The 144,179-nt window shown below is 41.1% G+C and overlaps 7 protein-coding genes and 1 long non-coding RNA gene across 15 annotated transcripts in view; 4 read left to right on the plus strand and 4 right to left on the minus strand.

The window, feature by feature from the left end:
- Positions 1-313: 313 nt before the first annotated feature.
- LOC144705122 (sec23/sec24 transport family protein) lies at positions 314-42,879 on the minus strand. Its single transcript, XM_078577662.1, has 14 exons — positions 42,509-42,879; positions 42,357-42,428; positions 41,510-41,563; positions 41,237-41,409; positions 40,943-41,129; positions 40,177-40,322; positions 39,722-39,876; positions 12,374-12,455; positions 12,161-12,276; positions 11,722-11,817; positions 7,122-7,245; positions 6,755-7,029; positions 5,857-6,071; positions 314-640 (listed from the first exon to the last, which is right to left on the minus strand). Exons 1-14 carry the CDS (start codon positions 42,834-42,836, stop codon positions 420-422), a joined length of 2,244 nt encoding a protein of 747 aa, XP_078433788.1. The 5' UTR covers positions 42,837-42,879; the 3' UTR covers positions 314-419.
- Positions 21,158-23,062, minus strand: LOC144705123 (uncharacterized). The gene is made up of 2 exons (XM_078577663.1): positions 21,565-23,062; positions 21,158-21,223 (listed from the first exon to the last, which is right to left on the minus strand). Exons 1-2 carry the CDS (start codon positions 22,190-22,192, stop codon positions 21,195-21,197), a joined length of 657 nt encoding a protein of 218 aa, XP_078433789.1. The 5' UTR covers positions 22,193-23,062; the 3' UTR covers positions 21,158-21,194.
- Positions 42,880-55,362: 12,483 nt separating the features above from the next.
- Positions 55,363-60,897, minus strand: LOC144705898 (Iron-sulfur cluster biosynthesis family protein). The gene is made up of 14 exons (XM_078578757.1): positions 60,758-60,897; positions 60,262-60,693; positions 59,198-59,305; positions 59,022-59,122; positions 58,739-58,822; positions 57,985-58,054; positions 57,839-57,904; positions 57,438-57,524; positions 57,251-57,316; positions 56,916-57,058; positions 56,757-56,843; positions 56,575-56,638; positions 55,697-55,840; positions 55,363-55,609 (listed from the first exon to the last, which is right to left on the minus strand). Exons 2-14 carry the CDS (start codon positions 60,619-60,621, stop codon positions 55,475-55,477), a joined length of 1,515 nt encoding a protein of 504 aa, XP_078434883.1. The 5' UTR covers positions 60,622-60,693; positions 60,758-60,897; the 3' UTR covers positions 55,363-55,474.
- On the plus strand, positions 60,862-63,299 carry LOC144705899 (SOUL heme-binding family protein). The gene is made up of 8 exons (XM_078578758.1): positions 60,862-60,997; positions 61,998-62,093; positions 62,156-62,226; positions 62,296-62,397; positions 62,475-62,564; positions 62,631-62,766; positions 62,839-62,948; positions 63,018-63,299. The coding sequence occupies exons 1-8, from the start codon at positions 60,862-60,864 to the stop codon at positions 63,087-63,089; spliced, it is 813 nt and encodes a 270-aa protein (XP_078434884.1). The 3' UTR covers positions 63,090-63,299.
- LOC144705900 (Calcium-binding EF-hand family protein) lies at positions 63,109-69,422 on the minus strand. 4 transcript variants are annotated; one of them, XM_078578760.1, is made up of 6 exons: positions 68,547-68,952; positions 67,862-67,955; positions 67,604-67,650; positions 63,535-63,710; positions 63,430-63,448; positions 63,109-63,341 (listed from the first exon to the last, which is right to left on the minus strand). In XM_078578760.1, exons 1-6 carry the CDS (start codon positions 68,817-68,819, stop codon positions 63,237-63,239), a joined length of 714 nt encoding a protein of 237 aa, XP_078434886.1. In that variant the 5' UTR covers positions 68,820-68,952; the 3' UTR covers positions 63,109-63,236. The 4 variants fall into 4 exon arrangements, 2 of the variants coding, with proteins under 2 accessions (XP_078434886.1, XP_078434885.1); XM_078578759.1 differs by lacking the exon at positions 68,547-68,952 and having other exon boundaries at positions 67,862-68,233; XR_013582142.1 differs by lacking the exons at positions 63,109-63,341; positions 63,430-63,448; positions 67,862-67,955 and having other exon boundaries at positions 63,544-63,710; positions 68,547-69,422.
- A 4,242-nt stretch (positions 69,423-73,664) lies between these two features.
- On the plus strand, positions 73,665-77,444 carry LOC144705975 (uncharacterized). 3 transcript variants are annotated; one of them, XR_013582156.1, is made up of 2 exons: positions 73,665-74,792; positions 74,962-77,444. It is a non-coding gene; the product is annotated as an uncharacterized LOC144705975 (long non-coding RNA). The 3 variants fall into 3 exon arrangements; XR_013582157.1 differs by having other exon boundaries at positions 76,354-77,444; XR_013582158.1 differs by having other exon boundaries at positions 76,361-77,444.
- A 58,688-nt stretch (positions 77,445-136,132) lies between these two features.
- Positions 136,133-139,103, plus strand: LOC144706207 (Glycosyl hydrolase superfamily protein). 3 transcript variants are annotated; one of them, XM_078579148.1, is made up of 4 exons: positions 136,133-136,547; positions 136,624-137,663; positions 137,740-138,700; positions 138,860-139,103. In XM_078579148.1, the coding sequence occupies exons 1-3, from the start codon at positions 136,148-136,150 to the stop codon at positions 137,797-137,799; spliced, it is 1,500 nt and encodes a 499-aa protein (XP_078435274.1). In that variant the 5' UTR covers positions 136,133-136,147; the 3' UTR covers positions 137,800-138,700; positions 138,860-139,103. The 3 variants fall into 3 exon arrangements, with proteins under 3 accessions (XP_078435274.1, XP_078435273.1, XP_078435275.1); XM_078579147.1 differs by having other exon boundaries at positions 137,740-137,881; XM_078579149.1 differs by having other exon boundaries at positions 137,740-137,850.
- Positions 139,104-142,385: 3,282 nt separating this feature from the next.
- Positions 142,386-144,179, plus strand: part of LOC144705640 (Iron-sulfur cluster biosynthesis family protein) — a 7,356-nt gene continuing 5,562 nt past the window's right edge. The window contains exon 1 of the mRNA XM_078578412.1: positions 142,386-142,641. Within this exon, the coding sequence (XP_078434538.1) occupies positions 142,483-142,641 (159 nt within the window). The 5' untranslated portion in view covers positions 142,386-142,482. The remainder of the gene's footprint in view (positions 142,642-144,179) is intronic.

Consider the following 144,179-nt stretch of genomic DNA (forward strand, 5'->3'; position numbering starts at 1 on the left):
ATATATATAGAACTGTCTTTATCTATAGCATTCTTTTGTATGTGAACAGTGGCAAACAATGTAATTAGCACCATTAGCTAGGATATATATATAAAACTGTCTTAATCTATAGCATTCTTTTGAATGTGAACAATGGCAACCCATGTAATTAGCACCATTAGCTAGGATATATATATATATATATATAACTGTCTTAATCTATAGCATTCTTTTGAATGTGAACAATGGCAACCCATGTAATTAGCACCATTAGCTAGGATATATATATATATTTCACTGTCTTAATCTATAGCATTCTTTTGGATGTGAACAGTGACAACCAATGTAATTAGCACCATTAGCTAGGGCAAAAAGCCCATTAGTCAAGATATTGTAATCAAAGAGAGAAATGAAAGGACAAAGGCCTCATGGAATTTCAGCTAAGCTTCCTGCTTGAGATACTGAATGGCATCCCTAGAGACCCCTTCCAGAAAAGAAACGAAGCCTGTAACCCCTCCGTAGACGTTCCCATCCACGTCTTGCTCTTCAATTAGATAGCTCTCGAATAGCCCTGCATCGTCCTGTCCTCCCCGTATCATTACCAGCCTCGGCGTTATACTTCTCTCCTGCTTCAATCTGTTGATCATCGTCCTCAATGCGCCTGCACCGTCCGATTACAAAGGAAAAAAGAGTCATCCAACTGGGCCTGACTTAAATGCCTAAGATGGATGTGAGAAGAGAGAGATTTAAGACTGACTATTATGTTAATTATGTGTTTAAGAGAAGGGCTGACCAACTGTGCTTAAAAGCTTTAGCTGATAGCAAGGGCCCTACTTTTCATCTTTAAGCAGGATGTTGTTCTTCAACACTCCCCCACAACCTAGAGTCGGGTGATCCAGATTTGGCGGTGTTGGATGTGGCAGTGAAGGAGGATGCGGTGGCGTCGGCGCGGGTACTGCTGCAGGGTCGAAACGGCACATACAATGTTAGAGTACTGGAGCGTCAACCACCAGCCCCACCTGATATAGGAGGTCAGGATTCTGGGAATGGGGCGGCCGGAGGCGAGAGGCGAAAGAGGCTGTTTGAAAGGGAAGGGGAGATGGTGCCGGATGTAAAGGATGGCGAAGGGGAGGTGGAGGAGAGGGAGGCAGGAAGCAGGAAAGTGATGGCAGAGGGGAATAATGTAGCGGAGAGCTCGCGAGTATCGGAGGATGTGAATGCAAGTGATAATGCAAGTGATGGCAGGATGGAGATCCAGAGTTCGGGAGCGATTGACCAGAAGGGGCCAGGAGAAAGGGCATAATGCGATTGCCAAGAGGGAGACGGCTATTAAGGGGTGATTTACTGGGTCGGAGCATTGGTTATGAGCGGCAGCAAATTTTTATCAAGAACGTCGACGGAGAGAAGATATGGCTGGAGGTTGGGAAAGGTGGGAGGATGCAGTTCCCCCGAGAATGGATGGCAGTAAGAGTGGGAAAGACGAGGCGAGACAGGATGGAGAGGAAAGCAAACAAATTGAGAAGCAGGGCAATGGAGGAGAGTGTGATAGAGGAGACACTCGAGCCGGAGAGGGAGGCGGTGGTGGCAGGTCGACAATGCGACACGAGAAAGAATTGTGGGTGTGCTCGGAGGCTTCGCGGAGACTCAAAAGGACGGAAGGGGTCTGTGCCGGTCTCCATGAAATGCATATCATGGAATGTGCGGGGACTCCGGACGCCAAGAGGAGAGGGATTGTGGGCAAATACTTAAGGGAGTGGGGTGCCACGGTGGTGTGCTTGCAGGAGACGATGTTGGAGGATTGTGGAGCAGGGGACTAGCGTGGGGTTGGAGGAAGTCTGCTGGAGGGGTTCGTGTCGGTGAATGCAATCGGGCGATCAGGGGGGGTGCTGGTTGCTTGGAATGAGGCGGTCTTAAAGGAGGAGGCATGGCATGGCCAATTCACGGCGGCAGTAAGGTTGACCCGAAATGATGGTTTGGGGATGGCCGTAGCTTCAGTTTATGGACCTGTGAACGTCAGTCTGAGGGAGGTGCTATGGTTGGAGCTGGCGGAACTTGTGGAAAAATTTCGAGGGATGCCATTGTTGATTGTTGGAGATTTTAATGTGACCCTGAGGGCAAATGATAGGCCTAATGGAGGAGGGGGATGAGACCAAGGGTCGGAGGAGTTCTGGGCTTTTTTGGCGGAAGCAGGGTTGCAGGAGATGGGGCCAATTGATTGTTGTTTCACATGGAGGAGTTCGGGGAGAGCGGCTTATAAGTCTCGGCTGGATAGGTTCTTATGCTTCGTGGAGTTGATGGAGAGGTTCCCGGGGGCAGATGTAAGAGCCCTGCCTAGGCCTATATTGGACCATACACCGATCATGTGGCAGTCCCATGAGGGCCATGGGCGGACCACATACTTTAAATTTGACAAGTCATGGTTACGAGAAGGGGGTTTCAAAGAGGAGGTAAAGGACATATGGCGGACACATTCAGAGCAGGACCCAGGGGCGAGCAGATTGGCATCTCGCATTGATGGGCTGAGAGATCACTTGAAAAGCTACAGAAGGAGGATAAGGGAGGCGAGATGTAACGTGAGAGTCGAGGCCCTCACAAGAATTAGAGAACTGGATGAGTTGGAGGACGGTCGGACATTAATGGGTGTGGAGATTCAGGAGCGAAGGAAGTGGAGATGTGTGGTGGCAGAGGAGGATAGGAAGGAGGAAATGGATTGGAGACAAAGATCCCGGCAGCTATGGTTAAAGGAGGGGGATGCAAACACGAGGTTTTTCCAGCTTGCAGAAAATGGACGACGAAGAGTGAATCAGATATTATCAATGCAGGTCGGATCGCAAAGGGTTACAGGGACACAGGCAGTGGGTCGAGCAATGGCAGAGCACTTTCGTTCGATGTCACGGCAGGGGGGTCGGAACAGTTGGCGGTGGACGGGACAAGGGGCGTCTCAGTTAACGCAAGGGCAGAGAGATGGTCTGGTGCGGCCTTTTGATATGGAGGAGGTTCGGGCAGCTATGGCAGGGCTGAATGGCCAAGGCGCCCCAGGACCGGACGGCATACCGGTGTTTTTCTACAATGAGTTCTGGAGTGAGGTCAAAGATGATGTGTTCGCCACATTGGTTGAGCTCAGGAACCCTCAAGCTAATATGGAAAGGATAAACAAATCCTTCTTATTCTTACTACCGAAGCGGCAAGGAGCAGAGAATGTAGGCGATTACCGGCCCATATCGTTATCCAACTCCATATATCTTATTGTGGCAAAGATACTGGCTAATCGATTACAAGGGGTACTTGGGGACTTGGTTGGGTCGTTTCAGTCTGCTTTTGTTCCGGGGAGACAGCTTGTTGACTGTGCAGTCCTGGCAGGGGAGATTATTGCTTCGTGGAAGAAGAATAGGACCAAGAGGTTCATGTGGAAGGTAGATTTTGCGAAGGCATATGATTCTTTGGATTGGCGGTTCCTATGGGCAGCGTTACGAAGGAAGGGTTTCCCGAAGGAATGGATCAAATGGGTGAAGCGATGCGTGACGTCTCAGTCGTTTGCCGTGTTGGTAAATGGACGCCCAGAAGGGGGGTGGATCAGACCGCAGAGAGGACTCAGACCACAGTGTCCACTAGTGCCGATGCTTTTTGTTCTGGCAGCTGATGTACTAGCCATAAGTACTTCTTTGGTATGTGGAAGGGGTTGTATTAAAGGTTTTCAGACGCCGAGCCAGCCACTGGGCATCCCTCTGTTACAACATGCCGATGATACACTGTTCTTCATTGAGGGATTGGTAGAGGAGGCCAAGAATTTGGCGGAACTCTTGCGGGTGTTCGCAGATTGTTCGGGACTGCACATCAACAGAGGAAAATCGGAATTTGTGGGTTTCGGCCTCTCGACGGAGGAGGAGACCCAGTGTGCCAGGGCGCTTGAAACGCCAGTGGGTTCACTGCCTATGAGATACCTGGGGCTACCCCTATCTGTTGATAGCCTACAACAAGCAGACTGGCAACCAGCGGTGGAGAAGGTGGAGAGACGATTGGAGGGGTGGAAGCAAAGATTCTTGTCGCGAGGGGGGAGACTAGTGCTGCTGCGATCGGTATTATCAGCAATTCCAACTTTTTATCTGTCTGTGTTTAAAATCCCAGTGGGTGTTGAGAAACGCCTGAGCGAGATCATGCGGAGATTTTTTTGGAAGGGGGCAAATGCGGGGGAAGGACGTGTCATGACGCTGGTTTCATGGAATGACATCTGCACGTCAACTAAACAGGGGGGACTTGGGGTGCCTGACCTAAATACACTAAATGTGGCATTATTGACGAAATGGATTAGACGGATCGTTGGACCGGAGGATGACTTGATTAAGGAGGTGGTGAGGGACAGATACGGATCCAATTTGGATTGGGAGAAGTTGATGCGTAATGTGAGGGGGGAGTCGGCTTTTTGGAGAGGGCTGAGGAAGGTATGGCCAATGATCAAGGAGTTTTTCTGGGCCCAATTGGGGAATGGCGCCGGCTTAGGTTTTGGACGGACAATTGGTCGTCGCATGGACGACTCCGTGATCTGTTCCCTCGTCTTTATTCCCTTGCCCGTCACCGGCATGCCTTGGTGGAAGAGTGTTGGGATGGAGTGTGGTGTCCAACTTTTGCGGCCATCTTATCTAGTCAACGGGTGGAGGATTTCTTAAGCCTTCAGCAAACTCTGAACAACTGGAGGCCAATGGAGGGGACGACAGATGGGTGGGTATGGGCATCGGGTCCGTTTTCCAGCCGAGGTGTTTACCAGATTTTGAGACCACACCACTATGAGGACCCAATCATCTTAAGGGCATGTCGCTCAATCTGGAGGCAAAAGATTCCCTTAAAGGTTAGGGTGTTTGTATGGTTGCTCGCCAGGAAACGGACAATGACCCGTGTGAGACGGCGAAGGTTCTTTCCGGCTGAATCTTCACTATGCCTTGTGTGTACGAAAGAGGAAGAGGGGTGCGAGCATCTGTTCTTCCAATGTCGGCTTGCTCGGGCGCTATGGGCTAGCCAGGGGCTGGCAGAGGTTACGTCGAGCTCGCAGCTGTGGGCCACACTGCCGCGGCGCAAGCAGGGGACTGACAAGGATCGGGGGCTGAGATTCGCGGTGCTTTGGGCAATATGGTCTCACCGCAACGAGGTCGTTTTCAAGGGGGCGGAAATGTCGGTGGAAAGGGCTAAAAATGATGTAGACTGGTTTTTTGTTGGTTTGGTCCTGGATGAGGTGGTGGATATGGGCGGAAGGATGGGCTTCTGTTTTTTGGCCTAGACCCGTCCACGTCCATGAGTACGGAGGGTCACCAAGTTGGGTGATCTTCTATATTATTCAAAAAAAAAAAAAACACTCCCCCACAACACCTGCCGCTGGCTTATTTATGGCCTAGGCATGCTGTGTATTGCTTTTGGGATTCGAAGTGCTGTAGCTGATGGATTCAAGTGCTTATCAATTGTGATAAAGCTATAGCTGATAGAGAAAACTGGATTCGGTCATGGTAGACATCATGACAATGACAGACTCATTATCATCTGCAACTTTGGGTCATGGCTGACATCGCCAGGTGATGACAAACTCATCATCATCAACCAAAATTTTTAACATAATCATTGATTGGCATTGCCATCCTAGTTAGAGACAAATGACAAGGGACATTGCCGATTTGTCTTCGTCCCTTGTCATGGTGAGAGTGATTGGCGATGAACAGTGATGAATCATCAACCTTTACTGACACTGGAAAGAAAATGACGATGAAAATGAAATGACATCATCATCATTGCCATGCTGGCTAGCACAAATGACGAGGATGATGGCAAGGATGATGAATAATTAACGGACCTTGGCATATAGAGCAATAAAGGTAGGGGAAGTTAATGACTTACAGTCTTGAGGTGGAGGGAAGGGGATGGAAGCGTCCACTGTAGAGGAGTAATAAACTATGAGATTAGTGAAGGTGTCGAGGAAGAAGATGGGATTCCCGCTTGTGATGAGTGCGGCCCTGCTGAGTGAATGCCGGGGGAATGACTGCTTGTCAGGGGACGAATATGAAGTCAGCAGAGGATAGATTGCTCGGTGAAGAGAGCTCGGCTCCAACGCGCTGCATCACAAAACGTTATTTTTTAAATCATCAGAAATTTCCCCTACAATAATTAAAATTTCAAAAACATGCCCAGATGGTTAAAACGACTATTTTTTTTGTTGGAAAGAAAGTTCAATTCCTGCAATCTAGACTTTTCATTCAAAATACTTCAAAAAAGAGCCCCACAGAAAAGAAACTAGCATGTTTTCAGGGCCATGGTACCTTTAAATAATAATAATATCTACTCAATGGACTGGTTTTCAAAATCACGAAATAAGTCAAAGAGTTTTAGTATCTCGAAGCTCACTATCTAACATCTCTCAAAAAAGAAGTGACATCAAAAGGTCCATTCTTTATCTAACAGTTTAAGTACCGGCAGAGAGAATGACAGAATAGTCAAATGATAGACAAAAATTGCCTCCTTTACCTTTATGGATCGTCAACTATGCCTAAGTTGATTATTTATCAGCATTATGTCTGTAATGCTTCGGAAAGGGCTACATCTATATAAAGGGAAAATTTCTTACTCGAAAGTTACGAAATTATCCCTGCCATGGGTTGGGGATCGTACTGTCTTAGCCTATCAATCATCATTATCTAACGTCTTTTTAAATAGAAGAAAGATTCATTCTTGGACTAATAGGTCAGTTGTCACAACAAATAAAAGCACACGATCATCATCTGATGATTATGCAACTCACCTGAAGATGCATTGAAGGAAGATTCTGTAGTCTGGGTGAACCCCCTCTTCATGGAATCGGAGTAGAGGGTTCCTGAGTAGAGCAAATATGAGACGCGGAATAGGCTGCAACTGCGGACATTGGGAAAAGGATACATCGGCGCTCGATATCATATTCCTGGAGTCAACATTGACTATTTTATAAGCATCATTGTATTGACCCACTAGAATAATCAGCCAGTCATAGAGCAAGCTCCTCCCTTCTCTGACTCCTTGCTCTAGGCAAGCTATAATAACCTGAATTCACATGGAAAATAACCCACCATTTATAATTTCAAAACTACCAGTTTTTAACATGAAATAATTAAGAATAAATAAACAAAACATACCTTATGAACCAGGATAGTCAGAACAACGTCAGCATCAACACTGTCGTAGATTTCATTAAAGTTTAGGCCAGTCGACATTTGAACAGAGCGTATCCGCAGTCGTCTCTGAACAAAGTGCTTTGACCTGAGGCAATATCCAAAGAAACATGATTATGCAAAGGGTTCAATCACAAGATTAATATTATTGAACAAACTATACCACTTATTTTAGAACATCTGGGCTGTTTGCGACTCATATTGAGCTGCGATTAACCAAGCCCAATATGCTCCTGGAAATATCAATTCTGGATTGAAAGAGTACATTGAGCCATTTTTACCTCTTTTCTTCCCGCTATTTCTTTGATCGAGAGGGCAACAGACATGGAATCAGAGCGAGGGAAGATCCTCGCATGGTGATTCTGACGTGATGTCAATGATTGACCTAACCACCACAGTTCTAGGCTCCACGATTCCTTCATCCATCTTACCTTAACCTAGACGTCTTAACCCTGACAAACATGTTTGCTCCTGCTGAACGAGTGAACAGTGTTATTTCATCTCCAGCCCCTCGGTTTTTTTCTCCATTGCTCTTCTCAGTCTGTCATTGCTCTTCTTTTGCAGACATACAGAATAAGCAAACGCAGCAAGCCTGCTATGCGTTTTTATGGTTTTGACCAGCTGACTCAAACGTGGACTACTTCTTGGTGTTCTCTGTTACCCTTATTGGCAGATGGTTCCCTGACTGACTGAGTACCGGTGCCACGAGCTTCTACTAAATTACAGGTATGATTGTTCATTTACTGATACGACCCCGACGTATCTAGGGTCTTTCATCATTTAGCCTAATAGGGGCATTTAAGTCATTTAGACTTTTTGTAATTTCTTTAAATAGAGCAACCCTCCCTTGAGGAGGGTAGCCAAGAAGTATCACAAGAATGTGTTTGGCTCCCTCCAGCGACTTCCATTCCGCCGGACCCCTCTCGTAGGCGACGTCCATTCCGCCTGCCCTTATCCTGCCGTAGTCCATCCCGGCACGCCGAAGACCATCCCGGCGACTTCTTCCTCCCTTCTCGTCTTCTCCCCAATACAAACCAGCAGGTTCGTATCATTTACCTTGTTGACTCTTCTGTCATCTGTTGATGTGCATTCCTTTTTCTGATGATATGGGAGCTATACACATGTCTATAGGGAGGGAGTGGTACACTCACCTCCTCCCAAACCATGCCATAAAATTTATTCACAGGACATAACCTTTATCAGTGGACAAATGACATGCAATGCACACGTCGTCCTTGCGTCAATCACACCACCTGACTGATGATCCTCCAACAGAAAATAACTCAAAATATACAAAGCAGCATTGCGACGATTACTTAATGGTTTGACTCAACGCTAACAAAGATTGGTGAATTATGTGCAGACTATGACCACGTCCAGGAAGTACGGTACCACATTCAGCAAAGATACTGTACGCAGGAGGATGAATTGCAGATTGCTGATCTTGTAAGATTGATCAATGACTCTGCTCTTAAAATATCCCACTGCATTAGCACATGGAAGTAAACTTCAGGCATTTTGAAAGTAAATTGATTTCTATGGGCCACCTGCAGCTAATTAAGTACATCCTATGAGATTGGGCCTATTAGTACCTGAAAGAGCTTGGACCAGGGTTAGAAAATGATAGAGCCCAAATTTTCAACCACAAGGATAAAATGAATTTTGACGATACAGTTATCCAGATTCACAAAAAAGAAAGTCATCTTCGTCTGACCCCCTCCATTTGGTCTTTACACTTCAAAACTCTGCCAACATTGTTAACCAATCGCAGAGTGCTAATGTAGCACCTCGACTCACTCCGCCCACTGTATCACAAGGGCCCAAGAAGACTCAACCTAAGGGATCATGTGGAGATGAGAAAGATCAGGTATGGCATAGTCATTTTAGATGACATCGCCCAACGAAAAAGACATGCCGGAAACTCTATGGATGAACTGCATTAGCGGATAAACTACAAAGCAAGAGCAACAGTGTGTTTACCACTAACAGGCCTAAGCAGCTGAAGAAAAGTGAGGAAGAGAAATTTCAGGACAAACTGCATCATCTAAGGAACCAACTGAAATTCAAACAATTCATCATCCCGTCCCTTGTCCATTCAGGTAACTCATGTTTTTCAATTGCAAGCCGTTATCTCACCAGTTTGCAAGCCTGTACTTGGATTCTAGATTCTAGGGTTACTGACCATATGGCTCCTTCAAATCAGAATTCAAACAATATGAAATATGTCATTGAAGTAAGAAAGTCCAAACTGTGGATGACACTCTGCTTACAGTTCCTGGTATCTGTAGTTATCGAGATTAAACCACTTGGAATTCTTATGCCCTACATGTCCTTAAACTGTGACTGCCTTATATCTGTTCAAAGATTTGGACAGGTTTCTTTCTATAAGCTAATATTTGGCAGGATTTATGCATTTCTTTGTGACAAGGTTGCGAGACTGAAGCATTGCCTAGCTATGGTATGAGATGATATGCACTAGAGTTCTTCCCACCATCGAATGTCCTGCTTGGTTTTAATATCAGTGGAGGCTTCACGTCTATCATGTCAATGGATAAGGAAGACCATGCCTTAATTCTCAGTCAACAGTTGGGATATTCCTCCTTTCATTTGCTAAAAACTTTCTTCTCTGATGTTTGCCAGGGTTGATATGCATGGATAATTTTCTTTCCCAAGTCTACCACCTACCCAAACATAGGCGCAGTACTTAAGCTTCTTCTGATTCCACAGCTATTGGTCTGGTTGAATTGTTCCACTGCAATGTGCCGGGGCCTCCCCATTTATTGATTTACACAGTTTCCGCCAGTTCTTATCCTTAAGATGATGACAGTTGTTAGACAGCCCTTTTTTATGTTTTATTTTCTTATTTATGTACTAATGAGCCACATGTTATAGGTGGCCCATTTCGTTTAAGTGACATGGGGTCCAGTCTTCTCACTCTGCATGGCCTTTTAAGGCCCTATCACGTTCAATAGAGATTAAGCTGTTTTTGGCCAAAACCCTAGCTGACAGAGCTTCAAGACAGGGAGCAGCAGGAGAGTAAAAGGCTGATTAAAGTTTAACAACAGTTTTACTTGGATCCACCTAATGAAACATAAGCCTGATGTCCCTACTATTATTCGAGAAATTGTGACAATATTAAAAGACAATATATTACACTGATTAAAAGCTCTCACACTGATAATGGCAGGGAATGGATAAAATTCTACTCTTACAGCCTTTTAAAGGTGCACTGTATAGTGCATGAATCATCGTGCCCGCATACACCTCAACAGAATGGAGTGGGTAAATGGAAACTTGGGCATCCTCTGGAATAAAACCAGGGCCCTTCTCATCCAGAGCAATGCTTCAACTTATCTCATAAATAGGCTTCCCAAAACAAAAGTGCTTCCTCCACAAGGCGCTTTATAGACTTAAACAATCAATTGCTGATACCCAAGTAGTTTCATGGCTTGAGTAATCCGCTCAAACTCTCTAGGCATTTTCATCATCTATGTTGACCATATTATGATCACCGGAAACTCCTCCCAAGGGATTGATACATTAAGCCAGCCACTAAGTAACCAATTTGACATTCAAAGTTTAGGCCCACTCAAATAGTTCTTGGGAATCCAGGTGGGTCATTCCTGTAGATGTATCACTTTAACCCAAGGGATTCCTGCAGTTGTAGTTGTATCACACAAATGATATTCTCAATGAGATTAGCTATCTCCAGTGCTAATCCATCTTGGCTCCAATGGAAGCAAATCTCGAACTTAAACAAGAAAACATAAGCAAACCTCCTACTTATCAGCGCCTTAATGGAAAACTCATTTATCTGCCTCATACACGGCCATACATTTCTTATTCCGTGAACTCACTCAGCTAGTTTATGCATCATCCTAAGGTGTCTTGTTCGCAGCTTCCTCCTAGTTTTTGTTACATGAAAGGGACCACTGGTCTTAGCATCACATTTACGAGGTACGTCCTTGATTCTCGAAGTTTGTACTGAAACTGATTATGCTGGATCACAGGTTGACCACAAATCTACAACTAGGTATTGCTCTCTCCTCTGCGGCAACTGAGTCACCCAATGCAATAAGAAGCAGCGGGTCATTTCCTTAAGCAGCACTGAAGCTGAATTTTGAGCTAAGTTAGGGCATCTTTGAATCACTTTGGATTCAAGGCATCCACTACATGTTGGCATTCTCTCTGACACAAATCTGCAATCAGCTCAACCATATTCCCATCCAGTACAGCTGGATCAAACACACGGAGATTAATCACCAATTTATTTAAAGAAAAACTAAGTTCAAGCTCATCAACATTGTTTACATCCCCACCGAGCAATAATTGGCTGATCTCCTAACCAAATTCCCACGTAGTGCACACAGTTTGAGGCTACACTAGACATTTTTCGGACAGCCGTAACTTGTACTGGGCTGTGACAAATCCTGTATAGATCGATTCTGGATTGAATGAGCTATTTTAGCTCTTTTCTTCTCACTACTTAGATCGATAGGTCAACCCACAATTATCTCAGGGAAAAATATGAAAAGTTGACATCACGTTGATCCAGGAATCATACATTTTTGAAGAACTAATCTCCGTGTTAGATGAAGTCTCGCGGGGCACAATTATACTGTACTGAAATGCGGTTTGTATAACAGGAGGATCAGTGTGCCTGCAAGGCAGGGTGAACTTTGTATCAGTTGAAAAAATTGGCGCCTTAATATTTCAGTGAAAATTGGGAGATGAGGTTCTAAAATTGAAAAAAATAATGCCTGTATTAAAAAAACGATTGAAAATCCTGATTCATTAGGGCAAGATTTACAGAAACCTCTACGAATAAGGGAAGCAAATCCTTAAACTTGAGGGAAACCATTTAAATACAAGAAGGGACCATATTTCCCGGAAACCAGTAGCAGAAAAGACGAGATGAAGAAAAAGAAAAGAAAAAGGAAAAAAAATACAACATACTATAGAAACTAATTTTTGTGAATGAAATAGCATGATTTTGGTTTAACCTGGAAAACCCAGCGGTAGTAGCAAAGTCAAACTCATAAGCATAGGTAGCAAAAGCATCACAGCAAATAATATGTTGAACGTTCTCATACTGGGGATCTGGAAAGAAATGACCGTACTGCAAACAAAGAGAAAAGAAGATGAGAAGGCGACTATAACAGCGACAGAAAATTATTATCAACAATAGAAATGAAAATTAAGTTATCCATCCATACAGATTGCCCAGTTTTGAACTCTGATGACGTTCGGAGCCTCAGCACACAACCAAATGCATAAGGACGACTCAACATTCGATAACTGAGAAAAAACACATTTCATCATTTCATATCAATTTTATAAATGACATAGGATGGAATTTCTAGAAAATTAAAATATCCATAAAATTTCCTTGCCTTTCCAATTTCCCCAGATTTTTATTTATACAGTAGAAATTCAAATGACACCCTGAGCAGAGGCATTTAACAGCAACGGATTTATAAATTAAATTCATAAACAAAGCGGTAGGTCAAAGATTTTTCTACATGGGACATTTCAGAATTTGTTAAATACATAATCCATTAGATAGATAATGAACATAGGATCATGTGCGCTATCCAACTGTAGTCTGTCCATACTGAATCTGTTTCTGATGCCAAGCTGGGGGACACTAAAGCCTGGATTGCAGGGACCCCCCATGTGTAGGAGATTGATACTCTAACTTTGTATCAGAGTAATATTAATTTCAATTTCACAATGTTCCACAAGGATTCTGTACGATAATGGAAAATGCGACGGAGTAATGAGATCTGAACGTCTTCTATTCCCTCAGCTAGGCTCCTTCCTGGATCTGATCTGGACCGCTCCCGCTCCTCTCGATAGCTCCTTCCTGGATCTGATCTGGACGTCCTCGTGCCTCGGTGAAGCTCCCGCTCGATCAAGACTCCCTCCCAATAGGCAGGTCGATTCCCTGCCTCTAACTCTTCTCGACGATGTAACCGTCAACCTGTCCTCCAAGAAACTACTCAATATCTATTACCTGGTCACCCGACCTTATAGGGACACGTCCCCACTCTGCTGTCTTGATCTGTTTTCGGTCAACGGCAATGGTTGACCGCCCTCCCCTTATTCCTTCTTATGTATTTCTTTGAATAGAACTTATCAATACTTCCCCCTTGAAGATCCAGCTTGTCCTCAAGCTGGAAATCTGGAAAGGTTTTGCGAAAACGTTGGACTTTCTCCCACGATGCTTCGGTAGCTGGTAGATTAGCCCACTTGACCAGTACTTCGGCTCCCTAGGGTGCGCGACGATATTTTAGTATGTCTTCAGGATACACCTGCCATTCATAGTTGTCAGTTAGACAAGATGGTAGAGATTGTATATATTGATTGTGAGGGCCCACTGCCTTCTTAAGCAGAGATGCATGGAAAATGGGGTGCAGGGTAGACTGGGAAGGTAGACCAATCGATAGGCTACTGATCCTATTTTTTTGAGAACTTTGTAAGGACCAACCGTAGACCATGTCTCACTTTTAAATAGACCATGTCTCCTTCCGAATACTCTTCATCTCTTCTATGCTTATCTGCTTGGGTTTTCATTCTTGATTGAGCCCTTGCAAGATGCTGTTTTAAAGTGATAAGAATTTCATCCCTCTTCCTTAAAAGTTGATCAAATGGAGTAAAAAGGTGATGGTGTTGATCCATAACGGATAAGTGAAGGAGGGTCTCAACCGTAGACTGCTTTGAAAAGTGTCGTCTTGATTGATGTATGATAAGAGGTGTTGTAATTGTATTCAGCCCAATGTAGCCAATTCTTCCACATTTTTGGATTCTCAGAAGTGAAACATCTTAAGTAACATTCCAGGCCTCTGTTGGTGATGCTGGCAAGGCTCACAAACACAAACCCATGTGTAGGAGATGCAGAGGAGTAGGATGCTTCCTGCAGAGTTGTGACTTACAGGACTCGGGGAAGGAAACACCCTGGGAAAAAGTGCAAGGGTGGGGTAAGAGATGGGCCTGGTGAAGGACCCTGAGACGGAGGGGAAGGCGGTATAAAGCAGGCAAACACTACTGGAATGTCTAGCCATGGAAATGGTAGACGGCGTCCTGGATCTAGAGGAGGAGGTTAGGAACAGGCTACGGAGGAAATACCTGACATTGCGAAGGAAAGAACTCTAGAGATTAGACACTGATGATTTCTTCATTTGGGGTTTGTCTATGGTACACATATTTTGGTGTGCTAATGGATACAGCTGGTTGGAGGTGAGGAGACTCAAAGATGATGTTGGGTTCTCGTGACCGAAGGGACACCAGGTTTCGAATCATCGATGATCATTCTGGAAGCCCAAGGAGGGCAGTTGGGATACCGGTCATCTTGATGGGATTAGTGCCTACGGATCCAAATGTGGTGGTATTAGAGGCAGAGGTTGCCAGGGGCATCCCACCTCCACCATTTGTCAGCCTGTGACGATCAGAAGGCAATATCACAGTGCTGGTCTCAGGATGTCAGCTGCCGCTGCCACCACCTGAGACATGAGGGGGGGGGGACATTGGGATATCATGGAAGGAAGCCGTAATGTCAGTATCACAGGGGTACTATTGAGCCTTGCCAGCATCCAACAGCTGTCAGTGACTCCTCTGAGGCTGGAGTTGCTGGGTGGGGAACTTGGGGGCCAACATCAGCTAACATAGAGGTCGTATGCTAAGCTCGAACTTCTCAAGAAACAGTCACATCACAAACATCCCGTGTAATGCTGTTGGAGGACACAGAGCAACATACTCAATAGATAGAAAAAGGTGTTTCTATGGTGACACAAATTTTACATCAACTATATTCTAGTCGATATAAATGTCATCTGTGGAATTCAAATTTTGTGAGCTACCTCTTAGCCACGTGGATCCATAAGAGAGTAACATGTATGATGGACAAATAAAAATACCTCGAATAAAAAGGCAATCATCCTGAGTGGCAAATTTTCCCTTGGGTGACGGGATATGTGGGAAATCAATCAGAGAGGGGAGCCAGGCCCAGAGAGCTAAGAAATTTACATATGGATGGACCTATCATGAAGGCGGACATCATGGGCAAATACATCAGATATAAAGTTGAGCAAATACGTTGGGGGCAACCGTGAATGTGGTTTGTATGAGATGAGACGAGAGCAAAAGTTTGGTTGGTCACTGGGAAAGGAGGAAGCCAACACTTTGAAGAGTTTAAATGGACAGGGCAATGGAATGGGGTGCAGCCAGAAAGGAGCAAGACATAGTGCCTGAGGAGAACACAGAGAAGAATGGGAAGGAGCGAAGTACTTGAGGGAGCAAAGACAGGAAAGGGTTGATTTGATCCACCCATGAAGTTCATCTCTTGGAAGGTCTGTGGGCTCTGTGATGAGTGGAGGAGAGGAATAGTGGGAAGAAATATGTAAAAATGTGAAGCCTGCGGGGTGTGCTTATAGGAGACCATGTTGAAGAAGTGTTAGGCTATGGATTGGAGGGTAGAGGGATGTGATTTCCTCGAGGAATTCCTGATTGTGAATATGGAAGGGCAATCTGGTGGATTGGTGGTGGCTTGGAATGAGCTGTCGTCTTCTAAGGAAGACTTATGGACAGAGCAGTTTGCTGCAGCAGGACAACTGAAGAGAAGCGACAGCTTTCAATTGGAAGTTGTTTTGGTCTACACTTGCTAAACCTCAATTTAAGGGCATCCCTTTTGGTTGGAGCTGACAAGAGTATTATTGTTATCATTAAGTAGTATCGAAACTCCAGGAATTACTATTATTGTTAAGTGGTGATCTCCAGGTGACTTTAGAAGCCTCACCAATGGGACTATCGCAGAGCCACCTCACCGAGCCAGTGGCCTGGACTCCCTATCAGTAGTCTTCTAGGCATTAAATGCGGAGGACTCTCTGAAGGAAATGGGACTGATGGTCGGCATGTTCACTTGGAGGTGCATGATGGTTCCTACATCCGTATCTTGGTTGGATCGGCTCTTGTGCCCAGTGGTGCTCCATGAGCAATTTTCACCCGCGGGCATGCAGTCTCTTCCTTATCCTCTGTAGGAGTACTCTCCGAACATATGGCAATCATATGAGAGATCCACTCAGTCCACATACTTCACGATGGGAAAATCTTGGCTCCGCAAGGCAGGCTTCAAGGAGGATGTAGCCAGATGTTGGGCAGCTGGTCTGGGCACGATTTGGCACCAATGAAGCTGGCTTACGATCTTGGAACCCTACATAGCCACCTCAAGGAGTTCAGAAAACAAATCAAGGAGGTGGAAAATAGAAGGTAATCTGATGCCTGAACCCCAGTTACGGATCTGGATCACCAAGATAATATCAGAATCTTATTGGAGGAAGAGCAACGTGGGGCCAAGGAGATGATAACGAAGGAAGATAAGGTGGAGAAGGATTGGTGACAAAGATCAAGGCAGCTATGGCTGAAGTAGGACAATGCTAACACATGTTTCTTCCATCTTATAGAAGATAGTAGGAGGACAACGAATCAGATATTGAGAACAAATCAGGCAGGAAGCCAGGACCATGTGAGAACCCAAGCAGTACGTAGAGCACTGACGGATCATTTTAGGATCATCTCACAAAGAAGGGGAAGACTTAAGTGGAGGTAGAGCAAAAGGGGAGCAAGTTAGTTGACACTGGCGCAGCAGGGGGAGCTGATGCGACCCTTCTCAGATGAAGAGGTTCGATAGGCCATCAATGGGCTCTTTCTTTTATATCACATGTAACAGGTCAATTCCATGTCTTTTGTATTTGTCCCATTGTAAACTGTCCTATGCCCTATTATATAAGGGATACGCATGATCAGGTTAGTGTAATTTCCGGGAGGTTGAAGAGGAGATTTAGGAAGAAGAAGAAAGAATTTTTATTCACTCAAAAATGCCCTACATTCATACATTTTCCATTGTCCCTTTTAAAGAGAACTACATATTCGACCGTTGGGGCTTTCACGATCGAAGAGGAATATGACCGTTTGAATCAACGGTCATATCTTATGACTGTCTAACGGATCAGTCATAAGAAGCCTCTGATCGGGCCCAATGACACAATGTCTAATAATGGGCCTCATTTGGACCACATGATCTAACACCCCCCCTCAAGTTGGGTATAGATGTTGATCATGCCCAACTTGGAGACCAAGGCTTGGAACTGCAGGCCAGGAATGCCTTTGGTGAAAATGTCTGCAATCTGCTCCAGAGAAGGAATGTAGTGAGGAATAATGAATCCCTCATCAATGCTTTGCTTGATATAGTGTCGTGCCACCCGTGTATGCTTCGTCCTTTCGTGCTGGACTGGATTTTTAGCCATAGCAATTGCTGATTTACTATCGGAGTACAGAATCATCCCTCTGCCAAGGAACACCTTCAAATCCTGTAAGATACCCTTAAGCCACATCCCTTCACATACTCCCTTCTTCAATGCTCGGAGTTCAGCTTCTGCGCTTGACAAAGAAACCTCCTTTTGCTTCTTACTACGCCATGTAACTAGGTTCCCTCCTATGAGACTGCAATAACCAGATGTAGACCGGCTATCCTCAAAAGATCCTGCATAGTTAGAATCCGTGTAGAGGACCACACTTGGCTCATTTCCTCTGTTAAATAGTAGGCCAAGTTCGATTGACCCCTTCAGGTATGCTAAGATGCGATCTGCTGCATTCTGATGTGATTCACGAGGGTCATTCATAAACTGACTCAGAGAATTGACTGCGAACGCGATATCTGGCCGAGTGTGGTTGAGATAAAGCAGCTTGCCAATGAGTCTTTGAAATGAAGTCTTGTTTACTGGTGCGTCTTTTTCATCTTGTTCTGCCTTTAACTTAACATTATTATCCACTGGCGTAGCTGCTGGTCGACAATCCAATTTTCCGGTTTCTTTTAACAGGTCAAGGATGTACTTAATGCTGAGAAAGTACGATCCCTGACCGAGAATAGGCCACTTCAATTCCCAGGAAATATGTCATTAGACCTAGGGCCTTTATGTCAAAGGATGATGAAAGGTGCCTTTCCAGATTCTGAATTTCAGTGTGGTCATCTCCAGTGATGATAATGTCGTCAACATACACAATTAGGATTGCAATCTTCCCATCCTTGCCATGCTTTATAAACAATGTGTGGTCGCCCTCACTTTGGAAGAATCCCACTGCTAACATTACCATTGAAAATCTCCCAAACCACGCTCTCGGGGATTGTTTCAGTCCATATAAGGATTTCTTGAGGTGACATACGTCCCCTGAATTTTGACTTAAACAGTACCCAGGAGGAGGTGCCATATACACTTCTTCTTTCAATTCTCCATGTAAGAAGGCATTTTTCACATCATATTAGTAGAGTTTCTGTAAACAAGAAACTGAAATCTTGATTAATGAAACAAAGAAACTACAGGTGTTTATATAGGGAGCCCTAATGGGCTAATTAGAGATAGGGCCCTTAATGGGCTAAGAAGAGAAAGAATGGAAGAAAGAAAGAGGAGAAATAATGTCAACACTCCCCCTCAAGCTGGAGCGTGGATATTTTCCACACCCAGCTTGACACAGAGCTCCTCAAACCTAGGGGCATGAAGCCCTTTGGTGAAGATGTCTGCAAGCTGATCAGCTGACGGAACATATGGCGTGCAGAAATTTCCCGACTCAAGCTTCTCTTTAATGAAATGTCGATCAATCTCAATGTGCTTTGTGCGATCATGCTGGACGGGATCATGAGCAATGCTGATAGCCGATTTGTTGTCACAGAACAGCTGAACAGGAGAAGGAACCGGACACCGTAGCTCACAAAGAATCTTGGTAATCCAAAGTGCTTCACAAAGACCATGCGCAAGGGCACGGAACTCCGCTTCAGCACTTGATCGGGATACCACCTTCTGTTTCTTACTCCTCCAAGTAATAAGGTTGCCTCCCAAGAAGGTGCAGTACCCGGAGGTAGACTGGCGATCAACCACAGACCCATCATAATCTGCATCGGTGTAGACTTCTAGGCGAAGACCACTGTGACGACGAAACAACAGTCCACGGCCAATTGTGCCCTTCAGAAAACGAAGAAGTCGATGGGCAGCATGAAGATGGTTCATTCGAGGATTTTGCATAAACTGACTAAGAACACCCACTGAATATGCAATGTCGGGACGGGTGTGGGTGAGATAAATCAGTTTGCCCACAAGTCTTCGATACTGCCCGGGCTCAGCAAGATCTTCATTCTCATCAGCACCAAGTCGATGATTAGCATCAATCGGTGTCGAAATAGGCTTGGAGTCCTCCTTTCCAAGCTCACAAAGAAGGTCCACCGTATATTTCCGCTGACAGATGAAAATCCCACTCGAAGAATAAGCCACCTCAATACCACGAAAATACCGTAACAGACCAAGATGACGAATAGCAAACTCCGAAGACAGATAAGTAGCCAGCTGAGCAATGGTCTCCGTATCATCACCCATGATAATAATGTCATCCACGTATACGAGAAGAATAGCAACTCCCCCTGACGTGGAATGACGGTAGAAGAGGGTGTGATCTCCATTACACTGGCGATAGCCACGATGCCTCATAGCCATGGTGAAACGGCCAAACCAAGCACGGGGTGATTGCTTTAAACCATACAACGCTTCTAATGGATATAATGGTGAAGGATGAGAGCAAGACACCAGGGCTAATGAAGGATTTTCTGGAGGATTGGATGAGGAGGATGAGGGGGCTGCGGGAATGGGAGTAACACGAGGCTTGCGACGAGCGAGGGTGAGACCATAACGTTTTTCTGGCAGGCAACGGCGTATAGGTAAAGGAGCACGAGAGAGAGGAATAGATGAATCCGATGGAGGATCTGCAGGAGGATTCGAGGGAGCAGAAGATGAATCTTCGATAAGGACAGGAGAGGGATTTACGGAAGGGACAGAAGGATCTGAGACTGGTGCGGGCAGAGGAACGGAGGACGAGATGTTCGTGGGGATAGCAAGTGGGGACTCTTCGGAAGAAACAGGCGGGGAAGGAATAGAGACTGGTGAAGACGTAGATGTTTGAGGGAGAATAAGAAATTCAAGAGGATCCGACTGAGGTATTAAAGGAGGTGAGACTGGAGACGAGGAGGGATAATACGGAGTGAATTCGTCAAAGGTAGCATCCTTGGTGACGATAAATCGACGAGAGGGTGGATGATAACATCGATAACCCTTTTGGGTGGAAGAATAGCCAACGAATACACATTGGATGGCACGAGGATCAAGCTTGTCACGACCAAGATGGTGGTTAGGAGCAAAGCAAACGCACCCAATGACACGAGGGGTAAGATTGGTTCGGAGAGAAATGTTTGGGAAGGAATGCTGGAGACAGTCGATGGGAGTAGAATAATCAAGCATGCGAGATGGAAGACGGTTGAGAAGATGAATGGCAGTTAGAACGGCTTCACCCCAAAAATACTTGGGCACATGCATGTGAAATAAAAGGCTCCGAGTCATTTCAAAGATGTGACGAAATTTACGTTCTGCAACACCATTCTGCTGGGGTGTGTATGGACACGTGGTTTCATGGATAATGTCTTTTTGTTGGAAGAAAGTGGTTAACGTGGAGTTGACATAGTCTCGGGCATTGTCGGAGCGGAAGCGACGAATGGAGGTAGAGAATTGGGTTTGAATGAGAAAATAGAACTGGGGAATAACAACGGATATCTCCGATTTATTCTTCAATAGATAGGCCCACGTGAAACGAGTAGCGTCATCAATGAAAATGCATAACCACCGAGCGCCGGAAGTGCTATGAATAGGGGACGGTCCCCACACGTCGGTGTGAACGAGAGAAAAAGGAATCGTCGAATGGGAAGAAGAAATAGGATATGTAGTACGATGATGTTTAGAAATTCGACAAGCGTCACAAACAAAGCGGTCCACAGAATGACCTTGAAAGAGTATTGGAAATAAACGATAAAGAGTAGCAAAGGACGGATGGCCGAGACGTCGATGGAGAAGCCATAAACGCTCATGAGACGCCGAAAGGGAAACAGCAGCGGCAGCAACAGCGAGAGGGGACGAAGGAGATCGAACAAGATAGAGGCCCTCATGCTCCTCAGCAATGGAAATCGTCCTCCCCGACACCTTATCACGATAAAAACAGGTATTAGGAGTGAATGTAAGGTCCTGGTTTAGATCGCGAACAAGACGAGATAAAGAGAGAAGATGATGAGCAAGACGGGGAACATGAAGGACTTTAGTGAGGTTCATTGAAGAAGAAAGAGCCACACGACCAATCCCAGCCACAGTGAGAAGATCGCCGGAAGCCGTTTTAACTTTGGAAGAGCCGGAAACTGGTTCATAAGTCACAAAAGCTCGAGGATTGGGTGTCATGTGAGCCGTGGCACCGGAATCAAGAAGCCAAGTGGATGATGACAGAGAGTTTCCAGAAGTTGACGGAGGTGGAGAGGGAATGGTGGACGTACCTGCATGGGCTAGAGAGCACGAGCCCACGACTGGAGGATCAAGCAATCGCCGAAGACGTTCCACTTCCTCAGGTGTAAAGTCGGGGAGAGAGGCATTGGTCGGAAGAAGACCATGACGCATAGGCACTTGACCCGGTGTTGGCACTTGGCTGACAGAAGGGGCAACAGTAGCAAGATTGCTCTGTTGTATTCGCTTCCGTTGAAGCTTAAAGCACGTCTCCTTCGAGTGACCCCTTTTTTTGCAGTAATTGCATAAAAGGGAAGGATCACCTTTGGAGGATTCCTCAGTCCGAATAGACGCACCACGAGGCGAAGCTCCAGTCGGTGTAGTCGTTATCGAGGGACGCATGGAGGAAGATGAATGTGCTATAAGTGCTGAAGCCGGGGTCTGGGTCTGCTGAAAACGGGATTCTTCAATTCTCGCACTGCGGAGCGCATCCTTGAAGGTAAGCTCTTTCTCCCGGTGTATAAGTTGAGCCCGTAGCGATTCATATTCCGGGTTCAGTCCCATAAGGAACTGAAAGACCCGAAGCTGGAGGGTATACTTTCGGTCCACGGAATGAGGGTCTGGCGGCATGTAATGATCAATCTCATTCCAAAGGGAAATGAGCTCCGTACTGTACTCCATAACAGACCGGTCCCCTTGGCGCAGGTTAGTGGCCCGATGTACCAATTCATATAGTGTGGCAATGTTGTGCTTCTTGGAGTGGCTTTCAAGAGCAGCTTCCCACACTGCCCGAGCCGACTCGAGGGACAGGAATTCACCCTTGATACTAGGTGAAATACTGTCCAGCAGCCATCAGTGGACCACCCCTTCAACATCCAGCCAGTCATAGTACTTGGAGTCCGTCTTGGGAGGTCCGTCTTCAAGTAGATGACGCATCAGTCGCCCCTTGAGAGTAATCTGGACATATTGGCGCCATTGGAGGAGATTGAAGCCAGTAAACATCCCATCTGGAGGCATCCTGGGCAGAGAAAACTGTCCAGGTGAAGCAGACCAATTTCCCGACTCAAGAGATGCCTCCGGAGCATTTGGCGTTTGGCCAAGGCTGGGTGGAGTAGATGCTGGCGTCACATCGGAGGCCTGAGCTTCTGGAGAATCAACAACCGCAGGAGTCGCCATGATGGTCGCAGAAGCAGAATGGGCCCGGACGAAGTAGGAAGACCGCGTGGACGAAGGCCAACAACTTGCACACTTCTGCAGACTACGTGCAGTCAAAAGACAGCACGGTTGAAAAACAGCACGGCCAAGGACTGCGCGCCGAGGGCTGTGCGGCCGAGGGGTTGCGCGGCCGAGGACTGCGCGCGGCCGAAGTTGCTGCGGCCGAGTGCTATACGGCCGAGTGCTGTGCGCGGCCGAAGTTGATGCGGCCGAGTGCTGCGCCCGGCCAAGAAACTCCTAAAATCTGCGCGGCCGAAAAGATTTGCAGACAAAGGAGACTTGGAGGAGATGCAACCGGAGCGCGAGATCTTGGCGGATAGAGGAGCGCCAGGGATTGGAGCGCACGGTCGAGCCCAAGAACCAGGATTAGGCTTAGGGTTAGCGCTCTGATACCATGTAAACAAGAAACTGAAATCTTGATTAATGAAACAAAGAAACTACAAGTGTTTATATAGGGAGCCCTAATGGGCTAATTAGAGATAGGGCCCTTAATGGGCTAAGAAGAGAAAGAATGGAAGAAAGAAAGAGGAGAAATAATGTCAACAGTTTCCAATCAAATATTGCTGCAAGTGCTATTAAGACCCGAACTGTGTTTAGCTTTGCAACTGGGGCAAAGGTCTCGTTGTAGTCAATTCCATTAGACTGGGTATATCCTTGTGCTACCAACCGAGCTTTGTGTCTGGCAATTGACCCGTCTGAATGATATTTAAAAGTGAACACCCATCTACTTCCCACTAACTTTTTTCCGGGTGGGAGTGGGCCCATCTCCCAAGTGCCATTCCTCTTTAGTGCTGCCATTTCTTCTTCTATAGCTGTCTTCCATGCTGCAGATGACATAGCTTCCATCACATTCTTTGGAATAGATACTGTCATCAGGGCTTGAACCACCTGATTATATTCTCGAGAGAGCCGGGAATAAGATATGTAATTTCTGACTGGATAGAGTTTGGTCTTCGTACAGCTACGAATTCCCTTGCTAATAGCAATGGGCCAACCATCGTTTCCTGAGTTTTCTTCACCTGCTGGCAGTTTTTCTTCACTTGAATCATCTTGTGGTCTGTAAGGCTCCTCCTCCTCAAGAGGACTCGGAGGAGTGCTTATAGCCATTTCCTTATCATGAGTTTCTGATGCTGACGCTGAAGAGATGCTTCGCTGCATACTGTCATTTTCTGGCTCAGTGGACTCTAAATACGCTTCTGATCGTTCTGAATGGGCATGGAACATTCTGATTTCGTCAAACTTTACGTCTGCAGTGATGAAGATCTTCCTGGAGCCTGGGTGGTAACATTTATAGCCTTTCTGGGTTGGCGAATATCCCAGAAACACACATTTCAGGGCTCGATGGTCCAATTTCCCTGCATGATGTACTTGAATATACACAATACAACCAAACACCTTGGCTGGGAGGTTAGTTCTTAAAGATAAATGTGGAAACTCAGCAGATAAGAGATCAATAGGAGCATGATAATTTAGTATTTTTGAAGCCGTCCTATTTATGAGGTGAGTGGCTGTTGCGACTGCCTCAGTCCAGTAATTCTTGGGACAATTTCCTTGAAATAAAATAGCCCTGGCTGAAGACATTATATGGCCAATTTTCCTCTCAGCAAGACCATTTTGCTGAGGGGTATTTACACATGATGACTGGTGTATTATCCCCTTTTCCTCCATGTAATTATTTACTTCTCCACAAAAAAATTCTGTCGCATTATCTGATCTGAACATCCTTACTTTCTTCCCGAATTGAGTATGAATCATTTCACAAAATTTAATGATAACAGATGGAATTTCAGTCTTGGATTTCAGTAGATATACCCATGTATATCTAGAGAAATCATCCACAAATAAGATGAACCATTTATGATGGGATAGTCCAAGTATGGAGCAAGGCCCCCATACATCACTATGAATACATTCAAATGCCGATTGAGTTCTGTGATCTGAAACTGGGAAGGAGGATCGTTTGTGTTTAGCAAACTGGCAACTTTCACAATTTAAATGATAAAAAATAATCCCTTTAAACAAGTTGGGATGTGAATGTTTCAAAATATGGAAGGAGGGGTGTCCTAATCTCCTATGTAGGAGGGTGATCCGTTCTTCAATCAGGGCAGTATAGGTGGCTTTCTGTTTTTCATCCTCCTCCAATCCATCTAGCAAGAGAAGCCCTCCCTTCCTCTTAACAGATGAAATCTTCCGTCCGGTTTCCTTAAGACATAGGAAACAAGAATCTGAGTCCAGGATAAATCGCCATCCAATATCACTAACTAACTGAATTAAGGACAGAAAATTCGCTCTTAGTTCAGGTACATGTAATACACCTTTCAACAATTTTCCTTTGATCTCAATTGATCCCCTTCCTGCCACTTCTAATATTCCCCCATTAGCAGTAAAAACTCTGAGATTATTAGTTTCTGGTTCGTAATTTTTAAATAGCATTTTGTGGGATGACATATGGTCTGTCGCCCCAGAATCTAAAATCCAAAAAACTGAAGTGGGTGTATTATTAGTAGAAGCAGTAAAGGCAAACTTTTTACCTGACTACACGAGTGATGTGGAGCTAAATTTTTGAAGAATCTTGTTCATTTCCGACTGAATGAGTTTCTGAATTTCACCTCCGTCCTCCCCCTTCCTTGTAGCAGACGGTTCCTCTCCTTCACTGGCCACATAGGCCTTCTTGTGCTGCCCTGGGTTCCATGTACCTTTTCTGATTTGTTCTTCCTTCCAGGCCAACTTTCTGCAGTCCCTTTTTAGGTGGCCCGGTTTCCTGCAGTAGCCACAAATAAGTTCTGAGGAGTTACCTTCCTGTGGAGTGGACTTCGGGTGCTGGGAAATGGGAGAGGATGTGGCTGCAGGATTCAAATTGCTCCTTGGTTCTCCCTTCTTGGCCAAGTGAGCCACTGAGACAGGGGTAGATGCCTCGCCATCTTTGGAGTTAAGCTTCTTTCGCCGCTCTGCCCCCTGTAATTCAGAGATAGCCTCTGCCAAGGTGGGGAACCTCTCCCTGTGCAGCAATTGACTTCGAAGATTTTCATATTCCGAATTCAGCCCCATCAAAAAAGTGAGGGTTCTGAATTTGGTCTCTCTGAGAAAAGACGGTGAGTTCTTGTCACCTGTGGGCCAGAGAAGGTCAAGCTCCCTCCATATGGCCTTTAATTTTGCAGAATAAGAAGAAATTGATAAACTGCCCTGTTTCAAAGTTTTTTCTTGTTCTCGAAGATCATAGACCCGGTAGTCGCTGTGGGTTTCTGCACATGATCTTTGAACTTCTTGCCACAAGTCTCGTACACAGTCAATAAGGAGATAGTCGTCTGCCTGATCTGGTTCCATATTCTTGATCATCCAGTTGGTGATAAAGGCTTCCTCAGATTCCCAAATTACTCTTTCAAGCTTGGGAGCGTCTTCCGAAGGGGCATCTTCTGTCAAGTGATTCCCCAAGTAGATAGCTTTAAGGGATCTTTGGGCCAAAGTTATCCACTTTTGCCCATTGGTCCCATTATACTTGATATCAAGGTCTGGTAAGATCAACCTTGGCTGGGCAGGTGTCTCAGCAGCCTTAACGGTGGTTGAGGAGGTGATCTCGGATTCCTTCTCAACCATCCTTGTTCTGGACTTTCCCATCGGAAGAAAAGTAAGAGCAACACAGACTGCCAATAAGAACTGCTAATAAGAAGTTGACGGAGCGAGTCTTCACCGAAGTAGAAACTTCTCCGAAAAATTCACCCAAAAAAGCGATGATCGGGCGATTCCGAGATGTGAAGATTCGGAAGGAAAAGAATGCCGATCAAGCACAATCCTTCCCTATTCGTCTGCACAGATCGCAAATTGCCCCAAAAACGGAGTTTCTTTCTGAAACGCGTGGATCGCGAATCAACGGACACTCCAGGAACGAACAAATACTTCCGGAAACGCGGGAGTTCGCGAATCACGGAAATACCAGGAACTATTCTTTCCGGAAACACGAGAGTCGTGAATCAACGGAAAAAAAAACCGTAGAGGGATAGCCGAAGAAGAAAGGAAGAAATCGTCGCCCTTTGATGCGCCTACGATCGATGCTCTGATACCATGTAATTTCCGGGAGATTGAAGAGGAGATTTAGGAAGAAGAAGAAAGAATTTTTATTCACTCAAAAATGCCCTACCTTCATACATTTTCCATTGTCCCTTTTAAAGAGAACTACATATTCGACCGTTGGGGCTTTCACGATCGAAGAGGAATATGACCGTTGGAATCAACGGTCATATCTTATGACTGTCTAATGGATCAGTCATAAGAAGTCTCTGATCGGGCCCAATGACACAATGTCTAATAATGGGCCTCATTTGGACCACATGATCTAACAGTTAGTATTAAGATCTGTTATCCTTTTCTTGTTCTTTCTCTGTTGGTTATCCATCTCTCCCCCTGTTGGCCAGGGTTTGGCTGAAGAAAATTGATCAGTTCCATTATGGAAACTACGAAATGGAGAGAATCTGTTGCGCCTATCTGGTTCTACAGCCGAAGTCTCAAGGGGCCATTAATTTGAGGATTTTTGGCCTATTTTGTCATCCAACTCTATAAGCAAGGTCTTGCCTAACTGGCTGGATATGATTGGAGAGCTTGTATGGTCATTCCAATCAACATTTCTTTCCAGGTAGACAGCTGGCAGATGTAGTTGTAGCAACAGAGATCCTGGCTGTGTGGAAAATAAATGCCACAGGGTTTATGTGGAAGGTTGATTTCGCGAAGCCTTATGTCTACCTCGACTGGGACAACACACATGAATTGTCAACTTCATGGGTACCGCAAGAGGAGGCCCTATGTTCCAGGGCCCTGGAGATGCTGATTGGGAGATCCATGAAGTGTTTGGGTCTGTTGTTGATGAGGGGTTGTCTCAAGAACACACACTAACAGCCAATAATAGAGGTGGGGTGGAAGTTAGAGTGCTGTGTGGGGAGTGGGGTCAGTGCTGTTGTGTCATGCGCTTTCCATGATCCCATCAGCATCTCTACCTATTGGTCCTGAAGTTACCGGTGAAGGTCAGCAAGTGCCCAAATGACGTTATGAGAAGATTCTTAAGAAAAAGCTCAGGGTTGGGATGAAAAGAGGGGGATGGCACCCATAACTTGGGATGTAGTTTGCAGACTGGTAACTTGGGGGCTAGGGGTACTGGAAATACGACGTGAACCTGGGGCTAATTGGGTGGAAATAATTATGGGACTGGAAGTGGATACTGTTACACAGGTCTTGAAGGATAGCTATTGACCATGGATGGATTGGGAGAGGTACATGGCTCTGATCTAAGGATCGTGTGTGTTCTGACAGGGTTTGAGGCAGGTTTTCCCTGAAGTTAGAGAAATTATCAGCGCCAAGCAGGGGGACTGCTCAGCCTTTGTTAACTAGTGACCAGAGAGAGGTTGAGAGGGATAGAGGAGAAGCTCCAGCCCTAGGCAGCGCCTAAGAGAGAGGGAGGGTTTGCAAAAGAACATTAACTTCTTTTTAGGGTTTCGACCCCTTTAAAGAAAGGTTACATGTGTGACCACTTAAAGAGGTGTCACACGTGTGACACTTAAAAGAAAAGTAAAGGCATAAAAATAAAGAGAAAGATAAAGAAACCCCATGTGGGCCACTTATAACATGTGGCCCACTCACAGAGGGAAATAACTGGAATATTAGGGGCCATAATCCAACACCCCCCCGCAAGCTAGGTGTGGATATCAGCCATGCCTAGCTTGGAGACCAATAGCTGGAACCTTGGACCGGGCAAGGGCTTGGTGAAGATGTCGGCTTTCTGTTCAGCAGACGGAACATAGGTTGGCAAAATGATTCCACGATCAATGTTCTCAGAGAGATAGTGCCGATTCAAGGCCATATGCTTCGTCCTGTCGTGCTGAATTGGATTTCTTGCTATTGCCAAGGCTGACTGGTTGTCACAGTATAGCCTGATGCCAAGATTATCATACATTCCAAGGTCTTCTAGTAGGTGCTTTAGCCAACGGCACTCTGAGACACCGTGCTTGAGAGCTCGGAGTTCAGCTTCTGCTCTTGAAAGAGATACTTCCTTCTGTTTCTTGCTCCTCCACGTGACTAAACTGCCACCTAAGAAGGTGCAGTAGCCCGACGTAGAACAACTGTCGACCACAGACCCTGCCCAATCAGAATCAGTATATGCTTCCAATGATAAACCCCCTTCTCGTGTGAAGAGAAGTCCCTGTCCAATGGTGAATTTCAAATAGGCCAAAATTCTGTAAACTGCTCGTAAGTGAACCTCATGAGGCTCGCTCATAAACTGACTTAAAAGACTGACGGCATAGGAAATGTCTGGTCTTGTGTGATTGAGATAGATTAGTTTTCCAATCAACCTCTGATAAGAAGTTCTGTCCACGGGAGCTCCATCATCTCTTTTGCCAATTTTCACATTCACGTCCAGTGGTGTCGAGGCAGGTTTGCACCCCAATTGTCCAGTTTCCTGGAGTAAATCCAAGGTATACTTATGCTGACTGAGAGAGATTCCATCCTTGGAATGGGCCACCTCAATACCAAGGAAGTATTTAATCTGACCAAGTTGCTTCATCTCGAATTGTCTGGACAATGCTGTGGTCAACTGACCTATCTCTTCAACGTCCCCTCCAGTGATTAATATATCATCAACATACACTAACAAAATAGTGACTGCTCCAGCTGCACTATGCTTGATAAATAGGGCATGATCTCCTCTTGCTTGATGGTACTTTAGATCAATAATGGCTCTGGTAAAACGACCAAACCAAGCCCTGGGTGACTGTTTCAGTCCATACAAGGCTTTCTTCAACCTACAAACTTGATTTGGCTGATTCGTCAGCTGGTATCCTGGAGGGAGTTGCATATATACTTCTTCCTCCAACTCTCCATGAAGAAAGGCATTCTTCACATCGAATTGGAGAATCTGCCACTCACACTTGGCAGCTAGGGCAATTAGAACTCGAACTGTGTTGAACTTCGCCACCGGAGCGAAGGTCTCACCATAATCAATGCCATGTGTCTGGGTGTACCCTTTAGCCACCAACCTTGCTTTGAGTCTCTCCAGTATTCCGGCTGCATGAAATTTTGGGTTGAACACCCAACGGCACCCGACAGCTCTCTTGCCCTTCGGAAGTGTGGTAAGCTCCCAAGTATCATTCTTCGCGAGTGCTCGCATTTCCTCATCCATAGCAGCCTTCCACCCCGGATCCCGGAGAGCATCTTCGACCCGAGTTGGAATAATAATGTCGCCAAGTCTTGTGAGGAAACTTTTATACTGACTGCTCAACTTGTTGTACCGTACATACTGCCCAATAGGATACTTGGTGTTGACCCGGCAAGACTGTACCCCTTTTCTAAGGGCTATTGGCCATCCCAAGTCAGCACTGACCTCCTCCACTTGGGTATTGGTGGTTATATCCTCTTGTAGTACACCAGAATCTTCTTGCTCAACTACTGCTTCGTTATTGACTTGACTGTCTTCTTCCTCCACCTTCTCTCTTTCATCTGGAACCGGTTGAGCCATGGGTTCTACATCATCTTCACTTGGCCTGATATCTGTGTTTGCAATATTGTCTTCTACCAGAATCGGGGCAGGATCCCGCACAGGCACCGATCCAATGAAACGCAGCGATTCAAGGTCTGTTGCTCCGGTATCTGCAGAAGGTGTTTCAGATGTATAGTACCACTCAGACTCATTAAATACAACATCTGCTGATACAAAGAATTTCCTGGACGGTGGATGATAGCACCGGTATCCCTTCTGAGTACCCGAGTATCCAACAAATATACAACGGAGTGCTCTAGGGTCAAGCTTCCCAGAGCTCTGATGTACATATGCCACGCATCTGAACGTCCGAGGAGGAAGTCCGGAAAATAACTTTATCCCTGGAAAAACCACACTCAACATTTCCAACGGGGTCTTACAATCAATTACTTTCATAGGGATTCGATTTATAAGATGTGTGGCGGTTAGAACCGCCTCTCCCCAGTACCTCTTTGACAGATTTGCTTGAAATAACAGCCACCTAGCAGTGGCCAGCGTATATCCAAGTCGCCTCTCAGCCAGACCATTCTGCTGAGGGGTATTAACACATGAAGATTGATGAACAATGCCATTTTCTGAAAAATAGGACCGTACTTCAGAGTTAAAAAACTCAGTTCCATTATCTGATCTGAAACGCTTAATCTTCTTACCAAACTGATTATGTATCAGTTCACAGTGTGAAACCCTAACCTAGGTTAGGAGGAAGAAGATGAGATTGAGAGAAGAATAATAATCCCATAATAGTGAAGGTACATGAGTTGGGTATATATACCCTAGGAGAGAGAAACGAGAATAAGAGGGTAATGGGCTAAACATAGAGGCCCATTACCCATACAAGATATATCTCACTAATAGCCCCCCGCAAGCGAGGTGTGGATGTCGTCCATGCCGAGCTTGGAGACAGCACGTAGCAGGAGGGGGTTGGAGAGGCCTTTGGTCAGAACATCTGCAGCCTGGTCGGCGGAAGGAACAAACTGGAGGTCAAAGATGCCCTCATCCATCCGCTCCTTGAAGAAGTAGCGGTCACGCTCCATATGCTTGATCCGACCAGTCTGGCCAGGGTTCTTGGCCAAGGCAATAGCCGACTTGTTGTCGCAGTAGAAGTGAATCGGGCCGGTATACTTGACGCGAAGTTCGCACAAGATCCCGTAGATCCACTGGCCTTCCGACGCCCCATCGGCAAGGGCACGGAATTCTGCCTCGGCGCTGGAGCGGGACACCTTGTCCTGCTTACTGCTTTTCCAGCTGACAAGGCCACCAAACACGAAGGCGCAATACCCGGTGGTGGATCGGCAGTCGACGACGGACCCAGCAAAATCAGCATCCGTATAAACCTTCACAGTCAGGTCATTGCTCCGTGGGAAGAGTAGGCCCTTCCCGGGGCAGCCTTTCAGGTATGCAAGGACCCGATTGGCGGCCTGGCGATGAATCTCATGCGGAGCGTGCATGAACTGGCTGAGAAGGTTGACGGCGAAGCTGATGTCTGGGCGAGTGTGGGTCAAATACAGAAGCTTCCCCACCAGCTGCTGGTACTGGTAGGGGTTGACCGGTGGAGAATCGCCCCCTTCGCCCAACTTCACGTTGGGATCAATGGGCGTCCGGAGAGGAGAGCAATCAGTCATGCCCATCAGTGCCAGGAGATCAACAGCATACTTCTGCTGAGATAGGAAGATGCCGCGAGACGAGTAGGCAACCTCAAGGCCCAAAAAATAGCGGAGAGGGCCGAGTGCCTTAATCTCAAACTCCCGAGCAAGAGCGAGACCGAGGCGAGAGGCTTCAGCAGTGTCGGAGCCAGTAATCAGCATGTCGTCGACGTAGACCACCAGGATGGCAACCCCGGCCGGCCCGTGACGGAAGAAGATCGTAGCATCACCGTTACTCTGAGTGTAACCTTCAGCGCGCATGACGGAAGAGAAGCGTCCGAACCACATCCGCGGAGACTGCTTCAGTCCATACAAGGACTTCCGCAATCTGCAGATTGTGCCCGGAGGACCGAGGGGATACCCGGGGGGGTGGCTCATGTAGACCTCCTCCTCAAGATCGCCGTGGAGAAAGGCGTTCTTCACGTCAAACTGCCGGATCAACCACCCATGATGAGCGGCGAGTGCCAAAAGGAGACGGACGGATTCCATCTTCGCCACGGAGAGAAGGTCTCAAATAGTCGATGCCGTAGGACTGCGTAAAGCCCCGAGCGACAAGCCGAGACTTGCGACGCTCAAGGGAGCCATCCGCACGGTGCTTCGGGGTGTGAACCCACTTGCACCCCACGGCCTTCTTTCCCGGGGGGAGAGGAACGACGTCCCAAGTATGGTTTTTTTCCAGAGCCCGCATTTCTTCGTCCATAGCCGCCTACCAATGAGGACAGGCAAGGGCATCGGCCAGGCGGCGTGGGACAGAGACCGAAGTAATGCGGATCAAGAAGAGACGGTATGAGGGACTCAAGCGGTCGTAGGAGAGGTAATGAGAGAGGGGGTAGAGAGGTGTGCAGGTGCACTGGCGGACGCCTTTGCGAAGAGCGATCGGCCAGTCAAGAGAGTCATCGTCAGCACTAGAGGGGGCCGACGGAGAGGGAGAACCAACGGGAGTAGGAGCGGAAGCAATGGAAGTGGGAGAGGACGGCCTGGCAAGAAGAAAGGACTCAGGTGGAGTGGGAAGCAAAGGAGAGGGGTTACTCGGGTCCAAAGTGGAAGACAGCTGAGGAGGGGACGACGAGGGAGGAATCACGTCCGTAGGGGAATGACTGGCTGGGGACGCAGCAGGAGGAAAGGGATCTAACAAAGGGGATGAGGAAACCTCGCCAAGCGGAAGGCCGGAAGAGGAGGCGGCGAAGAAAGGTTGAAACTCAGCGAAGGTGACGTTGGCAGACACGAAGAAACGACGAGTGGGAGGGTGATAGCATTTGTACCCGTTTTGGAGAGATGCCGACGAAGACGCACTTGAGGGCACGGGCGTCAAGCTTCGTCAAAGTGGGCGCCGTGTCGTGGACGTATGATGTGCACCCGAAGACACGAGGAAGGAGGCCCGTTCGTAATGTCACAGCTGGAAAGGCGGTCGACATACGATCGAGCGGACTACAGAACTGAAGAGTCTGAGACGGTAGCCGGTTGACGAGGTGGGTGGCCGTCAAGACAGCTTCGCCCCAGTATGTCCAAGGGACGGAGTAGTTCACGAGCAGAGTGCGGGCGGTAGATGTCACGTAACCAATCCGACGTTCTGCCATGCCATTCTGCTCCGGGGTGGCAACGCAGGACGTCTCATGGAGAACACCACATGTAGCAAAGTACGAGGTCAGCTCCTGGTTGACGTAGTCGCGAGCGTTGTCCGAGCGGAAACGTTGAATTGGGCGGCCAAACTGAGTCTGAACCATTGTGCAGAACTGCTGAACGGTGGCGGCGACAGCGGACTTGGTAGGCAGCAAGTAAGTCCACGTGTAGCGGGTGGCTTCATCAACAAAGAGGAGAAACCAGCGGTGCCCCTTCAGACTAGGCCGCGGAGCCGGGCCCCACACATCACTGTGAACACGATACAGCGGCACCGTCGTATGGGAAGTAGATGGAGAAAATGACGAACGTCGATGTTTGGCTAACTGACATGCCTCGCAAACAACGGTCTGAAGGTCCAAGCCCATACATAAGGACGGAAGCAAACGCTGTAAAGTAGAAAACGGCGGGTGGCCGAGGCGCTGATGAGTGAGCTGAAGGCGGTCGCGGCGAGAGTCAGCCGTGGTGTGAAGGCTGCGCTGCACCATGAAACACGATCGGCCCCCATCCTCGAACAGCAGCAATCCCCGATCCCGTCTAATCGGTGTAATCTTCCGCACCTTGTTAGACAAGAAGATCCCATCAGGTTGGATGTGGAAGGAACACTGAACCGCATCAACAAGACGCTATGTGATAGAAGCAAAGCTCGAAGAGACGGAACATGGAGAACGTTGGGGATGAAACCAAGACCATCCACGTGGATAGTCCCGATACCAGCCACTCGAAGACGTCCGCCCCCGGCAGTGAGGACAGCCCGGTTCCCACCATGCCTCTCATAAGATACGAAGCGGTGATTGAACGAGGTCATGTGTTCCGTGGCCCCCGTATCAAGCACCCAAGTGGTATCCGACAGGAGAGGAGCGGTGAGAGCCGTATGTCCGCAATACCACGAATCAGAAGTAGAGGCAAGAGGCGCACCGAACGTCCCGAAGGAAGCCATAGGCTGAGTCTGGAGGGCGGTCATCTGCGCAGACAACCGAGCAAGATCCGCCTGTAACTGCTCCATGGTGACGGTGGCACTGCCAGTCGAGGAGAGAGCCGGGGCAGGGACAGCCGCAACATGAGCTTTGGAATCTTTGCAGCTTGGAGATCAAACTGCATCTTCCTGCACCGCTTCGCCGTGTGGCGGCGCTTGCCACAGTAAGTACAAACCAGTTTGTCTCGCGGGTCGGCAACCGAGTCCGGGGGAGCAGAGTGGGAAGGCACCGGTGGAAGCGGCAGTAACCCAGGCGAGTCCCCAGAGCGGGAGACTAATGCAGTGGAGTCGGCCGGGTTCGCCATGTCGGGACGATCACGGCGAAGACTGCTCTCCAGCTCAATCAGGTCCTTGACCACGGCATCAAACTCCGGGAGAGTGCCCCGGGTGTGCAAGGTGCGGCGACGCACCTCGGCATACTCCAGGTTGAGGCGATCGAGGAAGGACAAGAAGCGGAGACGAAGAGCATGACGCCGGTCCACTCCGTGCGGGTCACCAACCGGCATGTAGTAGTCAACCTCCCGCCACAGGGCATTGTGAGCCAAGCTGTAGTCCATGATGGACAGCGTCCCTTGGCGGAGAGCATTCGCACGCTCCACAAGCGAGAAGATGCGCCAGTGGTCGGCATCATGGCCACAGTACATGTGGGCATAATCCCAAATCTCCTTCGGGGTAGTCAAGTGGAGGAACTTATCGTAGACCGAAGTAGACAGCGTGTGATTCAGCAGCCAGGAGTGGATGAAATTTTGCTCAGCATCAAGGCACCATAGTGCGGGTCGGTCGGGGCAAGCGGCGGGCATATCAAATGTTTGTGGAGAAGCCGGCCTTTGAGTGTTGACTCCACGAACTTGATCCAGGCCAACAATTGAGGAGCGCTCAAGCGACAGCACTCTGGAGCAGGAGGAAGAGGGAGACCGATCTTCGGAGAAGGGAGGTCTCTCCCGAAGTCGGCAGCGGTGAAGACGGGAGCCTGCACCGGGGGGTTCTCGTCAGACGAGGACCCTGAGTTGATGGTAGACATGAGGGGCAGGCTGGCGGCTGCTGCCTGCGGAGAGCGGGCGACGGCGGCGGGCGGCGGCCGAGGGCTGCGGACGGCGGCGGCTGCCTGCGGAGAGCGGGGGGCGGCTGCGGGCGGCGGCCTAGGCTGCGGCTGACGGCTGCTGCCTGCGGAGAGCGGCGGCAGCTGCGGGCGGCGGCCTAGGGCTGCGGCTGGCGGCTGCTGCCTGCGGGCGGCGGCGGCTGCGGGCGGCGCCTAGGGCTGCGGCTGGCGGCTGCTGCCTGCGGAGGGCGGCGGCGGCTGCGGCGGCGGCCTAGGGCTGCGGCTGGCGGCTGCTGCCCTGCGGAGAGCGGGCGGTGGCTGCGGGCGGTGGCCTAGGGCTGCGGCTGGCGGCTGCTGCCTGCGGAGAGTGGGCGGCGGCTGGCGGCTGCTGCCTGCGGAGGGCGGGCAGCGGCTGCGGGCGGCGGGCGAGGGCTGCGGCTGGCGGTGGCTGCCTGCGTAGAGCGGGCGGCGGCCTAGGGCTGCGGCTGGCGGCGGCTGCCTGCGGAGGGCGGGCGGCGGCTGCGGGCGGCGGCCTAGGGCTGCGGCCTAGGGCTGCGGCTGGCGGCTGCTGCCTGTGGAGAGCGGTCGGCGTCTGTGGGCGGCGGCCTAGGGCTGCGGCGGCTGCGAGACGGATCGCCAGAAAGGGGAAAGAAGAGAGAAGCAAGGCTGGTGAGTCTGCAAGGCAGACAGTGGCAGCCGAAGCAAGGAGAAAGGTCTGGATCAAGAGCTTTGCTCTGATACCATGTGAAACCCTAACCTAGGTTAGGAGGAAGAAGATGAGATTGAGAGAAGAAGAATAATCCCATAATAGTGAAGGTACATGAGTTGGGTATATATACCCTAGGAGAGAGAAACGAGAATAAGAGGGTAATGGGCTAAACATAGAGGCCCATTACCCATACAAGATATATCTCACTAACACACAGAAATTGACAATAATCTTGGGGACCTCTGTCTTGGATTTCAGGAGGTGTACCCACATTGTTCGACTGTAATCATCCACAAAGACAACAAAAAATCTACACCCTGTTAAGCTTTCAACGGGGCACGGCCCCCAAACGTCACTGTGTATGCATTCAAACGGAGATGTGCATCGATCATCCAAAGATTTAAATGCAGTTCGTCGAAGTTTAGCCATTTGACAGGCTTCACAAAACAAATGTTCCACAGAAATTCCACGAAATAAAGATGGGTAACAAAGTTTTAAGAGGTCAAAAGGAGGATGCCCCATTCGTCGATGCAGGCGAACTACTCTGTCCACTTCCGAGCCAGAAGAACTTGTGATCAGACAATGTCCAGAAGGTGCATCGAGCAGGAGCAGGCCACCCTCTCGTCTAAAGGACGAAATCCTCGTCCGGGAGACCTTGTCACATAAAAAACAGTCATCACTGTCCAGAATGAAACGCCAACCACTGTCATCTACAAGTTTTTGTAATGAAATAAGATTCACTTGAAGATCTCTAACATGAAGAACTTTCTTTAAAGTACCAAGTCGATTAAGTATGATATCACCCATTCCTTGCACTGGCAGGGTTCCTCCCCCAGCAGTTTGAACTCTGTGGGGTCCCTCTGCTAGTGAATATTGGATAAACAGATTCCCTTCAGAAGACATATGATCTGTAGCCCCTGTGTCTGCTATCCATTTAGAGGTAGAGGGGTCACCTGATTTTACCAGTGAAGTGGAACTCAGCTTCTCCTGTATCTGATTCATTTGATCTTCTCCTGAATTCTGAGTTTGGGAGGTAGCAACATATGCCTTTTTCCCTGCATTCTGATTTTTCCAGGCCAGTTTCCAGCACTGCTCCTTCGTATGATGACGCCGTTTACAGTAGGCGCACACGAGTGTGTCCCTGTTGTCTTCTCCCTCTGCCACAGTAGTAGCGGGTTGGCTTGCCTGTGCTTGACCCTGAAAGGACCATTGACGATTTGCTGCATGTCCTGCTTGGGTTGTTCGAGACTCTGGCCTTTTTGCAATGAGCACAGCGGAGTTATTTGCCTGAGATTCATGAGCAACCCTGAACCGACTTTCTTGCTGTCTCATGGCGGAGATAGCTTCCTCCAATGTAGGTATTTTCTCTCTGTGGAGGAGTTAGCTCCTCACAGACTCATAGATCTGATTCAAACCCATCAGAAAGGTAAATAGCCTCTGTTTAAGGAGGTACTGACGCTCAACTGATTGAGGATTCTTTGTAGGCCAGAGATAGTCTATTTCCCTCCATATTGCTTTCAATTTTGATGCATATTGCAGAACACTGTCACCTCCCTGCTGTGCTTGTGAAGCCTGGACATTCAATTCATAGATTCTCCAATCATAAGACTGCTCTTCACTGTACTTTTGGACATCATCCCATAGTTCCTTGACTGTAGTTGTATACGGAGCGCAGCAGCGAGTCAAGGATCAGGGACTTCTCAGCCTTCCACAATCGATAGCCTGGACTGGTTGCTTCAACTGGTGAGTCAGTGAGATGAAAACCCAGTTGACGACCATCCAAGGTGAGCTGAACAATTTTCGACCACTCAAACATGTTCAGACCATCAAACTTAACTTCAGGAACTGGAAAAACAACCACAGGGCGACCAATTTCAGAAGTATTGACAACTTCTGAAACCCTGTCCTCTTCTAGTGTTGCTGGTAGGTTAGTTGTATTTCCAGTGCTGGCCATACCTTAACCTTGGACGAGAGAGAGAAGAAACAGGCTTCAACAGATCACAAACAAGTTGTAAGAAGGATGGACGCGCGCAGAGAGCTTGCAAGACTGTGCCTCACTGGTGCGGGATGCTCCCAGGCGGCCTAAGGAATCAGATCCGCTCTGATACCATGTTAACTAGTGACCAGAGAGAGGTTGAGAGGGATAGAGGAGAAGCTCCAGCCCTAGGCAGCGCCTGAGAGAGAGGGAGGGTTTGCAAAAGAACATTAACTTCTTTTTAGGGTTTCGACCCCTTTAAAGAAAGGTTACATGCGCGACTGAGGGTCACACGTGTGACCACTTAAAGAGGTGTCACACGTGTGACACTTAAAAGAAAAGTAAAGGCATAAAAATAAAGAGAAAGATAAAGAAACCCCATGTGGGCCACTTATAGCATGTGGCCCACTCACAGAGGGAAATAACTGGAATATTAGGGGCCATAATCCAACAGCCTTCCACTATAGGCTGGATGCCTAGTCAGATTGATGCAAATTATTGGGAAGAGTTCCCCCGTCTACTCGCCCTGGCACTGAATCCTCAGTCCATGGTTCAGGAATTCTGGGATAGCACGTGGAATCCATGCTTGACCAACACCTTGTCAGGCCAGAGAGTGGATGATTGTCCGAGGATGCAGCTCCCTATTACATCTATGTCCACTGCATGAGACGCAAGATGGTTGAGGTGGATTGGCACATCCTTATCTGTCTGAGATGTTTATACACAGCTCAGAAACATACACTTAGAGGAGGAACTGACAGCCATCCACATTTACCGTGCCAAATGGAAACAAAAGATCTCCCTAAAGGTGTGATTTTTTGGTTGGTTGCTCCTTTGACGAAGGCCGCTGAAGTGAGTCGTGTGGAAGAGGTGCATCCCAGAAGCCTCAGGCTAATGTCTGAAATGCGCAAGTGGGGAAGAAGATTGCACCTATTTATTCTTAGAATGTGAGTATCAGCCCACTGGACGAATACAAGTGATGGATGTCTCCTCAAAAGAAGCCTTCTGGATTCTATACAGGCCGGTGCACTTAAGGGTTGGAGTGTGGTTGGGCCTTCACGGTACTCTGGGCAACATGGCTACATCAGAATGAAGTTATTTTCAATAGAAGTGAGATGTCGCTTGTACAAGCCATGGTGAGTCTTGCCTCTTCTTGGCTCAAAGGGATGTAAACAGAGGGAGTGGGCACTTTAGGTCTCTATCACATCGGTATCACAAAGGGATGTAATCATGGATCATATCTCTATCACATCGGGAGGATAACAATTTGGGGAAATCTTCCTCTCATTTGTCAAAAAAAAAAAATGAACACAGTTTCTTTATTTTTAGAACATGCCGCAGGGAGTATCAAAACCAAATATATTTTTTGGTAGAGAGTGTATAAACCTGAAGAGAAAAACGATCATTTAACATAACTACATGTTATTAGTCAATTGTTCAGAACGGTTTGGACATCATCTACTCTTTCAGGAAACCTTTCACCATGAAAAATACTCAAAAGTTTGAGGAAATCATACATGTCTTGAGGAAGGGTTGAATCCTCTGTGCTTGAATACAGAAGCAACGAACCACCACTCTCAATACTGAGAAATTTCAGGGATGCCAAGTCCGTGTATTCATTTGTAACAGCAAATATGTCCACACAAACTCCTGACTCCACAGCAGCAGCTGCCTGAAAGCTTCCAGTCAAAAACAGAAAAGGCCAAACATAGGGGGTATTATTGTTATGAGGAAGCACATGACACTCACGTGCTACATAGTTTTATGCAAGATGGCAGTTGTAACATTCGCAACGGGCCACTGATCAGCAAGCCCAATATGTGTCTGAACATGTGCATCTCATATTGGGCCTGTTGGTCACTGGCCATTACACATGTTACAACAATTGCCTTGCATAAAATTATGTAGCTCGTGAATGCCACAAGTTACCTTTAAGCACTTGTGATTAACCATAGTTTCCTACTGAACTTACCAGATCTTTGTAGAATGGGGTTTGCTCAGGAAGCAACGCACGATCTGCATCCTCCCCTTTGCTCGCATATTGTTCCCCATACCTCTGTGTGTCCAACTGCCCAGGCCCATAATCCGGAGGGCCTGTTAAAAATGCAAACACCCTGGCTACAAAACAGAAGACAATTATCAGGCGACTTCCATAGAACCTGGAGTAAAAACATATAAATAGAAGCATGTGTACTCTCTCTCTCTCTCCTACCATCATTCTTGAATCTCTCTTTATCTAGCTCTCACTTTCTCTCTCTGACACACATTCTCCCTCTGGACCATTTTTTCAAGTTCTCTATGTTCTGTTTAATTATCTCTAATTCATTATCGCATTACATTACTACAAATAATTAAAAATCATATATTCTGATTTATACAATGAAGAGAACCCCTCTTTCCTTGATCTCTCTCTCATTATCATACTCTCTCTATCTGAATCAATAATTTGAATCTCTTAATCCATTTCTAATATTTTTCCCGCACATTTCTTTTGTCAGGTTCCCTGAATACTCTTCTCTAATCCTCCCTCATTCACAATCTCTCTCTCTATCATGGACCCATGGTCATGAATAATGAATTAAGTATCATGCTCCAGAGGTTGGAACGTTATCCAGAGTAAAGACATTTACAATAGAGTAAATAGATACTTCTAGTAAGAAATCATTAAACCCGAAGGTTGTGAAAAAGACAAATCTGCAAGAGCCATAAAGTTCATAACAAAAGCATCATCAACATACCTAAGGCATATGTGTTACCATATTCTGAGCCCAAGTAGTTGACAAGGGCCTCCATGGCCACTCCAAATCCTCGGCCGCCCAAGAACACACCATCAAGCCCTTGTCCAGCAGCAGTGGTTCTTTCCCAAGAAGTGGTGGGTCTGAGAGTTTCAAGGGCTGCTGCAATCCTATCCTTGCATGTTTCCACCTATTTAATAGCGTTAAAGAACGTTCAAGTTTTATTAGAGGTGAACATGCACATCTTTAATAAGGGTGCGACAAATAAAAATTAATGTTAAACTAAGCATCACATACAGGAGCCAGGAAAGAAAGCAAAGGCATGGCGTCTTCAAGTTCAACAGCTAATTTGGCATCCGAGTCAGGGGGAATGAAGACATTCTTCACAACAGGTATTGCCCCTTGAACATCATAAAGCCCAATTTTATGGCTGAATGTCATGAGACCAAACAATGATCCTGGACTCAGGCCTGTAAAAAGAATATACATATAATTCACATGCTAGATCGTTAGTAACGATTATAAGCATGAAGATATAGCTTCAGTCAATAGATGAATAGAAAATCAAACCTTCAAGAGCCGCTAGAAGTGCACTCTTTACAAGTTCTAGGAACTCCTCGGAAGCTGCGGAGTTTACATACATCGAAATTAATACTGGTTTCTCAAAATATGGTGAAAATATTTCGTGCCTACTGGATTAACCAAATAGATTTCGAAGGAATTTATTGAGAGAAACAGCACATCTACATACAGAGACAGTAATAATAAATTTATAGTTCATGCGTGAGAAAACACTAGAACCACAAATATGTAGTTGTGGATTAAATTCAACTTATAAAAGAAATGATCATCTAGAGGAAGAAAGACTATGGCAAATGGTAGACTGTCATATCACTGAATTGACTAAATGCGTCGGAATTGACTAAATCAACATAGAAACCTCAAGAAAAACTTGCAAGTACCTAAGCTCTCTGATCTTAACTTTCATCCAAGATTTCCTGAATCTTAACCTTTTCATATGACAATGAGAAACTTTGGCAAAATCTACCTAGTCATTGTAGATCTTTTTATCAAAAGTAGATATTCTTAAAAGTCTTTCGTTCTACAAAAAAAAAAATCAGGATTATACTGTTACGTTGAACCATTCATGACCTTATACCTTCTGAGGTATCAGACCTGGGCAAAAACAGTATAATTAGTCGAGTTTAATTTACCGGACCTCAAAGAGCAGAAATTTCAAAACCACAAAAAAATCTCACTATGGCTCTGATTCTTACAGAAGTTAGAGGCAAAAGCATGATCTACCGTCTCAACCTGAGAAATTCTTATAACGATAATTAACGAGTAATGTTCCTCAGATAACAGACCCCTCAATTTTAAACGCAGAATTCGCTACCCAAAATACTCGGAATCTTACACGATAGATCCACAGCAGCAACGTAAACCGGCCTCGCCTCGATGGCTCCTTTCCCAGAGCCCTCCGCAGCAACTACCCAGGAAAAAAAAAAAAGCCGCTCAAACAAGCCAATTATCAAAAATTTAAAATGTTTAAGGGTAAAAGGGGCGAACCCGGGAGCTCCAAATCGATGAAAGAGGAGACCATCTCTGGAGAAGACTGCGCATGGGAGTACCGGTCGATAGCCTCAGCGCTGAGGCCGTTGAGGGCGCCACAGAGAGCGCAATTCCACGACCACTGGTCCAATTCGCAGTAGGTGTTGAAGTAGGCCCAGCAATTCTCGCATCGGGGGAGGAGGTGGCCGTCCCCGCCGTACGTCGGGGGGCTGCCGTGCTCGTCCTCGAGAGAGAAGGGCGTGACCGTGACGCCCCAGGGCAGCCCGCAGGCTTCGTGCGCCTCCCGATCGACGGGAAATCGCGACAGGCTCGCCCTGATCGCCATGGCCAGCAAGCTTGGAGCAAGAGATCAAGCCAGAGAAGAGAGAAGAGGGAATGTGAGAGAGAGAGAGAGGGGGGTATTTATAGTGCTTGGATGCGGACGGGACGGTAGTTTCGTCCCATTGGGACGAAAAACCGTCTGATGGTCTCGGAACGGGACGATTGTTTCGCCCGTGGACGAAATTACCGTTCCGTCTGGGGCCTTGGATGACGGACGGGACGGTCTCTGCGTCCGTGCACTTTGACTTGGTCAAGAATCCCCCTGAGAGCTCCAGCTGGAACTCGACACGTGTCAAGTTCCTAGTGGCTCAATGCACTGTTTTGTTACAGACGTGGCAGGGGACTAGAATGTCTTGGACAGGACGGGTTTCGGAGGGGACGGGACGTGGATGAAAATATTTGGGAGGGGACGGATTCTGGACGGGAAGATTCGGAGGAAACTATAAAACAATGGGACGTAGGACGGGTTTTTGTCCCGTCCCGTCCATCGTCTGCGTCCTGGATGCTGGTGCACTACTGTTCGGGATGGGACGGTTGGATGGTTTGGGATGGTTTTCATCCCGTCTCATGTCCCATTTTTTGGGTCGTCTGAAACCATCCCGTTCCAGACTCGTCCCCTACTTAACCGTCCTGTTGGGGAAAAAATTAGTAATAATAAGAATCCTCGTGACTAAAGAAAATGTCGAGAGAAAATGCAATTAAAGTGAGGATAATTAATTTAAACTTAAGAAATCTGAAAATTATGGTCAAGTGTGTGCTTCATTATTCCTTCGAAAAAGGAGATATCAAGATTTTCATTATTCTCTCAAAAGAGAGTGATATAAAAAATGAGATATCAAGATTCTAAACAATATAGTTTGGGGATCAATCAGGAATAAATGAGATTTTTATAATATGAGAGGTGTAAAGATGTACTTACGGAATTGGAAGGATATTAAATAATATGTTTCATATAAAATAATAATTCTCTCTCACAAAGTAGCATCCCATTCTTCATCTGATGCCATTTAGGAGTTAGTTTAAATTTTTACATGATCTAAAGTCCCAAGATTATTGAATGGAATATTTCGATGTAACAAATTATTTACAAAGATGAATGTGACTTCAAGAGTTGTAAGATGTAACATTTTTATGGATGGAATAAACTATAGAATTGAATCATAATAATCATGAAATATTTTATACTATTTTGAAGATTGGTTGGGATGGAAGAGAATAATCCTTATTCTTAACCCGTACTCACTTGGACTTATATTATTATTGAACATAATTGCACTAACTGAATTTAATAATTATAAAATTCATATATTATTGAAAACTCCATTCCTTTATCCTGTTATCTTATAAAAGTAAAGCATGTTGTGAAGACAAAAAAACTTTCAGAACTTGTAGAAGAGCATCCGCCTATGATTTAAAAAATAAGAAATAAGATTATTAATAATGAAGGATCAAGATCTTAGTGACTTTTGCATGAAAAAAATTGAATAGAAAAAAACTATTGGGATGAATGGTCAATTTTTTTTAATAATAATGGTTAATAGGGTTTGGGATCATATCCTGGCAATCCCAAGTGAGTTACATGAACATATTATTATATATGCACTTTATTTGAGTTACAAAAAATCTAGAGATATTTTGAAATCAGACATCTTAGTCTATATGTTTTATTTATTCTTTGGAGTTATATTTCACTTTAAATTAAAATCTTCACTATATCTCAGAAAAATAATATTTAATATCGTGTCATTAAAAAATATCACATCTTGATTAGAGGTTACAAAATTATAGCTTAAGAAAGGTCAATGGACCTTCTATAAATATTTTTATAAATGAAATTTTCCATTCACAACCAAACATCTCTAAAGAAGCATCTCACAATATTTTAAAATTCTGTTTAAGGAGAATAGATATAGTGCGTGATTGGAGGCTACCCACTATGCCAATTATTTATATTTGCTTATTTTTTAATGTGTATGTGTAATTGTATTTTCCGTATCTTTGTCTAATAAATTAATTTTTTGGTGAAATTTTTATAAAGAGAATTCACCTGTTACTTTTTTTGCTTATTTTTTTTATTAGGGGACGATGAAAAGAAAACATTAGGGGTAAGAGCAAGTGATTACACACATTATGCACATTAATTTACATCATAAATTTTATGTTATGATGAATGAGTTAGGATAAACTTTTGTGTGTAAGTTTTTAAGTCGTTAAATAATGATATTCGTGTATATGTGTTCTTGATGAGTCCCAATTTAGGGGTTTTATGTCGTTGTTTTGATTCAGACTTAACCAACAATACTTATGAAAATTTTCCACTTAAATCCTCTATAATTAATATAGGGCAAGTTAGGGGTCGATCAACAGAGAGACCGAAATTTAATTTCAGAATTTTTCTCAAGCTTGAAATGAAGAAAATGATTTTGAAAGTAAAAATACAATTTCTGGGATTTTTTTAGGTTTTAGTTAATTTATACAATTTCTTATGATTTAAATTAAATCAGAAATACAAAGAAAAACACTAAAAATAACACTAATTTCTTAACAACAGAAATTGAAAATAAATACTTTAGAATTTTCTAGAATTTAATTTACACCAAAAACTACTAGAAATATTAAAAACGAGAGTTAGAGATTTTATAAGATTTTCTTGAAATTTTTAAAGCATTGTAATTTGATAATATGAATTTTGTGGATTTTTCTTAATTTTTTGGATTTTTTAAATGCAGACAATTTTTTTTCCTACTATTTATGATTTTTTAATAAATTTTAAATGCTAAAAATAGAGAAACTACCTGCTCCGGCGATCGTTGGCGGCGGCATCAGCGGATCGGATGGGCTGGTGGGCCTTGTGTGGGCCGTTTAGGGCTGGCCTTAGTGGGTCAGCCCAATTAAGACAGCCTATTGGGTCAGCCCAAATAAGGCAGCCTCTTGGGTCAGCCCAACTAAGGCATGGCTTAGCCGATTTGACTAAGTCCTGCACAGTGCGGTTTTTTTGCCCTAAATAATGGAATTCAAACACAATTTTTTAAAATAAATTGAAAAGAAGAATGAAGGATGATCAAGAGATAGATAGGAATGGATTTTAGAGAGAGAATGAAACGGTTTTAGAGAGAAAAAATGACAGAAATGAAGAGATATAGAAAGAAAATGAAGAGAGGATGTAGAAGAAGTTTGAGATGCAATTTGAAGGTGCAAATGAAGAAGATTTTTATGAAATTTTGAGGGGATGAAATAAGGATATGGATGAAAGTCTGGAGATATAAATAACTGATTATGGAGAGAGAAAAGGTCAAAATCAGGAGATAGAGAGAGAAAATGAAGAGAGAGAGTATAAGGAGTTTGAGGTAGAATTTGAAGGTGCAAATGAAGAAGATGTTTTATGAAATTTTTAGGGTAGTAACTAGGGATGTGCATGAAGGTCTAGATAAGATAAATAACCTAGTATAGAGAGAAAAATTAGGGAAAATGAGCGTTTAGAGTGAGAAATGATAGATTTTAAGGGTAAATGGATGGATAATGATGAGGAAAATGTAAATCTAGGTTCCTAAAACCTCAATGCAGGTTTAATGAGCCCTAAATGCTTCCTCTACATTCTGTATCCTTATATTTTTCCAAGATCAAGCATTTTTCAATGCAAACAAGAGATGGGATTAAGAAAAAACTTCAATAAACTTACATTAAGCAGGTTGAACAACATGGATTCTGAAAAATGTCTTGTCGTGATGGCCAGCCACTTGCTAGAGAACATCCAGAATGAGGGGAAATTGACGCAGCCTTAGTACACGAACGATGTAGGAACACGGCTTGAGTCCACAAGCCTTGCTCTACTTGAAGGAGCTAAGTCCTGAATCCATAGAACTAGCCTCTCGAACCCTTGAGTCCACAAGGGTTTGTACTTGAATCCACAAGCACACAAGCACTCTCTAACAAAGAGAACACTCAGAGGGGAGAAACAACAATTTCAACAAGACAATAGATATCAATGATGCTCATTCAGGGGTACGTGGGGGCCTTACATAGGCCACAAGAAGTGCAGGGTCGTCCATAATGACTGTACCCATGATAAGACAAGTCAAAACATTGAGAAAAACAAATCTGACAAGCTAAAACAGAGGATAAGCAGCCTGACAGGCCTGAGCAGAGATATCCAGCAGATTATGGGGCATGTAGAAGATGTCATGAGATATATGTGTGTCTCAAGAAGATCCTAATGGGACAAAACAGAATATGCAGATCTGACAAGTTAAAGCAGAGATCCTGGCATAAGAAGAATCTGGTAGAGGATTCTGTCAGAAGATATTGTCAGAGATAATCATGTCAGAAGATCTTGTCAGGGAAAATCCTGTCAGAAGATCTTGTCAGAGAAAATCATGTCACAGGATTTTGAGGGGCTCTAGGTATATTTCTACAGATCTTGTCAGTTCGAGAACAATCTCCTTCTTGGGTCACAACTTGCCAACGGGCCTCATAAAATGGGCTTCTGGGCTACATCATAAAATGAGGGAGAAAAAGAGTATTTATACATTTCAATAATTACTAAAATACCCCTTTGGGCATCTCATATTCTCTTTTCTTGCCATTTTGCCTCTTTTTCTCCATTGGTTAAGAGCTTTGCCTTGTAATTTCCAGCTTATTTCTTTTGTAAGGTGTTTGAAGGCCCAATAGGTAGGTCAGGCAGTGGTCCAAGCCCCTCTAATTTCTCTTTTAAAAGCCCACAACACCATTTCATCATTTCAGCCCATTTTGATAGTCACTAAGTTCCCAAAAATTCTCCAATTCCCTAAAAATTGTATCTTCTAATTCCCGTAAACTTCTGCACATTTGGAAATATAAAATAATCATCAGTAATCAAACTGCTTGACTTCATAAAAGTCAATGAAGTTAGTGAAAAATAACCATAATGTGCAAAAGTTGGAATTTCTAGCTAATGTATAAATATTTGGTTAAATTCAAATAAGGACATGACAAATTATAAATTAATAATACCAAAAACATCTAAAATAAATGTTAATATATATGCATTTATCTTTTTATCACTTCTCACACTGCAATTACATGGTAAAATCATCTAAACATTGAATTACACGAATTAGGAGAAAAAAATTGGAGGTCAATTACATACGATGGAATTATATGCAGCCTGCAAGCTAATTGCACATTCCTCATCGCCTTCAACATTCAATAATACATATCATATTTGTTACATGCAATTATAATAATGAAATCCAAGGATATATGCAATGTTAAGTGAATTATAATGAGATCATAATATGGTGTTTAATTTTTTTAATCAGGTATCCTAAAACATACTATTTATATGGTATTCAGGAAGAACTTAATACTATACAAATATTATAACGTTATCTTCTTCCACTCATATGATGGGCATGGTCAATCCTATCAGCATTAGTGTGGAGACACTGAGAGAGTGTGTGGAATTTAGGGGAAGAGTTCACTAAATTAATTCATATATATATTGTATTGGTTTTATACCTAACTTTCAACCAGGTATATTCAAGTAACAACTATGTAAGTGTTCTTTGGTGATAAATAGATTTAATAATTAACTTTTTTTTAGTTGAAATCCTTCTGTCACATGATTTTTAGGATTTTTATATAGGTTATGGTTTAGCTTTTTGTTGGAAGCTAAGAGGGGGGGGTGAATTAGCTTATCTTCTTCTTTTTTACCTAGTTAGCTTTTAAGATTCCTTGATTTGACACTCACCTTCTTTCTCTCGAACACTTAGATTTACTTGGTTCCTCGATCCGCTTAGTGATCGAGTCAATCCAAGGCCCCCCTTCGAGTCCAAATTAGGACTCAGGATAATCTTACTAAGGATCCTCCCTTGTAAGGTACCCTAACCCAACTTACAGAGTTGCTTCTGCAGAGGAGTCTTCCGATGGCACGTCACGTTCTTTGGTGCACGAGCTTCAACCCCGAACCGCCTTCGGGTAGAACGTCATGAACTCTTCCTCGTACGTCCACTTCCCTCGTCACCGTCACGTCCTTGGTGCCACCAACGTCACCTCCCTGCCTTCTTGATCTTCGTCACCTGTTCAGATTAGTGGAAGAAACGATATACCGCTCCCCGTGATTGATCAAAGGTCAATCACCGCTCTCAATGATGTATGAATGATAAAAAAAACTAAGATTCAAATGTAATATCAAGATAAATTCTGAAAACCTATTTCATAAGTACTTTCAAGATCAACAAATCAATTCCTCTTAATCACTTTCAAAAATAATATCAATCCCTTCACTATCCTTCACAAAATCTCATAAAAATCACCACTAACTCAATGATTGTGGAGGAGACTATCACCTTATTCAGTAAATAAATGAATGATGAAAATTAAAAACTTCCCTTATCAATGGAGAAGCACAGCCACACAGATTGCAGGGGAGAAACTTCACAAGAAGCAGCACTTTCTTCTTCAAGAGTAGCACAAGAGAGATATTTTTCAAAAGGTATACCTCAACCCTTGCTCTGAAGGTGTATTTATAGGGGTAGATGGGTAGATTGTAATTTTCTGAGAATTTCAAAAAAAATTTGAGCTCAAAAGGAGCTTTAATTATTTTTTTATGATTTTTCAAAGTTTTATAGAAAGTTTCCTTAATTAAAAAATTAATTATAGTAATTAATGCTAATTAAAGTAGTTAGGTTTAATATAGGAATTTCAAAAGTCGGAAAAAATACAATTTTTAGAAATAAGAAATGATTTTGAAAAGTCAACCGTCGGACCCGACCTTTGGAATAAATCGAATTTCCTAATTCGATTTTTTGGGTCCAAAGTACATTATATATGAATAATTTATTTCTACACTAAGAGATGACTTCTGGCGCAGTGGTAAATCGCTTCATTATTGAGGCGGAGGTCTTGGGTTAAAATCTCGTTCTCCCCATATATATATATATATATATATATATATTTAATTCAATCTTTAGTAGCGGACCCGACCTCGGATTTAACTGGTTAAATCCGCCCGTCGGGTCCACCACTAAGGCTAATGGGCTCCGCCCATTTAGGCCTTATTGGGCCCTTCTTAAATGAACTAAAATGCCAGAAATTTATTTAGAAGTCAATTTTGCACTATTTAAAATACTTTTAATTGTTTAAAAAATTCAGAAAAATATTTATAATATTTTTAAAGTATTTAAAAATATTTCTAAGGCTTCTGAAAATAATTTCAACATACGTTAAATATGAAATGACCTTTTAAAATATTTTAAAGTATTAAAATAACATTTTAATACTTTAAAACTATTTTCAGAAATTTTAAAAAACATTTTTCATTCTCCCAAGTACTTGATGATTATTCTAGTTTATTTTATAGTTTTAACACATTTAAAAAACATAATCTTAAAATATTTTAAGCTCTAATTATAAATTAGTTTCTTAATTATAAATTCATGATATTAATGTAATTTAGTGTACATTAAAACACAAAAACCTCAACACTTTTAATATGTTTACATAGGGAAGCAAAGTTTGTGTTTTCATCTCCACATGCAGTGGATTCTAGAGTAAGGAAATTTATTTTTCCAAGAGGACAAAAAACAGAAGGTAATGTGTGATATTTAGGAATAGGAAGAAAGAACAAGGTCAAAATGATTTAGACAATCGCTGAATTTGCAGAATGTAGCAGGAGGGTTAAAAGTGGAAGAATAATAAAAAAGATGGTGAGAGAGAAGATAGGAGGACAAGAAGGAACAACTGAGAATAAAATAAATGAATGAGAGCATAAAAAGGAACAAATAATGTCATAAAATAGTAAATAAATAATATAGAAGTATGTAAAGGAAAAGTAAAGGCGATTGCAGGATGACAAGAAGAGAGATTAGTTCTGAGTGTTAGTGACATAGGAAAAACTACAGTGGCATAATTTCATACTGTAGCAAGAAGGGAGACAAAAAATGAGAAAATCGAGGAACCAGATAATAAAGATGATGGAATAGTGTAGGAATGAGGAAAATATTTTAGCAAAAAAGGTAGATATTGATGCTGAATTTTTTTCAGAGATATTAAATATTTTAAAGAGGAGAGTTATAGACTTATAGTGAGATGTTTTGTTTGGGGAGAGTTTTGTTTGGTGTATAGACATAGATTTAGATTGAGATGTTGAGTCGAAGATCAAGGAAATAAAAATACCTAACACATTTTGTATTTCTAGAGAGGAGAGAGAGATTTTTGTATTTTTGGTAATTTCCGAGATATGAAGATAATTGAAGTGACTTTTGATAAATTATGTGGCAGGTACGAAATCTAACAAAATATTAATAATATTTTGATAAAAATATGGAATAAAATATGTAATTGGTGAGTATCCAGGGACCAAAAATATGTAATTGGTGAGTATCCAGGGGCCTCCAAGGCTCCAGGTCCCTCGCAAGTCCTCTCCTTCTTTTAGGGAAATTTACAGTATTCCTCTGTACACCTCTAGGTACTGAAACTCTCACTCCCATTAAAAAGCATGCAAGAGGGAATATGAACTGAGATTTGGCCAGAGAAAAAATGATGAATTTTATTCTATAAAATGCTTTAGGGATATATCTCTAGACAGAGATAGAAGAAATGACAAAAAAATGGATTCTTAAAATGCATGAAGGGGCTGGACGTCATCGACTGTGATGATAAAATGCATCGTGTGCATTGATTTACATTATAATTTTAATGCTCATATTTTCACCATTATGATTCCATTCTGCCAAGTCTTAGAAAAAATTATTTTAAGGTTAATTAGGTTCCTTATTCGTGCTTGACCTTTCTTAAGTTCAAAGTAATTCAAATGAACCATATTTCTTCAGTTTAATTGTTTTAGGACTTAAGTGGATGAACAAGAAAGCAAAGACAAGAAGAATAAGATGAGAGGAATCAAGGTCAACTTCAAACTTGACCAAGTAAGAATAGATGTATAAAAATCTGTGGGCCCCATGGCATGCATGACATGGCCACTTCCTTTGCATGATATGCTGCCATATTGAATGCCCATTTCACTTGAAGAAATGGATGACCAAGATCTCTTGAGTTCACATGAATCTGTTGAACTATCTCTCTCCACTAATGTCTACTTGATAAACCTTGATAGATCGAGTGTGTAGTCATTTCTGTTAGGTCAAAAAATAGAGAAATTTCCTTAGACCTGGTGATGCTCATTCAGTATAAAATTATCATCAATTGATAAAAAAAGAGCGGCGAATTCTTGACAACAATCGTCAAGTCTCCAATAGTGTAGAATAAGGTAATTAACGACCTTTAAACTTTATTTAAGTCCCAGATTTAAGGAATGTGGGTTTGAAAGATGTAATCATTGTATGGATGCAAATTTTCAATTATATTACAAAATTCGAATAAATTGGATATATTATCACCTTTTTCCCACAATTCTCTATATTTTTTTCTTTTGAGTTTATCCATGGATTTATGCCTGATTACTAAAAGAAAATTTGTGATTTTGGTGGAAATAGATTTTAAGTGCTTCTTCAGTGGAATAGAAATCATGCATCTCTTCGACGTTTTAACCCCCAAATCATCATTTGACCATTATATCCTCATGCAAATCACAATTTCATGGTGTTGACTTTCAAGAGCCATATCTGAATATTCAAATGCCCCATTTTCGCGATTCAGGATTACTTGGAATCCTCTCTTAATTAGATCTCCATCCAAACATGACTCATACAATTATGAAACTATTTCTTGGTCAATTCTTGGAAAATAAGATAATACTAAGAATGCTATCAAATAAACAATGTGTACACATTCAACAAAATTATAAGAAACTAATTTTAAATGACCATATTTTAACTTAGAATAAAAAAGTCAAAGAGATTCCGGACTATATCACCAATTAATATAATTTGAAATTTATCTAATATGTCAAAAATTTATGAATGATGAATTTAGTGTAATTATTTTTGCTTTTCTTTACTTAGGATGTACTTTATCTAGACACAAGCATAATCTTATATTAGAAGTTGAAGTGCATGTGGCTAAGATCAGGTTAATACTTCATATTATGAAGTGTTAACCTAAAGTTTTTCAAACTCGAATGAATCTCCTCCACCTCTGTTTCATGCACTCACTCTCCCTCGCCAACCATCAAATGGTTGAAGTCCTCCATATTTCATCAACGTGTCCATTGACCATCGGGAACATATAAATAGAGAGAAACATGTGAAAACATAACAACAAAGTTTTTGCTACAATAGTTTTCAATATGTGACATGTTGTCTCAATCACCAACCACATTTAATATCACAGCTTTGATATTTGCTATCAGAGATATAATATCTGGCACCAATATTCACAAATGGCCATATAATGCCAATATCTGTCCTGATATCCAGTACTTGCTATAGTACTGATATCCGTCCCGATACCTGATATCATTATTTGAAATCATATTTTTTTTCTATGATATTAAATATCGCCTGGTCCAATATTGGATGTTGGGGCAGATGTTGGAGTGCAAGTACTACTATCTTACACATTAAGAGTATTCATTCATACTTAATTCACTAGAAATTCTTCGTACGCACCTTGTTGTGAAAATTTTATATTTATCTTATTGATTACTTAAGACTCAACGTAATTTATGAGCATATTATGTAATAATTTGATAGCTACTTTAATCGTGCTTCCTAATTTATGAGCATATTTATATGAACAAATGTTTATATTTCTTTTATTTTTTAGGTGTATTTCTTGTGATATATGTTGGTGATGTCATACCTTCCTCAAACTACACTTTAAACGTGGACCTCTAATGTCTTAATAGCATGAAAAAATGATTGAATCAAACTAAAAAAATTTACTTGGCTTTGGGATAGTAAATAATAAAGCACATGCTCCTGTAATTTGGTATAGTTTTTAAATCATTGGTATAGTGTCAAAGTCTTGTCAGTGGCACACATTCTCAGTTTTTATTCATGCTTCATTCTCACCTACCACCATCGTGTAATCTTCAAGTTAACGCTCAATTCATTATTCGTAAAAATTGAATTAACGGAGAAATGCCAAAATGAATGTCAAAAACCCTACAACACTCATGCTTATTAACGTCCATTAACTGTACTTGATTTTCTTTATCTCATTTGCATCAATATTTTATCTCAGTTCTATAAGTGATTGGAGAAGAAACACATCTGTTAGGGTTTGGGGAAGAATGCCATTTGTGAGTCCATATTCTTTTCTAAAAAACAGGAGAAATGCATAATATGCATGATCCACTAAAGATGTTTGGTTAATATTATTGCTCTCACTAATATATTTAACTTATGGTTACTGCGGTTATAAAACATTTCACTGCCAATATTTTGAGCCTTGCATAGGACACCCCCTAAAATATCTCCATTTAAGCACCTTATTTGTATGAGAAACGATTGATGGACACTGACAATATATCATATAAGCCCACCAAATTAGGTGTGATATTAATCTATATAATTACTGTCACATATGTGCCTTTGTCATCATCATCTCGACATCAGCTTTAAAAATATGAATGTCATCTTGAAAAAGATAATGATCTTGAATGGTCAGGGAGTATCATTAGATGATAATTGTTCGTTTAATCCTTTTAAGGCAATATTTTTTAGTCTACAACGTCCAGATTGATTAGTGTTCCTAGTCCACCCAATGTTTGAGAAACCTAACAAGAAGCAATACCTCCAGTTCCAGATTGTCCCGGACGTGGACAATGGATCTGATGGGACGAATTTCATCCCGTCCAACGTCTGGATTCAGTGTAGGGACAAAGGACGGGACAAATTTTTGTCCGATGGTCAGAAAACCATCCCGTCCAGTCCTCCCAGGACAAATTTTAGCCCTGTCCAGTCCTGGGACAAATTTCGTCCAGTCCCTCGTCCCGGACAAAAAAAGCCATTTTATATTTTTAATATATTAATATAGATTTTTAAAAGTTTTTTCAGGAATTATGGCAGAGAGAGAATGTACAGGCATTTCTGAGCTGCGTGCAAACAACAGGGACTTTGATGCAAATTGTCATTTGCGAGGCCACGTGGCTACATCTCAACCGTCGGATGTGAATCAGGCAGTTTTCCGTCCAGATTTGTCCGTCCAACGTCCGAGACCTCCAGACGGATGGTTTTTTCGTCTGACGGGACAAAAACCGTCCCGTTCGGTGGTCCCGGGGACAAATTTGCGTCCCGAAATTCGTCCGTATCTTTGAACGGGACGATTTTTTCGTCCCGGGACGAAAAAATCGTCCCGGCCACGTCCCTGCACTATAAATACCTCATTTTATGAACATTGCGTAGGTAAAATGAGAAAGATGCCACTTAAAGGTTTTAAGTATTGATACTGGATGATAGGGTATGTGATAAATTCATCGAACTTCTATATTGCTCCCAAAGACTATGGCCAAATATGTTCAATGAGTATTTCCCATGAATAATGCTCGAGTATAATACCATCATCATTTTCATGCAACCATCCATCATTACCGCCAAAAAATTAAATGAAATTAGAAACATACACCTGATCTTGCCAAGCGAGTCAACCAGTCAGTTCAAGAGAAATGTGCATTGACTTTGCCTGGTCTCATCTGTACAAATCATGAGCAATAAAACCAAATGTAAAAAATTATAAATTATGTTTACTGTGGGGAGTTGATCTCTAGGCTCTCTCTCTGAAACGCCTGTCCCATTCCTTAGCCTCAAAGTCCTCTCCGGCGAAGTCCTCTTCTGTGCTGTAGATGATCTTCTCTGGACCGATCACTGTTCTTCGGGCCATGTCTCTGGCGCTCAGCAGCTACGAGGCGGCAGTCCTCAGGTCATGATGTTCATTCAACAGATTGAATCTAATATGTAAGAATTAATCACAGGAATAGTGAGAAACCTTTCGGCGTAGAGCAGGGTCGGGGGCTTCGAGGGCGAGAGCTCTCTGCTTCCTGACAGCATTTCGCTGCTCGATTTGGGAATTCTTCTGTTGCAGAAGAAACCAGCGAAATAAAGGGATGGCGAAGAATGAGGCCGCATATACCTGCCAATCATCAACAGCATTGCCATCATGATCATCACTGTCATCGACATCACCGTCATCATTATTCTGTGTCATAGACCTACAGAGCTACATCATTGTTGTCCTCATCATCATTATTTTCGTCATGATCATCACCATAGGCATAATTATTTTCCTTGTCTCTAGATCCTTAAATCATCATCATCATGCATCACCACAAGCAAAATTATCAGCATCTGCACAATTAACATTATGACCATTACCATTGTCATTATTGTCACCATCCGAATTATTTTCAGTGGCAGTTGACCTACAAATAATCATCGTCATCATAGTCATCGTTTTCATTGTCATCATTATTCATCATTTTTATTTTCCACATCGATAGATCTAAAAATCATCCTCATCATGATCATTATTCATCATCTTTATTTCCTCGTCAACAGATCTAGAATCATCCTCATCATGATCATCATCATATGATCATTATTCATCACCTTTATTTTCCTCGTCAATAGACCTAAAATCATCCTCATCATGATCATCATCATCATCATCATTATAATTCTCATGATTAACATTCTCGTAATTGTAAACATCAGCATAATCATCATCATTGACATCATCTTCACATTTACTTTATCATAAGAATGTACATATTTCTTAAAAAAAAAAGAATGTACATATTCACGTTTTTTTATGGACAATACTTTGGTTTTCTCATGGATAGTAACTCTGCAACATGTTTAGAGTACCTGGAGCAGAGGGAAGATGTCACCGACAAGAGAGATGAGCCCTACCGGCCTGACAGCAGGGCCGCTGCAAATTCAAAGAATGAGGCAGTCTGAGTCCGATTTGATTTCTTGAATCATTTTTTATTGCTAGAATTAGAAAATTTTGAAGAACATTCAACAACTGAACTGTGAAATCTTCTTACCTCAACATCGTGCCAAGAACAATGACACCGAAGAGATTAAGGCCACCCAAGCCGATCACCATTGCCCTCTCCGCCGTCTTTGTTTTGCTGCAGAATTTGAGATAAAATCAGGTAAATTCAAGAAAAATGAGAAAACATGATATGGCGAGAAGGATGGACCTGAAGATCCATTTTTGCTCTTCAAAAATCTTTTTGAACCCTTCAACAAAGTCTGCCCAGCGTCGTCCCACGTATTCCTTTCTGCCAACCCTCTGCGGTGAAGCCGTCCGTTGAAGAGATGGAAATCTATATAGAATATTCCCCTAAACATGCAACATTTCTCTATCAGAATGTGTCATACGTCTGACAAACGATCTGAATTTGAAAGCTTCAGCAAAATTTGAAGGTAAAATATTGATTTTCAATTAAATGTGCTTTATATGATAGTTGTAAAGCAAATTTTGGCGGACCATAAGATAACGGGATAAACAAGGATGATGTTACGGGCAACACACCTCTTCATCAACTTCTGGATGTCCATCAAATCGCAGCAATGCAGGTAGGACGTATGATTCGTCTCTCTGCTCACGAGATCAGCAAAAAGATGAGAACCTCAATTCAAAACGATAGTTCAGCCAAGAAATATTTAAGTATAAAATTTCTATTTTTTCCAACAAATTTAGCGAGCTATACAGTTCTTACCAAACTTTCGTCGGAGGTAATATCAAGATAAGGAGCAAGTTCTTCTCCAGTGACTACTCCCCCATTCGAAGCAATGTATTCTCCAATCTGCCACGTCACACACCCCAAGATGAATGAGAGAGAAATGATCGAAACATTTCTAATAATATGCAGGGCATATTTAAATAATTAGCATATGCCCATATATGTGGAATAGACCGCAGGGAAAATCTAAACTGGAGATGGAATATTATGCTAGTGGGCGGCCAGTAAATATTTTCACTAAATAAAGGAAATTAAGTTTAACATAAAGTGTTAAAGAAACATAAAAAAACCAATGCTATTAACAATTGAACGAGAAAAATAACGTAAAAATTCCTGAAAGATTTTTTTGAAAGGAAACAATTCCTAAAAGATAGTACCAGCTTCCATCTTTCTTCCTCAAGACCTTGATTTGGATCACCATCCCCAAATACAAACGAGAAAACCTAACAATAAACATCATCATCATTTTCAGAATAAGAGGCCAAATGTATATGAAACATGTTAGTCAGCACCAGCTTCTTACAGATTCGATAAAATTCATCCCCTCATTTGTCTTTACTCGTTGTCTTCTGTAATAATAGGGATCCCAATACCTGAATGGAGTGACAAAAATAAAATATCAATCAGCTCTTTCGGATAGCCATGACACTTAAGTTTTAAATCCTTTCCATGATTCGAGCTGCAATAATATACATGCATAAAAATTAATGAAACCTTGTTTGGATTACTGTATCCCATCGTCATGTTGACGTGAAAGGCCCTCACACTAAGGCACACAAAAGAATGTAATGCATGATTGCCAGAAGAAGAGATCTCATTGCAATTTCAATTACTAAGTTTCTTTTCTTCCTTTCTCTCCACATCCTCAATTGCCAGGCTGACTGCATTTGCCCCAGCATTTTATGTTTCTCTTCTCTCATTCCTCTCTCTCCATATCTATCTTTTTCTCCATCTCTACTTTGACATGGAGTTCAACAATGACGACTACTTCTCGCCAATCCTGCATCTCGAATGGAAACCTGTGAAAATGCTTTTGATGGCATTAGGGAAGGACGTCTTGCAGAATCTGACTATGCGGAAACTATTGAATAACCTCTATTTCCATGTCTTATCATCCATCAGTTGTCTTCAACCGGAAGTAACATTTCAAGAAAAAAAGTAAAATGCAGTTACTTAACATTGGTAAGAATCCAAAATATGTCGTGAACTAGAGTTTACATGGTTTTATAGCAAATTACCATAGGAGGAAAGTGCTTTATCGGTATAGAAAAATTTACCAGAAAAGATCAGTTGGGCGAAAAAATACTGAGAAGTTTGAGTCATATCCTCTCCCACCCCGCCGTCCACGGTTATCTTCCTCACTAAAGAAACATTGAGAGGACTGTCAAGCCATGTCGAATATTTATTGCGTTATATACAACACGCCAAAAGAAATACAAATACATATCAATTGAACAAACCTATCTAAAACGCACACCACAGAAATAAAAGTGCACCGCAAGATGATAAATGAGAAAAATAGAAATGTTTGATAGGAAGGAATTCATAATATTTCCGTACCTTCTGCTAGAAATAATAGTAATAATTGTCGTGTATACGAGAATAATTGAAGCGATAAGTGCTGTGCCGAATGATACACGAATTAAGTACTCAAACGCTGCCTGCAAAGAAATGCACGAACTTAGTAACAAGAAAAATAAATATACTAACAGATATCAAGGTGATAGAAAATATACCTTCACTTTTTCAAGAATGGGCTCAACTTTCATCTTGAAAGACTTGGAGGTCAACTTTGAACGGTAATCCTTCGAGAAAACATATAGCACATCCCCTTCATCTGAAACCTATCAACACTACATTGGAATTTATTGTATTTGCAATGAAAAAAATGCTATCAAGAAAAAGAATGGGAGGTGACTATTGAACATTTCACGATCATAATAGACCGATAAGAATAACAGTACAGAAAGCCAATCATGAACGATACAAACCATCCTATGCGATCCCCAAATGGAGATCAAAAAACCTTTAGCTCAATCAATACTCAATAACTACAACCTCAAAGGCCATTCGATAAAGTTGTAACATCTCAGCATGTTGTTAGAAGCATTCATCCATTCGATAAAGTTGTATACCAAGTTTTCAAGCTTCGGTTACCAGCCATACAACAACTGGGCACCGTAATTCCCAAAAAAAAACAGAGTTTTCAAGCTTCTTTTACAAGCTAGACAACAAAAAGGTGCCGTAATTTGAAAAAAACTAGGTTTTCAAGCGTCGATTACCAGCCAGACAACAAAATGGCGCCGTAATTCGAAAAAGAATCAAGTTTTCAAGCTTCGATAACGAGACAGACAAAAAATGGTATCGTAATTCGAAAAAAAAACGACGTCTTCAAACTATGGACACAAGCCAGACAACAATACTGTGCCGTAACGCAAAAAAAACTACGTTTTCAAGCTTCGATTACCAGCCAGACAACAAAATGGCGCCGTAATTCGAAAAAGAATCAAGTGTTCAAGCTTCGATCACCATCCAGACAACAAAAACGGCCCCATCATTCCCAAAAAAACCAACTTCCCAAGCTTCAAAAACCAGCAAGACAAAAAACAAAGTTTTCAAGCTTTGATTACCACCCTGCCAACAAAATGCTCCCATAATTCTAAAAAAAACAAAGTTTTCAAGCTTCGATCACCATCCAGACAGCAAAAACAGCCCCATAATTCCCCAAAAAACAAACTTCCCAAGCTTCAAAGACCAGCAAGACAAAAAAAAAAGGAAAAAAATTTGAAGAAGAAGGTACCTCCAGGAAGCCGCCGGTGTCGGCAGCAAGAGCCTGAAGCGCCCTCTCGGCCTCCCCGAGCTTCAACCCGGCTTTACTCGCCACATCGCCAATGGTAACCCTGCCGCCAAACGACTCCACAGCACCCATCGCCCTTTCCCTCACATCCTTGGCCAACAAATCCGTCTCCACCCGCCCTCCCCCGCCGGGCACCGACGGAAACCCTAGCCCAGCCCTAATCCCCCCCGCCGGAGCCCTAATCGCCCCCGCCCGAGCCCTAATCGCCCACCGCCGGAGCTCCGCCGGGGCCAAGCGCCGCGCCGCCCGCAGCCCCCCCGCCGGCGACGGCCTCCACGCGAGGCTGGACGCCAGGGACGCCATAGCCACGCCCTCGCTGCTTCTTCTTCTCCTTCTTCAGCCCCTCATCCCCATCGCCAAACTCCCAGATTTCACCTGATTTTAAGCCAAAAACAGATTAAAACCCCGTGATTTGTGATCATCCAATGGGAATTATTACCGTCGATCCGATGCAGATATTTCCGAGCCGCCATGAAAACGACAAGAAGCTATAAAAGCAGCGGAGAGATAGATAGATAGAGAGATAGAGATAGGAGGAGAGAGATGGCAGGGCAGAGATGTGTTGCGAGCTTCGCGGCTATGGCGCCGGCGCCGAGGAAGCAGAGACCGTCTCCGGTGGAGACGCGGCTCTCCCTCGTCGCCGCCATCGCCGCCCAGACCTTGTCCCTCTCCCAGCGAGGTGATCTGCTGCCTCTCTCTCCCTCTTATCTATTTCTCTCTCTATGTCTATCTATCCATCCGTCTATCTAGTATCTACTTGTGTCTCTATCTCTCTCTCTATCCATCTATCTATCTGCCAGTCAGTCAATCAGTCTGTCCGTCTTCCTCTCTATCAATCAGTCTATCTATCTCTCTATCCATCAGTCTGTCGATCAGTCTGTCCGTATTCCTCTCTATCTACCAATCCATCTATCTCTCTATCCGTCAGTCTGCTAGCAAGGATGTCTGTCAATCAGTCTGTCTGTCTTCCTCTCCATCAATCAATCTCTCTATCTCTCTATCCATCTGTCTGCTAGCAAGTCAGTCTGTTTTCCTCTCTATCAATCAATCTATCTCTCTACCCTTATGTCTGCTAGCAAGTCAGTCTGTCTTCCTCTCTATCAATCAATATCTCTCTCTCTATCCATCTGTCTGCTAGCAAGTCTGCCTGTCTTCCTTTCTATCAATCAATCAATCTATCAATCTATCTATCTCTCTATCCATCTGTCTGCTAGCAAGTCTGTCTGTCTTCCTCTCTATCTATCAATCAATCTATATATCTATGTATCTATCTCTCTATGCATCAGTCTGCGAGCCGGTCAGTCAGTCTGTTTATCTGTCTTTCTCTCTATCTATCATATCAAGCTATCTCTCTATCCATCTGTCTGCCAGCCAGTCTGTCTGTCTTCCTCTGTATTTGTTGATCTATCTATCTCTCCATCCATATATCTGCCTGTCTGCTAGTCAGTCATTCAGTCAGTCTCTCTGTCTTCCTCTCAATCAATCTATCCATCTTTCAATCTATCTCTCCATCCATCTATCTGTCTGTCTGTCTGTCAGTGAGTCAGTCAGTCAGTCAGTCTCCCTCCCTATCAATCCATTCATCTAACCAACCATCCATCATCTTTTTATTTATTTATTTACATACCTATCTGTCTATCTATCTATCTATCTCCCTCTAACTTCTCTTGATGCACTAGTTCTTGGTGAGGTGCTGACGGGGGTGGCCAAAGGCGGTGCCAGGCCTTCGTCCAAGTTTGGCACGCCACGCAACCTGGAAGAGCTTCTCATGTCCGGTACTCGATATTAACCTCCTCACTCACAACCGTTGACTGCTCCGTTGACGTTTCAACTGCAGTTCCAGAGCTGGAGACCGTTGACTTTGAGGTGATCAAGAGGACGGCAGACTATGAGATCCGACAAGTGCAGGCAAAATTCTAGTCTTCTCATAGCCTTCTTTTTCTTTTTCTTGGTCTTATCGGACTGGGTTGTGGGCAGCCCTTCTTTGTGGCGGAGACGACTATGCCGGGGAGGACAGGGTTTGACTTGGGCGGCTCGGGGCAGACTTTCAATGTCCTTGCCGGCTATATCTTTGGCAAGGTAGGAGATGCCGCCGCGTTTTGGTCAGCATAGGAATTGGACTGATCGATGACTTTGACTGTTTGACTTTGACATAGAACACAGCCAAAGAGCAGATGGAGATGACGACACCGGTTCTGACCAGGCAGGGTGAGAAGATGGAGATGACGACCCCTGTCGTGACCCAGGTGATTAATCTGGAGCATCACGTGGTGAGTTGACCTGTATTTGACCGTATCTTCGGTGTTGACCAGGCAGGGAGAGATGGTGCGTGGAGAATGTCCTTTGTACTGCCCTCCAAATATGGCGCAGATCTGCCCCTGCCCAATGATCCAACGGTCAGAATAAGACAGGTGCCGGCAAGGATTGTGGCCGTGTCAGCTTTCTCAGGTCAGCTGGCCAAAATGAACCCGCTTTTCTGACTCGGAATTCGACATTGACTGCATGTAATTTCAAGAGCAGGTTTCGTGACAGATGAAGTGGCCAAAGAGAAGGAGCGGGCGCTGCGAGCGGCACTGACGGCAGATTCGGAGTTCCAGGTCAAGGAAAGTACCTCCGTGGAGGTGGCACAGGTCAGAAGTTTGACCCCATCTGCTAGTGGATTGACCGTTGACGTTGACCGTTGACTCATTTACATGCAGTTCAACCCGCCTTTCACGCTCCCGTTCACCCGTCGGAATGAGGTCTCGCTGGAAGTGGAGAAGAAGGGGTGACTGACCGGTGCTCGCTGCGTTGAGTATGCAAATATACATGGTCTATGATGTGAATAAAACAATATACACAGTATTGACCCTCCCATGACCAAGGTTGATGTATAGCCGGGGAGGAGCTAGAGAGAGAGATAAAGGGATACATGTAATCTATGGCACAATAAAGGGGATGACCATTGACATGTAATCATCATAGGTAAGCTTCGCAAAACCTGTGCGCTGTGGGTCCTTCTCCTTGAACCTCTCGGTCAAGCCCTGCAAGCATTTCAAGTTTCAAGTTCTTCAGCGTAATAGAAGAGTGAGAAGCTAGAGAAAAATCATGGTTCTGAAGTTTTTTGGTTACCTTTACAATAATGCCACACCTGTAGGAGAAAAATTCAGGCAATGAGAGGAATGGCAATCATTAAGGATTTAAGAGTCGATTAATGGAGTTATGCAGTTAGCTTACTCGACAAAATTGTCAAAATTAAGGGCACCCCTTGGGTGGCTTCTGCCTTCATATCTGGAGATTAGGGCTCTAATAACAGAGTCTGGCACGGCATAGCCTAAGAACAGCATGGCATTTCGTAGTTCGCCTGAGTCTATCTCTCCACTTCGATCACGATCAAATCTTTCGAAAGCAACCTGCAGATGAAGTAATGACGTGAAATCTAATGAATATTTGTCTACTGCGAAAAACAAGGGTTTAAATAAAGAGGCCGTGTGTCAATGTTGTATTTAACCAAATAAAATTGAAAATTCATTGTGACTGACATTATTAATTATTTTTTTATTAAATCGAAAAATTCCTGCCAATCTATATCATTTTTTCTTAGGAATTAAGAATCCTGTTCCTTTATGCACATCTGTTCAGTTACGTTATAACCATTGTTTATTACCGTTAAATATTGACCGTTGTGCGATCAGTTTCATGTCCTAAAGGACCCAATAATGTAAGTTAAATTGAGATGTAATGCCCTCAAAAAGATTAGGGGAGTCAGTGCAATTGTTTCCAATGAAGAATATGCAACCAAAGAGCATGAGAATGTCATGGAAACACCAGATGAAGCTGTGCTTTGATCACAAGTAGTTGATGAAGATGATGGCGTCGGGTGGCCAATTGCCCTGTAGAAGGGCAGGAGACAGTGTACTGATACACCTATGTTGTATCAATGAATTATCTCCAATAGAAACTCAAGAATTTGCCAATATCCACCAATTGTGAGTCTGAATCTGATGTTGAGAGAGAGAAAAAAGAGATAGAAAGATAGTAGAATCAGACGATAGGACGACTCGCCCTTCCTGTGACGGAGCTCCTTCCTCGTCGTCGTAATCCCCTTTCCAGATCTGCGGTGTAGCTCCACGTCTCTGGTCCTCCGGCAACGTAACCGTCACAGGCCTGAATCAAGAAAACGTCCTCCTTCCCCCTACCATGACTCCCTCTTATTTATAGGGTCAAGTCCCTGGTCAGTCAATGGTCCATTGACCCGCCCGCTTTTTCCTTCTTTGGTACTTTCTTGAAAAGTACATATCATGTACCTAGGAAATCAGATACCCACTCTCCAATGTGGTGGAGTATGATGAACTAGGACCAGATTATCATTGCAAAACTCAATTCAGTTTCTATACCGAAAACACATTCTGATGCGGTTAAGGATCAGAATTGGAAGAAGGATATGGATGAGGAAATGCAGGCACTAATAAAAAATGAAATGTCGGAGATTGCCCTCGCTCCACCGGGTAAACGCCCAGTGGGATGCAGATGGGTGTTTACTGAGGAGTATATAGCAGATGGTAACATAGAGAAGAAAAAGGCCTGACTAGTAGCCAACGGCAACACACACTCATACAGGATTGATTATGGGGAATCTTCACACCTCTTGATAAACTTAATACAGTATGTACCCTTATTTCTCTGGCAGCAAGTCTAGACTGGCCATGGTCACGAGACCTAAGCCAACACAACTGTATGGAGCTGCTGCCGAGGTATTAAAAGGAGTCAGGACAGAAATTCTGTAAACTGAAGAAATCTCTTTATAGACTTAAGCAGTCCATAAGAGCATAGTTTAGGAAGTTCCCACGCAGTATGAAAAATGGAGACCATAAACTCTTTGTGAATCACTCCAACTCAGGCAAGGCCTCAGCCTTGTTTGTATATGTAGATGGCATTATTATTACATGTGATGATGAGGTCAAAAACTATACTTTAAGCGTTAAGTTGCCTGAGATATTTGAGATTAAGTCACTTGGAAAACTTAGTTATTTCCTGGACATTGAAGTAGCTAACTCTTTCCTGGGAAGATTCAGCGTACAACATAAATATATTCTGAATCTCCAGGAAGAAACCAATATGAGTGGGTGTAAACCATCTTCTGCGCCCATTGACCCAAATGCAAATTTAAGTCTTTGTGATGAAGAAGCACGAATGGACAAAGGGCAATACTAGATGTTGATCGGGAAAGTTATCTACTTGAACCATAGGCAACCTGATATAGCGTTTGCTGTTGGATTGCTGAGTTGATTCATGGGCAGTCCCAGACAATCCCATCTACAAGCAGCATATCTTTTGTCGGCATATCTCAACAGGCCAAGGTATTTTCTCCAGTCAACAGGGTGACACTGATGTTGAGATGTACGCCAATGCAGACTTTGGAGGTTCAGTTGTATATAGACGGTCTACCACTGGCAATTGCTCATTCCTTATGAAGAAATATGATTCCATCAAGGAGTAATAAACAACTGGCAATCACATTATCCAGTGATGAAGCCGAATACAAGGCTCTCGTTGAAGGCATCATCGAAACCCTGTGGATAAGAAGTATCCTTGATGAGCATGGATTGAGCCAGAACAATCCCACAGTTACGTATTGTGACAGTAAGGCAGCCATCAATATTGCTCATAATCCTGTCCATCATGGCAGAACAAAGCATATTTTGCTGAAAAAGCACTGGATCAGCTAGAAGATTGACCAAGGGCACTTGTAGATGAAGAATGTAAGATTATCTAACCCAAGTGGACGACATTCTCACCAAAGGATTGGCCAGATTTCTCTTTGATCGCCAGTTCAGTAAGCTGGGAATTGACCAGCTTGAGGGGAGGGGGTAGTCAGTCGGAGATTTTTCCCCTTGTGTATTTCTTCTTGTTTCCTATTTTGTGTCTTTCCTTTTTCTTCTTTCTTTCTCCGCCCTTTCTATTTAGTTGTCATCCAATGAGCCCAATACTATTCGGGCCCATCTGTAAGCCCATAAGTATGGGGAGAATTATGGAAGTAAGTCGTTATCTTCTCAAACTCTATCTTTCTAAACCCTAGCTCCAGCCAACTTCGCCCCTAGCCGGAGAGTGGGTAGGCCAGGCCATCAACAGTCACCAAGAATCCTGGTAAAACTCCGAGGCCAGATGCAGTCCTGGTCTCCTCATTTATTTATAATCTTCCTTTATTTCTTATTTACACAGCTGGTCAAGAATCGGTAGTTAACTCTGCCAGGTCAGCACACCCAGGGCCCATGTCCTTGACACTTCCTCTTTGCAAAGACTCTTATGAAGATCATATCAATGGGCTGGATGACCAGAATCCCCCTAGAATCTGAAATCTATGCACATTTAATGAGAACTACCCAAGTTATAATCTAGAGATTCCAAGTCAGTCTCATCTATGGGGCCTGAACATGTAGCCGTCATGGTAACATTTTGATCAAGATAATGGAGTTCGTATCCCATAGATAGAAGCAAAAGATAACTTGTGTCCTATAGATAATGTGTGTACCAAATAAAATATGGTTACTCCAACAAGAATGGGCTTTACAACAGAGCCTCAACTCATTCATTCTTTATCCAGCCACCTAGAGAGTGCATGAAACCAAAACATCCTGTGAACTGTAATAAAACTTTTTTCCTCTAATACGTCACCAAAAGATGTGTCCGCTATTGAGATCTCAAGTATCAGACAGCGAAAACTCCATAATTTTTTTAAATGTTTTATGTATTGGCTTGATCGTTTCAGGGATACATCAGTTTGGGTGCATAGATTAAAAGATATTGTGACTTCTCAAAAATTTGAGCCCGCTGGAGTTTACTTGCAAAGATTGTTACTAAAATAAAGTTATTATTAACTTGAGTCAGTATAATAATTCACCAAAAAAATTATTTAACGTCCCTTAAAAGATTTCATAACTCTTACATCTATGTTTCACGAACCAGAGTCATGTCCGTGGGGTACCAGAATTACGCTTTGATGCGGTGATACATTTTACGAATTGACATTTCCATAGACCAACCGAATTGTCAAACTAGAGGAGCATCCAATTCCCAGAAGCAAAGTTGATAGCAAATGAAATGACGAAAATGAATTCTGCCATAGATAATGTCGTGTATGAATGTGCATCAATTCTTGTAAACCCTAAGATTTTAGAGGCCTCTCAATAAAATTCGACGCATTTGTATGAGATTAAAATTCAGCAAAATATAGTGCCCATGTACTGACGGTGCACATATTAAGGAAGGTGACAAATAAATAATGCAAATTAGTTTGAATACTTACACGCCATTGCCCAACACAACTCCATATCGCCGCGAACTCGTTAGGTCCTGAGAAAAAACAGCGAGACAATCATCAACCTTGGGAGGTTTTCAACCAAAAAAATGGCCAACTGTCCTCTGTTATTTGGACAATTACCGGAGAACATTAATAAATAATCAGATAAACGACGGGAATTCGTGAAGCGCGTTCTAGTTCCGACAAATCAACGTTTCCCACAACATACTTACAAATGAAAGAAGCTACACAGTAAATTCTCACCAACAACGGAAGGGAATCTCGGATTAGAGAAGAGAAACATCAGCAGGCGAACTGTTCTTCGGCTAAACGTAAGATCCCCCTGAGATAGAGAAATCTGCAATTCCATCTCGTCAATGAAACCGCTCCCATCACGATCCACGGATCGAAAGCGATGGAAAATCCAGGGATCAATTCCCGGGGGAAATCCGTAAAACGATGATACGATGGATGAAGGGGGACGTGAGCTGTTCGGCAATCCCTCGGAAGAGATTGAAATACGTCCGTATTCCTGCCGTTGCTCGGGTGGCAACGGAGGAGCGGATGGCGCGTAGCTCTGCTCCGAGCATCCCCTGAAGGCCTCCATCCCGTCGTCAAAATTTGATATCGAGACCCAGGAAAGCATTTATACTACTTTCAATCCCATCACTTTCCTTATTATAATAATCAAAACTCTGTAGTTGAATCTACGGTTAAAGCAAGGGAAAAAAAGGGTACCCTTTTTAGCCGCGTTTTTTTACTCTCCTCTCTCTCTCTCTGTATCTCTTACAATTTGAATGAGATTCCAGGTTTATAACTACTACTTCGTGAAGTAAACATGCGATGTAGATTCGATTCAATCTCCTAATGCCCAAAATGCAAAATCCTTCTCGTAAAAAAGAGGGATCAATCACTCTGGCGACCAACTGAAGGAGACGACTGGGCGTACCTTCTTCCAACAAAAATCTAAGTTCTTCATCCAGTGCCGATCAAGGACCACCCTAATCCCGCTCCTCGCTCCACGACCCCGATTTTCTCCCAGAAACGAAGCGCTTAAGGTCGCCCAGCCTTGGGATGACGTCATCCGACCCTCCCCCCCTCGTAGAACGGGCCGAGGTGGTGGTCGTTGAAGAAGGAAGATATCCGTCGTCGTTTGCAAGCGATCTATTCTTTCGTCGGAAGAAGAAGAAGCAACAGATCGGTGACGGACGGGACGCGCCATCCGTCGTCCGACGACGCCTCCTCCGGTCCCGATCGGAGAGCACTCTTCCCATGCAGGAGACCTTGGGCGAGTTCGGCTCCGATTCCGGCACCTCCGCCTTGCGAGACGCCTTCTTCGGGAAGATCGGCGCGTGGCGGCGACTCCGGCCGAGGTAGCCGGAGTGGCGGAGCTTGTTCGGAAGCGCGATGATCGGAGCTTTCGGCTTGCTCGATAGCAACTGCGATGAAGAGTTCGATTTCAGAATAATGCTAAGATTGCCGCTGAAATTCTGGTGCGCCGTGGACTTCGGATTGGTGATTTCTTTGGTGGAATCGTCACGCTCGAGGTAGGGAGCGGCGTTGTAATCGATCCATTCGATTCCGTCCTTGATCGAAAGTCGGAAAGATTCTGGTAGCTCGTCTTGCCATTTCCTCGGCGATGAAGAAACGAACGGATCTTCCACCTGCGATGTCTCGCAGGAGACTTTGCCGTCGCCTCCGCCGAAGATCAGAGCTTCAAGATTGACCACCGGAAGCATGTTCTTCGATCAAATCTAGGGAAACTGCGAAGAAATCGAGAAATCGAGCGCCAAAGAAGACTCGGAACAACAGAGAAACTACAAACAGATTAATGGTATAAGCGCGGCTTTATAAAGGCAGAGGAATCGTAAAAAAGATGATGAAATAGGGGCCTTTGAGTAATTTTCTCCTCCGCGGTTTTTCTCGCCGGCCTGTTTAGTTTGGTCGTTAGTGTTGACGGCTGCGATCGAGCCACGCCGACGCTGATAGGTAACGGCCGTAGATTATAATTGACCAAAACGTGGAGAATAACGTACTTGAACGCGTAGGAAAAAGTAAAATAATGATACCGTAGAGGTATTTTTGTAACTTGATTTTCAACGGTTTCTCCCGCCACTGCACCTACTGCCTGCTCGGTTTGGTCGTTAGTGGTAGGGCCTCGAACGGCGGAGATTGAGCCACGCCGATGCAAGGCGCTAATAGCCGTAGATTACGGTTTGCCCATCGAGATATGGAGCAGGGGTATGTCGGTAAGTTCCGCTTCCGAGGTTTCTCTAGCCTACCTGTTCGACTTGGTAGTTTGTGGAACTGTCGCGAACGCCGGAGTCAGGCCACGTGGCCGCATTAGAGCCGTCGATTTTACTCCACGTGGAGTTTGTATCTTTCCGATGGCACTGACAGTCTCGGGGACGTCGTTTGAATTCAAAGCTTAAACAAACTAAATATTGTTTCGGATATATTTTTTAATGATATTTTGTCGTATGAACCAGCACTGCAAGAACGTGGCGGGATTCTGGAAGCGACAATCCGGTTTGGTCGTCATGTCTCTTCTGCTGTCTTTGTTTGATTGTCTATTCGCCGCCGGCGTTTAGGATTTCAGCATTAATTGGAATTCCTAAATTGTGGAATGAGGTGACGGTGATGCAGCAAAGTTTTAGGTTTCAATTTATATTTTTTTCAGAAATTTCTGGTTATTTTGATCTTAGTTCATGATTGATGTTCGTGAATTTCGTTTAATTGCTGCGGGGAAACGGTAGGAGTTTAGTTGAAACTTCATTAGAAAGGGCTCATCAGTTTGAATTCAAATCCACGATAGGACATGAGATGGGTATTTTCAGTGATGATCATCACCCTCACCGCTGACTTATAGGAACTAGCTGAAACACGCGAAATCGGTATCACTCGCAAAATTAAAGAAACAAATCTAGGATACTTTTAGATGGGATAAAGGGGAATCGATTATTAGAAGGGATGATCCTATAAGTCATAGTTTATGTGGGTAAAAGTTTAGAGTAACCGATAATTTCTGAAGAAAGTTTAAGCCGTAGACGGAAAATGGATTAATTCCTCGAAGAATATCGCCCCCAGACCCAATATCTCTCTCTCTTCCAGTCCACGTTGGGTTTAGTCTGTCCAATTTTGATTTCGCTGCGCTGACAACCATGTCTATGGAATCTGTTGGCCAGCCGTCAACGGAGTAAACTTTTAAAAATCTCTTCTGGTGGGCTGCGGGCATCTAGATGTAATTAATATTGAATATCTCGAAGACGATCAGACCACTTCAAGTTTTAATTTTTTAAAGATTTCTTTGATAATTAATTGTCTTCTTTCGGATGTTTGGTGGGTTCCCAACGCGCTGACTAGGGAAGAACAGACCAAGTGATGGGCCTTAGTTTTTTCACCGTGGGGTCATGCCCGTGACCTGTCGGAGGATGATTAATGATAAACAAGCCCGACTTCTGATTCGACGGTCAGATCTTTCTTTCTTTTCTTTTTTTGAAGAAAACAGATTTTTTTCTAATATCAAGGTTTGTCGATGATTCATCTGATCCAACAAAAGCTCATGACAGGGATCTGACTCATCAGTTCAAGTCCAAAGGACCTTGCTTTTTTATGAGAAGTAGGTTTGGCCAATGTTCACTAATTTATTATGCCATCCTTATCTCCAAATGGATGATGAAGACGATTCATTATCTGGCTCATCACTGCCATCATTTACGCCAAAACTGTATCAGCAGACGATGATTAATTCACCATTATCATAACGATGACTGAATCTCGTCATGTTCGTAATGGATCCCCCAATAATCCATGCTTTTCTAAAGTCATGATGATGATTAATTTTTTTTAAAGAAAGGTTTCTGGAGGAGTGGAAACCCAATGAGAACAGATGCTTAACTTCAATATAGTCTTATCAGATGAATTAGGGTTCGCTATAATGTTAATGGGCCAGTATAGTGGGTTGGGTGCAACTACTGTTATCTGAATGCAGTATCTATTATTGAATATTGACGATAACTGTTATCCCATAAATCCAGAATGCATAGGATATCGGATTCGGACATCGATAACGAATAACAATTTTTGATGCTAAAGAGATAACAGTTCAGGAAAACATTAGGTGGATTCCGGCATCAGATTCCGATATCGTTCGTCGGATAACATTTATGACATCGAAACGAACAACATTTTCTAGGATTCTCTTTTAATGATTTTTTGTGAGGTTTTTTAATAATATTATATGCTTGAAAATGTGATAATTTCAGGACCTGTAACTATCTTAGGTTTTTGGTGTATTCAATTTGCTTTTTGACTTGATAATTGGGATATGATTGTGAAAATATATCAAAATTGTTTCATGAGGAGCCATTGACCATGGTTGGCAGGGTAATGATTTGAGATATGGTTAGATTGATAATAAGGATTCAATTAACAGATCCATAAAATTATAATCAATATTACTATACAAATACAATAAGCTCTACACTTAATGTAATCATGATGTACTTTGTGCAAAACATGCGGTGAAAGATATTTTTATTGTATTTGATTAAATTAGTGGAGTATAACATAGATTACCTGATATCGTTACCCTACATATGAAGTATACGTTGGGGGGAAATTTGATATTCTTGCAACAAATGAAATATTAAACTAATTAATAATATTAAGAAAAGATAAAAAATGTAAATCTTAAATTTAAGATGGTATGTGAAGACATTGGGCATGTTTGGTGTGATTTATGCCACATATGAGAATGGAAAAACATTGGTTGTGGGGACTTTGTAAATTAATTCAGCCTTGAAATTGTCGTCATCCTCAGATTTAGAATCTGAGCTGATGATCTCACTTGAGTTTTGCAGTTGCTTCACGAGTCATTGTGGATGTACACTTGAGTCTTATGAATGCAATTGAGGTTGGGCTTCCACTTCATCAAGTGGCAGCATGGCACATGTAATGTACTCCATCGTACCATTAAGATTTGATGTAATATTTTGACATAATATAGAACCATGCAAGGAATGAAATATAACATTTTGCAGTGCACTAGGGATGACTGAATTACAAATTCAAACTGCCATTGTGTCTTCAACGCAAGACTTTGTGAACTAAGTCGGAAGCCCTATCACTCGGAAGTTGCCTGACATTTGAAATTACATTGAAGATTTTGAAAAAAGTTAATAGATAATTATTGGGAAGTCCATATGCTGAACATAGATGATAGTTAAATATGACTAATACATGATGTTTCTAGTTGGGCATTGATGTCACCAATAAGACAAACATCATATCATTTTATTATTTTCCCTCGAGACCAACACTTTACAAAAATGAGCACCTCCATGGTCAGCCCCTCTAGTCAAGATTGCTCGTAGGTGACAACTTCTCGATGAGACAAAAATAAATGTTTTGATAGAGCACTTGTTGCAGACAATGACAGAAATTTGCATGCAATATTTGCTAGAGCCAGGCTAACATCTTTACCCCCTCTAGCTGAGCACAGTTTCATCCTTCGGTCCACAGTAAGTTGGAAGGTCTCTAATTATTCCAAAGAAGGAGCTTGTGATGTTGTTCTAATAGCAGGTTAAGGTAATTGACCCAATATTTGATGGTAGTGTTTCTGGGCATATCTGTATCACATCTGTTGATGGAGGACCAACCAGCTGATCACGTCCAGACTCATCGCCAGCCCTTACGTGGAGCCCGAGTGGACGTGAAGAATCTACAGTTGCACTACCAAGCTTGAGAAGCGACATCCTCTTATTGCTTCGGGTCGTGCATCTTTATGCTCTTTCTTTTTTCGTCGTCTTTAGATTATCGGGAGGCCCCTCCTGCGTGAGTACCGGTCTCCCCTGGCACGTGTTTTATTTTAATTAGGTTTAAGTGTCATCTTTAGGGAGAGGAAATCCATGTTGGGCTTCTTCTCCCCCTAAAGATCCCTCTTAAGGAGAAAGCCCAATAGGCCTTCTCCTTAAAGGGGGCCCAATTGAGACTCCACAACTGCCACTTTCCCCTATAAAGAAGAGGGAGGAGTGGACGTGGAGGCCATGTCATTTGTTCAAGGAATTCCAGATCTCGTTTCCTCAAGTTGACAATTATTTTTTTTTCCTTGGTGATTGCTTTCTGAAGAAGAAGAAGAATGTGTGGTAGAAGAAAAGAGTTCCTCATCGCCAATGTTGTTTGATTTGAAGAAGTAGACAGTTCATCATCCTGGATCCTAGTAGACTGTCTTTATCGACCTTTCATTCCTGAAGATTGTCGAAAGTTGCTGAAGAGATTTCTTTTTTTCACGACTGTTGCCCTGTTCGTGGAAGATTCGGAAGCCCGGAGTAGGCCTCATTGGCCACTGGATTCAACTCACAGTCTTTATTTTCTTATCCAATGGAGTATCATCATATGTACGAAATTTATTTTCTTGCGATAAGAATAGGCGCTTCCGAGTGAAGATATGGTGTTGGTGGGGAACAGCGATTGATCCTTCGGCGATCCAGCATCAAAATTTGTGCTGAAGTTTCAAGCGGGTTACATCGTCGAGGTTGCCAAATCGTGTATCCGGCATCTGACGTTGAAATTCCAACTATTTTTGTTTTCTTTTATCACCGACGCTGCCACTCATTGCCGACGCCATTTGATCACAAGTTCATCGTGGAATAACCGGCTAAATCCCTGAAGCTCATTACTTTGCCGGGAGAAAAAAGGGAAAGGGAACTGGACAATTTGAAAACTCCTCAACGACGTCTTTGAATTCGTCCACCGACCCCTACTTCTCAACCGCTGTGCTACTCAGAGGTTCCAACGCCACAAAATCGACGGTGGGTGTGGGGAACTTCCACGAATTGGACACTGATACATCTGCTTGTGATTGTCTGGATACGACGCTCTATTCTTCATCGACCAAAAAAGGATCTCCGCCGCATTCAGAATCTGTGCATTACATAATCTCCATTGATCACTGATTCACACCATCAGGACCAGGAATCAACGCCGTTTCTCTGCATTACCTGAATCTATAGCTTCGCCTGGGAAGGCAACAAGTTCTCCCCTTGGTTTGGTAGCTACCCACGATTCCTCTCTTGGTTGACTAGATCGAGCTCCACTCCAACGCCCAGAGATTTCATTGACGTGAGCGCGATAGTCGAGCCACCGGGCACTTTGATTCATAGTTACCTCGGCCAACGACCGCCCTCGAATCCAGGTTTTATCCTCTCCCCCCCATTTCATTTACAGTATTAATTACTTCTCTCAGTGCCGATCTCTAATTACGCATTCTCTCGAGTGATCTTAATCGAGAATTGAGGAATCGCCTCCCTGTTGTGTTAGAGAAATTACTTGACGGTGTTGGAACGGATCGACTACTTTGGTAGGTCGGACGCTCTTGGACGAGATCGTCTCCCACTCGTTGTCTTTGATCTGCTCACACGGATCATCGGGAGCTCGATCGTGACAAAACCCGTCACGTGTTGTCTGCTGATTTACGTCACATTTCATCAACGACTGAAATATTTCTCGACATAGATTTCTGAAATCATATCTGTTCATTCACGTCATTTCATTGCATTTAGAGTCCACATCTGCACGAAACACGAAGTGTCCATCGTGACCGTTGTGTTACATCATCTGTAATGTAAGGTTAAGGGTGGAGTAGGGAGAACACCTCAAAGATAGGAGACCACCTTCGAGTAGGATGTCTAATCAAACATTGTCCCTTTGTGAAATGCGACAAGTAGTGTTGCACTAAGGTCCTCTTGTGAAATGGGTCATTGCTTGAGTTTCACATGTCACCTGAAAAAAAGTTTTTCTCCTCCACTCCCTCCTATCCCTCTAATTAATCGCCATAAATATTGGTCATCGTGTTAAGATCACTTTGTTCCTCAACTACGGGCACTGCAACGGGGATATCAAAACTCTTCGTATTTCCTCCATGGCGATGTTCACTATGTGTGGGACATATAAAATACGTTGTATGGCACTAATCCCCATCTCTCTGTTGCATAATTTTCTCCCTAAAATGGCCATCATTATGTTGTTACTAGGCATTTTATTGGTCGTCACTGACATGCATGATGAAAGCAAATTGTGTAGTTACTTTAGTGTCATTGTAATTGTAAGTTTCCTAAATTAAATATAATTTGTAATTATGTAAACTCACTCAAGTATGTGTATAATGGGAGTAAGGTGGTCTCCACAAGAACTGGCCATTAGAGGTGAACTTAATACTTAAGTTAGGCTAATAGAGAATTTAGGATGAGAATATGGGTAATCAAAGAGTTTAGTTATAATTTGAGTAAGAGAAGTAATAATACAAAAGAGAGTGAAAGACGAAGTAGAAAGGGGTAGATATGGAAGTGGAGAAATTAGGTTTATATTATATTGAATAATAATAAGGATAGAGGGTAGTAGTGAAAGAAAGAAGTAAAATATTTATATTTTTTTAGATAGGATGTTAACTATATCATTTATTAGTATTTATATTTTTCATAGATATTTGATATAGTAAGTAAGTTGATAAAGGGATTTTTAGTAGTAAAATGCACACATTTTAGAATTATTATTTGCATCCTTTTATCTTTATTTTAATATTAACTTTTCATCCATGCATTAGTTTTTGAAAATATTCAACATACCATTTCTTCTCATTAAAAAATCTATCTTAGTGCTTGAAGGCCATTTTTTTCCCATTTAGAAAATAACTTGAAATTTGTATGGCATTATGCTATACGTGGATTCAATAAAAAAAATTAAATTATTTTTTAAAGTGGCCAGCTGAAGCAGGAGTCGACGGCACTCAAGCCAATCGCCAGCCAGCGAGCGCACATCGCTCGAGCTGGCTGCAGCTGGCGAGCACCGCCATACAAGTAGCCCAATGCTGGCACACTTTGCGCATAGAAAGGCCCAATAGCAGGCCAATAGAGACCCATAGAGTTCAACATGCACAATAGAGGGAAGTCTTTTGTTTTCAATCTATAATATCATGTGAAATTTTTATAAAATAACATTTTCTAATTTTTTTCGATATGAGGTTGCATTTGACTACATCTTTCAGCTCTGCTCTGAACTGACTTGGCCCAAAGCCCGAGTCATAACGAGCTTTCTTAAAGATTTTGATCTAATCTCAACTGTCTAATCTTCTTAAAGAAGATCGGACAGTGAGATTTAAGACACAATTTTTTTAATATTTTCTATATTTTGTGGAGTTCTGATTGGCTGTAGGGTTCTGACGTGGAAGAGGGGCGACACGAGCTGGCAAATGACAAGGAAGTATGGTGACGAGGCGACTGATGGGGCTAAGGGGGTACACCATTGAGAATGGGTCCACGACTGCGATTTAATCACATCCGTTGAACCATTTCTAATGGGGGATCGATCTACTAGCGGCGGGGGGGGGGGGGGGGTCCCATCCTTCTTCACCCAGGCCACCATCCTTGTCGGTTGGCCGGCAGAGGCCACTGACGAGGGGACCACGGATCCATCCAACGGCCCTAGGGGAGCCATCGGATCAGATCTAACCCCTTGGAGGGTTGAGAGAACCCTTCTGAACCCCCTTAAAGCATGGTTTGAAAGGCTTAATGACCCATCTTCATTGCAGGAAAGAACAACGACGAAGGTCCCTTTTGAGGTGTGAAGCATGCAGCGGTATTGTGATAGCTCACGGAGGATTCAGGGAACGGCGAGGAAGAAAGGATTCTGCACCATCAAGGAAGAGAGGAAAGGGGGAAGAAGCACACCGAAAGTTAGGGGGTTGGGATTTCCATCCCCACACCCATTCCTCCATTCAGGGTGGATCTGGTAATTTTTTTAGCTCGCTTCTGGTGCAATCGAGTAGAAAAAAATCATAGATTTGATTCAAGTTATTTTCATCACTCAGCAAGTTTGCTTTTATCAAAACTCAATACTGTGATTTCATTCAAGCAATTTGTCGAGTGCCTAGTGCTCATTCAAAGTGTCTTATCGATTTATATAAGTCCATTACAATTTTTCATTAGAAACATATATATATATATATTATATTATATATGTATAAATTTAAAAAATCATAGCAACGCATTCCAGTATTTTGGCCTCTCTAAGCCTTTCTGTCAAACACCCCCAAGGCGTCGACATAATTATCTCCATTTCTCCCGATTTTTAGCCATAAAAATATATATAGATATATACATATATACAATTATATGGTAATCACAACTTCTATAAGTTTTAACCTTCAATTATAATCAATTTAGTAATAATACATATTCATTCTTAATATCCTTATTAGCATTTTACTTTCTCTTAACCCCTCTTTTCTCTCATTACTACCCCTTTCACTTACGCGTTTCTAAACTAAAACAAACATTAACTTCTATATCTATCTTGTTAGCTATAATACCTTAGCTATTCTTCAGACCTATCTTATCTTCTCTAATCTCTATATTTCAACTTATCTTCTCTACTCTTAAAATTTAAGCATACACATAAATATCTTATCATCTATTCAAATCCCTTAATAATTAAATAATCTCTATATTTCAACTTATCTTCTCTACTCTTAAAATTTAAGCATACACATAAATATCTTATCATCTATTCAAATCTATCATTCAACTTATAATACTCACTTTCCCTTATCATTATAATACTTATTCTCTTTCTTTATTCTCTTTCTTTGTTCTCCTTTAGACATGGTTGTTCTGTTCTGTTTGTTTGAAACAAACAAAAAATTCCCTAGAAAGAACTGCACACGGCCTTGTTCTTTGTTCTGTTCCTTTTTTGTGCAAAAGATAAAACATCTTTTCACACAATTAGAAAAATTCAAACAAAATTTGCACAGTTTGTAAAATTTGCACAAATTGCTACAAACTCGCACAATTCGAACAAATTTCTCACAAATTGCAAAATTCACACAGATTGCTACAAATTCGCACAAAATTTGCACAATTCACGCAAATTCACTGGAAAAAATGTTTAGAGTATTTTTTCTTACTGTGGATGTATTATTAAAAAATAGTCTTAGATATTCAAATGATCCTAATAACAAGATTTTAATGGCTGTATCGTCTATGTGGTAATGTTATGGTTGGCATATGTTCATGTTTATTAATCCCTGCTATAAATTGTTGGGTATCCTGATGAGATTGACTTAAAATTTAAAATTGACTTGTTGAGGAAGCATAGAATCAGAGCCTTGATCATTACACTTTGGTTAAAGGGCAGTGGAATAATGTTGTCTTACAATGAGATATAATAACTTTACCCTATATGTACTAAAGTAACAGTTGATTTGGAGAATTAAGGTCCCAATTAATGACTTATAGTGATTCCATCTAGAGAGAGAATCCAACAATTGGACACTATGTTCACCTAAAAACCCCATGCGTTCTCAAAGTTCTGCTAATGCCTTGATAAACATTTTCCTAACATGATAGAACCATAAATTTGGAAATATTTCCATAACATTGCTACTCAATCTTTTCATTTTGACATGATTTTAAAATTTTAATTAAATAATAAAACAATTTTTTTTTATTTTTCCTCACATTCATAATCTAAAGAAACTCTTATACTCATAAAAAATGAGAAGAGTCTCGTGTCATGCAATATTCACAGAAGAAAAATAAAATAAATACTTTAGAATTTATAGTTTTCTAATTGTTACACACCTATCTTACCATACCCATCAATTTAAGTGGAACAAATCATTCGTCTTCCCCATAACAACTTAAAAAAATCGATCATCATATAGAAACCATACAGTTATTAGAAACCATACATTGATACCATTGTTAATATTTTTAGTATAATAGGTAATAGATTGTCATGATAGGCCACTGCTTACTAATCACAAAGATCATAATGTGAATCATCACTTAAAAAGATTATTGACCTATCATTGTTAAACATAAATAACCTCGTATTTTTTGAAAATGAGATATCAAGTTGCTGGGTTTCAGTCAAGACATATTTGAAACGCAAAATAAGTTAATTTAATGTCATGTGATTTATCTCAGACTCATTTGATTTGATGAACGCTAATATAATCTTTGTCACCACTAACTAGTTTCCTATCTGACTCACTGATCGCCCAATTTATTTAAGAAAATATTATCAACACTATAAGAATATCTGATAAAATTTGTAATTTTTTTATTGAAAATTTAAAAGATGAGAGCTTAAATTTTGAGATAGATTAGTACCAAAAGATAGGAGTCATTTTATTTCTAACTAAGACAAATGTCTAAGAAAATATCTAATGTAACAAAAGTTTAAGAAACAAGCTATGATTCATATATCATAGTTTGAGATGAAGAATAAAGAGTTTCTTCGGTCACAGTAGCAGAAATATTATGGTTAAAATGGTTTAGAATGAATTTATTATAAATATATCCCAACGTGAAAAATATATTTAAATTCAACAGAGAAAATTAAAATAATTGAAGAACAAAATCACACAATTACTTTCTCTAGTATTGTAATTGGTATTGAACAATCCTTGGATTGTGTGAGCTATTAAGCATCATGAATTGAAGGACATATCTTAGTGGTAAGAGATAAATTGAGTTCTCCTTGATTTAGTCACTACCCCCCTTTATCCCAGAAAGTCTTGACGCTGCCACCATTTTCTGCCTTCAACTTAATATTATGAAGATTGATATCACTGCACGACACCGTGTCGCTGCATGCCAACTTAGTTGCATTGGCTGTCTTTGACGTGCCACGGATATCTCTGAATAGTACCTCACTTAGCTTCACTGCCAATGTCTGCCTTGGTCAACAGATAATCAATCAATATAAGGAAAAAAAAACAGAGTTGGAGTTTAACTTTCATAGACTGTTAGTGTATATATTCTGTATGTAGGTAGGTGCAAAGATGAATGAAAAGAATCAAATGACAGATGGATGGGTAGATGCGTGAACCTATATAAATATATAGATTATTCAAATATCAAGATTGCCAGGTAGATGGATAGAGAGTCATAACGGGCTTCTCAAAGAGGGTAGCAGGAGGATGAAGCTCCATAGTTGAGGGATAAGGCCGAGTCTTAATAGATAAAAGTTATTGGGAAATTCATTAGGATAGTTGAGCCTTAACAAGTAATTCAGAAAAAAGTTATAAAAAAATATATTAAAGAAAAATCTGGCAGAGTTTATCGAGCTAGAAAAATCTGGAAAGTTGGTAGAGTATATGCCACGGTTAATTTCAATCCAATCAATTTCTTCTGGTTTCCCTTCACGGAATCGAAGAAAGATACATAGATGAACAATACAAAAAAAAGAATGCAAGATGATAAATAAGAAACAGAAATCTCTCTTTTTTGTTCCTAGAATCCAATCAATTTCTTCCCAGTCATTCATCACCGGATCAGTAGAACCCACCGATCAATTGAGACACCACCGCTGATTCTTCTGATTTCGACCCATCGGAGTAAAACCCCAAGAGAATCATCAGAAAACAATAAATTCCCCTGAAGTTTTTCTCATTCCTGATAAATTCCAAGGAATGAAAATTGGAGTAGGGCTGTAGATGAAAATCTAACCCACGAGACGAGAAAATCGAAATACTGAGTGAACACAAGGCAAGGAACAACTACTCATGATAGATACTGGTCGAAGATGTTGCACTGCTCGAGAAGGGATCTCACACTGGAGGACGGCGACCATGAAAATGATGAAGACTGCCGAGGTACTGAGGGAGAGAACTGAGGGACTAGGGAGAGGGCAAAATCATGTCATTTTTTTAAAAAAAATATTAAAAAAATTTGCACAAAGCGAACAATCCAAACCACACACGGGTCTATGCAATGATCTGTGCAAATTTGTTATTTTTCTGTTCTAAAAACTGAACAGAATAAACAAATTGCACAGATTCACACAAAAGGAACCGAACAACCATGTCTATTCTTCTTCCTACATCTTACTAAACTAAATAACTCTATAAACTAACCACTTATCTCTTATTACTATAAGCTCTTATTACCTATCTCCTATCTAACATACATTTACTGCTAATTAAATAAATAACCTCCTAGTTCCTATGCATAATATTTTACTATTTTACTTATCATCTTAATCTTGTCTACTTCTTCCATTACCTATTCTAATATCATCCTTAACATTAACACTATTAAGCCCTCTCAATATCCTACCTTCTTATTATCTTTAATATTTATAAATATTATAAATAATATTTGATATTCTCTCCCTCATATCTAGTTCTCTCATCCACTTAATATTCCCTCTACTTACTAACTAATTCTCTCTTATACTCACAATATTTAGTACTATACTATTGCTTCTTAACCATAACCCAATTATTAAATACACCTATAAAGGCCAGTCCCTATTGAGACGACCTCGCTCACATTATACATTAGAGTGACTTTCTATTTTAATCAAATTTATTTGGTTTTAGGAAAATTAAAATTAAAATGACATTAAAATTACATATGTAATTTTCCTTCATAATAAGATGATGAAATTTATTTATAGTATTATAATGAAGAGATATATCAATATAGGTAGTGGAAGAGTCATATAAGATTAATAAGCTAGAGACAATAATAATATATTGTTTTTAGAAGCGGATAGTAGATTTATTTATTTAATTAATATTAGGTTATGTATTAGATAAAATATAGATATAACAATGATGATTTATCTAGTTATATGTAGATTAATGATATAAAAAGATTTATACATAATAATAGCTTAAGGGAGATAGGTGAGAAAACAAGTGTTGTCTAATTTTAGCTGAATTAAGTAGCTAGTAAGAGAGGATATCTTTTAAAATATAAAATAACATAAGTAACAAGATAGAGAGAGAGGCTAAGGGAAGATAAAAGGATTAAGAAGATTAATTAATCAGATTTAAGTATGTATTTTTATTATTTTATGTTAAGGGTTATCTTAAAATAATAGAAATATGATTGATATCGGTAGATATATTTAATATGTTTTAATATTTTTGAAATATAAAATCATGATAAAACTGTTGAAATCGTTAGTGCCCAGAAGATGTTTTTGAGAATGTCTTAGTGAGGCCGATATACTAAAATATAATGGAATTGAACTTGGTAGATTGTCCTAACTCAATCCATGAATCAGAGTATGATAAACTGGTTTGAATCTACCATATGGAGATCAACAGCTTACCTGAATCACCCTGATTCAGATGGGTGGAGATTGGGGGCACTGATTATCGCCCCTTGGTGTTGGTATGTGTCTCTACCTGCCTTCTTCTGCGTTGGCGCAAACCCAGAGCAAGATGGAAATCCACCCGTGCCATTTTGAACATCCTAAGCTTCCAGGGGGGTGTCACCACCCCTAAACGGCAAGGAAAACCTGAAGACGGGTCCCCCACTATCGATGAGTGTCTCAATCAAAATTCATGAAATTGGGGGCATTTGAGGCCCTTTTAAGCCCTTGGGAGGGCCTTTAGTGGTGATAGATGAGTTGCTCTTGCTAGGGGGGTCCTCTAGGGGCTGTAAGATCACCCCTAGCGGTCTTGATGCAGGATGACTAGAGGAGACGGGACGGGTTGATGCAGGATGACTAGAGGAGACGGGGCGGGGTGACAACGGATGTAGGATATTTGACGACTAAGGAGTGGGTAGGATAAAACCAGACCACAAATCACACAATCGATTCTGAAGAATTAAATCCGATGAAGTAGTGATGGTGCAGCCCCTTTCCTTGTCGAGGCCGGGAGTACTGCGTTCAACCACCGCGGTGAACACAAAGCAACACGTTCAATAAATTCGGACGGCGATGACTAGAAGATTGAAAGGCCTATTCAACTAGTCGCTTGAAGATTCAAAATCCAAACCAAATCCGACGGCGGTGGATAAACACTCAAAGAATACTAGATGAAGAACACAATCACCAAAGAGTGCAGAGAGTACCTCGGCACTAGAGTAGTGCGTCGTGGCGATGCAAGAGATTCTTGACATGTCGTTGGTGCTGGCGATTGACGTGTGCTTCAACATGATATCGTGGATCCAACTGCGCGGTCACGGGGGGTCAAGGGGGGAGTCGCCCCCTTGTGGGGTTCGGGGAGTCGCCCCCTTGTGGTATGCGCGGCGGCAAGTGGCTGTGAGGGCGGCCGGGGACACAACGGGTGTGTGCAGGCTGCAGCATGTGCGGGCAGCGGTAGCCTATGCGGGCTGCAGCTTGTGGGGGCGGCGATGGCCTGTGTGGGTGGCGGCCTGTGTGGGCGGCGACGACCTGCGCGGCTGCGGCCTATGCGGGCGGCGGCGGCCTGCGTGGGCTGCGGCCTGTGCGGGCAGCGGTCAGCGCGGGTAGCGGGCTCGTGAAGAGGGGTGGCGGTGGCAATGATGAGCAGCGGTAGCGGCGACCGGAGAGGGGAGAGGGTTAGGGCAAATCTTCCAAGAAGAATAAAACTTCAATTCTTGAAAATAGATTCACCAAATGTTCTTTTGCAACATTGGCCTACATATAGGCCATGGAGGAAAGAGAAAACTAAGAAATAAAATGACCGTAAAAGACAAGGTGATGTGTCGACTCATCACGTCACGGGTGGTTCTACAGTTGTCGTTGGCGACGTGTCATGAAGCGGGATATTTCGTGTGTTAGTAGAGGCATGTTCGTTGTCGGTGCGTTGATGTGGTCGCCATCATGGCGGTTCTTCAGTTGACGTTGATGACGAGTCATGATGTGGAACATCTCGGATGACGGTGGTGGCACATCCAAAGATGGTGCATTGACATCGTCGCCACCAGGTCCCGTGCAGCTCAAAACCACCGTTTGGCTGACATACGTGATAGCCGTGGGCAGAGATTGATGGATTTGCCCCTGGCTATCGGGTTTTCTTCATAGAGGATCCAACAACTGTGATTAAATTGTGGTTATGAACCTTGATGAGTAATGGTGTGCACCATCTTGCTTGATTCGTTCCTCAAAGTTTCCGTCCATCCTTATCAACCGCTACAACCAATCAGAGGATTGTAAAATAAAAATGAAAAAATTAAAAAAAAACTCTCCATCCGATCTTCCTTAAGAAGATTGACGATTGAGATTATATCATAGTATTTATAGAATCCCGTTATGACTTGGGCTTCTGGCCAGGTGGCTTTAATCAAAGTCATAATGTCTCTACATCTTTAAGATTGCGACCTATTTGGCCACAATCCTTCTCTTATATTTTGTCAGCCCAAAATTCCTGCAATGGAGATAAAATCTAATCCCATATCAAACATTCTAGAAACTGAAGCTCTATATAAATGTTGAGGGAAACTTAGAAATGAATAAAATAAACCATTTCCCAACGCAGGTGTGTGGGCCTTGTCTCTAGCCTGCACATGGGCCTACTATTAGACCCACGAGTGTTCGAACTTGTGCTCTTCTTCAAGTGGTGCTTCCACTTGTGCACTGGTGCTTGCCATTGTGGGAAGGCTTGATCACTCTACGCTCACCTACCTGCAATGGGCTTAAGCGCCACCGTGCTTGAAGGGATCCACTGCTGGCACTTTTTAGAAACCACAAGTTTTATGTTTCCTCCTTCCATATCTATTTTCGTTTATTCCTTTAAATTTGACTTCAGCGTTGCAGAATGTATAATAACATAATAGAGGGAGGACATGAGATCCTTAAATTTACTAATATTTAAACATATTTTCAATGAGAAGTGTTGTTTTGACCCTATCCTCATTTTAATGCACGCAATGACAATCCATATAAAAATGAACACAACATCATTTAAATGATCCAATAATGGACTTAATATATCTATGTTTTCATGATTCATTTTGGGTTTATCAATATATGCAATGGAAATAACATTGTATATTTTATCCTACAAGTGGCCACTCCATTACATAGCAATGCACATAACATTATCTGCCTTTGAGTTCATACTAAATTCCTCTACCATGCCATCAAAGGGTTTCAAACATTGATGTCCTATCATGCTTCACATATAGCTCGCAAATGTCAAGGGCACACTCACGATAGGTCCAATGATCATTGATCAAATGAACAATTACTCCCAGAATTTTGCAACCATTCTGTGTCGTCTGCACATGTGACTAGTACACACGTTCAACATCAGATAACATGCGCATGATCTCCACTGATGGCACACGCCATCGAAGATCGTCGATGGCATCATCCGCGCCACCCGCCACCGTTGTCGAAGATCGGGTGAAATCACTCGATTTATCGCATTTTGTTTTTCTTTGTTCTTTCTCGTGTTTTATGTTTTCTCGTCTAATTGTGTTTTTGTCACGTTCGTGACACATTCCGTACTTCCTTCATCATCATCACAGAGAGGGATCCTTAGCCAATGTGGAACCCCTCCCTTGTGCCCAAGTATTCTCTGTTTTATTTTCTTCTTTTTATTTATTTATTTCCCCTTCTATTTTGTAATGAGGGGGCAAATTATATAAGGGCCCCCTTAATGGACCCTTCTTCCCTCCACTTTGACCCAATTTGGGGGCCCAGTGACCTCTCCCCTTTATAAGGGAAGAGAGGGCGCCCTAGACAATCAGACCAGGAGAAGAAAGCATTCACATTTCTTGTTTGTTCTGGTCTCCCCCTTTCTATAGAGAAGTGATTCAGAGAGGAAGGGGAGAGGAGGGCGATTGAGCAAGAGAGGGGCTGAATTCTCACTCCAATGAGGTTCTCTATCGCTTGTCCACAGATTGCAGAAGAAGCCTCCATGTTCAGTCGGTGTTATCTCGGCTAGGACCCCAACCAATCTCAGGCACCAGGAAGGAGTTTAACGACGGCTATAGGAGTCCCTCCCTCTCCCCATCCTTCCCTCGGTGTTCTGGGAGCGCCGCCTTGGTCCGACCTACCTTGATCGACCAGACACACCACGACTGGCCAAAAATTTGGTGGTGGAACATCGACGATTGCACGTGTTCAGAAGGATTTCCAGGTTATACCACCGGAGCTCTGCCATCGTCGTGATTCGACATCGATTACAACATCTGTGCCCCGCCTTCGATGATGTCGGAGGCCCTGGGTGGCTCGCTGACCCAACCCACCTTTGGCGGACTTTTCCGCGACCGCCCTTAACGACCGCCGTTTGGACTTCTGACCCGACCGACTATTCGGTTACGATCAACCCGCTCGACTCTACCAGTTGGCCATCCGATTTGTGGCCGACCGACCAACTCGATCAACCCGGTCAACCAGGGTATTCGATCGATCGACAGAATAGTTCCATCCAATTCGATCAATCAATCTGATCAGTCCGATCCACCCGATTCGACCGACCAAGCTGATTGAAACAGTCGTCTGAACCGAACCGGCCGACCAGGCCGACCAGGCCGACCCGACCAGCTCAAGCCGATCAAACCGGCCAACAGTCCTGCCCCATTTGGCTGACTAGGCTGACCGATCCGCATTGTGAGCCTTCGTCGGCCGCCCGCGCGACTACGATCACCGCCGCATGAAAACACAGGTACCCCTTTGCGAGGGTTACTACGTCGTTGCCACACCGCTCACCTTGGCCAATCCCTCAGCTCGTGCTACGCCGTCCACCGACCGTGCCAGCCCGGTCGCATGTTGGTTTTAGCCATGAGCACTGTCGACTCATCACCCTCCTCTCCTCCAACCTTTATCGAAGCTCCAACATCACCACTGCTTGTCGAGCCGCCGTCTGCTCTCTGACGTCTCTCCACTCCACCCGCTCTAAATCACCGCCGATGTCAACAAAATTCTGCATTGCGAGCCACGCCGATGAGGTACGCTATCCTCTCTCGATGCTCGTTTAATTACCGTTTGCAATATTTTTTTTTCTTGACTCCACTACGCTCAGGGCAGGTAGGTGAGAGAGTCAAATCGAGGGAAACTACGACTCTATCAGTGTCTTACCGATATAGACGAGACCGTCCGTTATGTGCGATCCCTATGAAAAGATTCCGTTCGGCTGTAGACGCCTTCGTTGCTCCGATGAGGTTCAAGAGGCCATTATCGCCGTCGCTTGGCGACCCCATCCAAGCTGGGAGTTTGGCGCCACCCTCGAGTCAGAACTTGCATGTACGACACATAGGACACCCATTCATCACGTCGTTGTTACATAACCCATTAGGGTTGCATCCATCGGATGACGACACCGTCGGCGTTCGATACCACTATCTCTCATCAGTACCGAGCCATCATACTTGGTGTCGACCGGACGACGTCCTAGACGACGTCCGACATCATCCACCTTCATTCTCTCAAAAAAAATATTATCGATGACATGATGACCCGTGCACTAGGAGAGGGCACCTCAGTTTACATCGCACATCGTCATGTTTCCCTCCATGCAACCTAATGCTATGGCAAGCCAATGCAATAAACAAGCTGACTAATGATGTCTTTAGATTTATCTGGAATTTTACTCCTCATGGGCTGCCTTTCACTAAAGAGACTTGATGTTCTATCATCTACTAGCTCCTCCATACACTATTTGTTTAATACACCTGGCTCTTGTGTCAATGAGATGAAGAAAGAAATATAATGGGTCACTTTCTCCGAAGAGAAACAATGATATTCAGAGAAGTAATCATTTGATCAAGCCAAAATTTGAACATAGCTTCATCTTTTCTCTCGCTCTTTCCATTCATATGGGTGGAATTTTGAAAAAAATCAGGAAGATAGAGAGGATGTCAGGGAAACTTAACCCATTCCAGCTGGCCAAGAAGGACACAACAATTTTTGGAGTTAACATATTTATTGTATCTTTGATTTCCTTCTTGAACATTTCCAAAATACTACTGCTTTGGACGCTTTTAGGCATTAAGAACACTCCCTTTTACTCAAGATCAATAGAATACAAAAAAATCATTCTATAATATTTCTTACCTCTATCATTATCTTAGATTCAAATATCTGTTTCACATCAAATTTAAAATTCAATTCCCCCAAATTTTTGCCAATTTCTCTCTCTAGATCATTCTACCTATTTCAGCTCCCTATATTTTGAATTTAATTTTTCTACAAATCAGTAACCTGTCTATCATATCTCTTCCCAAATTTTCATAAAAATATCGATTCATCATTACCTTAAATTTAATTTTCTGTTTTTTTTATTTAGAATTTTCAATAGATACTTTTCAAATTTGAACCGGGACTCATTCTAATATGCAATTTAATTTTTTTTTTCATCTGAATTTTGGGCATAAATTGCAGTTCTGAAATCAAAATTGAGAAATATCTTATAATTTCTTCAAAAGCCTTGATAAATCATATAAGTAATTCTTTGTAGATTTTATTAAATAAATTTTAATCAAGAAGCAAAACCATATTTTTTAGGCAGTCACATCATATGCTTACATATTTTTAAAAGAAAATTTTGAATATTATTGTGTAAGCTTATAATTCAACGGCATTATTAAATTCATACTAAAGTAAATCATTTTTATTCTTATTATAGAGTCATACCCTGTGACCAAGAATGTCAATGGAATAGGGTGTGACCAGTGTTAGATTGAACATAATCAAGAAGGGTAATGGAATGTGTAAAGTGACCAAACCAAGCTGAGGGATATTAGTTCAAGGTATATAGAGCCTTGCTCAATCAACAAACCACAGAAGCACTTGATGATGGGAAATAAAATCACGGGGAAAGACATATATATATATATATGTCCTCATTGGTTATTTTTGACATCAAATGGTTATGGAAATCAACAATATTGAGCCGTAAGAGCAATAATAAGGCAAACAATATTCATCTTAGCAATAGTCTTCAACCATTTGATTTATGCCCGAGATTGGATATTGGAATACTGATATTTGATAGGTGTATGAAACCAAGGCAGTTTCAGATACCAGATTTTGGATACTGGATATCAAACGGATATCGAATATCCATCACATACAATATATCATGACATATATCATAGGGGTCTAGACATGGCGGATGACATGCCAGATGTCACGTCTGTTATTGAATTCTGATATCCTGATATCAGTACCCAATATCTGCATATCAGTTTCAAAAAATAGATACCATTGTCCTCTAAGGAAAAAATATATAAATTGATGTAACACAATGGATGCCGGGATCGAACGGCTCGTGTTACATCATAGAGGGCGAGGGCAGTCATGTCATGTAGTGGAGACGACTTATGTGGATTATGCAAGTGATGATGTGATGATAAAATCAATGAGAAGTAAGTCACCCGAGGTCGAAGGACACCAATGAACACTAAGTCACGGTAAGTAAGACCTGGGAATGCCAGTAGGCTCTGGATGATCCGGACGTCGGGTCGAAGACTGATGGTGCGACCTTGGCTACTGCCACTAATGCGCACACCCTCGACGGTCCCAACCAAGGACGTACTGATTGAAATCCTAAACCTTTGGAACAAGAATCCTATCAATGACTAATCTAACCCCGACAGTTATGACACCGAGGGAGTTATGAGTCTACTGGTAGACACAAGCGACGATATATAATTTGACAAGAGTGGACGGCAAGCCCCAAGTAGGTGGGATGACGGCTCAGGTAGATGCAATAGTGTGAGTAGACGCACCGACATGAATAGACGTGGCAGCGGGCGTGACAATGAATTCAACAACGGGTGTGACACGGGCGCAACAGTAGCAGGTTGTGGGAACGCGGTGATGCGGCGGAGATAGGGTGTGGCGACACGGCGCTGTGGCGAGGCACGGGGGCAGTGAATGTGGTGGCTGGGTGTGGTAGTGCAACGCCGACAAGGCAGAGCAGTGTAGCAGAACGATAGAGGTGGCACGATGGCACGACATGGTGGAAACAAGGCATAGTGGTGCCGTGCAAAGAGACATGACGACAGCAAGGCACGATGGTGCAGAGGGGGCGAGGCCTGGCAGCGAGGGTCGTAGCTGTGAATGGCGGTTGTGGTCACGGCGATGGCTGCGGTCACAGTGACAGCTGCAGTCGCGGCAGGGGCAGGTGGTGGCGGCGGCCTGGGGGTGGGGGGGAGGGCGGCCATGGCTATGGTTGCGGTCGCAGCTGCAGTAGTTGTCGTGGTTGGCGGTCGTAATAGTGTTTGCCGCTGCGATTATGGCTGTAGTGGATGGTAGCGGCCGTGGCGGACGGCGGATGGCAGCGGCAAATGGCAGCGACGGATGGTGGATGGCAGCGGAAGATGACAGCGGCGGCGGCAAAGGGCAGTGGCAATGGCGGACGCCAACGGCTGTGGGAGTGGCACTGGCGGCCCAAGAGGCCTCAGGAGCGACAAGGGTAGGTGTGGTCATGGGCGGGGGCACTGGCAAGAGGCAGCGGTCGTAGCTCTGGCGAAGACATCAGCGACGGTTTTCGTGGTTTAGGGTTTCTGACCCTCAATTTCGCAATGGTATTTTTGTAATTTTGGAGGAAAATCAAAATTTTACTTTTGTGTTGACTTATTGTACTATGAATGGCCTAAAGGGGGGGGAATAATTAGGCTGTCTTACTTTGGATATTACTACAATCCTAGATTTCTTCTAATCTTTTTTAATGAGAGTGAAGGAAGAAGATGACACTTGAGATTTTTTATGGAGGTTAGGGCTAGCCCTGTACTCCTATCAGGAGATATCTGATCGGATTTTTTTAATCAGTCCCTAACCAAGTCTTTATATCCCCTTAAGCTAAAACATCCTGGTAATAGGGATACACTGATATCTCCTATCTAGGAATTGTAAATGCGAGTTGTCTTGGGCCCCCTTAGCCTTTGCAGGTCCACCCGCTTTCTCCCCTCCTTTCAACGAACCATTCAGGTCCTTCACATCTGGCCCAATCTACCTTCACACATATATTTATCTATCTTCTTTCAAGAGCTAATCACATTACAATGTAGACTATTCAATATGAATCACTAGATGATTTCACAAGCAAACAAAAGATAATAAGATATGATAAATTGAATATAGAATGTCAACCGATATACCTTTGAGTTGTGTGATCACTTGGTCATTGTTAATCGTTCTCAATTTCCAATAGACAGGTTCAATCAACAAAATCTGTGATCTTATTTAATAATCAAATATTAATTTTCAAATATCTTCAGGAAACCAACCTTGATCATTGATAGATGTTCAGTAGTGTCTTGTTGTATTTTAGTGTTTTTCTCAATTTTTTGTTTTTATCTGATTAATAGTAATTCAAAATTTAAAACTCAAATGAATGAAAAAACTGAAACCAAACCTGAAAAGACTTGTGAAAGTCCTTCGGTACTCTTTCCAGATATATGCATCGACTTTCTTGCAATGTTAGTTTCAATAGGCAAAGACTCCCCAATGTCAGTAGATGTTCACTTCAGAATAATCTTGATCAACCTTAGTGTGGCAGTCACTGTTGATGTTTAGTGACTTATAATCACCAATTTTCAGATACCAGCATGTAATAATATTGTGTTTCAGAAATCTTAATAGTGTATTTCAGAAATCGATTATAGAGACTAGATTAAATTCAGCTTGACAGATTAATACACATTGATAGAGTAATGAACTTCAAAGAGATTAATTTCAACATCGAATGATTCTAAAAAGGAATGAACGGGTTTAATCAGATTTAGAAATTTTGATCAGTATTTATAGCTCAGCTGAAGTATTAATGTTTGGATAAACAATCTAACGATTTTAAGAATTCCTTGATTATATGTATATCTATATGGTTCAACGTACAGGATGTTTATCTAAGGAAACTTTACCAGAAGATGATATTTATTTATTGAAGTATATTTTATATTCCAGAGCCTTCACAAGATACTTGGATTAACCAAATTTCTTCTAGTCATTCAGGATTTTCGATTTCTGGAGCTCAATATGTTCAAAGATGATCTTGATCAATAGGCTCAGCAGATGATCCCAATATCTCCTAGCACCTTCTCAAGTTTCTTGAATTAACCTGAAAGAGAAATACAAACAAACAAATAAATCCCAACCTTTTTCACCAAATTTATTTTGGTCATTCAGGATTTTTGGATTTTCAGAGCTCAATATGCTTAGAGATGATCTTGATGAATATATCCTTCTTTTTCTTCAACTCTCACACCCTTGCTTCAGCTCGTAGATCCTTTTACTAGAAGAATGTCAGAGAGAGAGAGAGTCGAGATCACAAGAGAATTTAAGAAGACGAACAATTGCTCCTTTTTTAAAGACATCTATTTCCATTTTGTGTATCTTCCTTTATTTTGATGATTCTAAATATTTTTACTAAAATGCCCCTGCAACACTTAATGTAACAGTTACTTCTTGTTGAGGGTAAAATAGAAAAAAATAAACACAATTGAGATTAAGTGATAAGATGTTTTCAAAAATACAATTTGCATTCAGTTATGCATCTGAAATAAAAAAGAATATTTTTCATGTATACCTTTGTCATTCAACTTATTATTTTTGAATAATAGCTAACGAAACTATTCAGATGATTTTGGCCTGAACCTTAATCTTGACTTCTGACCAGTTTGTGTTGTGTATTAAATTCATCAAAATTCCCAAATCAAGATTGATTCTTTTACATCAATCTTTAAATTAGTTTCTCTAGCTATATTATTTTTTAATTAACCCAAGATTTTTCTTACTAGGAAATGAGGTCGAGGAAACATGGTTAGGGCATAATTAATTTCTTAGACAGCTTAGGCTAATTCTTAATGTTGTTCGGGGGTATCCAACCCAAGGTGATGAAATGCCCTAAACATGTTTGTGTGAATACCCCCCAAAGAAATCACTTGGAAATATGTCTGAACAATGATACAAAAAAGAATTAAATGATGAAGCTCTGTTGTCCTCAACCCTTAAAGTCTTCCACAAAATGACATCACTTGACCTACTTCAACTTGCGCCCCAAAGCCTTCTTCTTATGGGCCCCAAATCCTTAACCCGATTGAACTCAAAGATCAAGCAAGAACTATATATATATATATATGTTCTCCTCAACAACACTTAGTATAACCACTCCTTAAGTAGTATTCAAGACAAGGCCTAATTCATGAATCTCAGCAGGAATCGTTTTAGATCACAAATTTGTTACTTCAGAGATAAAAAATTATAAATTTAATTAGGACTTCCCTACAGAGAAGCCTCCCTTTTGTGGTTGTTCTTTCTTCAAGTCCTCTTTTCCTCCATGTTTCCCGTCGGAGGAAATTTCTTGATTCGTGTTTGACATTTGATACTTAAAAATAAAATATCCTCTTCATTATTTAACCAAAATGAGATGATTCTACCTGTAATGGTTTTGTAACACAATTAAAAAAAATCTGTTATCTCACATAAAATATTCAAAATCGAATCAAATAAATCTCCAAAGGTCAATCTTTCCATGTTCTTAGTCAACCATACGATTCTCTGCGTCCAAGTTCAAACCCTTGTAACTCTTCAAAGCTCAACCAAAAGATGTTATTCTAAGTTCTATGGATTTGTGTGGATGTTAACAAGTATTCACAACTCTAAAAAATCCCCTATGAGATTGGGGGCCTAGAGGAGAAAGAAGAAGCAAACCTTGACAAAGTTTGGTAAGTATAAAGGAAGAAGGAAGACAAACAAGAAAATCCTGAGAGGTCTCCAATGCATCAACGGATGGGGGTGAGAAAGGGTAGTGAAGATTAAGCTTTAAGAGCATTTTTAGTAAAATATTTTCTTGTGTGTTTTGATGAGTGTCCACACTAATGCATGCCTCAATAAGGGTTGTGATCAAAGCACAATAGGCCCTCAGTCAACTAGTTGACTGATTTTAAGTGACGATAAAATATCATCCTTAGTAATATTAAAAGGCTACTTATTTGACCATATGACGAACAAGTCGAGTCGTGTATTTCGGACTTGTATTTTCTACGACATGAAGATAAATATATTGGTAAAAGTATTCAAACATTTTTTTGAATTTGGCTTCATTTGATTGGTATAATCACTTCTTCAAATTCCTAATTACTACCTTCAAAAATTGACATATGAAAATTGATTCATTGATGGTTTTATGAAAATTGATTACATGAAGATATTTGATAACACCCTAAATTTGTTGTTTAATTCAAGTAATTAGCACATTTATATGCATTTAAAGAGTTTAAAGTAGGGTTGTTATCATATATTTACATGTTAATTAATATTCCTTGTGAATTCTGATTTTCCCTAATTTTCTGTTAATTTATGAATTTTATGGAATTTATTTAAGCTTGGAATAATTCTATTTGAATGGAAATGGCATGTTTAAAAAATAATTTTCATGTAGTTAATGTGTGGATTGAATAACTGAATGTTCTAGATTTTTCTAGAATTTTATTGGATTTTTTGGGACTTTATTCGAGGAAGAAATGAATATTTATATAGAAAAGGATATATTTATAAGGAAAATAGGAGTTTTAAAGCAATTTCTTAAGTCAGAGGGGTTTTTATTAAATTTTTGTTGCAATTATGCCTTTAAAAAAGCTCTCGTTCGCCCATATGCAGGCGTAAAGATCCAATTAAAATAGTTGAAGAGTTTTTATCAAATTAATCGTGTTTTTTATATGGTTTTTTAGGAAATAAGGAAGAGATAGAAAATGGAGGGGCATATGCATAAATATTTTTGGGCGGCTTCAGATTGCTCGTATGAATAAAGGAAGGGGTTTCGCGCGAAGTCCAAGAGAGTCAATTTGTCAGGCCAAGTGGCCAAATCTCGACCTGCAAATGCGAATCCAACAGCTTAAATGCTATTTACATTTATCTCTTTTGAGGGTGGTAAGTGCACCGCCTGTGCAGCACATACAAAGTGCATGCACGGGAGATGACATGGCGCCTTGTGATTGGGTGAAGCTTTAAAAACACACAGGTAAATGTGTGTTGACACGTAATTTCTTTATTTTTATCTCTTTCTTTTGATTCTTAATAGGGGGTACGTGGTGTGTCGAGGATGAACCTGCGAAATGAAGTATAAAATGTTTCAGCCAATCAGCGAGCAACACATCATTGCATGTAGGGAAAAAATTAAATTAAATAAATGAAAATTGATCTTATGTCTCACATTGTTCAAGTTTCAGTTATTAATAACTTTTGATCCTGAAGTCGGATTGATGTTAAATTTTTATGGATTTGCTCATCTGAACCTCCTCTTTCTAGCTGTATAAAAAGGATCATTCAAACATGCCTTCATTGATGGACAAAAATTAATTACTTATTGGGGTTAAAATGGTAATTTTTATCATTTAACTAAGTATTAAAGCAGAATTTTGAGTTGAGGAGGTCATTGTGGAAGGGGCTCTATCCCATCTAAAAGACAGAGGAGCACCAGCTTGGATCAACCCTATTTGTTATTTTTACTTCATTGTATTTGTGTTTTAGTGTAATTTGGATTAGGTGTTAGTGAAATTTATGGTTTTTTTTATTTTTGTCTGCATTTCTAAATCACTAGGCTTGAGCAGCATGTACAAGCCCTTACTAGTATTGAGAGGAGAGATTAAGAAATTTATCGAGCCATTCCACTTGCACATTAAGAAAAAAATATTTTAAAAAGTTTAATTTCTAGGATATATTAGATTGTGTATATGAGATAGTAAGTGAATTTGGATACCCAATTCCCCCAAAACAACCAAAATAAATCTGCTTCTAACACCTCTACTTGACTCCTTTGATCCTTTCTATTGGATCAAAGAAGTCAATTTAGAGATCCCTAATTCTTCTAGTCTTCTCATCTCTTCTACTCGCCTTTCTAAAATCTTAATCTAATTAGGGTAATTTGATCTTGATTTAAGATTAAATTAATCCTAATTAGGGTCAAATTAATCAAACATATCATAATTGAATTACCTTACTAGCTTCCCTTGGATGATACCTATACCTATCATTGTACATCTTAAGTTAGGGTTTTATAAATTTTATTGCACAAGCTAAAATCAACAAAGATAAGGGAGTCTAAAATTGCATAATTTACCCCCTATTTTTGGCTTCTCAATATTATTGTCCAATGGTGATATCTTGATTAAAGTGATGTGGTAAACATACCTTAAAGTTTCACATTATATTAAAGTTGAATGCCTTGACATAAGAGCTAGTTCTTGTGCTTAACACTTGAACAGAATTTTGAACTTAAGGCAAAATAGTAAATATAAAAATTTGAAATTAAAATCATTATGCCTTGCTAGATAGCTACGATCATACATACAGTTTTGAGCCCAAATATCGAACTCCCTTCTACTTGGCCATACAAAATCGTAGTCCAAAAGTTAAGGATATCTTTCAATCTCAGGAGAAATTTTAATGCAGTTTTTAGCATTTTTTTAATAAATTTTTTTTTATAACATCCATTTAAGTCCATAAAACTTGGAATTGTGGTTTTTGGTGAAAGTTATTTCAAGTGTCAAAGGGATGAAGGCTGGGCTTCGGAATTCACACATCCTCAACTTTATGATAAGTTTTACATCCTTAACATAATGTTTACACTGATTTCGAGATTTTATTCTACGTATGAATAGTTCTAACATCCATAGAAAACCAAAGAACTTAGAGCCACATCAGTTGGTTAAGTTTGAAAAGAGTTTCATGGGTTTGAATTAAGATACAGTGGAATCGAACTAAGAATGTGGAAGGATTGATCTTTGAAGATTTATCTGATTTGATTTTGAACATTTTGTGTGGGACAACAGCTGTGAGAAATTATGTTAAAAAAATGTTCTAGTTAGAATCAGTAGATTTAGTGCAGGGATGAAAAAGGTATTTTAGTTTGAAGCACGAAAGGTCAAATACAAATTAAGGAATTTCATCCCAAGAGAAACATGGAGGATAAGAGGACTTGAGGAAAGAACAACCACAAAAGGGAGGTATCTCTGCAGGGAAGTCTTAATTAAATTTATGAATTTTTATCTCTCATTTAATAAAATTTCTGATCTAAAATGTTCATTTTGAAATACATGAAATTTGGCAGTCTTGAATACTAAAGGAGTTGTCCTACTAAGTGTTGTTGAGGAGAAGATATTGTTCAGAAATATATTTTTCTTGCTAGATTGTGGTAAGTCAAGTTAAGATTTTAGGGGCATAACAAGTAGGCTTTGGGGGTCAATTTTTTTTTTTGGGGGGGCCAAGTTGAAGTAGGTCAAGTGACATTTTTCCGTGGAAGACGTTGGGGGTTGAGGACGACAAAGCTTCATTGACTTTTTTTCCCCATTTTTGGCATCCTTGTTCAGCCCTATTTCCAAGTGACTTGTTTGTGGAGGGGGGGATTTACACAAACACAGTTAGGGCACATCGTCACCTTGGGACGTATACCCTCGAACATCATTAAGGATTAGCATAAGCAGTCTAAAAAAAATATGTCTCCTATTTCCTCAACCTCATTTCTTAGGTAGGAAAATATTTGGTTAATTAAAAAATAAAAAAATAAAAAAATAAATTTAGAAGCTAATTCCCCCCCCCCCCCTTTAGGTTATTCTTTAACCACTTCAATTGTAAGACAGAAGACAATAGGCTCATCAAATGTAACATCCTGACTCATGCAGAATCGATGAGTAGATAGATGATAACACTTATAGCCCTGACAAGAGGAATAGGCTACAAAGACACACCGGAGCCCCTTAGGGTCAAGCTTATCAAGATGAGGAGGATAGAGAGTGACAAAGCAGGCACACCCAAAGTCTAGAGGGGTGATCTTTGTGTGCAAGGAATCAGAGGGATAAGAATGATAGAGGATGGCTAAAGGATTAAGATGAGAAATGACTCGTATGGGTGGCCTAATCCCCAAAAGGCTATGACATATTCATGTGAAGAATTAAGCTCGAGGAAGTATTAAAAACATGGCAGAATGTGTTTTCCATGACAATGTTTAGCTGAGAATTGTCGGCACATGGCATTTCATGAATGATGTCATGATAGTCAAAGATATAGGAGCGGTGGAATTGAGATGATGACAGGCATTATTTGAGAGAGAAGGCATTGGAAGGTCGTCCCAAGCTAAGTGCAAATGAAGACATGAAACAACATGAGAATTTGAGGAAGGCCGGACTTGTTCTTGAGGAGAGATGCTTACTTAAAGAGGGTACAATCATAAAAAATATGTGCAACCAGCATGCACCTGAGAGGTTGGGGACAAGAGGGGAACCCATATATCACGGTGAATAACAGAGAAGGGAGGAGAGGGAAGTGAAGAAGGATATGCGGTGAGATAAGTAGTATAAATATGTATAGTTAAGTGACAAGGTGATATCGGACGTCATTTAGGATGTCGTCTGGGCGACACTGAGTATGATGGCTCAGTGCTGATAAAGGAAAATGATATCAAACGTCAACGGTGTCGTCATCCGACGAGGAACCCTAAGTGGGTAATGTCCTACGATGCAATGCGTGATGCGTCTAAATTTCGTACGAGCAAGTGCCGACAAACAAAATGTGCCAAATTCTGAATGCCACGGAGTCACTTTGTAGTGGAAACGATGACCTCTCGAGCCTCGTCAGAAGGGATGAGGACGACTACGGCGCCAAACAGAATTATTTCGTAGGGTCCCACACGTGACAGGCGGGCCTGACTCATACCAATGAGATGCTCAAGCTAGTCATAGTTCACGCTCAACCTTTCTCCCTCACCTATATCCAACCCGAGGGTGGTGGAGGCAATCAGAACATATACTACAAAAAATATGAAACGGGCGGCCCGAGAGATGACGTACCTCGTCGGTGTCTGTGTGCCAGAATCTTCTACGTTGTTGCATTCGGTTCAATCGCCGGCGATGTCGGTGGCGGGAGGTGCCAGAGAAGGGAGCCGGCGAGGTATGACAGTTGTGGGCTGGAGCGGACCAAGGGGAGGGATGGAGGAGGCAACAACGGCTGGGTGGTGAGTCAATGGGGCCAAACAGCTCAGTTCGCAGATGAACAATACGTTAATACTCCGGATGAGTGGACAATGAACGGATAACACGGTGGAAGGGCCGTGAGATCGGAGGGATTGACCCTCAGCCGGAAGGGGTGGGGCAGAGGTAGTATTGCGCGCGACACGTGATGTGCAGCAAACGAGACTTGCCACCTCCTTCAGAAGCAATGGCCCATGCAAGCGGAAGGTTCATCGCAGCAACGCCCGACGGTAACCTCACACTATCAGCTGAACAACCATCAGGGGGGGGGGGATCCTTCTACTCCACCAGCAGACCACCCACGCGGACAAGGTCGTCGCCCGTGCAATATCCCCGATGGGGAACCCTGACCAGACAAATTCTGGTCCAAGGTAGGGGCTTGGTGGGGGGGGGGGGAACGTTGGTCAGAAGGGCCCCGGTTGACTGTCACCTTGATCTTGGGCAGATCCCGATCAAGGAAGCCACGCCCGTCGATCGGGTTGACCAAGAGCGTGGTCAACGCGATTCCCATCAAGCACTAGGTGAACGATGGTCTGGGCATCCTAGTCAATCGGCAACAGCCTGACAAGCACCGAGATCTTGGCCGGACGATGGTGGGATGTCCACAGGGCTTCTGGCGCACCCAGGAGTCCACGCACGGGGAACAGGGGGTCGTAAGCTTCCAAAACGCCAGCACTCACTGTCAGGAGATGAAGCGGCGTCAAAGAAAACTGCAACTGAATTGCACCTTGCAGCTGCAGGAGAGAACTGTGCGGAGAGGGGGGGGGTGGGACACGACTACGGTCTAGGTGATCAATGTTCCCCTTCTCCTCCTTGGCTCTTCTCCTCTTCAAAGTCTCCTTCCTCCAATCTTCTCCTTCTTCTTCTACTAGGGCAGGACCTGCTTCTCTTTCAAAACAATTCTTCTAAAAAAACAAGTCCAAATCAGCTGGGGCGCCCATCCTTTCCCTTATAAGGGGGATGTGAATGGGCCCCTAGCAGCACCATAACAGGGGAGTGAGGGGTATTAAGGCCCATTTAAGGGGAAGTTCTTATAGTTTGGACCTCCCCCCATTACAACGCAAGGGAAAGGGAAAAAGAAAAGGAAAGGAGAGAATGGGATGTGAGGGGCAGGAGGGGAGGAGAAAGAGGAGGCAAAATTCAAAGTCTCTCTCCCCACCCCTAACGCAATTTGACAACAGGAAAATGAAAGAAACGCGGACAAAAACACGAATTCAAGTGACACAGATGAAAACGACGAAAATGAATACGGTGCGCCTTCACCCAAAATACCTGAATACGGGCATTTGCGCGATCGCCTTGGCTTGCACGTTGGGCTGAACGCGAGCCGACAGTGATGTTGTTGACGATGTTGGAATCTTTGATGACGTCCCTTGGGGCTCGGGCTGCTCCGCGCCATCACAAGGTTCATGAATAAAACCATCCACATAAGGTCCATGGAACAAGCAAGGAAACTATTCTTTAAGACTAGAATATAAGTGATGGCCCCAGCCTCAGTCAACGGTGGACAAGCCAAAGGTGGCCATACCATTGATTAGGGGTGAATCAAAGTTCTTGCCTTAAATCCTTCTAGATGTGGCTAAGAGAAAGAAGGTGAACAGTGAGTGGATAAGGTCATCCAACATAGAATGAACTTTATAGCTATTCAGGGTGGGATATCAGTGGAGAAGCAAATGAGCATCAGGGGTCATATGTGAAGTTGTGCTAAAGTCAAGGATCCATGATGTTAGTACAAACAAAGGGTAAGATCCATGTATGATTCTCCAAATAAAATGTGACTTCCTTCATCTACAATTATCATGGAAGCTTCATCAATGTTCTGATAAAATTGGGAATTCAAGTACCACGTTCAATCCTACATTTTCCCTTGGTAGTTTCTCTAATGTACCATAAGAGGAGTATGAAAATGTGTTCTCTCCTCTATATGTATAATCCTCCAACTTATATGCACCTTCACTTTCATCAATGATCATCATGGGGTTTCCACCAATCTCCTCATGGACTGGAGGACCAATTTACTTCGACATGTTCCCCAGGGAGATCTTCTCATGCATGATTAGGGGAAAATTCTGATTCATCCTCAAATTTTATACTTTAAAACTTGTCTAATTAATTTTTCCGTAAAATTATATTTATTCTTTTAACAAGTGATATCCTGCATTCTGTCGGCTATCTGCTGCTCCTCATGAATGATGCCTTCAAGGTTCCTGATTAATGTCTTCAATTTTTTCATGGGCTTTACATTCCTTATGTATCAGAGGTAAGGTACAGGTCATGTCCCTACACAACTCACGCATTCCCATCATTGGAATACACAATTAATTCACATTACCTCTCATCAATATAGGCCACGACTCCCCGAGATATGTGTGTAAAGTGACGTCAACCACAATTCAAACTCAATAATCATATGCTGTCAAAACATACCTCAGACACTTATCTTTAACTTAAATTACCTAATTTTTATAAAATGATGTAAATTGTTCCAATGGTTTCAAACTTGGGAGTCATATTATTATTTAATCCTCATCTACTTCTGTGTATTGTTTTAGTTCTGCGTGTTTCTTTTTCATCATAATTGCCTATGCTTATAGTTCCATGGGTCTAAATATTTAAATAAGTAATCATGATCATTTTTGTTTTAATAACTCCTGATGTCGGATGTCGTCGGGGACATCATCCGGTCGACACCGAATATGATGGTTCGGTGCTGATAAGGGATGATGGTATCGAAAGTTGACGGTGTCATCATCCGACGGATGCAACCCTAATGGGTTATGTAACTATGACATGATGAGTGGATGTCCTCCGTGTCATATGTGTAGGCTCTGACTCGAGGGAGGGGCCAAGCTCCAAGCTTGGACAGGGTCGTCGAGTGACGGCAACAAAGGCCTCTCAAACCTCGTCAGATCAACGAGGACGTCTACGTCCATACGGAATCAATCTATAGGGCTCGCACGTAGCGGACAGACTCGTCCGTACCGGTAAGACACTCAAAGTTGTCGTAGTTCTCTCAATTATTCCTCTCTCACCTACCTAGCCCGAGCGCGGTAGATTCAAGGCAAAAGTGTACTGCAAACAGTAATTAAACGAGTTGCCGGAGAGGATGGCGTGCCTCGTCGGCGTGGCTCATCGTGCAGTGTCATCAACGGTCAGCGACGATCGGAGCGGGTGTGGCAGAGAGTCGCTGGAGAAATCACGGCGGCTCGACAACCAGATGATGCCAGAGTGCTAGTAAAAGTCAAAGGAGTTGAGGGAGGATGTGAGTGGTTGGAGGGGCGGATGCCGATCGGCCCGAGCACACATTCAGGCATAGCACGCGCGCGTCCTGGGTGACAGGACACAGCGAGACCTGGTAATTGTGGCAGGTAGCAGCACGGGCATCAAGCTAGGTTGGTAACTCTACAAAGTGTCGTTGGCTTTGTCATGTACAGGGGCCCTCGACCAGACAGATGGATGCATGAGTCGAAGGTTGTCAGGTCATCCGCCATGGGCAAGGCGTTGTGGCAGAAATGTGATCCTTGTCCAGGCGGCGTTCATGGTGATGAGGACTCCTCACTGGGGACTAGAGTGCCAAATGGGGGAGATAGCATCCTAGGCCCAGCAATTTCCCAGCAACCTAGTTCCAGCAGGGGCTTCACATGCACCCTGGAGTGTGGGGTCGTTGGGTCGATTGTCGAGGGATGCAGACAACCTCCAAGTGACCCGGGCACGGGAATCGGCTGTGGATCTCGACTTCCTTTCCTGGACGTGGGATGTCCCTGATTGACTGGTTCGTCTTCCTGCCAGATTGACTGATCCGATCCCACGATTTGTCAAAGAGTCCAGATGCAAACTTCCAATCGCATGCCATCAAAGGAATCTATCAAGAGGAAGGATCCGTCTTCCATGGTCGGTGCGGTGTCCAGGGGGGGTGATCCGATTTCACAAAAGGGGGAACGAGATCACACCCCCCCTTTCGCATTCTGGCCTCTTGTCCCGTCCTGGTTGGTCGTGGACACACCAGACTCGGGGCGCGTTGCATTGGCGTCGCCTTCTGAGAATTTGCTGGAAGAAGGGGAGGGTGTCCAACGAGAAAGGAGTTGGAACTCTTAGACCTACCTTGCCCAATTAGCTTAGCCTGAGCCATGGTAGATCGGGCGGGAGGGGGGGGGGGGGGGGACAGTGCCCCTTGGCGACACTCTCTCATTCTGCCCCTTCTTCCTTGCCTCTCTTCCCCCTCAACTCCCCCTCCTCTTTCTTTCTTTGCTGAGCGAGGGATGAGACCAAGAGAAACAACAACACACATTTTTTCTTCTTCCTGGTCTGAGGGGCCAGGGCGTCCCTCTCTTCCCTTATAACGGGGGAAGAGGTCAAATGATGCCCCCCCTTAGTGGGTCAAAGGGGAGAGAAGAAGGGTCCATTAAGGGAGCCCTTATATAATGGGCCCCTTCATTACAAAATAAAAGGGGGAAATAAAGAAATAAAAAGAAGAAAAGAAAACATAGAAGACTTGGGCACAAGGGAGGGGTTCCAAATTGGCTAAGGTCCCTCCCCGTGATGACGATGAAGGACGAAGGGATGCATCACGGACGTGACGAAAACACAATGACGAGATGAGAAAAGCACAAAACACGAGAAAGAACGAAGAAAACAAAATGTGATACTTCAAACGATTTCACCCGATCTTTGACAACGGTGGCGGGCGGTGCAGACGACGTTGTCGACGATCTTCGATGCCGTGCGCCATCAAATCCCATATATTTGTTTTTTTGGGTGTGATTGGGAGTGCACTTTGTATGTGTTCTATACTATGAATCAATAAATATTATATATATTGCAAGCAGGAGAAATATTATTGGATATATATGTGACTGTTAAATAATTAATGACATTAGGATGAATTATGGTCATTGACATTATTTTTGCCAGATGCTAAGAAGAGATTTCACTCTCCTAAATTTATGAATTTTTTTACCATAGGGGAGTTTGGACATGAACCTGGATAGTATTTTTTGCATTTATCTGTTCATTCTGCTTAAATGCATGCATCACGAAGTAGTTGAAGTATGAAAAAAATTATGTTTTCAAGTTCTTCTATTGAAAAGCTTAATATGTATCCTGATTTATTCTTAACTGTCTTTTTCAGGCCAGTTTTCAAATAAAATTTACAATTATGTGCATCTTAATCTCCTTTTAGATTTTACTTTTATCAGTAGAAATCAATAACTTCCAATAGACACTAGTCATACACATGTGCCACAACTTTCATTGTACCAATTCAAAATGTTTTAAACAGGAATTTTATGATAGTTTTACCTTAATATATTTATGTAAAAAACTGCACTGGAATATCCATAATTTGGTGCCTTTCATTAGGATTTTGGCAAAAGAATATTTATTTTCTTTAAAAGTTCTATGATTTGGCTTGAAATTTGATATAATACAAATCACGGAGGTGAAAATAAAAACAATATTTTGGAAAAACATAGAGAGCTAAAATTTTTGGGACACCATTTGATGGTCTGATTTCGGATGTCTGGCATTGTGAAGAAAGTTTTCAATCAATCCACACATATCAATCCACATGGAGATGAAAAATCAGAGATTTTATATAAATTCAAGACAAAAAAATCTTTGTTAATGTTTGCCATGTGATAAGCCAAAAATAGGGGTAAATTTTACTAAATTTTAATCCTTTGTCATTGTCCATTTTAGCTTATACAATAAAATTTATAAAAACCCTACTTAAGATGTGTAGTGATAAGTAAAGGGTATTGTCCAAGGGAAGCTAGTAGATTAATTCAATTGATGATCAAATTGAATAATTTGACACTTATTAAAGTTAATTTGATTTTCAATGAAGATCAAATCACCCTAATTAAATGAGAAATTTAGAAAGGGAGGTAGGAGAGATGAGAGGAATAGAAGAATATGCGGCTCTAAATTGGCTTCTTTGATCCAAATAAAAGGGTCAAAGGGGTCAATTAGAGAGGTTTAGAGGAGAAAATTTTTGATCTGTTTTGGTTGGTTCTGTAGGCTTGATAATTCAAAAATAATTACTCTATTGGATAATAAAAAGGGAAATTTAATCTCCTAGAAATTGAAGTTTTTTTATAGTTTTGTTTTAATGTGCACTTGGAATAGCTAGGTAAATCTCTCAATTTTTCCTCTCAATCCTAGTAAGGGCTTGTACATGCCGCTCAAGCCAAGCAATTTAGAAGTTCAGACCGAAATCAAGAAGAACAATCAGAAATTAAACTAACATCATCCAAAATACACCAACAATTCAAATACAAAGAAGAAAAAAGTACCAGATAGGTTGATCCAGGCCACAGCTCCTCTCTGTCTTGCAGAGCACCATCAAGAATGATCCCCACCTCCCGAAATTCGGCTTTTATACTTTGGTTAAATGGTAAAAATTATGATTTTACCCCTAATTAGTAATTAATTTTTATCCATCAATATAGGCATGATCTAAATAATCCAACTATATACATAGAAAGAGGGGATCAAGACAAGCAAATCCATAAAGAAATCATCTTAATCGGACTTTGGGATCAAAACTTATTAATAAATGAATTTAAACCAATTTTATCCATTGGATTTAAATCTATTTATTTAATTATTTTATCTTATAACACGCAATGATGGGTCCCTTTTTCATTGGCTGACGACATTTGAACTTCAAATGGTGGGTTGATTCTGCGACATCCAGGTACCCCTCTGTCAAAAATAAAATCAAAGAAAAACTATTACGATAAATCGAAGTCGTACAAATAGAAAAGCATTTAGTAATGCATTTCTCACAACGTGTCGAATCCGCAAAAGCCACGTCACCGCCCGTGCGTGCGTGTTGTATAGGCCGTGCGGGTGTTGAACTTACCTCCCGACGCTGATCCTCATCAAGCGCGGTCGGATTCTCATCCTATGGCCATGATGAGGCCACGTCGATCGGTCGAAAACCTCTCTAGCGCTTTTGGAATAAAGTTCTTAAAAACTGGAATTGCCGCCTAACTCCGCCCCCAGGTAATTGTGTATATGCCCCTTGCACACTCTCTCTCCTCTGGTTTCTCATAAAAACCATTTAAAATATATTAACTAATTACAATAAAACCCTGTAACTGTTTAAATAGTATCTTTACGCCTGCAACCACGACCGAGAGCTGTTTTTGAGTGCATCATTGCAACTAAAATTTATGAAAAGCCCCTCAAAGTTTGAAAATAATCTTAGTACTCATTTTTTCCTAATAAAATATATTTTTTCTTAATAAAAATGCATTTCTTCATCAAATAAATCTCAGAAAATCCAATAACATCCTAAAAAAATCCTAGAGCCTTCTAGAAAATTCACTGATTCATCCCCATACTAATAAATCTCGAAATTAAATATTAAACTTGTCATTTTCATTTAAAAAATTATTTCAAGCTCAAACAAATCCCTTACAATTCATAAAATTAACAGAAAATTTGGGACAAATCAGGAATCACTTGAAAACATTAAATTTACGTAAATATATGATAACGATACCATTTTAAGCTCTTTAAATGCATAAAATTGGGCTCATAACATGAAATAAAGACCGAATTTAGGGTGTTATCATATACCCCCCTACTTAGACATAGCTAATCCCTTAGCAACATCTAAGTATTGTGCCAAATTTTCATTTTTCATCCTGTAAGTGAAAGAAAACAAGTGTGGAAGTGGTAGACATATCAATCACAAGCTGAGACGAAACATTAAGTGACAAATTGAGCTTCAACCTTTTCAGGAATATGGGATTCCTTTCTCCTTGGTTTGGATGCCTAAGTAGGTGAAAAGGGAGTGAACTTGTTGCTAGGTATGACGCTATACTCCTAAGGTAAACTCGCTGCACTCATTTGAAGCTGGCCTCACATCTCTCGCAAGCTAGATCACTCTCTCACGGGGTGGCGGCCACCTAGTACTTGTCTCTCCATTAGCTTTTCTCCTACCCAAAAATAGTAGAAGCCAATTTCCTCCTCCTGTTGAACACAGAATATGGATGATAACAAGAAGAATAGACGGCAAAATCTTTGGAATTGTGATAGGAACAATAGAAGTCTCGTGAAGGGAATGGGGTAGGTGTTAACAATGGGATGAATGTACGGTCAAGGAGATGTGGTGCTACCTAAGATAACCTACTCCCAAGATTTTAGAAGAAATGGGGGAGATAGAAAAGATGGACCAATGTGATGATACAAAGATGTAGAACAATATGACCATGAAGGGAAATTTAACATAAGAAACTCATACACGCTTAAGCTCCTTTTTCCTCTTCTATTTCTTCTTCTTATTCTTCTCTTTTTTCTTCTTCTTCTTCTATCTCTTCTTCTTTCCCAAATTTTCTTTCCTTTTTTATTTTATTTTATTTTTCTCAATGTTACATTTTTTCTTCTTCTTCTTCTTCTTTTTTAAATAGAAGAGGAACATAAAAAAGTAACACACCTTCCATTGAGTGGTTTCCAATCATCTTAGCACAACTAGCATGAATGACATATCAATCACATTGGTCAAGAGAGAATGGACAAAAGAATAAGATTGAGATAATGCAGAGCGAATCATAGACAGAAAAAGAGTCGAAGAGGCAATATCATAGTGATACCGTGGAAAGGAAGATAGACGTACTTGGGAGATAGGCATATCCTCGGTAGTGGAAGTAAGGTGGTCATTGGCCGAATGTGAAATGTGTGGGAAAAATGAGGTAGTGGAAGACGGCGTATTCAGTTCATTGGACTTGGAGAATGACTCACCCCTATCTTGAAATAAGAGTAGGCTAATGGTGAGACAAAATACATAAGTGGAATCCGTTATTTTGAGCTGATGAAATGGGGGACCTCAATTCACTCATCCCTCAACCTTTGGAGCATAGAGCTTCAACCCTTTGACTTTCCATCATCTAATCACCAACTAAACAGTCTCCCCAATTTGAAATTGAATCCACATTGCTCAAAATCACATGTGTTCCACCTCAAACATGCTCTTGATCCGCTCTAGGAGCTTAACTTCTCTACACATGTTCCCAAACCCATGGATGAAAAGTATGATTCATGTATATGCATGTTAATTATGGTTATAAGCAGGTTCAATTCAAGTAATATTCATCAAAACTAAGAGAGCTTGTTGGAACTAAACAAAGTGAATGAAATGAAAGATCACTTGGATGCTAATTCTTGATGCTTCCCATTTTATTGGAAATAATAAAGTGAGACCTTCCTACTAGAACTTGTTGAGCTTCCATTTTTTTCAATCTGCAGCTATCATGACTTTCTATATTCTTATTTTATAGCAATGATTATTTGAGATTTATTCTAATCTGAGGGTTAGGGAAGTCAGACTCTTAAATAATGTACTTCTTCTCCACACACTTCAGAGTAGATATGATGTATGGCAAATGGGGATTTGAAGATGTAGATTTTCACACAATGGTTCCATGACATACTTTTAAAATTTACAGAATACACCTTTTACGTTCCACCTTTGAAATATGGTTCCAAAAAAAACTTCCCATGAGAGCGTAAAAAAATTAATCTTAAGCACCCATAGGTATATTCTTCAAGGCATCTTGTTCTTAGCCAGAGAATGGTGAATCTCTTTGAATGATAAAATTTCAACTTTTTCTAAACTATGAATGTCAATCAGGATGATTCATGTCAGGGTCAAAAAACTCCTTTCTTATATATAACAAGAAATACGCGAAGGTGATTCAAGGGTGAAGATGGAATCATCCACCCTCCGTATATGGGGATGGCTCAAGGAAGAAGATCCATAAAGCCCCTGGCCAGGGTATTGGAAATGGTGAAGAAGATGTTCTCCAAGAATCCATATTACAATACAGTAGTAACTGGAATTACATATTAGCTATTGATGGGTAACCATACCCTAAGTCATTCATGAGTCTCGCCAGGACAAATGAAAATTTAGCTCATTCTAAATCAAAGTGACAAAGATTTTATCTTTCTAACCAAGACCCATTAATAGGTAAGCCTTAAATCAAATTCAAAGCTTGTTAGTCACCTCATTCTTTGTTTTTGGAGTAATTCGATGTGGGTGTAATGATTGTCCATCATTTTTTGATATATTGTTGAGAGTTTTGCACCAATAGGAGCGTGACCAAATCACAAAAATTAAATGACACTATTTTTACCAAAGAAAATACTACACTACTATACACTCGATTCATCAAGGATTTCTCAAGTATTTTTGACATGAAGAGGGGAAAAAGCCGAAATATATTTATAGGAACATAAGTGATCTTGGTAGTCCATTTCTATTTGTAGACTTCATTGTTCCAGATGATGCGATATGGCACCATGGAGCAGCCAAGTTGGGGGGTCCATATTGATTGCCTCTACAAATAAGCCTTTAATGTTATATCTTCATTTGATGGTTCAAGTTCTTCAAAATGAACCTGCAGGAAACTTCAAAATAATGATACCATATGGAAATATTCTATTTTTGGCGGATTATATAAACCATGTACTGAATATTCATTTGGATAACCAATATCCACTGGACCATTGGAAGGCCTGTCACGTAAATGTAGAGTTTGGGTATGTAGTTATGTTGGCTTGATAGAGTGCTGCCACCAAGGCACATCCACCTCGCTACTGTTGTGGGCCCATGTCCACTGTCTAATTTTTTATTTTTAGGTGCTGAAAATCCTAAAAGACCTAAAAAACTAATATAACTTTGAAAATTCATATGTTTTTAATTTATAATTTTTTTAATAAACTTTACTATTAAGATTTTAAATATATTATTTTCTTTAATCCATGCCACCTGCAATAAATAATTAGACAGAAAAGATTTGTGTGTAGGAATTACCAGATTGACTTGAAAAGTCAAATTAGGGAAACTTTTAAAGCTGCTTTATATTCCTCTAATCTTATTCTTATCTTTGCTTCATTGTTCATCCACCTAATATCTGAAATAACTAAAGTCAATAAATGTGGTTAAGATCAAATGGTTTGACAATGAGAAATGTCAAAAATGAATAAAAGATGTAATTAGCCTTGAAATAATGTTGAATTAATATTTAGTTCAATATCAGGGTAATGTTCAAAATATCATAATGTAATATTAATTAGCATTAAAAGTACCAAATAATGATGTACAGGAATGCACAAGATGCATGTTATGTAGGGTCCATTTGGGGGGCAACTAACATCTGATCCAAACATCATTTAGATTTCTAAAGGGAGGGTCATGTGTCCTATGTTGGTAGCTGAGCCACCTTAAGACAGAGGGGATGATGAGTAAAGGTGGCATGATTGGCTAAGGGTGTATCCACTTGCCAAGAGTTTTACAAAAAACTATCTTTGCCTTGTTCATCTTTGCAGAAAATAATTGTAGACATCATGGCATTTGGCTAAAGGGGTATCCATGTAAAGCCATTGTCACTGCCATATACATCACCTATAGGAGAATTTAATATTGACAATATAGTTCTTCCATTTTCTAAATTTGTTCAGTATAAAGAGGCTCAACAGAAAATTGTGTCTTCATATGTGATTGTATCTACTTTTGGAGGATGTCTCTAACGTCTTTGGACATCCCAATCCCTAGACCTTCCTTGTCTGTTAGTCAACTTGCTTTGTGCCAAGAGACCTACTGATTGCATTGATCACCATTGAGTTGACCGATCCATAGAAAAATTCCACATAGATCTTCTACAGATTTCAGAACATAGAGGGATACTGAATGCACTTCTAGAATGAGAAACATATGCTAAGTCAAAACATTTCATCAGAGTATAAATAATTATATGCTCCCATACAGACTTCGATCACTTGGATATTAGTGGGTGTTCAAATTTTGATTTTAAAAAATGCAAAAATAGTAGATCTATTTCAGGCTTGATATATTAGACATTAGGGTAAACATTTACACAATAATTCAATTGGTTAAAATGTACGGGGGAGAAGATAATGAGATATTTATTTTTCAGTTAAAATACATTTTTAAAATAGTTAATTCAGACTTTATGAATTTATTGTATTTTAATTTAAAAAAACTAGAGGATTTTTAAGTTTTATCTAATTGATTTGAATTTATTTATATTTTTTTAATTCAATAGGAATTTTAAGAGCAGGAAATGAATTCAATTGTTTAGAATATCCTTGATAATTTCTTAAGTGATGCTTGAAAATGTGTGTGTGTGGAAAATGTCGAGCACGTGGAGACTATCAGCATGCATGGATTTCTAGTCTACAGTTGGTTCACTTCAATGAGTGCATGACCTTGGTGAACTGAGTCCTGTCAGAATTGCCCAAGTTTATCAAGAAAAATCAGCAAGTTTTCTGATTGACGATGATTGACACGCTTAGAGGTCCATCTACAAGAGAACACCAGCGGGTGGCAGTGGCGAGTGTCAGCAATGTGTGGTGACTCATAACGAGCGTAGAGGGGAGCCAAATGAAGTTTTAGACTATGTTAGTGACATAAAAAATTGAATACTTTTGTAGGGCACAAGATGATAAAATTGAAATGAAAAGATCACAACAACCTCCCTCTCACGTACTGCTAGTGCCAGTTGGTGTTTTTTCCAAAAAAAATGTTGTTCAAAATTAAACATTATCTTCTAATCTCTTGTAGAAAAAGAATGGATTAATATTTTTATTTCTGATCTACTAGGCCATCAACAATGTGTTGGAGAGGAAATCCAATATGAGATAGAATGATGGGGTAAATAAATTAAATAGAAGTCCCCTAAGTTTCCCATCCCTTGGATTTAACTACAATGATTTAGAAGACTAATTTATCATGATCTACAGCCTTGGTCCACATCCTTGAATGTCCAAATTCATAAATAGAATTTCAAAAAGGGACATGTGGGTTACCTCCATAATTATTAGCTTTCTCTGATACAGTTATTGAAAAGGGCTTATAGAGGCATCAGAAAACAATTGTCTTGTATGTAGTGATCTATTTTTTAGGTACAAGACATAGGTTGAGTTTCCTCTTCTTTTCCATCTTTTTGGTTGAACCTATCTTATTCTCCCATTTGTATACATTAACTCACAACCTATATAAGTCTTGTATTTACAATATTACTCAACGGACATGTGAGAAAAAATCTACTTGACTCTGGACTGTAAACTGGGGCTTGTCTCATAAATGTGAAAAAAAGTAAAGAAGAAAATAGTCCAATATTTTACCATTTATTTATAAATTTAGAATAATAAATTTGAAAACCCGAAAACATATAGCAAAATCAAACATAAAAGCACACTCCTCCTTGATTTAGCGTAATGTTATTGGAGGCATATCATGGAGAAGTGAAATTTTAGAGTGTGAATTTCACTATTGAGTATACCAGGATAAATTATACGGTAACTGATGCACTCATGAAAAAACTGGCACCAAAATTCTTTTGAGATCACATTACACATTTGGGCTTAGTACCTCATGATGGTACTTTTATTGGAGGTTGTATTTAAAGTCTCATTTAGTAATATATTAAGTTTCTTTTTGAAATACATCAGATGTATATAAATTTGTAACATATTTAGTTATTTGCGGAACATATTTTATAACATCTTAAACAGTAGTTATAATTGTTGCTAACAACATGCTAATTGATGCATTAAGATCACATCAAATACATTCAGTGACAAAGATTAATAATTTTATTATGAAATGTATCATATTAGTTAATTTTTAATTCAATGTTTAGATGAATTTCATGACTCTTCCTTAATTTAAATGTTTCCGCACAATTTACTGTAACGAATTCACTTTGACATGTACTTATTAATATCATTTAAACATGGCCCATTAAATTGATTGGTACCTCAGTGATTTGACATTTTCATAATTGTACTTGTGTGGAGAGTGAAAAACAAATTTGGGCAAAATGGGCAGATCCACCATAACTGCTGGAGACTCAAATATCACATAAACATCTAGCAGAAGAGACATTTATTTAGAATCATGTCAAAGGGGAATAGAAGCGCTGTTAATTCTTCTCCCTCTTGCACTTTAACCTCTATATTAGGATATGTGATGAATTGGAAAATTCACCTTTGCACTTTTCCTCCAGTAGTCGTTGGCTATGGGAACATAAGACAGAGAGAGAGGAACTATGTGATTCAACCATGATTATATTGATATTCCTTCTTATTTATTTTTATTCACACTTTCCCATTGAAAAATCCTTTGGCCTAACATAAAAGTCCTTGTATGAGTAATTTCATCAAGAGCAATTTAGGTCGGAACAGTTCAAGCTAAAATTATTTCAGATTAATATGTTTTTGTTAGAGAAGTAGCCTTAGGTTGGTTACCATCGCATCGACACCCCATATTCTTTCAATCTTGATCTAGAATTTTATTAATCTTATCCAGTCTTATCAGTTATTTTCTCTTATTACTGGAAACATTTTACCTCTTTTACTAAACATAAAATTCAGATCAATTAAATATTTTCCTTTGTAGATCAACCCCGTATTTGTAGTGATACTTTGTATCTTGTGCTTAAGGTACACTATTAATCTTTTTGCAGGTATCATTACATAAAAAATATTTTAACTCACAACATTAGCTTATCAGTGTTTCCTTTCAATATTTCTTGAATCCATCTTCCCTGATCTGAAGAAGCACTAGGAAAAAGGACTTAATTAATATGACACTTTAAGAACACTAGGAAAAGGGACTAGATGTACATATTCAGAAAGATGTTATTATTTCTCTTCATATTAACTTTACTTCTCCTTTACTTTAACGTTTTGATCTTCAATAATTTTATGACAATCATGATGTTACTTTCCATTATTGATTTACCAATTTCATGTTCATTTCCACTAACCTCATAAAAGTATTGAGAAATTGAATTCAGAATTAATTTTAAACATATTTTTAGGATTTATTATGGGATGACATAGTAATTGAAATTTTAAGAGTATATTTGAAGTCCCTAAACTCTGGTTTTATTGGCTTATTATATCTTTAAATTTTCCATCTCTGTCATCATCCTACATCTTGATCCTCCATGATCATCTTTGTTTGCTTCCCCATCATTATATTCACTCAATGTTCGGTGACTTTTTTCATCATCTTGGTTTGACGTTCCATTATATATAATGCAAAAAATCATTAGAGTTAGATTGATTAACATGTGCATGTTGATATTAGGATTAATGATGACTTTGAAATAGATACTGGGGTTGATGTTGAGGCTGAGAAAATGTTGGCCTTTTATGTCTAATACAAAGAACTTACATATGGCTGAAGTTTGTTCAGACTATATAAACAGAAAACTAAAAGAGCAGTCCATGCATAAATATAACTCAAATATATTTATCTGAAAATATTAGTTCTCCAGTTTTAAGTCACATTCATAACAAAAATATCCTGGCACCCCTTATTTATATGTGAAATTGTGGTATTCTTATAGACATGACTATTCTTCATTATTAATGAAGTCATGTGATGCGATCAATTCATCAAATATCAGATTCCAACTACTGAATGGCTGAAGATGGCATTGTGTATATGATGGATCCAGTAGCTGAGGAATATAGGAGTTTGAATATCACCTCTTCACCTTCAAAAGGATGAGGATAATGCTCCAAATTTATTTTTACTTCATGTCTCATTGTTATGACACCTCTCTTGGAGTTCTCGATGCTAATCCTTCTAGCAAGAGTATCTATTTACATGGATTGGGATAATCCTAGAAACCTCAAAGAATCGACGGGTCAGTTCTTTCACTGCCATGCCTTTACTTATGATACCATCCCTACATCATTCCCAACCATGAGGATGTTGTCCTCATAGAATATCACAAGAGTCAACATGCTCACACTGGTCGTCTTATACTCATGTGATTCATTTTCACTGTAAACAAAGTCATAATATTTGATTATCAAACCAAACATCAGATTCCAACTTCTAGATGATTTATTAAATCTAGAAATGGATATTTTCAAGTGTAATCCTTCTTCCTTGATGATATATCCATATATCTGTAACCTTTAGGCTTTAAAATATACACCTCTCCTTCATGTTTTCACTGAGGTAGATGGTCTTGAAATCCACTTGTCAGATCTAAAAATCAGAGGGTGCATTTGGATAAATTGGGAAATTCTTTCCTTCTTGCCTTTAATTTATATGTTTGGTTTGTTCTCTCAAAATGACTCTTGTTTCTTTTGCTTTTCCTCCATTGACATATTCAATTTGATGCATGCAATTTAACATTTTTACGGGTATATGATGTCAATATGATGAAATTAACATACCTATTTTATGACAAATGATGAATAAATTCCATTTCATGCATCAATTCACATATTATGTAAACTTTCTTATTTTTATGAATTACCATGATTATGACTATGGCTATGATATTAATGTGATAATTTAAAAAATTTATTGCTAAAAAGAAGCAAAAAAATGTATTAGCCTAAAGGAGCCATCAGGCCATAGCTGCAGCTCAGCCATAGTCATAGTCGCAGCTCAATTTCTAGGAGCCACACATGGTAAGCATGAACGTCGAAAGGTAACCAATGTCAGTCCCCACGCAAAGCACGTGCGGGAGGCTCTTTCTCTCTTTCTTTATAATTCAAATCTTACACTGTTTTGACAATTGTATACTAGTGATAAATTTTAACTCTTTCGATATGGTATTAACAACTGAATTCTAAAGAAAAGTTCGGGCTAGGCCGGGGCAGAGATAACATGTTTTTACCAGGCCCCGCAGGCTGCTGCAAGGATAAGTCACAGAGGAGGCTAATTTCAGGTTTCGTATTGATCCAGCCCAAAACCCTGTTGGAACGGACTTTTCTTAAAGCCAATGTTTTAATCTCGATAGTTGATCTTCTTTAAGAAGATCAAACATTCAAGTTCAATATCCTTTTTTTAAGATCTTTTTCTCTCTATTATGACTCATCGATGGGCGCCAAAGTAAACAAATGAAGAAGGACCAGCTGGAGATAAAAGCTTACTGGACTTTTCTGATTAGGACACAGACCATCAAAACTTGAGGGTGTCTATGGCTATGATTTAATTGTAGCCGATAAACCCCCAAGACATAGATATAACGGTCGAGGGGTAAGATTGATCTCTTCTACCCCTCACCGTTGTCTTGGTTACCAACTCCTGAACTCCGGTGCAAGGAGGCAAATCTCCGCCCGATCACCACCAAAATACTGTGGGTAATGGTCCCATATCATCCAGGGACATCTTTGGATCATTCCCATCCTATAAAAACCAAATATACATGCTACAAAAATTATCTTTCTCACTGAATTTGAATCTGAATATTAAGATATTAAATGGGGGGAAGATTCCGCCTTTTTATTCACTTTTCTCTCGGTTCTTTTGGTTAGCGGTGGTGACAGGGCTGTGACCTGAAGTGAGATCTGTGAGAGTGATAGATGAGGACAGAGGTGTGTGACTAACTTGACAGACCGTGTCGCCAATTTTGGAAGGTTTGTAGCCAACGGTGTTCATCCCTCTCGATGTCAAGATCTGTTAAGTTATGATTTAATGCATAGAGATTTTACACTGACCGAAATTAATTTCTTTGAACAGTTGACCTACGTGCCTTCCCAAGTAAATTTTAATCATTTTTTTTAATATTTCTACCCCAATGAAAATCTTTAGAATATATTTAACAACTAAGGAGCTACACATCTAATCTCATTTGTTTCCTGATTATAAAAACCCAAAAAACCATTTGTGTCCTGCATAAAAGATACGAGATAACTGCTCTCCTTCTTTCAGGCATTTCGTCGAACATTTCATACTCATAGTCTTTACAAAAGGTCTATTCTGAATTTTATAGCATAAATCAACTTCTAAAAAATTGATAAAAGTTACCTTAATTCTCTAATATACATATAGTATCATAATAGAATTTTTCATCTTCAAATAAAATCAACAGAGTAAATTTTGTTCATAAAAAAAACCTATAAATTTGCTCTCTCCCTTAGACATTTATACAAACAGCTAGTGGTGTTTGTTCACTCTCCCCAATTGGTGCCATATTTTTTATTTGCTTCTTGATACTTCTTTTGACCCCAAATACCTCTTCAAATTCTACTTAACCATCTTCAAAGATTTCTTCAACATTTTCATATCTAGGACTCAAATATCAGTAATCATAAAATTTATTATTAGTATTACTATTCTAGAATTCCTCATCCCTATCTTCTGAATCATTAGTTAATTATAACTCTTAGAGCCAATCCTTGAGGATACGACCTTACTCTTAACTATACTTCTTTGAGTGAGAATAAAAATTCAAAAATATTATTTGATAGAAGTGAATTGACAACAATGACACATGAAAACATCTCGTTTTGCTTTATCATCCATCAAAACCATATCAATTTAAGTCATAAGGAAAAATTTTCATCCACATTTTTTATGGACAATTTAAATATGCCTCTTCTTCCTGATGTAAATATTTGTGGCCGACAAGCCAATCACACATTCCATATCTTGTTTGATGTTCATTAAAATAAAATATTCATTATAGTGCACGTGTGATGCATATAATGAAGTCCATGGATACATGATCAGACTTAGTGAATTATGATGAGATCGTAATACGGAGATCACTAGTCTGTAAGCATGTGTTCTAAATATTCCTATTCAGAGGATACACACAAAGGACATTGAAGTATTTGGATAGAATAACACTATCTAGCCTCACTCATACCATCAGTATGGTCGGTCCTGTAGCCATTAGTGTGGAGACACTAAAAATTGATAGTGGGTCATCTTTAATGGAAAGATTTCACTAAACTGATCTATAGAAATTCCTAAATGGTATTATACCGAACTGTCAACCAGGTTGGTTCCTGTCATGGTTGTTTAAGTGGTTCTTAGACCTGAGACACCAAAGATGTCTTGTAGTTCGATAATGTTAATTTGACTATAACCTACATGTCCATAATCATAGGATTCTAAATAGTCTTAGTTCGGGTGAATCAATAAGTTCATGAAGATGATTGATTGGTCAAGATGGGACCGTCCACCCTCAGTGTAAGAGGTGACAGCTCAAGGATGATGATGTGAAAAAACCTTGGCTAAGGTAGTGAAATATTGGACAAGAGTTATCTGATGATTTCTAGATGCATAAGTACTAACTTGGAAGACCAATTAGGGTTTGACACTTGACCATACCCTAAGTCATCCTACGAGCGTCAAGTGGACGAGGGCCTATACATACACAGTAACCGATGATGAACTGCTTCCATGAGTGAATCAATATACTACTTTGTATCATCTAGAGCATGAGGTGTAGTTGGGCACCGCACGTGTTGGAGACTCAACCTATCGATTAGGTTAAATCGATCTGACGTTAATTAATCTATATGATGATATACTGATTTAATTTCAAAGGCCAATAAAGGTTATTGGGCAGCTCTAGTTTTTAAGTAGACTGATACATGGGCCAAGAGGGTCACACACAAATGATCTTTTGGATGTCGGAAGATGTACTTAAGTTTTGGGATTTTTGTAAAAATACGCACTTAGTATAAATAGGGGAAGGCCATGAAAAAAATTCACCCAGGCCAGAATTGTTCAGGGGCCCTCCCCTTCTTCTCCCTTCCCTATAACTCCTCTCCACTCTCGATGCGATCAGGACGATGTAACGACGATGACAGAGAAAGAACGGATCTTGTCAATGAGAAGGAGGAGATTTGACATGACGAGGACCACGTGGATACATCTAGAGGTTGCACACTTGAGCAGTTTGACTCGGCTCACGTCGGGATCTAAGAAATTACGAATACAATCCATGCAAAGGTACTTTGTTTCATGGTTTTATCGATGCCGTACGATTTTGCTTAAGTCTTCCACTGCGGATTGTTTCCATTTCTTCATCCAGATGTAGGCCTCTAGAACCCAAAATTTTTAGGGACACGTAGTATACATATTTATTTGAATTGTATAGTAATAAAAATCAAAATCTAGAGATAGAAATTTGAGAGTTATCAAGAGAGAAAAAATAAAGAGAAAGTGGAGACAAAATGAGGAAAATGAAGTTTTCAATGTAATTGGAATTCTATGTATGAATCAAATATAGAAGGTTAGATCAGAAATATGGCACAATCTTATTTTTATATTTTTACCTTTACTTGAAGGAGAATCATGCTCTTCACCATTGAAAAACCTCCAAGGGCATGTATAACTTGCCCTTGTCTTGGTGTTTTAGATATTTTCATGTAGGAGTTTAAAGATGAAAAAGAAAGTTATAAGATTAATCTAGGATTCACTTAGTATAAATAGGGCTAGCCCCTAAATGAAATTCACTGAGGTCGTTATTGTTCAGGCACCTCCCCCTTCTTCTCCCTTCTCCCCACACTTGCTTTCAACTCTTGATGTGATCTGGACGGCGTCACAACAATGATGAAGATTGAACGGGGCTCGTAAATGAGGAGGAGATCCGACATGCTGAGGGGCGTGTGGATACTTCTAGAGGCTGCACACATGAGAAGGCTCACGCGACTTGTTCGAGGATCAAAGAAATCACGGATAGAAATATACAAACCCATTTCAGATGTGATATGATTGCATCAAGGTGTCTAAGGACACAATCTAATAGATCGTTGTCTTGAGTAGTTGGATCATAGTCTCTTACCATAAAAATGGCTGCATGTGCAGCAGCCCCAACTATGAGAAATCCACCAATCCACATATGATGTGAGAACAATGAAAGTTGCGTACCATAGTCAATAGCTAGGTATGGATAAGGGGGCATGGCGTACATGTGGTGAGCTACAATAATGGTTAACGAGCCTAATATAGCCAGGTTAACAGCTAATTGAGCATGCCATGACGTTGTTAGGATTTCATAAAGACCTTTATGGCCCTGACTAGTAAATGGACCTTTATGAGCCTCTAAAATGTCTTTCAAGCCATGACCAATACCCCAGTTGGTCCTATACATATGACCAGCTATCAGGAAAAGAATAGCAATGGCTAAATGATGGTGTACGATATCTCTCAGCCATAGACCTCCTGTTACTGGATCTAATCCTCCACAAAAACTCAGAAAATCTGAGTATTTTGACCAATTCAAGGTAAAAAATGGAGTTGCTCCCTCAAAAAAACTAGGATAAAGCTGAGCCAAAAGATCCTGATTCAAGATAAATTCATGAGGAAGTGGTATCTTCTTAGGATCTACTCCAGCATTAAGAAATTGGTTAATCGGCAAAGGTACATGAATTTGGTGTCCCGCCCAAGAGAGAGAACCAAGTCCTAATAACCCCGCTAAGTGGTGATTCAACATAGATTCTACATCTTGGAACAAAGCCAGTTTTGGGGCAGCTTTGTGATAATGGAACAACCTGCAAAAAGCATTAATGCTGAAACTACCAATAGACCAATTGCAGTACAATATAGTTGAAATTCACTAGTTATTCCAGATGCGCGTCAAAGCTGAAAAAACCCATTGGTTATTTGTATTCCTCGGAAACTGCCGCCCACATTACCATTTAATATTTCTTGACCCACTATTGGCCCAACCACCAAGGCACTAGGTGCAATATGAGTTGGATCACTTAGCCATACTTCATAATTAGAAAAACGAGCGCCATGGAAGTACATGTCACTCAGTCAAAGAAAGATAATGCAGAGTTTACCAAAAGGAGCACTAAATACGTTTCGAGAGATCTCCTCCAAATCATTGGTATGACTATCAAAATCGTGAGCATCAACATGTAGGTTCCAGATCCAAGTGGTAGTTTAAGGGCCCTTGGCTATTGTTCTTGAGAAATGGCCAGGTTTGGCCCATCGCTCAAAATACGTTTTTACGGGATTCCTATCCACCAAAATTTTAACTTCTGGTTCCAGAAAACTAATAATCATTGAGTCCTCCTCCTTCCAGACAACACATACAAAGAGACCTGCCAATAGTCAAGTTTTTAGTGGACCTCTGAGAGATAGATATTTATGATTAGTTCCCTTTTTCTTATCATCTATCTATTTTTTTTAGTTCTTCACTAGAGCAATAATGATATTGAAGTCAATTCGGGGCAAGTGTCCGGATCTATTATGACATAGTGATTAGGTGCTCAACGGACCTTTTAAAATTTTTAACCACTTTTCCACGGTTAAATAAGGGTTTTGCTTAACCACGAGTAAACGAGGCCTCTAAGGTGCTCAATGGTAGGGGTTTTGCATAGGACAGAACGAAACTTGCCCTTGTAAAAATAAGGGTTTTGCTTAACCATGAGTAAACGAGGTGTTCTCAATCAGCGAAGCCTCTAATGCCTGAGGTGATCTCAATCGGTGATGCCTCTAGGTGTTCTTAATCGGCGAAGCCTCTAAGGTGTTCTCAATCGGCGAAGCCTCCAGTGCCTTTTGGCTGAGGTGTTTTCAATCGCCGAAGCCTCCTTGGACTGAGCTGAGGAGTTCTCAATCGGTGAAGCCTCCTTGGACTTAGCTGAGGAGTTCTTAATCGGCGAAGCCTCCAAGTACTGAGCTTAGGATTTCTCAATCGGCGAAGCCTCACAGCCAATCCTTGCTCTCTCATTTATAATTTAAACTTTTCTAATATAATATATTTAAACTTATTACCGGTAACTCTAACTCCTATACGAATTTCTTAGTAAAATGGCTGATTTCAGACCTTTGTTATCACTGTCTAAAATCCTCGTCATAAGGGCTGTTTTGTTCTTAAAGAACTGTTCTTGCCTTCCAAAGGTACGAGGGGGTACAAGGGCCTAGAACACACTTATTTTCTTTTCTCATAAATTTTACCCCTATAATTAGTACTAATAAGTGTATTTTTGTGCCGAGGTACTTTGTTTCATGATTTTAGCAACGTAGTCATGATTCCGTTATGTGTCTTCTGTTGTGTGGAATCCTCGTGTTCATCCAGATCTAGGCCTGTAGACCCCTGATGGGTACTACACACCCAATATGGCTCACCAAGTGCCATAATTCCAAGACTACTATGCTACCACTCTCTTCTAGTTAAATATATTTATCCTCCAAGAAGATGACCCTTATGACAATGAAAACTATTTACTCCTGAGGATACAAAATCCAGTACCAAAGAGTTATAGATGGATATACCACAAAATTTTCATAACTTACTCCTTGAATCTAGATTTAATAAGCCATACCTCTTCACATGGACTAAAATCATCACACTTAATTGTATGAAATGTTGGGACTTCTTTACTTTTCATTTATCATATGGAATGGAAGTCACATATTTTGTAGCTTACATGTTCAGTATTTATGTTGTTGTATCTAGCCCACATCTAAAAAGTAGCTCTATTAACTTTGAGAATCTCATCATAGATTTCAACGTGTCCATCAAGGATTGAGTCCTCTCTATACACCATTGAATGAAGTGCATAAAAAGCATTCAGGTGAGACATGATATGATTTTTCTTTATGAATTATGTGGATTTATAAAAAGTATTATCCTCATCCATCTTGTTGAAGAGGTCCAATACTCTTTGCATATTATTTATCTACTTAACACTTAAAATCCTCAAATTTCTAAAAAGTGAGTACAACCCACAAAACCTAGAAGAAATATCAGTTATAATGATGAGTGATGAATTAAATCCTCTTACTTGGGTAGGCATTGGGTCACATATGTTAGAATTTATCAGCTCCACAACGCCCTTGGTATCCTCTCTGCTTAGAGTGGAGAATGAGGTAGTTAACACATAATTCAAAGCTTGCAGGTAACATATTATTGATAAACTCAAAACATGTTGTGTTAACTAATGTCACCATTGACCTTTAAGTTTCATCATTAAAATTTACTACTATCTTTAGCATATTAAATAGAACTAACTAGTTGTGGGTAAGCATCATCTCCACCATGAACCCATAAAATGAATTTAAACCTCTTCTGGCCATGGATAATAACATGCAAATTATCATTGAACTATTGCATATAATACATCAAAAATTGTATCAAACTTTAATGATTTGTATGCCATCATGGTTAAAATTGCTTGAAAAAACCTTTCTTGTAATTTTATAATTTTTCCAAAATTATATTTATCTTCGACTATTTTTCAGACTTAAGATTGATTTAGATACTAATTTCCCAACTGTGATAATTTATGAAATTACTAAATTTATTATTTAATTTTAATAGATCTTTTCATTTTCCCCATAATTTTCTTATGATTAATTTTCTATGAAATTAATTTTTGAAGTCTGAAAATATATTTTTTGATTTAATTGATGCGTTTAACGATCTTTTTATGGGTTTAAATCATTGACCGCCATGTATCATTGATTAATTGGTCAATTCTTAGCCAATGGTTGAATTCGTCAATCATTAGAAAATGAATCACTATGGCATTGCAATTTGGAATTTCACACAGATTCAATCATTTGTTAGTTCTTTAATTTGATAAGACAGTGACATACAATTGTTTCTAACTCTTTTTTATCATGTAAAATGATGGCATGCAGATCTGGACCAATAGAAAAAGAAGCTCTTTTTTGCAGTAAATGTAACTCAACTAGCTAGAGGATCTTGATTTTGTTAGCTGACATCGCTTATTTTTTATTAATCAAACTAACAAATCATTTCATCATGGGACCCAAGCCATCAATTCTCCTATATTTTAACCAAAATTTCAAGTATTTTTAATAGCACCCAATGATGTGGTACTATGTTAGTTCCCATAATGAAGTCCTTTTGGCACTTAAATCAGCATCATATAAATTTTATAATTTATTTTTAAAATTTGAATGATTGATTTTTTTCATCAGCCAAGACACCTGACAGCATGTTGGTGATCTGTGGAGAACACAAGGAAAAGGTCCTCAACCAAACAAAATGATCCTGATCCATCTAGTGACAAGTAGATGAGAAATTAAAATCCATCCCATGGGTGACATTAAGCAAAATTCACAAGGCAATATCTTAAGATCCAAATGTCTGATTGACCCTAATTTTTAACGGCATCCTCATCATTTAAGCCTCTATCCATCTAGAGGTTGGATAATAATAATAATGTTGGGAAGAGTGTAAAAAACACCAAGGAAGCTCGCCCCAACCTAGTTGGCATTGGAAGGACCCAGCAGCTGATTCAGTAAAAAGACTTACCACATCTTATTTCACTTTGTAATGTTGTACTTGATTTCTTGATTTCCTTATTGATTGTTTCATAACACCAAAACATGGGTGGCATATACATGCCAAAGGAAGATTATATGGGGATTAAGAATACTTTTTGCATTCAAAATTCAGAAAACAAAGCATAGAAACTAATTTGTAAAGTTTCTCATATTATTACATCCATCGGTATTTTAAAACTTTCAGTAAAAAATGAGGTTCCCCCAATTTTTCACTAATTTGTCTCTCTAGAACATCTTCCATGTGTTATATTTCCATATTCAAACCCCTATCCATCCTATCTCTCCGTAAATTTCACCAAACAAAATCATTCAACTTCATTTTAAAATTTAATTTATTTTTTTCTCTGCATATAAATTTTGAACATATCATATTCAAAGTTCAATCTGATCTTATTCTCTTCTGAAATACCATTTCGTTTTCTGCTGAAACTTGGGCATGGTTCAAGTTCTGAATGTTTCTTACTGAAAATTAATATTAAAAAAAATTACACTTGTATTTAATAATTCATAAAAATAAATTACATTTAAGTAATCATTTTCTCTCTCTAATTTCTTTCAAAAAAATCATCAAGACACAAACACATATTTTCTTGATAATTTCCTCCAATGGATTGACCCATTTTTCAACCTCTTATTTTTATTTTTTGATAGGGAATTCATAAACTTTACTGTAAAATCCAAAATGCCAAAAACAAATTTGAATCCACATTTAATTACCCTCAATTTTAGGATTATTAGTGTGGATAAATGAGATGAGTTTCTTAAGTGGGGAGACATTAGCGTGCAGCACTTCCTTGCCTTTTTTTGCTTGGCCACATATGTTCCTCTATCATATGTAATTGCTTATGCATTATGTGTACGTCATGCAGATGCAACATGCTTTTTGACTTTCAAGAAAAAACCAATGAATTTTTAAAATGCTGTCACTTGTCATTTGTATGGGTTTATACGCCTATATTTATTATGATTTCAATAACGCTTTTTTATTGGTCCAAGTCACTCGACAGATTAAGAAGACAACACTTAATCACCGGTTGTTATTACGTCTTGATTTTTGTTTTAGTAATGATATTTTGCAAGGATTGGGTATAATAATCAATTTGCAAAGCAATGATTGGTTGTCATTCAATCAAAATGAATGCCAACACTTGGGAAGTCAGAAAGTTAAGCCCAAAACAACGAATTAATTGATATAAAATAAAATAAAATTCAAAAAAATATAAACATAAAAATCCTGCCTCATAAAAGTTTAATTTCCTTTTTAAAGTGAAACAGTTCTAACAATATATATTCCAATCCATAAATTTATTTTATTTAAGCTTATGATGTCATAAATTCTTTTAAAATATCAAAAAATTATCATTTTAGGCTTAAAAAAATACATATATACTCATTTAATGCAAATAAATATAAGATTCATATCCTTAGTTTGATAATTAGCTTGTTCTCAAATGTTCGAACTGAAATTCATTCTATAATATTTATGTCACTTGAGTAATCTCATACGATCACTATGCCCAAGATTTTAATGACAAAGACAAGCCATGCCATGTATTATTTGATCATCTTAAGAACAAAATCCAATTTCAGACTATCACAAGAAACATCCGTCCACTACAAACCATTGAGTCAAGAAAACAAAATTATTTCCAACATATAATATAACTATCTTCATGATATTTAAAGAATACTGGTTCTTGTCCAAACAAAAATTAAAAACGATATTCTTTATTATATTACAAACATTGTGCAAGTCTCCTAGAGAAGCTGAATATATCTAAAGTTAGACTCCCATTACTCTCAATCTCTACATTCAATCAGTCATCTTCAACACATGGATCTGTGCTTATGATGATTCACCATGAGAGTTCTCAACATATTCTTTGATATCTCATTTCTCTAAAATTTAATGTGCCAAAAAAACTCTATTATAGAAAGAAAGTGGCCCTTATATCCATTCGTTGATAATGCATCTACTACTCATTACTCGTACAAGTTATGTACCATTAGAGCATAGTAATGTTAGTAGCACTATTGATACAAATATATGTGGCCAGAAAGCCAATCACAAGTTATACATCTCATGATGGATATTATGTGACCGATAAGCCAAATCACACCACCATGTTTATTTAAGTTCATTGAATAAAACATTCATTATTGTTCTAGAGCGATGTTTATAATGAAGTCCATGAATATGTGCAATGACATAGTGAATTATGATGAGATCATAATATAGTGAGCACTAGTCTTTAAACATGTATTCTAAATATTTCTATTTGATGGATAGTCAAGACGGAGATTGAATTATATGGATAGAATAACACTAATTGATCCTACTTATACGATAAGTATAAATGATATCGTGGTTATTAGTATGGCGACACTTAAGACAAATAATGGGTGTTCTTTGGAGAAAGAGTTCACTGAATTGATCTGTATGAAGTTCCGAATAGTATTATACATAAGCCTCAATCAGGTTGATTTATGTCACGATTGCATAAGTGACCCGAGATACCAAGGACATCCCGTGGAGGGATGACTACATTTTGACTACGACTTACGAGCCTCTAATCATGGGATTGAAATAAGTTATAGCTTCGGTGTAGTAAGAAGCTCACGAAGATGATTGAGTGGTCAAGACGAGATCATCCGCCCTCGGTATAAGTGGAGATTAACCCAAGGAAGAGGATGCAGCAAATCCCTGAACAGGGTAGTGAGGATATTGGAGAAGGCATTCTCCAACAATCCTCATTACGCATCGGTACTAGTCTAATGATGGATTAGGGTTTGACGATCAACCATACCCTAGGTCGTTAAAGAGTCTCATGCGGATGATGGATCATACATATACGGTAACTGATGATAGTAAAGGTTCCATGCGAGAGTTCAAGTCCTAAGATCTAAGTTAAAGATATCTTCTAGACAGACAGCTGTACTTTTGCTATGACCTAAAAATTCTTAATTAAAGAATTCTAAATAGTATCATTTTGGATGCAACAAAACATTTGTATAGATGATAACGTAGTTAAGATGGGAATGGCTACCCTTATATAAGAGGAAACAGTTCAAGGAATGATGTAATGAAGTCCTTGTGCCAAGGTAGTAGAATATCAGGGAAGTGGTCTTCAATAATTTCTGAACGTGTAAGTACGAACTTAGATGATCAGTTAGAGTTTCAAAATGTGACCATACTAGAAGTTATCCTAGGATTATCAAGCATATGAGGGACTATATGTACACATTAACTGATGACATATAGGTTCCACAAGTAAGTCCATACACGGTCCTTTTTATCCTCTAGGTGTAGCTGGTCACCCCACGAGATGGAGTCTAAATCCTACCAATTGGGTTAAGTTGATTTGTCATTAATTAATGTATATGATGATACAATAATTAATTTTTAGAGTCCAATAAAGGTTATTGGGTCAATAGAGTCATTAACTAGAGTAATATATGACCCTAGAGTATCAGAGACAAATGGTGTTTTGAAAGTCAAAAAATGTGATTTAAGTTTGAGGGTTCTTATGAAAAGTTCCCCCTATGAAATTCACCTGGGCCAAAATTTTTCAAGACTCATCCCCCTCCTATAACTTGTCCCCTTTACTCCTCTCCATCCCCTGATGTGATACAGATAGTGTAACAACAAGATAATGCATGAACGAGGCTCATCAAGATTAAAAACGATATTTGGCATGCCACAGATCAAGTTGATACATCTAAATGTTGCACACTAGAGAAGCTCTACTCATCTCACATGAGGATCCAAGAAGTCACGGATCTGATCTATGTTCAAGTGATTTGATCAATTGGGTTTTCAATATCATTCTGATTCCCAAACAAGTCCTTCACTACTGGATTTTTTGTTTAATCCAAATCAAGGCCATTGAACCCAATAATTACACCTTTAGAAAAATTGTATGTGGGCACAACATTGCTATCACCCTCTAGGACATAAGTCTTATGCTTAGACTTAACTTTATATGACAATCAACAACGTTTGGGGCAAGAAATTAGGTTTGTGATCCCCATCCCTAAGGTGGGCCTGCTAACTCAAATGGGCCCAAATCCCTTTGTGGTTGATCTACAAATGCCAAGCCCAACCGCAAGACCTGCAACCAAGTTGAAGGAGCCCAACAACCGAGCCCACAAAGCTTGTAGGCTGGCCTGCAGAATCCCAAAGGCCTAACTACAACACCACATGGCCTAGCCAACAAAACTTTAATAGGTCAGCATGTGTTCACTGCACGTACGAGTTGGCTGGGCTGTTCGCCGATCAATTGGCATCTAGTTGCACACCGATCATGGGCCAGGCATTGACTGGTCGCAGGCCAGCCATAGACGCACCACAAGACAGTTGTGAACCAAAAGTCAGCCAACCATGGACTAACACGGATGAGTGGGGCTCTCATTGTGCTCAACCTGTTGGGTTCTATGCCTTGATTCATCCATGGAAAACACAATTCCATGGATGTGGAAACTGTTCATCGATTTATAATTGATCTTTAAAATCATACATTGAGTGTACCTTTTTGGGGAACTCGCTCCACCCTTGACTTTTCTGCTTCAAGATCATTCTGAAGTAGTTCACGGGATCGCTCGGTGCTTGGATCTCCACGTCTTCTTCTTCAACTCTTTTAGAAAATCTATAAGATCTTCTCACCATGAAGACACTCTCCTTTGATGAGTGGAGAAGAGTGTGGAAAAAGGGAGGGGCACTCAAATCTGACTGGCATGGGTGCTTAAAATGAGTGACCCTTCCCTATTTGTTTTTTACTTTTAAGTTTTTTATCAAAAACCCTTTAAGTAAAATATATCCACCAATGCCCTTATGACCTTATGCGTGTGACCCTCTAGGCCCATGTATCATTCTATTTAATAACTTTATTGGCCTGATAACATACATTTTAGTAGCTTAATATGACCACATCTACATGTTTATATGCATTGAATTAATCATATATGCATGTTATCAAGCATAAAATGATTAAATTCATTTTTTGAATGATATTCTAAGTTTTATTTATTTTTATGTCTTGGAGATTTTTATGACAGTAGATTCTAAAACAAAACAATTTTTTGAGTCATCAAATGGTTTTTTGGGAATTTTTCAACATTAAATTAGGAAATAAATGATTTTCCTAAGTCAAAATATATTTTTATTTATATTTTTTGGGCTTTTATTTTATTTTATATGAATTTTAGAATATATTTTGGGTTTTCCTAAATTTTCCTAGTAGGTGACATGGACCAATCAGAAAAAAAGAGGTTTTTTTAGCAAAAAATGTGTTTCATGGCCCGAGAAAGAGATGATTAAAATATTATTATGTCTCTCTCCTTTCACTCTCCTTTAGTCAACAATAACGGCCGGGCGACGTGGCAACACTAGAGCTCCACATGTACACGTGGGGCATGTGGTGCATACCTGTCACATTTCTATTGGTTTAGAAGAGGAAATCTCTGAGGTGGCACACACTGACATGGCGCCAGGTCAGTTGTGACAAAAGCTATTAAAATAATATATTTAAATAATATACTATCATAATTCCATTTCATCTTTTTCCTAGGGTGACACATGGCTCGATGACAGCCATCGATCGCAAATGACGAGGAGGAATCTCAGCCAATTGTTGCATTTAATGCCCTTAAAATTTTATTCTCTATTCATCCGTATGGTTGGATCTATAGATTGAGCCCCCAATCTTTGTAAATAACATTTCAAGCTCACTTCCTCATAGAGAGGCTAATTGAAAGAAAGTGAAGTTTTGAAGGTCCATCAAGTGTTCCTTGGTGTCTCAAGTGATTAGGGAGGTTCAACAGAGAAGTGGGGAGGTTGACCTGCAGCAGGAAGACACCGTGATCCAGGCAAAATATAGGGATCTAAGGTTAGCCTTTTGCCTTACATTGAATCATTTCCAACACACTCAGTTAGTTTATCCATCTTTGCCATCTATCACCCTCATTCATTACCATCCTCAATCCACTCCATGATCGTCCCCTACCCATCCTCACCTTAACCTTCATTTCACATGCTCTCTATACCGTGACGATCTCATCACACATCTCTCTTCTTCATATTTCAACCAACATAACCCACTACAGCTCTCTTTTCTACCATCGGTCTACCTCATTCTCGTTATCTTTATCAGCATATCCACCTCGCATTTACGCCACTTACCATGTCGTTGTTACGATCCTGTCTTGCTCTCCTTTCTCGTCCATCTTAATCCGGAATTAGTAAGACCGTAAATCCATTTATCATCTTATTATATACTCTAATCACGCATTCACTACCGTATACATATTTCCTCTCATCTTTGCTTCACCCAATTGAGGTCGTACTTTCCCTAATATCCATTCTCTGTGGAGACGACCAATACTCATCACTAGCTAATTAAATTATTTATGAGTATCGGTTATAAATTTTATTGATTAAACTCAAATTCTCAATGACGCAACATTTACCCAAATTTTGAGTTTATCAATTGACGCCGTTGTTGAGGATCATGTTTTCAATTCTTAAGCATAGAATGATCTTTCCTTGAGCCATCTTAACACCTTTTGAAACCTATATGTGTATCTTCTTCTCCCATTTTTTCTAGCTTATCCCTTACCATTGGTGGATAAATTTTGAGTTTATCCACTAATGCCCTTATGACCTTATGTGTGTGACCCTCTAGGCCCATGTATCATTCTAGTTAATAGCTTTAATGGCCTAATAACAATTATGGTACAACCTTATTATTTACTATATCGACATATAGATTAATTAACTATCGGTTCAACCCCTTTGATAAATTCAGTTTCAAGCCCATGGGATGCCAAGCTACACCTCGTACTCTAGAAGATACCAAATAGTGTCGAAGTCTCTCATAGAACTTTTACCATCATTGGTTACCATATATGTATAATCCATGATCCACACGAGACTCGCGAACGACTTAGGGTATGGTTTATCGTCAAACCCTAATCCATCATTTGATTAGTACTGATCCGTAATGGGGATCATTGGAGGATGCCGTCTATAATATCCTCACTACCCTTGCCAGGGATTTTTCTGCATTGTCTTCCTCGAGTCAATCTCCTCTTATACTGAGGGCGGATGATCTTGTCTTGACCACTCAATCATCTCCATAAGCTTCTTACTACATCCGATCTATAACTTATTTCAATCCCATGATTAGAGGCTCATAAGTCATAGTCAAAATGTAGTCGTCCACTCATGAGATGTCCTTGGTGTCTTAGGTCAATGGACTTGAATCAACCTGATTGGCGTTTAGGTATAATACCATTTATGGATTCGTATGGATCAATTCAGTGAACTCTTTCTCCAAAGAGCACCCACTATATGTCCTTAGTGTCGCTACACTAATAGTCACAGAATCAGCTATACTTATCGTATAAGTTGGATCAGCTAGTGTTGTTCTATTGGGATAGTTTGATGTTCGTCTCGACTATCCATCGAATAGGAATATTTAGAATACATGTTTAAAGACTAGTGATCGTTGTATTATGATCTCATCATAATTCACTAAGCCATTACACGTATTCATGGACTTCATTATAAACATCACACGGAATAATAATGAGCGTAAATATTTCATTCAATGAACTTATATAAACATGGTAGTGTGATTGGCTTGACGGCTACATAATATCCATCATGTAGACAGGTCAAAATCATATTCTATGGCGATGAGGACAGTTATGGACGGGGATGATAGTCATCAATGGGGAAAATGACCAACGAAAATGATAGGAACAAAGACAATCATCGAGGGGACTACATGAATCGTGCACATGGTGACCACCATCCTAGAAGGGGATGATGAACATCATGGACGAGAATGATGATTGTCATCTCTATTGGGATGAGGACCATCATCATCAACAAGGACGACAACTCTCGTGGGTGGGGACAAGGAGCATCACGTAAAGGGATAAAGACAATCATTGACAAAGATGATGATCGTCAAGGACGGGATGGGGACTGTCATTGTCGATAAGGATTCTGACCATTATGGATGACGATCACAACCGCCATGGTCAGGGTTGAGGACCATTGAGGGCAGGGATTGTTGGGGTACACCATTTTGATCACATTGAGAGTAGAGGGGAGCCTAGGGGAGATGGGAGGTGAGTGATTGGTAACTAGAAATAATAGCCTTAGAGAATTTCATTGAACACCTTTGTCTATATACACAAAGTTGCTGATGTAACACGACGCTAGGATCAAATGGCTCTTGTTACACCACACGGAGGGCCCAATAATCAGATATGTGAACGTGGTTGGATGATGATGCAAGCTTAGTAAAAGTAATGAAAATATATGACGGAAGCCACAGACCTAGGGCGTAAGATCAGATAAATGACACGAGCTGTCTAAGGCAATGAACATGCTCCCTATGACACGACAGATCAGCTCGAAGACCAACAGGGTGGAGGACAATCAGTGTCCGCAAGCATCCACGCCCGTCTTCGAGAGCGAAACAAATCCGACACCCAGAATGAAATCCCCTATCTCTCAATTTGATGTCTAAACCTATGACTCGAAAATTCCTCGATAGAGGAGCAAGCGAGGACGAAGGCAATGACAGAAGTCATGATACTGAAAGAAGGGGAGGGATGGGTGACCTGCAGCCTTGGGCCCAAATCCTCAAAGCGGGTCGTAGCCATTTGCAAGTGAGGAAGACGACAGGTTCCAAGGCGTGGTCGATGACGCCATGCTTGTGAGGATGACGTCCGCGACGGAGGGCAGGTAGCCACAGATATAGGGAAGGGCGACAACAGCCGTGTTAGTGTTGCCCGTGGATGCACGGCGGTCGCCAGGCGTAGCAGCACGACGTGGGATGGCGCAGGGCAGGGGGCAGGGCCGAGCGACTGGTCGGTGGCATGATCGTGAGCGGCGAGGGCTATCAAGCAATCACGATGGTGTTGGCAGTGCGTTAGCACTAGCGACGTCAGCGCCAATCGACGACGGGTGTGAGTGACGGCTAAGGCTTCTACTAGCGAGCGAAGATAAGCAGTGGCGGTGGTGGCTGTTCTTCTGGCGGCGACAACAACTTGCAGAGATGAACTTGGCGATGGCGGTTCGTCCGCTATCGTCTTCTTGAGGCTGCCCTAGGAAACTCAAATCAGATTTCTCAAAATGGAATTTCAAATGGTCCCTAGGGCATACCTTCCCTTATATAGGGTAAGGAGGGCTGCCCTAATGGACCAAATTAGGGAAACATTCCAAAGTGACAAGGACATTCCCCTAATGGCCCGAATAAACCAAAAAACACACAAAAAGACGTGGGGAGCCCAAAACACAGGGGCCCTCCATAAAATCCATTAAGACAGTACGCGTAAAATAAATGAACTCTAGAGACATTTTGTCAAGCTTGATACTTGAAGCTTGGGTTCTTCGCATCAGCTCGGGCTCTATGCCGCAGCTGCTGATGAACTTGGGCTTGGTCTTCTAGATGGTTTTCCATCATCTGCTAAACATGAAGTACAACTTTCAACATCCAAAAGACCATTTTCATGTGACCCTCTAGGTACATCTATCATTCTAGTTGATGACTCTAATGGTCTAATAACCTCTATTAGCATATCTAATTAATTATCAATATCAACTTATTAGAGTACTTAATCGAGGATCAATATAACCCAATTGATAGGCCAAGGTTATCCTAAGGGGTGTCAAGCTATGCATCATGATCTAGACGGTAGAATGGATTATATTGACCCTACCATGGAACCTTAATGTTATTTGATATTGCATGCGTATAATTCATCATCATCTTGATGCTCATAGGTTCAACTATCAAATCCTAATTGGTAATCCAAGTTATAATTTATTCATTTGAAAGTGATCAATGGACTTTTCTATGATATTGCCCTACCTTTGGTAAGGAATTCATTGTGTCTTGTTCCTTGGGCAGTCACCTACTGTATTAGTAGCAGAAAATCCCATATTAATAACTCAATCATCTTTGTGAACATCTTGTTTCACTCAAGCTAATACTTTTTGGAATTCCATGATTAGGAACTCATAGGTCATAGTCAAAGTACAACCGTCCATCCAAAAGATATCTTTAGTGTCTCAGATCTCATGACCACTCTCACAATTATCATGTATATCAACCCGATATACAGTTTGGTAGAATACCATGCATGGACTCATACATATCCATTCGATGAAGTCTTTTTTGATAAAGAACATCAACTATTTGTCTTTACTCTTTCCACATTAAGATATATTATACTGCATATGTTTTATTAATGAACATAGAATGATATATTGAATGTATGATTAGCTTGCCAACCACACATATTTCCATCACCAACAACCTTCATTGACCAGGATGGCAACTGATAATGAGGATGATGATTATCATTAACAACGACAAAAGGGATTCTCATGGACAGGGACAAAGAATGTCCTGGACTGGGATAATGACAATCGGTGTGGGGACCACAATAAGGACATGGATCACCAACCATAGGGATGGTGATCATCATTGATGAAGATGATAACCATCATCGTCAAGTACAATAACGGTCATTAAAGGGGACAAAGATGATGATGATTTTTGTTGATTTCTCTCTTATGGCTTCTCTCAATCACTATCTCTCATGCTCACCCTCACACTCTGCATTAGTCTATCTCACTTTCTCACTCTCTCTCTCTCTCTATATGTCTCACAATATCCTTTTCTTTCTATCTCTATGTGTCTACCAGGTTCTTTCTCTCTCACACCTCTCTCCTTCACACACTCTCCCATCGAGCTCTCTTGCTCGCTTGCTTTCTCTCTCACACAGTCTCTCTCTTCTCGATCCTCATCATGGATCACGACTGCGACATGAAATCTTTGGCTTCCCCGAAGATTTCGTATCAAAATCTACATTTAAAAATATGCTTAATTTATGCTCTGTCACATGCCATCAAACCTTCAAAAAGCTGTCAATCATTTTGCATAAAATTGTGCATAGTCAATTAGAAGCAAACATGTGTCCTCAAATTTGCCAAAAAGTTTCTAATCATAGGCGTCAAATATATTTTTAGCCACATGTGTAGTTTTGTTTTGCCACATGTACCTGCAAAACAAATAAATAAAAAGTCAATTGTGAGACACTGATTACATCATTTTATTTTCATCAAATAACATTGTGACACATGTACTGGCTCAACTAAAGAGCTGGATGTGTTTATCGCTTAAAATAGGTCTTATTTTTCTATTTGCCAGTGTGTTCTGCTATGTAAAAAGGTGTTACTAAGAAATATGTTGAATGACGCACAATGTTCATTGGCTGAAGCCAATGATCGGCAGATACCTATCATTTGCCACTACCAATGAATGGTTGACGCCAATCATTGGTCACAGTCCAAATGAATCATATGGCAACAGTTGGCATAACATAAGAAATCAAGATAAAATGAACTTGAAACCACTAAAATATTTTGATAATTCTACAATTTTATATTCTGGCCTATAAAATTACTTTCATTTTGAGTTGAACATCAGAAAACTATGTAAAACACCATAAAATAGGAAAATCAGAATATCATTCTATAAATATACCAAATCACTTAAGCTTAAAGAACATGTATTTATGACCAATTTCATAAAAGAACAAATAAATATGTATGAAATAACTGTAAATGATAGCATGTTATTTGTGATTATCAAGGCCCCTCCTATAGGCTTTTTATGGCGTGCTGGCCTTATGGAGTATTTTATTGGTATATAACCACATTTCGCCCAGGTAACTTTGTGCTGTGCAGGTCTCATGAACGGTGTAGAACTAAAGAAGTGGGCAGAAACAAATAGCCGAGTACATCTCCCCTGTGATGTCGGTGGGGGAGGGCCCCTTCAGAGCTCCCCTCATTCTTCCCAACTCTCCGTTCAAATTACAAGTCAAAGAGCGCTTCTCAGGGAAGAACATTTCTCCACGGGAATAAGATCCTGTAGCAGGATCATGACACGTATAGAAAAGTTGGAGGGCCCCATCTATTTTGCCGCCTTTTGCGATATTTGTAACCCACCGCAGAAGCAGCCTTCCTCTGCTTCCGCCGCAAGCGAGGAAGAAGAGGAAGAGGAAGAGGAAGAAGAAGAAGAAGAGATGGAGATCTGGGTCGGTCGGAGCTCTCCTCTTCTCCTTCTCCTCTTCTTCCTCTCGGTAACCCAAGGTTCGCTTCCTCGTTCTTTGTTTGAAGATATATCCATCATTTCCCCAGAAAACTTACGATAATATCATGTTCGCAGGCCCAAACACGCTGGTTTTCGGCCAAGGTTGGGGGATAAACTACGGCCAAATCGCCGACGATCTCCCTCACCCGACCCAGGTCGCCGCGCTCCTCCGCAACATGGCGATAAGACGAGTCAAGCTCTACGACGCCGACCCGAACGTCCTCTCCGCCTTCCAGAACGCCGACGTGGAGTTCATCGTCGCCATAGACAACGGCAAGGTCGCCGACGTGATGGACCCGGTTAAAGCCCGGAACTGGATCCTGCAGAACATCCAACCCTTCCTCCCCCAGACCCGTATCGCCTCCATCACCATCGGCAACGAGGTCTTCTCCGGCAGCGACACCGCTCTCATGGCCAACCTCCTCCCCGCTATGCAGTCCGTCTACATGGCTCTCAAAGAGCTCGGCCTAGACAAGAAGGTCAACGTGTCGACAGCCCATTCGTTCTCCATCTTGGCCTCTTCCTTTCCTCCTTCCTCGGGTGCCTTCCGTCCAGACTTATCGCAGTATCTCCTGCCTCTGCTGAATTTCCACCGCGAGATCAAGTCCCCGTTTCTGATAAACTCTTACCCGTTCTTCGCTTACAAGGCCGACCCGAGATCGGTTTCGCTGGAGTATGTTCTATTTCAGCCCAATCCGGGGGTGAGAGATCCGAACACCAATCTTCTCTACGATAACATGCTCTACGCGCAGATGGACGCGGCGTATTCTGCCGTGAAAGCCGCTGGTTTTGAGGATATCGATATCAGGATATCGGAGACGGGATGGCCGTCCAAAGGAGACGAGGATGAGATCGGGGCGTCGGTGGAGAACGCTGCTATTTACAATAAGAACTTGCTGAAGAGAATTTCTATGGGCGAAGGCACGCCGATGAAGCCCTCTGTGCCCATTGATGTGTTCGTTTTTGCGCTGTTCAACGAGAATTTGAAGCCCGGGCCTACCTCGGAGAGGAATTATGGATTGCTCTACCCCGATGGCACTCCGGTGTATAACATCGATCTTCTTCAGAGATACTCGCCCGGGTTCTACTTCTCTTCTTCTTCTTCCATGCAGAGGGTAGGAATTTTTCTCTTCTTCTGGGGGCTTGATTTTTTGTCTATAAGATTTTATTTTATTTTTTTCTGTGGATTAGGTGAAGGCTGCTGCCATTTCCATACACGGGGTGCTTCTTCTCCTGGCGCTTGTTCTGTAGCTGACTCTGGTTCTCGTCGATTTTGCTGCAATGGCGGTGTAATGGGCTGTGGTCGGTAGCTGTACCCACCACAGCGTTACATGTTGGCCTCCCTCTCTCCCTATCTCTCTTTCTATCAATCTATCTATCTATCTCTCTCTATATATCTCGCTCTGTCTGTCTCTCTTCCTGTTTATAAATCCATCTATCTCTTTCTCTCTATCTCTCCGTGTCTCTCTTTCCGCTCTCTCTCTCTCTCTCTCTTTATTAGTCTCTCTATCTCTGGCTTTCTGCATATCTATCTATCTCTTTCTCTCTCTCAATCTGTCTCTCTTTCTACATATAGAACTCTTTCTCTATATTTTTATCTCTCTATCTCTCGTTCTCTCTATCTTTATCTATCTATCTCTCTTTCTCTCTATCTTGATCTCTCTTTCTCTCTTTCTCTCTATCTTTATCTCTCTTTCTCTCTATCTTTATCTATTTATCTCTCTTTCTCTCTATCTTTATCTATTTATCTCTCTTTCTCTCTATCTTTATCTATTTATCTCTCTTTCTCTCTATCTTTATCTTTTTATCTCTCTTTCTCTCTATCTTTATCTATTTATCTCTCTTTCTCTCTATCTTTATCTCTCTATCTCTCTTTCTCTCTATTTATCTCTCTTTCTCTCTTTCTTTTTCTATCTATCTCTCTTTCTCTCTATCCTTATCTATCTATTTCTCTTTCTCTCTATCTTTATCTCTTTGTCTCCATCTTTATCTTTATCTCTCTCTCTCTTTCACTCTACGTTTATATCTCTCTCGCTCTTTCTTTTTATCTCCATATCTCGAATGAGTGTGAGCTGGAGAGGTGGTGGGGTGGAGTAAGGCGTGTAATTGCGTTTGGGCTGTCACCGTCACGTCCATCAGAAAATTAAGAAACGTAGTGGTTTTCTCTCTTTCTTGCTATGTGTCGTTGTCGGCTTTTGGCGCTGATTACTTGGGACGATGCAATGAACGTCACCTCTAATTTTTTTCTGCCATGGATTTTTCCGAGGAAAAGGCAGAAAAATCTGACTTTTCTTTGCTGATTTAATGTCAGGCGAGGAAAATCAAGGTGGAGCATGCGAGGTTTTTCGTCGTCCGTTGGTCTCTTGAATACAGCCGGAAGATGATGAAAGAAGAGGAAAATTTGGTGTTTTCTTCCTTCCCCTAAAAAAAAGGAGATCGATAACGACGAAGAGCTTATGTTCCCACTTCTCATCCTTCCAGAGCTTATACTCCGTTATAGTTTGCCATGTTTGTGTGACTTCGATAAATAAAATATTGATAAAGAATTATTAAGAGTTCCACTGTTGCACTTCTTCCTCCATCAACTTTTATCCATATATGCATTCATCTATCTACTTTTATCTGTATATTCAATGTTTGTAATGTTTGTGAGAACTTTAATAAATAAAATAATAAAATTATAAGGGTTCCACTCGTGCACTCCTTTCTCCATCTGCTTTTATCTATTAATGTAAAAACAGGGATCGATTCCAACGAAGAGCTTATGTTCCCACTTATCAGCCCTCCTGGGCGTATACTCCTTTATGGTTTGCAATGTTACTGTGACTTCAATAAATAAAATTCTAAGGGCTCCGTTCGTTCACTTCTTTCTCCATCTGCATTTATCTATAAATGTAAAAGGAGAGATCGATTCCAACGAAGAGCTTATGCTCCCACTTCTCAGCCCTCCTGGCCCCTGGGTTTATACTCCGTTATAGTTTGTAATGCTTGTGAGAACTTCAATAAATAAAATAATAAAATTATAAGGGCTCCACTCGTGCACTCCTTTCTCCATATGCTTTTATCTATAAATGTAAAAAGAGAGATAGATTCCAACGAAGAACTTACTTTTCCACTTCTCAGCCCTCCTGGGTGTATACTCCGTTTTAATTTGCAATGTTTGTCTGACTTCGATAAATAAAATAATAAAATTATAAGGGTTCCACTCGTGCACTCTTTTCTCCATTTGTTTTTATCTATAAATGTAAAAAGAGATCGATTCCAACGAAGAGCTTGTGTTCCCACTTTTCTGCCCTCCTTGGTTTGTACTCCGTTATAGTTTCCAATGTTTGTGTAACTTCAATAATTAAAATAATAAAATTCTAAGGGATCCACTCATGCACTTTAGATTTATCCATTTATGTAAATAAGGAGACCGATGTCGACGAAGAATTTATGTTCCCACTTGTCATAACTCCAGGGTTTATATTCCGATATAGTTGCAACTCTATTAAAATTCAAAGGGCTCCACTCTAGCATTCCATTCTCTATCTGCTTTTTTTATCTGTATATGTATCTAGCGATTTATTAATCTGACAATGTCGGTCTATTCTTATGTACCTATATCTATCTATCTGTCTGTCGGTCCATCAATCTGTATTTTCAAGCCGTATATTTTCTGTCTATTATGTTATATGTATAAACATACATTCATCTGTCTCTCATTTACCCCTTAATTATTGTCTATATTTTGAATTATCTATATATCTATCTATATAGATATGTAACTAATATTGCCAATCCATTTTATTTTATTATATTTCAAATCTACATACCTTTATTATTCATCTCGAATCCATTTTTATTTGAAAAATATACCTGATATTGTCAATTTATCAATTCTGGAGATACCCTTCTATCATACTTTGCCGACTTTGCGAGGGTTGGCCCTTACTGATTACTTTATAAATATACGAGACAAATGTGTCACATGTGGACCATTGAGAAATATCTGAAGCTCTGCATTACGTCTATTGTTAAAGAATTATGCTTTCTATCCTCTTCTTCAATCACAAACTTTAGAGATTCTGGTTCTATCGTTGCTACATCCCAAAGAATAAGATAATGGATAAATATCATTTTTTCCGTCTCAAATGATTAGTATCTTAGAGAGAATCTCTTCTTCTTCCTCTATCTCCCTCCTTGCCCCCACCTTTCCTTTCTTTCTAGCATTCTTCCAAAGTAGATGGGAATCAAAAGAAAATCTATGGTAGGGTTTGATATCCTTCATGACGATGACTATGATGAAACACAACAAATATAAATTGATATAATAGTGTTTCCCCCTAAATGTTACTCTCTCTATGGGCACCCATCATGTCAATGATATGAGTACGAAGAGCAAAAAATAGTATGAACGAGACAATGATAATGGACTTTATTTGACTTATAAAATTTTTAAGCTAACTTTATTTGACTTTACCTGGAATCAGCCAATCTGGATAAATCACTAAACCCTACTAACATATCACATTCTTTATTTCTTGGCCCAGTTTTTTTAGTAAGAAAAGAAACAAACAAAGAAATTATTCTTTCACCTATAGGGCACGGACATGGACAGAACAGTAATGTCATCCATGGACAAAAAAAATTGTCTTGTGCCGTCCAGGAGTTCAGACAAATGACTGGACGAAAACTTGTCCATCGGTCTTTGGACAGGACAATTTTACTGTCCATGGACGAAATAACCGTCCCGTCTGGGGTCTTGGACGGCAGACGGGACAGTTTCTGCATCCTGTGGGAGCCAAGTATCCACCTGAGAGCTCCAGCTGGAATTAGACATGCTGTGCCACCTGTCAGTTTCCGAGTGGTCTATTGCTGATGCACTGCTTCGTCCCTGATGTGGGATGGGACAAGAATGTCTTGGACAGGATGGTTTCGTAGGGGACAGGACGTGGACGAAAATATTAAGGAAGGGGCGATTCGGACGAACTTCAAAATATTGGGATGTAGGACGGGACAAGACGAACTTCAAAATATTGGGACGTAAGACGGGACAGGACGAACTCTAGATGGGACGTCCCATCCCATTTTCCTCCCCGTCCTGGACGATCGTGAACTAGGGAACGGCACGTCTGGGACGTGATGCCCTGGTCATGGCGGGACAGATGACGATCCATGATGGACGGTGACATAAAAAAGTTTCGTCACGTCACTATCCCGTCACACGTCCAAGGATTTCAAAAAAAATCTGTCACGTTCGCGTCACCGTCATGGTTTGCAGCGTCCCCGTCATGTCCCCGTCATCGGACGACGTCACAATCAAATGTGTCTTGAAAACCAACCATGCAGAGGAGAGAGAATGAGAGGGGCATATCTCCAATTATCTTTGGACGACATCCTTTTGCACACGTGAATTAATGCATGGACTTTTCTACAAAATGCAAAGAGTTAGCGATACCATGTGTAGAAATCTCGGCCATTGAAAAACTTAAATCTAACGATTTTTAAGTTTTTTTTGGTCATTTTTTAAAATCCGTCACGGCCGTCATCCGTGACTGCTGTCCCGTCACGTCACCCGTCCGAGGGCCCCCGTCACTGCCGCATCACCGTCACACCCAGTTCGTCATCCGTCACTGTCACCATCACTGGGCCCTATTGTTGTCACCGTCACGTCATCCGTCATGTTACCGTCACCATACGATGACGGAACGGACGACGGATGACGACATACGTGAACTGACCAGACATTTGCAATGTTGGGCCTTACAGGCTGATTTTAGAAGCCCAGAAAGCCGGCCCATCTAAGACTAAACAAGGGATTCGCTTTGGACGGTCGAGATCACGCGATCTGGGCATCCGCGCCAAGAGCAATTTTCAGTGGATTCGATTTCTTGGAGAGGAAACGAAAGCTGGAAGAGAAGCAGAATCGGAGAGGAGATCGAAGAAGAGATCATGTCCTCGTTGAGAAATCTTCTGTGCAAGATTGCGCCTTATTTGAATGGGAAGAGTTTCGCCCAGCCTAATCTTCTCGGCTCGTCCGCTTTGTACCGTTCTTTCTCATCGTCAGTCAGCCATGAAGAGGAATTGCATATGACGGAGAGCTGCATCCGGGTTCGTATGTTCTTATACTCTTGTTTCCGTTTTTTATGTTAATTGGGTTCCCGGAAGTCTAATTTTCTAAAAAAATTACGCCTACGGAGAGGTGAAGAGGCGGAATTTGAGGTTTTTTGCTCATTTAAGTTGTTTTGAATGCACACCCATCAGAAAACAGGGATTTTGTGCAAGTCCCATGTCATAAATTCATGTACTAATGTAATTATGTACTTTGACCGTGAAAATAGTTCCTCCCCCTTATCTCCCAATTCCACAGCATTGTTTTCTCTTCCTATTTGTCTTTTGGAATGAGAAGGGTTATAAGGGCTTCTTTTATAAAAGAATTAGGCCATTTGTTGACCCTCATTTTCTGGCTGCTGATAACATTATTTGATTGTTTGATTATTTTCTGTTCTACACTGCGGAGATTGGATGAAATATGGATTAATTTGATAAATTTATTTGGAAAGGATGAGTCGTAAGCTCAAGTTCGCGCAGTCTCAAGTTGTTTCAAGCGTGTGTGAAGAATGTCTTTGGGATACACTTCTGGTCCTGTTGTTCGATAAGGGCTAATGTTTTAATGATTAGGACTTCTCTGATAGATAAAATATTCTAGTGATAAGCTTTTTTTTGTCAAAGGATGAAAACTTGGCGTTCCTTAAACCCGGGGAGGCATTTAGAATATGAGCCATATTGTGCCATAGAATCCTGAGCATCGGTCGATTAAAATAGGAATAGAACCAATCCAATGTCCTTAGCCACAGTATGCGAGTATAATATAGACATTGCTAATAGTAAAGGGAATAAAGTTGCAGTAATCGTGTCAGATATAATGGTCTGGACGAATACGGTAATAGTGGTGCAGATTCTCAGAACGATGAATTTGTGGTATGGTTGATTCAGGATGCTCAATAAGTGAATCACCTCATGATTCATAACATTAGAAGTAGCTCCTCCATCTCACAGCACCCGCCCCTTTGGATGTCTTATAGATTCCCATAACTTGATCGACCCATGTGGTTTTGGGGAAACAGCTTTGAGAAAAGTATGCTTGCAAATATTATGAGAAAAGTATCCATCTGCATTAAGTCTTCTTTGGTGATTGATCCGACCTCATCTCCTTCATTTTCTTGTATAAAATTTATGTTAAGTTTTTCTTGATACTGGTGGCGTGGTAATTCTGCTTTGGTAACTGTACAGGCAAAATCCTTGATTCTTTGGTGTTGTCTGTGGCTCAGTGTTGATTGGTTGGGCCAGGGCCTGGTTTGATTATGGTGTACTGCAGAGTATGAACTCAATTCAGCTCTGATTTCAGGCTTCAGTCCTTGGATATATGTCTCTTACAGTGCATCTGGTGGAAAATGAGTGAGATTCGCTGCTATTTTTTCAAACTCTGCTCGACCATCAGATATGGATCCTATGTGTTTGCTTGCTGAAAGGCTCTCTTTACAAAGTTTTTGACGAAAAACTAGATCGGCTAATAAAATGATGCCAAAAGACCAACCAATCCATTAAGATAATCAGGGAAAATTGAGTACTTATGAGAACGTTTCAGA

Source organism: Wolffia australiana, chromosome 7 (genome assembly GCF_029677425.1).
Source record: "Wolffia australiana isolate 7733 chromosome 7, ASM2967742v1".
Classification (NCBI taxonomy): domain Eukaryota; kingdom Viridiplantae; phylum Streptophyta; class Magnoliopsida; order Alismatales; family Araceae; genus Wolffia; species Wolffia australiana.

Excerpts from the sequence above, each read along its gene's own strand:
- LOC144705898 (XM_078578757.1), bottom strand. The coding sequence starts at position 60,621 with ATGGCGTCCCTGGCGTCCAGCCTCGCGTGGAGGCCGTCGCCGGCGGGG. Across the intron at positions 58,055-58,738 it reads CGCCCAACTGATCTTTTCTG|GTATTGGGATCCCTATTATT; the intron begins GTAAATTTTTCT and ends CACTCCATTCAG. Across the intron at positions 56,844-56,915 it reads GAGCAAAAATGGATCTTCAG|CAAAACAAAGACGGCGGAGA; the intron begins GTCCATCCTTCT and ends CAAATTCTGCAG.
- LOC144705899 (XM_078578758.1), top strand. The coding sequence starts at position 60,862 with ATGGCAGGGCAGAGATGTGTTGCGAGCTTCGCGGCTATGGCGCCGGCG. Across the intron at positions 62,565-62,630 it reads CGACCCCTGTCGTGACCCAG|GCAGGGAGAGATGGTGCGTG; the intron begins GTGATTAATCTG and ends GGTGTTGACCAG. Across the intron at positions 62,949-63,017 it reads CCTCCGTGGAGGTGGCACAG|TTCAACCCGCCTTTCACGCT; the intron begins GTCAGAAGTTTG and ends ATTTACATGCAG.
- LOC144705900 (XM_078578760.1), bottom strand. The coding sequence starts at position 68,819 with ATGGCGCGTCCCGTCCGTCACCGATCTGTTGCTTCTTCTTCTTCCGAC. Across the intron at positions 67,956-68,546 it reads TAGATTTTTGTTGGAAGAAG|ATTTCTCTATCTCAGGGGGA; the intron begins GTACGCCCAGTC and ends ATGGAATTGCAG. Across the intron at positions 63,711-67,603 it reads GTTGTGTTGGGCAATGGCGT|GTTGCTTTCGAAAGATTTGA; the intron begins GTAAGTATTCAA and ends CTTCATCTGCAG.
- LOC144705123 (XM_078577663.1), bottom strand. The coding sequence starts at position 22,192 with ATGGAGTACAGTACGGAGCTCATTTCCCTTTGGAATGAGATTGATCAT. Across the intron at positions 21,224-21,564 it reads GTGCTCTCTAGCCCATGCAG|GTGTCGGGGAGGACGATTTC; the intron begins GTACGTCCACCA and ends TATCGTGATAAG.
- LOC144706207 (XM_078579148.1), top strand. The coding sequence starts at position 136,148 with ATGAACGGTGTAGAACTAAAGAAGTGGGCAGAAACAAATAGCCGAGTA. Across the intron at positions 136,548-136,623 it reads CTTCCTCTCGGTAACCCAAG|GCCCAAACACGCTGGTTTTC; the intron begins GTTCGCTTCCTC and ends TCATGTTCGCAG. Across the intron at positions 137,664-137,739 it reads CTTCTTCTTCCATGCAGAGG|GTGAAGGCTGCTGCCATTTC; the intron begins GTAGGAATTTTT and ends TCTGTGGATTAG.
- LOC144705122 (XM_078577662.1), bottom strand. The coding sequence starts at position 42,836 with ATGGCGATCAGGGCGAGCCTGTCGCGATTTCCCGTCGATCGGGAGGCG. Across the intron at positions 42,429-42,508 it reads CATCGATTTGGAGCTCCCGG|TTGCTGCGGAGGGCTCTGGG; the intron begins GTTCGCCCCTTT and ends TTTCCTGGGTAG. Across the intron at positions 41,410-41,509 it reads ACTTCTAGCGGCTCTTGAAG|GCCTGAGTCCAGGATCATTG; the intron begins GTTTGATTTTCT and ends TTCTTTTTACAG.